Below are 113,967 nucleotides of genomic sequence, written 5' to 3'. Positions count from 1 at the left end.
AAGCTACAAATGGATAAGTGTGAATTCCTGAAGAAAGAAACGGAATTCCTAGGCCATGTAGTAACAACTAACGGCATAGTTCCTAATCCAAAGAAAATATCTGCCATAATAAACTTCCCAATACCCAATACAACCACAAAAATAAAATCATTCATAGGTTTATGTGGATTCTATAGGAAATTCATTCCCAACTTCGCTAATATAGCAAAACCTATGACACTCAAATTAAAGAAACGAGCAGTCATAGACCCAACAGAGGAAAAATACGTCGAGGCCTTCGAAAAATTGAAAGTACTTATCACCTCAGACCCCATCCTCGCATTCCCAGATTTCAACAAAATGTTCACGGTAACAACCGATGCAAGTAACATTGCATTAGGAGCAGTGTTGTCGCAAGACCACAAACCAATCTGCTATGCAAGTAGAACCTTAAACGAACACGAAATCAATTATTCAGCAATAGAAAAGGAATTACTAGCTATAGTTTGGGCAACTAAGTATTTCAGATCATACCTGTTTGGTAGAACGTTTGAGATATTAAGTGATCACAAACCCTTGATTTGGTTGAATAACCTCAAGGAACCAAATATGAAGCTACAACGATGGAAGATCAAATTAAATGAATTTGACTTCAAAATAAAATATTTACCCGGAAAGGAGAACCATGTAGCCGATGCGCTATCAAGAGTAAAGATTAACGAAAACCTACTCGGGGAAACCATTAATAGTGATTGTGCAACGGTCCATAGCGCGCAAGAAGATAATACAAATTATATTCCACTTACAGAGAGACCAATCAATTACTATAATAGGCAAATAGAACTGATTAAAGGTAATGAGGATAAGGTAGAAACATCCCACTATTTCCACAAGATACTGATAAAAATCGCATATACCGAAATGACAGAATCATTAGCAAAAGATATAATAAAGGAATATGTGTGTACCAAAAAGAGTGCACTATATTTCCATAGCGAAGTAGACTTCCCACTGTTCCAAAGGGCATTCCTGGAGATAATCAGTCCAAATCACTTCACTAAACTGATTAAATCCAGTACCAAACTCATAAATATTCCCAACTACTCCGAATTCAAAGAACAAATATTGAAGAATCATAAAGAGCTACTTCACCCAGGTATCGAAAAGACCACTAATTGGTTTAAAGGAAAATTCTACTACCCCGATTATCAAATGTTAATCCAAAATATTATCAATGAATGTCCTACGTGCAACGTTGCTAAAACTGAGCATCGTAACACCAATCTAACCTTCGAAATCACCCCTGAAATACAAAATATCAGAGAAAAGTATGTCATGGATTTCTATTTGGTAGGCAATCAACAATTCCTATCTTGCATTGATGTATATTCTAAATTCGCTACCCTTGTAGAAGTTAATAGTCGCGACTGGTTAGAAACCAAGAGAGCCATCATAAAAGTCTTTAACGAAATGGGCAAGCCACAGGGAATTAAAGCCGACAAAGATTCAGCCTTTATGTGCGCAGCATTGCAAGCATGGTTGAATGCGGAAAATGTGAAAATCGAAATCACCACCAGTAAAAACCAGTAAAAAAATCAATGAAAAATTAAGAATCATTTCAAGTGAGGATAACATAGAAAACAAGCTCACAAAATTCGAGTTAATTCTATACACTTATAACCATAAAACGGTTCATAATACTACAAAAAGATCCCCAGCTGATATCTTCCTGTACCCCGGACTACCAGATTATAACACTCAACTGAATAAAGTTAGGAAGATCAATCATTTGAATAACGATAGAATCGACTTTGAAGTAGACACACGCTTCAAGAATGCACCCCTAGTTAAAACAAAAACAACCAACCCGTTCAAAAGAACAGGGGAAATTAGGCAGGTAGACGAAAAGCACTTTGAAGAGAAAAATAGAGGGAGGAAAATCCCCCACTATAAAACGAAATTCAAAAGAAAGAAAAAATCTAATAAAAGTAAATACGATAATTGCAGAGTACCCGAAGAGAGTACTGGGAATCCGGAGCTACAACATGATTAAGATTATAATCTTACTAATGTTCACCGTCCTACAGTCTTCCGGACAGAATATAGAGATAGATCCCATCAACTCAAGGAATGGATATCTCATATTCAAAACAAATACCATTAACATACCCATTAATTATGAATACCATTATCTAACAATTAATATAACAAGAACAGATGAAACATATCAGAGTTTACTAGAACAGGCAACCCAATTTAATAACGAAATCCAAGTTCAATATTTAGTCGAGAAATTGCAACGTGAATTCAACGGCATCAAAATAGCCAAAAGAAACAAAAGAGGCCTTATAAATGCAGTAGGCACAGTATATAAATATCTATTTGGAACATTAGATCAAGATGATAAAGTCGAATTAGAAGGGAAAATAAACAATCTGGCTAGCCACAGTGTTCAAGCTAACGAATTAAACTTAGTAATCCAAGCAGTAAATTCTGGCATAGAAGTTTTCAATAAATTAAGCAAGGATAATTATAGAAATAAGCAACTAGAGATATTAATATTTAACCTTCAACATTTTACAGAGTACATAGAGGATATTGAATTAGGCATGCAGCTAACAAGATTAGGGATCTTTAATCCAAAATTATTGAGCCAGGATTACCTGAAACACATCGATTCAGAGAAATTATTAAATATCAAAACATCTACCTGGTTGAAAACAGACACTAACGAAATACTAATAATTTCCAACATCCCACGAGAGATCAGAAATATTCCTATACTTAAAATTGTCCCATATCCAGATGAAGATAATAACATTCTCACTGACCTAACGCAAAACAATTATTACGTTCTAGAAAACGAGGTATATGAAAAAGAATCAAAACGAAAAATAAATGACGAATGTATTTCAGGAAAATGTCAAAATTTCCATACACCAAAGCACACCAAAACTTTCAAATAAGTTTCATAGAACCCAACATATTGTTAACTTGGAAATTACCAAAAACCATATTAAACCAAGATTGCCTAAACCAAGAAATAAAAGTAGAAGGTAACGCATTAATAAAAATACATAATTGCAGTGTACAGTTAAACGAATTCTTAATATCCAACTCCATACCAGAATTTGCACAAAGCATCTACATCAACAATAACGTAACAAAAATTAAACCATTGTCTTATTTGCAAACCAAAGAAATCGTAATAGAAAATACGTGATTAAATAATGTATTACATGTAAGCTTAATACTACTATTTGTCATAATCATAATAGGATTAAGCTACAAATTGTTTAATCTAAGTAAAAGCAATAAGCCTAAAACCGACCCGCACATAGAAACACCTTCAGACGAAGACGAGGAATCCCCAGCAGGCACAGTTTTAGACGCACCCGAACTATATCCAAGGATAATCGCCTGAGGACAGGCTTAAATCTAACAATGGGGGAGTGACATATCTATAGTCCATGCTCCGCATACCCTTGTCTATGTCTATTACCCTGCACCCACAATACTATAAACAATACGACACCCTCAGCTTCGAACCCTCATAAACAATCCCACGCTCGAAATGGACCACGCGCAGCCGATTGCAGGCAATGTAAACAAACACCCTAAACTGGAAGTTGAACATAAAACAAAAGCTGCCGCCCTAGAATCCAGCCGCACAAGAATCACGCCACTCTTCAGAGATCAATTACGAATCGATTCTCAAGAATCACACCATCCTAGCTGACCAATCAGAGGCCCTATTCTCAGCCACCCCCAAGTAATGCAACACCGATCATACGCAGCGGAAGCCTTTCATCAAAAGCCGCCTTTCCCACATATCGATCGAGTCACGTACTCCATCTCCGAAGCCGAAGTCGAAGCCAACGCCTCCGAATCCAAATCCGAATCCCAAACCGAGCATCATAATATAAATAGTCTGCATCTAAGAAGCCAACTCAGTTCTGTTCAAGACAAACGTCAATCGCGACACCGTCGGAGAATTCAACCAAAGTTAATTCCGTTCAAGACTTCAGACCTCAGTCATCGTCGGGGAAATAACTAATCAATGTACGCTAAAGTTTAAGTGAAGAATAAAACCTTTTTTAAAACGTAAACTGAAGTGTCGCATATTTAATTATATATATACTTAAATAAATATGCATAAATATAAATGGAGTTGGTTTTACATATATTTCAAATCAATTGTCAATCGCGCGCTTTCCGACGGGAATCTGAAAGCAAAATTTAGATGCCGGTCGCACCTTGAATACTCTCATGGACAATACCCATAAATTTTCTAATTCAATTATAAAATATCTTATGTACATACATATGTACATAAATATTAAAGTTTATTACATTCGTATATTTTATTTTGATATATTTAATCGGCATTTCGAGACAAAGTCTCACAAATTCAATTTAAAAAGAAGCATAGTCCAAAAATGTATAATTTTAACGTCAAAAATAGATAAATATGCAGACTGGTTTAAATTTTCCGATCCGTGCTTTGTACACCGAAATCATCTGCTCAATCAGTTTGTATTGATTTTGATTAGAAAAAATTGTAAATGGTTAACAGATAGGATGATAGGGAATCAAAATGCAAAATCATACGAGAAGAAGCTCAAAATTTTGCGGCAGTAGGATTTTTTATTTCATTTTATAAAATATATGTAAGTTAACGACAAAGTTGCCAAAACACCAGCAACCGACACGAGCCGCTCCAGATCGCCAAAACTGCTGGATCAGCGTCTGGATGATATCCGCCAACGGCGGGGGATTCTGAGAAATACCTCGCCACGGCTGAACTGCTGTCGTTGCATCGCTGCAACATTCCGTGGTCGCGAACCCACAATAAGAATAGGGCCTCAAAATATATTGAAAAGTAGTCTTTAATTATTCGTCAAATAAAGAACACGGACTTCGTCCGCCATAAAACTCAATATAAAACGTATATCTCCGAATTTCGCCCCACCCCCTTCCGCCCCCACAAAGGACGAAAATCTGTTGCATCCACAATATTGCACATTCGAGAAAATGACCATATCTATCAGATTGCTGAATCTGGGTCAGATCGGATCATTTTTGTAGCCAAAAGCAAGAAATCAATTTGCAGTGGCCACGCAGCGCCCGACGGCACGCTCAGACTGATTTTCTGTCTCACTCGCACGCACTCTTTGTCGTGTCGTTTAATATTAGCGGCGTCTGCCGGAGGAGAGCCATACTGACTAAGTATCGGGTATAAATGTAGAGTTGCGGTCTCCGCAGCAACTCACAACGTTCCCCCTCGTTTAGTCTGTGTTTGAATTCGGAATCTGTTTTAGTCACGAGTACGAACACAATATGTTTTCGCTGTAAATAATGCAAACATCGATTGCAAATTGTTTTTCATTAAGTATATACATATGTATATATATTTTTCTTATATTATATATGTATGTAGATACATCATTGTTTTAGTTATAATAAACAAAAAAGTCGAGAACCGACGGCGTTTGCATAATTTTTATAATTTATAATAAACCTGTTTAAAATAAGGAAATAAATGTGTAATTATATTATTGTAATATTTTATATTTTGTGGTATAAATCAAACAAATAACAGCTTTTATTTCATTTCCCGCGCCCTAGTGTACCATACCCCCACCCCCTGCCCATTCTTCATTTATTTTGTGGCGGTAGGTCAGTCCATCAAAAGACCCAAAACAAGAACAAAACTCAAATTTCAGTTCTAGCGGCCAATAATACTAAACACACGGGAGAATGCATGTGCACCCATACACTAAAACATGCTGGTGGCAAAACAGAACCAGACCTGAGAGAGTTCAAAAAATCTGAAAAAGCATACAATCACATATTTTTGTCGAAACATATTGCGTGTGTACTAACAAATGCAAACATGTTCTCTCTGCGCTCTCTCTCTCATGATGACGTCACTCTGGGGTACTGAACGCGCTAGCCAGTGTGTGACGCTTTCGTTGTGTGAACTGGCACATCTATATACTGTATGGTTAGTGGTACTATCGACTGCCGATAGTGCGATATCATTAACTATCGATATGTTTTCATTACATTTATATTTAATTTATAGGTGATAATTTAATTAAAACAGAAAAGACGAGTAGGATAGTACAAACTAGTCATAGAGTCCTAGTATTGCACTGCACCAGACGTTTTTCTGAGATAAAACCATATAAAAAAAACTATCGATGTTGCAGCCCTATAATAATTATAAAAATTCCATCACCGAGCACAATCGAAGCCTCTCTTTTTTCATAATTTTCCAAAAACAGTCGGAAACATTCCAGTAAGTTCACAGTTTGTTTTACTTCATTCTAGTTGTTCTTTCTAGTTGCTTACATCGTTCTTTTACACAGCCATCACACAAATAGTTTGCTACAACATTGATATTAATTTTGGTAAAAATTATCCCCATCAGAAGTCGTACGTTAATTCATTACAATGGCACCCACACCACCAAAATCGAATCCGTCGTTTCCGGCGGTGGTGAGCAAAAGTCCGCGGGCGGAGCTATCATTCACAATTCAGTTGCTGTCGGGAAGGGCCGTGGTGATGGTGGAGTGCCCGGGGTTTGACACGGAGCTGTTCATACCGCAGATTGTCAAAGACCGGATCACCCTCCAAAACATTATGCTGAATAGACGGTGCTGCAGTGAGTCCAGCTTGACCACATACCCGACCGTTCAACCTGTGAGCAGTCCGCCGGTGCGAGCACCGAAGAGGATGATTTCGTCTACACTACCACCACCTCTGGCAAGGAGCACTTCAACTTCACTTTCTGCCAACAAAACCGTTGAGCTGACACCAGAACCAGCGCGTTGCCAAGCAATTCCAACTTCACTTTCTATTCGTCGAATCCGCGCTGCCGACAAAACCGTTGAGCTGACACCAGAGCCAGCGCGTTGCCAAGCAATTCCATTCGAATCCGAGATACAGGACGTATCTCTTCATGTGAACCAGTCCTATTCGAACTCCAGCTTAGAATCCCTTCCTCCGCTTCTGCCGCCTGAAGTTTTGAGCATCACAGACGCGAGGATGAGTGTGTCGAGCACACCCAACTCTAATTTGAACGCAAGCCCACCTCTGAGAAGCTCAATACGGGTGAAGCCGCCGGAGCGCACTTACGCGCGTCGTAAGACCGACAATATCGGCAAAGCCAAGCCGCCGACGAAATGGTCGCCGGTGCAAAACAAGAAACGGCAACCACTATCTGCAACGAAGGGTCCAAATCCGAGCATGCATATAGAAGTGCGCAGGCGGAACTTCCTTGAGGACACACACAAGACTATTGAGCCCTACGACATGCAAAATGCTATCAGCTCGCCTGTTGTCCAAAAGGAAATCATCCAAAGGCAGGTCACTGCCAAGACAAAAAACAGTTTGATGCGCTGAAAGGCACGGCCTTCGATCTGCTGACAACGTCCGCCCAAGGGAACATAGCCGAAGAGTTGGTCCAACAGTTTCAGGAGGCCTGCATAGATAGGCGTTCCTCCACAGTGCCCAACTACATAGAGCTGTCCGCCAGCCCTCAGCTGCAACTAGACCACGAGGTGAAGGCTTTGCTGGCAAGACAAAAGCGTTTAGATCGGTGAAATAAAAAGCCAATGAAATGGATGAAGCGCACGTGATTTATTGCCGCTGATTTGTCTACGTTTTCAAAATTTACTGTTCGCCCTTCAAGTCAATTGCAATGTCTTAGGGTGTAGCAGCGTATTAAATGTCCCTTTCATGAAGAAACATATTCTTTTTAGTCCTACTTAGTCGTAGTTAGCCCTACTATATGTACAAATCTACCTAAAGATAAAAAATTTAATTAATTATAATTTTGTACGATAAAACGTACGTCTTGGGAACCCAAGACCCGGACCAGAGGCCTCTAAGAGCTGCGACAACGGAAGAAGGCTTTGAATCCCCGCTTAATAGCTCGTATGTTGTGTACGACCTCCTCCTATCATAAAGAATAATAATTAGATCCATTAAACGACAGAATACGATCACTTACCTGCATCAGATTGAAGCACATGGCAATCACGGCCATTCCCAGCAATAGATATACGGCACAGAATAAAGCTGACCTCAACTTTGTCCCTATCGGCGGTTATCTATCAAGAGAAAGCTCATAGAAGGTTCTTATTTGTATTCGTGATGATCTTACCACCCGGTCGCCTGGCACCAAATCCAATACTGCTTAGCGAGATTAAGCAAAAGTAACTGCCATCCAAGTAGTTCCAGTCCTCCCAGCGACCGAAGAGCAAGGTACCCCACAGAATGTACCTGAAAGAGAAGGAGTGCAGCGTGTTTAAGGGATCTGTGTGTGGCCGACCATGACAAAAATGCAGACTGTCAGAGGGACAGTTATCTCATCCGTGCTGCCGCGTATCTCTCGCTCAATATCCGAATCGGATCCGCTGTACGCCACATCCACGATGCTGGAGCTGTGATAAGAGCTCTTCGTGTAGTCGGTGCTACTGCTGCTGTTGCTGTTGGTGGTAGAGCTGCTGCTGGAGTAGCTACTGCTTCCGCCGCCACTCTCCATGTGGTGCATTTGGAGCTGAAATTATATGTGTGATGATATCCCACTTGATGAGAGACGCTCTCACTCACCGCCCGCGCAGAATGTCGCATCTTTCGTCTCTCCCGTATTATCCGGCGCTTGGCCACTCCAGGACATATGCGGCACAGGCAGACCTTGGAGTAAATCCACTTGAAGGACTTGGCCAGCACATCGCCAATGTTTGAGAGGTAGAGCAGGAACAAAGGCATCCCGATTATCGCATACAGAATGGTCGCCAGCTTACCCCACTCGGAGTGGGGTGTTATGTTACCATATTCGATCGTTGTGATGACGGTCAGCGAATAGAGAAAGGCCCCCGAGAAGCTCCATTGCTCCACATCGGGTCCCTTCAGTTGCTTCTTAACAATCGCCCGCTGGTACTCCAGAAGTACGTCATTGACACTAAAAGCGTAGAATAGTCTAGTTTAGTTTATGATTTGCTCAGTTGTTAGCTATATGTCACCGTTTCCTGTAGGCCTTGTGGTCGAAGAAACTAATGTTTTCGGCCGTCAACTCCCAGATGCGCGTGAGGCACTCCCCGCTGACATTGCGCTCGATGAACCGATTCGGCTTCTCCGACCTGAGTCGCTCGTATTCGAAGATTTCGATGGCCTGGAATATAAAGGCGCCGCCAATCGTGTAGAAGGTGACTAGCAGTATGATGCCCACATTGCTGAACATGAAGGCCGTGAAGTGGCGGCAGTGATCCTTGAATCGTTGAAATGCTGGCTTTTCCTTCCGGCGTTCCACTGGCGTTTGCTTGGACATGCTTCGAGCCGAGTGTCCTGCGCCTGGCCCCCATTGGCATTGGGCGTTTGGGGAGACGATGGGACCGCAGTAGAGCTGTAAATATACGATATGAGGGCTTGAGTGACGCCCCAAAGGATTTCCTGCACACCTATCGCTAAATATATCCGTGATTACTCGCAGTTTAGCCCAAACACACAAAGTGGTAAATAAACAAAACGCTGGCTATATTATCAAAGTGCTTAGCCTTAGCGGCCATAAATCTTTGCGAGCAATGGACGGATTCGGAACGTACGAATGAGTGTGCCCGTACGAGTATGCTGCCTTGCCTGTACGAGTAGGTGTTTTATTTTTATAGTCTAGTCTGGGATTATCGTGCAATATACGATCTGCAACGCATACTCGTAAAGATCTTGATACATTGTTTTAGTGCTGTCCGGACAGAGTTTGGATACCATTTTGCACCTACTCGTAGTTTACGAGTACATATGTATGTACATATGTATGTACATGCTATGCTACACAGAATTTCCAGGCGATCAGAGATTCCATTCCATTCCGCATTGCGTAGTGAATTCATGCGTGTGAATATGCGTGCGGATTAATCAAGAGAAAATATTCATATAAATAGTAATAATTAAGCTGGCAACTACTGAATGAATGAAAGAAGGGTAGCTGTGCTTCAAATGAAACGGAGATTCTTGTAATTTCTTAGTGAACGGACTTATCTATTAGAATGTGAAATTTTGGTTCCATGCACTCGCTGTTTCCACTGTTTTCCTCAGTAAGTAGCGCCCCGGCGGAGTGAGCGAGTCGAAACAGCTCTAATATTTGTCGTAAGATAGAAAAAGAATGAAGGAATAAATTGTACAAGTCACATAGATCTCTTCACAACATTGTACATATGCTGGGTACCATGTGTGTGTTGCGGGAAGTGCTTTTGCTTGTAATGGATTGTTGCTGATGTTGTAATCGGAAACAGCTCCTGCATGTAGTTCCGCACAACTGTCTTGTTGCGATCGCTGGACGAGATGTTCGATATCATGATAGTCCTCGTTGCGGCCTTTTTGAACGCATTGCGCCCCGACGCACGCCGCATGATGAGAACCACCAGCGGAATGTACAGGATGGTAATGATTGTGTGCACCCAGAGCCAAGGAGACTCCGGCGACAGGTTGGCCATAGTTGTCCGGCCAAAGGCATTCACATCGTACGGCGTATCCTTGGGTCCGTTCAGAAAATTGACGGGCAAAATTATGGCCAGAGAGATGAGGGTCACGATAGCCATGACGGCCATCAAATGCTGCTGGAAAGACAAGTAGTGCACTGCATCGGGACCCGTATGCAGCAAGATTGTCTCCTTCCTCAGCTTAAACGTGATCCAAATCCAGCCAAAGAGGCCCTGCTCGGGTTGCACTGGCGACAGGGGAGTGGAGTCGCCGCTGTTTTGGGAGTTGACACTTGGTCGCGGGGTCGCCTGCGTGGATGTGCCTGGCTGGGGCTCAACCATGCTGGTCGCTCGCGAATAGAATATCTCGGTCCAGCGTTTCTTGCTGCCATTGCTGTTCACCAGCGCCAAGCGGCCAAAGTCGCTCGCCTGATGCCGCAGCGTTGTGAACAGCAGAATGAGCAGAATCCAGAAAATTGTATTCAGTATCAGGGTCTCTGGTATCCCATTGTAGGCGCTCGTGAAGAAAGACGTGCGGTTACCCACTTGAGAGCAGTAGGATTGGTTACCGGAATCCGACATTGTGATTCGTGCAATGACTGAGCTTACTGAAACACAAAGAAAGTCACAATTAATAGAGTTTCCAGAAGCGATAAAGCCGTGTCGTGCAAGAATCTAAGCTCCAGAGCGGCGATAAGAATACACTTGTGGCAGATGCGCGGCAATTCCCCTCATAATTGGCACTTTCCTGGGGATTTATCCTTTCAGGTCAGTGTGTCAAAGTAGCCAAAGTCCATAAAATGATGATGTTTTACAGCTGCTGTACTCAAAATTGTACCTTCCAAACAGACAGCCAATCAAGGTAAAGTATCTTTTTAGGAATATAAACGGATAAACTCAAAAACAAACACACACTCTTATAAGTCAAACAACGAAGTTCTCATGCATTTTGGAGTTTTCAAAATGAGATAATCATTTAAAAATGTTTTTTTGGCACAGGGCAGGGGCGGGCGGGAATTGAGAGATAGCTAGACAAGAGGAAGGGGTGATGGGCTGGTTCGGGCAGGCAGGCAACGTATAGTTCGGTTTGTCTGTCTGGTACGTCTACCACCTTCTCTTTTTTGCGTTTTGTTTTGTTACTCGGCGGCATGAATCATCGACATTTCATTTTCGCCTTGGCCAGACGGCACATGAACGAATACAATTTGGAAACACTGCACAAGTTGAACTTTTTTGCTTTATTACATATATAATTATTTGTAATAGTTAACAGCAGGGCAACTAGTGTTGCGTGTGTGTGTGTTTTTTTTTGTTATCCACTTTCTTTGGCTTATTTTATGGCTTTCCCCCCGATTACGAATATAGGTTATATGGGTTTCTGCCACGCTGGCATTCTTGCATACCTTGTCCTCTGAAAATAATTCTTCGTTGTTGTTGGTCACTTTATAGAATTATACATCAACAAAATAAACAGATTGCAGTAGCAGGGTCGTAAAAATTGTCTGGCACTCCAGTATTGTTGCTCTCTCGCTCTTTCACCATTTGAAGATGTGCATTTTGTTAATTTCGTACTATCACTAACCATACAGTATATATGTAGATGTGCCAGTTCATACAACGAAAGCGTCACACACTGGCTAGCGCGTTCAGTACCCCAGAGTGACGTCATCATGAGAGAGAGAGCGCAGAGAGAACATGTTTGCATTTGTTAGTACACACGCAATATGTTTCGACAAAAATATGTGATTGTATGCTTTTTCAGATTTTTTGAACTCTCTCAGGTCTGGTTCTGTTTTGCCACCAGCATGTTTTAGTGTATGGGTGCACATGCATTCTCACGTACTTTGCGTGTGTGTGTTTAGTATTGCTGGCCGCTAGAACTGAAATTTGAGTTTGGTTCTTGTTTTGGGTTTTTTGATGGACTGACCTACCGCCACAAAATAAATGAAGAATGGGCAGGGGGTTGGGGTATGGTACACTAGGGCGCGGGAAATGAAATAAAAGCTGTTATTTGTTTGATTTATACCACAAAATATAAAATATTACAATAATATAATTACACATTTATTTCCTTATTTTAAACAGGTTTATTATAAATTATAAAAATTATGCAAACGCCGTCGGTTCTCGACTTTTTTGTTTATTATAACTAAAACAATGATGTATCTACATATATAATATAAGAAAAAATATATATATACTTAAATAAATATGCATAAATATAAATGGAATTGGTTTTACATATATTTCAAATCAATTGTCAATCGCGCGCTTTCCGACGGGAATCTGCAAAGCAAAATTTAGATGCCGGTCGCACCTTGAATACTCTCATGGAAAATACCCATAAATGTTCTAATTCAATTATAAAATATCTTATGTACATACATATGTACATAAATATTAAAGTTTATTACATTCGTATATTTTATTTTGATATATTTAATCGGCATTTCGAGACAAAGTCTCACAAATTCAATTTAAAAAGAAGCATAGTCCAAAAATGTATAATTTTAACGTCAAAAATAGATAAATATGCAGACTGGTTTAAATTTTCCGATCCGTGCTTTGTACACCGAAATCATCTGCTCAATCAGTTTGTATTGATTTTGATTAGAAAAAATTGTAAATGGTTAACAGATAGGATGATAGGGAATCAAAATGCAAAATTATACGAGAAGAAGCTCAAAATTTTGCGGCAGTAGGATTTTTTATTTAATTTTATAAAATGTATGTAAGTTAACGACAAAGTTGCCAAAACACCAGCAACCGACACGAGCCGCTCCAGATCGCCAAAACTGCTGGATCAGCGTCTGGATGATATCCGCCAACGGCGAGGGATTCCGAGAAATACCTCGCCACGGCTGAGCTGCTGTCGTTGCATCGCTGCAACATTCCGTGGTCGCGAACCCACAGTAAGAATTGGGCCTCAAAATATATTGAAAAGTAGTCTTTAATTATTCGTCAAATAAAGAACAAGCAAGAAAACTCAATATAAAATGTATATCTCCGAATTTCGCCCCACCCCCTTCCGCCCCCACAAAGGACGAAAATCTGTTGCATCCACAATATTGCACATTCGAGAAAATGACCATATCTATCAGATTGCTGAATCTGGGTCAGATCGGATCATTTTTGTAGCCAAAAGCAAGAAATCAATTTGCAGTGGCCACGCAGCGCCCGACGGCACGCTCAGACTGATTTTCTGTCTCACTCGCACGCACTCTTTGTCGTGTCGTTTAATATTAGCGGCGTCTGCCGGAGGAGAGCCATACTGACTAAGTATCGGGTATAAATGTAGAGTTGCGGTCTCCGCAGCAACTCACAACGTTCCCCCTCGTTTAGTCTGTGTTTGAATTCGGAATCTGTTTTAGTCACGAGTACGAACACAATATGTTTTCGCTGTAAATAATGCAAACATCGATTGCAAATTGTTTTTCATTAAGTATATACATATGTATATATATTTTTCTTATATTATATATGTATGTAGATACATCATTGTTTTAGTTATAATAAACAAAAAAGTCGAGAACCGACGGCGTTTGCATAATTTTTATAATTTATAATAAACCTGTTTAAAATAAGGAAATAAATGTGTAATTATATTATTGTAATATTTTATATTTTGTGGTATAAATCAAACAAATAACAGCTTTTATTTCATTTCCCGCGCCCTAGTGTACCATACCCCATTCCCCTGCCCATTCTTCATTTATTTTGTGGCGGTAGGTCAGTCCATCAAAAGACCCAAAACAAGAACCAAACTCAAATTTCAGTTCTAGCGGCCAGCAATACTAAACACACACACGCAAAGTACGTGAGAATGCATGTGCACCCATACACTAAAACATGCTGGTGGCAAAACAGAACCAGACCTGAGAGAGTTCAAAAAATCTGAAAAAGCATACAATCACATATTTTTGTCGAAACATATTTCGTGTGTACTAACAAATGCAAACATGTTCTCTCTGCGCTCTCTCTCTCATGATGACGTCACTCTGGGGTACTGAACGCGCTAGCCAGTGTGTGACGCTTTCGTTGTATGAACTGTCACATCTATATACTGTATGGTTAGTGGTACTATCGACTGCCGATAGTGCGATATCATTAACTATCGATATGTTTTCATTACATTTATATTTAATTTATAGGTGATTAAATTAAAACAGAAAATACGAGTAGGATAGTACAAACTAGTCATAGAGTCCTAGTATTGCACTGCACCAGACGTTTTTCTGAGATAAAACCATTAAAAAAAAACTATCGATGTTGCAGCCCTATAATAATTATACAAATTCTATCACCGAGCACAATCGAAGCCTCTCTTTTTTGATCAACAAATTCAAATTTTATCATAATTTTCCAAAAACAGTCGGAAACATTCCAGTAAGTTCACAGTTTGTTTTACTTCATTCTAGTTGTTCTTTCTAGTTGCTTACATCGTTCTTTTACACAGCCATCACACAAATAGTTTGCTACAACATTGATATTAATTTTGGTAAAAATTATCCTCATCGGAAGGCGTACGTTAATTCATTACAATGGCACCCGCACCACCAAAATCGAATCCGTCGTTGCCGGCGGTGGTGAGCAAAAGTCCGCGGGCGGAGCTATCATTCACAATTCAGTTGCTGTCGGGAAGGGCCGTGGTGATGGTGGAGTGCCCGGGTTATGACACGGAGCTGTTCATACCGCAGATTGTCAAAGACCGGATCACCCTCCAAAACATGCTGAATAGACGGTGCTGCAGTGAGTCCAGCTTGACCACATACCCGACCGTTCAACCTGTGAGCAGTCCGCCGGTGCGAGCACCGAAGAGGATGATTTCGTCTACACTACCACCACCTCTGGCAAGGAGCACTCCAACTTCACTTTCTGCCAAAAAAACCGTTGAGCTGACACCAGAACCAGCGCGTTGCCAAGCAATTCCAACTTCACTTTCTATTCGTCGAATCCGCGCTGCCGACAAAACCGTTGAGCTGACACCAGAGCCAGCGCGTTCCCAAGCAATTCCATTCGAATCCGAGATACAGGACGTATCTCTTCATGTGAACCAGTCCTATTCGAACTCCAGCTTAGAATCCCATCCTCCGCTTCTGCCGCCTGAAGTTTTGAGCATCACAGACGCGAGGATGAGTGTGTCGAGCACACCCAACTCTAATTTGAACGCAAGCCCACCTCTGAGAAGCTCAATACGGGTGAAGCCGCCGGAGCGCACTTACCGACAATATCGGCAAAGCCAAGCCGCCGACGAAATGGTCGCCGGTGCAAAACAAGAAACGGCAACCACTATCTGCAACGAAGGGTCCAAATCCGAGCATGCATATAGAAGGGCGCAGGCGGAACTTCCTTGAGGACACACACAAGACTATTGAGCCCTACGACCTGCAAAATGCTATCAGCTCGCCTGTTGTCCAAAAGGAAATCATCCAAAGGCAGGTCAATTTGCCAAGACAAAAAAACAGTTTGATGCGCTGAAAGGCACGGCCTTCGATCTGCTGACAACGTCCGCCCAAGGGAACATAGCCGAAGAGTTGGTCCAACAGTTTCAGGAGGCCTGCATGGATAGGCGTTCCTCCACAGTGCCCAACTACATAGAGCTGTCCGCCAGCCCTCAGCTGCAACTAGACCACGAGGTGAAGGCTTTGCTGGCAAGACAAAAGCGTTTAGATCGGTGAAATAAAAAGCCAATGAAATGGATGAAGCGCACGTGATTTATTGCCGCTGATTTGTCTACGTTTTCAAAATTTACTGTTCGCCCTTCAAGTCAATTGCAATATGTCTTAGGGTGTAGCAGCGTATTAAATGTCCCTTTCATGAAGAAAGTTATTCTTTTTAGTCCTACTTAGTCGTAGTTAGCCATACTATATGTACAAATCTACCTAAAGATAATACATTTAAATAATTATAATTTTGTACGATAAAACGTAATTGTAATTGGGAACCCAAGACCCGGACCAGAGGCCTCTAAGAGCTGCGACAACGGAAGCAGGCTTTGAAACCCCGCTTAATAGCTCGTATGTTGTGTACGACCTCCTCCTATCATAAAGAATAATCATTAGATCCATTAAACGACAGAATACGATCACTTACCTGCATCAGATTGAAGCACATGGCAATCACGGCCATTCCCAGCAATAGATATACGGCACAGAATAAAGCTGACCTCAACTTTGTCCCTATCGGCGGTTATATCAAGAGAAAGCTCATAGACGGTTCTTATTTGTATTCGTGATGATCTTACCACCCGGTCGCCTTGCACCAAATCACCAAATCCAATACTGCTTAGCGAGATTAAGCAAAAGTAACTGGCATCCAAGTAGTTCCAGTCCTCCCAGCGACCGAAGAGCAAGGTACCCCACAGAATGTACCTGAAAGAGAAGGAGTGCAGCGTGTTTAAGGGATCTGTGTGTGGCCGACCATGACAAAAATGCAGACTGTCAGAGGGACAGTTATCTCATCCGTGCTGCCGCGTATCTCTCGCTCAATATCCGAATCGGATCCGCTGTACGCCACATCCACGATGCTGGAGCTGTGATAAGAGCTCTTCGTGTAGTCGGTGCTACTGCTGCTGTTGCTGTTGCTGTTGGTGGTAGAGCTGCTGCTGGAGTAGCTACTGCTTCCGCCGCCACTCTCCATGTGGTGCATTTGGAGCTGAAATTATATGTGTGATGATATCCCACTTGATGAGAGACGCTCTCACTCACCGCCCGCGCAAGATGTCGCATCTTTCGTCTCTCCCGTATTATCCGGCGCTTGGCCACTCCAGGACATATGCGGCACAGGCAGACCTTGTAGTAAATCCACTTGAAGGACTTGGCCAGCACATCGCCAATGTTTGAGAGGTAGAGCAGGAACAAAGGCATCCCGATTATCGCATACAGAATGGTCGCCAGCTTACCCCACTCGGAGTGGGGTGTTATGTTACCATATCCGATCGTTGTGATGACGGTCAGCGAATAGAGAAAGGCCCCCGAGAAGCTCCATTGCTCCACATCGGGTCCCTTCAGTTGCTTCTTAATAATCGCCCGCTGGTACTCCAGAAGTACGTCATTGACACTAAAAGCGTAGAATAGTCTAGTTTAGTTTATGATTTGCTCAGTTGTTAGCTATATGTCACCGTTTCCTGTAGGCCTTGTGGTCGAAGAAACTAATGTTTTCGGCCGTCAACTCCCAGATGCGCGTGAGGCACTCCCCGCTGACATTGCGCTCGATGAACCGATTCGGCTTCTCCGACCTGAGTCGCTCGTATTCGAAGATTTCGATGGCCTGGAATATGAAGGCGCCGCCAATCGTGTAGAAGGTGACTAGCAGTATGATGCCCACATTGCTGAACATGAAGGCCGTGAAGTGGCGGCAGTGATCCTTGAATCGTTTAAATGCTGGCTTCTCCTTCCGGCGTTCCACTGGCGTTTGCTTGGACATGCTTCGAGCCGAGTGTCCTGCGCCTGGCCCCATTGGCATTGGGCGTTTGGGGAGACGATGGGACCGCAGTAGAGCTGTAAATATACGATATGAGGGCTTGAGTGACGCCCCAAAGGATTTCCTGCACACCTATCGCTAAATACATATATCCGTGATTACTCGCAGTTTAGCCCAAACACACAAAGTGGTAAATAAACAAAACGCTGGCTATATTATCGAAGTGCTTAGCCTTAGCGGCCATAAATCTTTGCGAGCAATGGACGGATTCGGAACGTACGAATGAGTGTTCATGTGTGTGCCCGTACGAGTATGCTGCCTTGCCTGTACGAGTAGGTGTTTTATTTTTATAGTCTAGTCTGGGATTATCGTGCAATATACGATCTGCAACGCATACTCGTAAAGATCTTGATACATTGTTTTAGTGCTGTCCGGACAGAGTTTGGATACCATTTTGCACCTACTCGTAGTTTACGAGTACATATGTACATATGTATGTACATGCTATGCTACACAGAATTTCCAGGCGATCAGAGATTCCATTCCATTCCGCATTGCGTAGTGAATTCATGCGTGTGAATATGCGTGCGGATTAATCAAGAGAAAATATTCATATAAATAGTAATAATTAAGCTGGCAACTACTGAATGAATGAAAGAAGGGTAGCTGTGCTTCAAATGAAACGGAGATTCTTGTAATTTCTTAGTGAACGGACTTATCTATTAGAATGTGAAATTTTGGTTCCATGCACTCGCTGTTTCCACTGTTTTCCTCAGTAAGTAGCGCCCCGGCGGAGTGAGCGAGTCGAAACAGCTCTAATATTTGTCGTAAGATAGAAAAAGAATGAAGGAATAAATTGTACAAGTCACATAGATCTCTTCACAACATTGTACATATGCTGGGTACCATGTGTGTGTTGCGGGAAGTGCTTTTGCTTGTAATGGATTGTTGCTGATGTTGTAATCGGAAACAGCTCCTGCATGTAGTTCCGCACAACTGTCTTGTTGCGATCGCTGGACGAGATGTTCGATATCAAGATTGTCCTCGTTGCGGCCTTTTTGAACGCATTGCGCCCCGACGCACGCCGCATGATGAGAACCACCAGCGGAATGTACAGGATGGTAATGATTGTGTGCACCCAGAGCCAAGGAGACTCCGGCGACAGGTTGGCCATAGTTGTCCGGCCAAAGGCATTCACATCGTACGGCGTATCCTTGGGTCCGTTCAGAAAATTGACGGGCAATTTTATGGCCAGAGAGATGAGGGTCACGATAGCCATGACGGCCATCAAATGCTGCTGGAAAGACAAGTAGTGCACTGCATCGGGACCCGTATGCAGCAAGATTGTCTCCTTCCTCAGCTTAAACGTGATCCAAATCCAGCCAAAGAGGCCCTGCTCGGGTTGCACTGGCGACAGGGGAGTGGAGTCGCCGCTGTTTTGGGAGTTGACACTTGGTCGCGGGGTCGCCTGCGTGGATGTGCCTGGCTGGGGCTCAACCATGCTGGTCGCTCGCGAATAGAATATCTCGGTCCAGCGTTTCTTGCTGCCATTGCTGTTCACCAGCGCCAAGCGGCCAAAGTCGCTCGCCTGATGCCGCAGCGTTGTGAACAGCAGAATGAGCAGAATCCAGAAAATTGTATTCAGTATCAGGGTCTCTGGTATCCCATTGTAGGCGCTCGTGAAGAAAGACGTGCGGTTACCCACTTGAGAGCAGTAGGATTGGTTACCGGAATCCGACATTGTGATTCGTGCAATGACTGAGCTTACTGAAACACAAAGAAAGTCACAATTAATAGAGTTTCCAGAAGCGATAAAGCCGTGTCGTGCAAGAATCTAAGCTCCAGAGCGGCGATAAGAATACACTTGTGGCAGATGCGCGGCAATTCCCCTCATAATTGGCACTTTCCTGGGGATTTATCCTTTCAGGTCAGTGTGTCAAAGTAGCCAAAGTCCATAAAATGATGATGTTTTACAGCTGCTTTACTCAAAATTGTACCTTCCAAACAATACCTACAAATCAATTTGCAGTGGCCACGCAGCGCCCGACGGCACGCTCAGACTGATTTTCTGTCTCTCTCGCACGCACTCTTTGTCGTGTCGTTTAATATTAGCGGCGTCTGCCGGAGGAGAGCCATACTGACAAAGCCATCGGGTATAAATGTAGAGTTGCGGTCTCCGCAGCAACTCACAACGTTCCCCCTCGTTTAGTCTGTGTTTGAATTCGGAATTTCCCTTTATTCACGAGTACGAACACAATATGTTTTCGCTGTAAATAATGCAAACATCGATTGAACAAATGTTTTCATTAAGTATATATGTATATATTTTTTCTTATATTATATATGTAGATACATCATTGTTTTAGTTATAATAAACAAAAAAGTCGAGAACCGACGGCGTTTGCATAATTTTTATAATTTATAATAAACCTGTTTAAAATAAGGAAATAAATGTGTAATTATATTATTGTAATATTTTATATTTTGTGGTATAAATCAAACAAATAACAGCTTTTATTTCATTTCCCGCGCCCTAGTGTACCATACCCCATCCCCCTGCCCATTCTTCATTTATTTTGTGGCGGTAGGTCAGTCCATCAAAAGACCCAAAACAAGAACCAAACTCAAATTTCAGTTCTAGCGGCCAGCAATACTAAACACACACACGCAAAGTACGTGAGAATGCATGTGCACCCATACACTAAAACATGCTGGTGGCAAAACAGAACCAGACCTGAGAGAGTTCAAAAAATCTGAAAAAGCATACAATCACATATTTTTGTCGAAACATATTGCGTGTGTACATGCAAATGCAAACATGTTCTCTCTGCGCTCTCTCTCTCATGATGACGTCACTCTGGGGTACTGAACGCGCTAGCCAGTGTGTGACGCTTTCGTTGTATGAACTGGCACATCTATATACTGCATGGTTAGTGGTACTATCGACTGCCGATAGTGCGATATCATTAACTATCGATATGTTTTCATTACATTTATATTTAAATTGCTATGATCCGCCTCTTTGCCACCCTGGCCTATCGTTCCCAGCTAGCTCACGGCGAAGTCAGGGGTGTTTCCGACCCGATAAGCCAGGGGACGGATTGAACAAAACAAAAAACAAAAAAAAACATACAAAAAAAACAAATCTAATTTATAGGACAGACTTGTCCTCGTTGGCACTTTCGTCAGCGGGGATAGTTGGTTTCGTTATCCCTAGCAGGGTCCCACTCTTCCTTGAGCGCCACCTTTTGAATCCGCTCCCTTTTCATATTCAGGGTCCCGCTCTTCTTCTCGCTCTCGTCCCACCCAACTACCGTTTTCTATTCACTCATGACTCTTTTCAAATTTTCATTTTTATATCCATTATATTTTCATATTTAACTTGAACATTATTAATTAATAATCTAGGTTTATATAAAGGAAACAAATACTAACACAAAAACACTGGTGTGTGGGGACAGAAACGTGTCTCCAGTCGGTGCTCCGCTGACGGTTCCTTGGTGCCGGTGCTCCGCTGACGGTTCTCGCATCAGTTTTCCGGCCTGGCCAGTACCGGGATGCTGCTGCCGATGTCCGCCGCTTCTGCTGATGTTGATGCCTGCCGCAGATGTCTTGGTGGGATCGTCGTCTCAACGATCACCGATTTTGTTTCCTTTTTTTCTTTCAGGGCACGTGCGGCCTCCACTATTCTCCACCGGAAACTCTTCCCTTTTCTTCCTCCTCGCCCCGTTTCCTTTTCTCCTACGCAACTCTGCCACTGCATCCCAGGATCCACTATAGATGCCGCTGTCTCTTTCTTCTCCAGCCCTGATACCTATCGGCTCTGTCCAAAACCGCCCATAACAAATTTATAGGTGATAATTTAATTAAAACAGAAAATACGAGTAGGATAGTACAAACTAGTTATAGAGTCCTAGTATTGCACTGCACCAGACGTTTTTCTGAGATAAAACCATATAAAAAAAACTATCGATGTTGCAACCCTATAATAATTATAAAAATTCCATCCCCGAGCACAATCGAAGCCTCTCTTTTTTCATAATTTTTCAAAAACAGACGTAAACTTCATTCTGATTGTTCTTTCTAGTTGCTTACATCGTTCTTTTACACAGCCATCACACAAATAGTTTGCTACAACATTGATATTAATTTTGGTAAAAATTATCCTCATCGGAAGGCGTACGTTAATTCATTACAATGGCACCCGCACCACCAAAATCGAATCCGTCGTTGCCGGCGGTGGTGAGCAAAAGTCCGCGGGCGGAGCTATCATTCACAATTCAGTTGCTGTCGGGAAGGGCCGTGGTGATGGTGGAGTGCCCGGGTTATGACACGGAGCTGTTCATACCGCAGATTGTCAAAGACCGGATCACCCTCCAAAACATTATGCTGAATAGACGGTGCTGCAGTGAGTCCAGCTTGACCACATACCCGACCGTTCAACCTGTGAGCAGTCCGCCGGTGCGAGCACCGAAGAGGATGATTTCGTCTACACTACCACCACCTCTGGCAAGGAGCACTCCAACTTCACTTTCTGCCAACAAAACCGTTGAGCTGACACCAGAACCAGCGCGTTGCCAAGCAATTCCAACTTCACTTTCTATTCGTCGAATCCGCGCTGCCGACAAAACCGTTGAGCTGACACCAGAGCCAGCGCGTTGCCAAGCAATTCCATTCGAATCCGAGATACAGGACGTATCTCTTCATGTGAACCAGTCCTATTCGAATTCCAGCTTAGAATCCCATCCTCCGCTTCTGCCGCCTGACGTTTTGAGCATCACAGACGCGAGGATGAGTGTGTCGAGCACACCCAACTCTAATTTGAACGCAAGCCCACCTCTGAGAAGCTCAATACGGGTGAAGCCGCCGGAGCGCACTTACCGACAATATCGGCAAAGCCAAGCCGCCGACGAAATGGTCGCCGGTGCAAAACAAGAAACGGCAACCACTATCTGCAACGAAGGGTCCAAATCCGAGCATGCATATAGAAGTGCGCAGGCGGAACTTCCTTGAGGACACACACAAGACTATTGAGCCCTACGACCTGCAAAATGCTATCAGCTCGCCTGTTGTCCAAAAGGAAATCATCCAAAGGCAGGTCAATTTGCCAAGACAAAAAAACAGTTTGATGCGCTGAAAGGCACGGCCTTCGATCTGCTGACAACGTCCGCCCAAGGGAACATAGCCGAAGAGTTGGTCCAACAGTTTCAGGAGGCCTGCATGGATAGGCGTTCCTCCACAGTGCCCAACTACATAGAGCTGTCCGCCAGCCCTCAGCTGCAACTAGACCACGAGGTGAAGGCTTTGCTGGCAAGACAAAAGCGTTTAGATCGGTGAAATAAAAAGCCAATGAAATGGATGAAGCGCACGTGATTTATTGCCGCTGATTTGTCTACGTTTTCAAAATTTACTGTTCGCCCTTCAAGTCAATTGCAATATGTCTTAGGGTATAGCAGCGTATTAAATGTCCCTTTCATGAAGAAAGTTATTCTTTTTAGTCCTACTTAGTCGTAGTTAGCCATACTATATGTACAAATCTACCTAAAGATAATACATTTAAATAATTATAATTTTGTACGATAAAACGTAATTGTAATTGGGAACCCAAGACCCGGACCAGAGGCCTCTAAGAGCTGCGACAACGGAAGCAGGCTTTGAATCCCCGCTTAATAGCTCGTATGTTGTGTACGACCTCCTCCTATCATAAAGAATAATCATTAGATCCATTAAACGACAGAATACGATCACTTACCTGCATCAGATTGAAGCACATGGCAATCACGGTCATTCCCAGCAATAGATATACGGCACAGAATAAAGCTGACCTCAACTTTGTCCCTATCGGCGGTTATATCAAGAGAAAGCTCATAGACGGTTCTTATTTGTATTCGTGATGATCTTACCACCCGGTCGCCTTGCACCAAATCACCAAATCCAATACTGCTTAGCGAGATTAAGCAAAAGTAACTGCCATCCAAGTAGTTCCAGTCCTCCCAGCGACCGAAGAGCAAGGTACCCCACAGAATGTACCTGAAAGAGAAGGAGTGCAGCGTGTTTAAGGGACCTGTGTGTGGCCGACCATGACAAAAATGCAGACTGTCAGAGGGACAGTTATCTCATCCGTGCTGCCGCGTATCTCTCGCTCAATATCCGAATCGGATCCGCTTTACGCCACATCCACGATGCTGGAGCTGTGATAAGAGCTCTTCGTGTAGTCGGTGCTACTGCTGCTGTTGCTGTTGCTGTTGGTGGTAGAGCTGCTGCTGGAGTAGCTACTGCTTCCGCCGCCACTCTCCATGTGGTGCATTTGGAGCTGAAATTATATGTGTGATGATATCCCACTTGATGAGAGACGCTCTCACTCACCGCCCGCGCAAGATGTCGCATCTTTCGTCTCTCCCGTATTATCCGGCGCTTGGCCACTCCAGGACATATGCGGCACAGGCAGACCTTGTAGTAAATCCACTTGAAGGACTTGGCCAGCACATCGCCAATGTTTGAGAGGTAGAGCAGGAACAAAGGCATCCCGATTATCGCATACAGAATGGTCGCCAGCTTACCCCACTCGGAGTGGGGTGTTATGTTACCATATCCGATCGTTGTGATGACGGTCAGCGAATAGAGAAAGGCCCCGAGAAGCTCCATTGCTCCACATCGGGTCCCTTCAGTTGCTTCTTAACAATCGCCCGCTGGTACTCCAGAAGTACGTCATTGACACTAAAAGCGAAGAATAGTCTAGTTAAGTTTATGATTTGCTCAGTTGTTAGCTATATGTCACCGTTTCCTGTAGGCCTTGTGGTCGAAGAAACACTCCCCGCTGACATTGCGCTCGATGAACCGATTCGGCTTCTCCGACCTGAGTCGCTCGTATTCGAAGATTTCGATGGCCTGGAATATAAAGGCGCCGCCAATCGTGTAGAAGGTGACTAGCAGTATGATGCCCACATTGCTGAACATGAAGGCCGTGAAGTGGCGGCAGTGATCCTTGAATCGTTGAAATTCTGGCTTCTCCTTCCGGCGTTCCACTGGCGTTTGCTTGGCCAGGCTTCGAGCCGAGTGTCCTGCGCCTGGCCCCCATTGGCATTGGGCGTTTGGGGAGACGATGGGACCGCAGTAGAGCTGTAAATATACGATATGAGGGCTTGAGTGACGCCCCAAAGGATTTCCTGCACACCTATCGCTAAATACATATATCCGTGATTACTCGCAGTTTAGCCCAAACACACAAAGTGGTAAATAAACAAAACGCTGGCTATATTATCGAAGTGCTTAGCCTTAGCGGCCATAAATCTTTGCGAGCAATGGACGGATTCGGAACGTACGAATGAGTGTTCATGTGTGTGCCCGTACGAGTATGCTGCCTTGCCTGTACGAGTAGGTGTTTTATTTTTATAGTCTAGTCTGGGATTATCGTGCAATATACGATCTGCAACGCATACTCGTAAAGATCTTGATACATTGTTTTAGTGCTGTCCGGACAGAGTTTGGATACCATTTTGCACCTACTCGTAGTTTACGAGTACATATGTACATATGTATGTACATGCTATGCTACACAGAATTTCCAGGCGATCAGAGATTCCATTCCATTCCGCATTGCGTAGTGAATTCATGCGTGTGAATATGCGTGCGGATTAATCAAGAGAAAATATTCATATAAATAGTAATAATTAAGCTGGCAACTACTGAATGAATGAAAGAAGGGTAGCTGTGCTTCAAATGAAACGGAGATTCTTGTAATTTCTTAGTGAACGGACTTATCTATTAGAATGTGAAATTTTGGTTCCATGCACTCGCTGTTTCCACTGTTTTCCTCAGTAAGTAGCGCCCCGGCGGAGTGAGCGAGTTGAAACAGCTCTAATATTTTTCGTTAGATAGAAAAAGAATGAAGGAATAAATTGTACAAGTCACATAGAGTCTTCACAACATTGTACATATGCTGGGTACCATGTGTGTGTTGCGGGAAGTGCTTTTGCTCGTAATGGATTGTTGCTGATGTTGTAATCGGAAACAGCTCCTGCATGTAGTTCCGCACAACTGTCTTGTTGCGATCGCTGGACGAGATGTTCGATATCAAGATTGTCCTCGTTGCGGCCTTTTTGAACGCATTGCGCCCCGACGCACGCCGCATGATGAGAACCACCAGCGGAATGTACAGGATGGTAATGATTGTGTGCACCCAGAGCCAAGGAGACTCCGGCGACAGGTTGGCCATAGTTGTCCGGCCAAAGGCATTCATATCGTACGGCGTATCCTTGGGTCCGTTCAGAAAATTGACGGGCAATTTTATGGCCAGAGAGATGAGGGTCACGATAGCCATGACGGCCATCAACTGCTGCTGGAAAGACAAGTAGTGCACTGCATCGGGACCCGTATGCAGCAAGATTGTCTCCTTCCTCAGCTTAAACGTGATCCAAATCCAGCCAAAGAGGCCCTGCTCGGGTTGCACTGGCGACAGGGGAGTGGAGTCGCCGCTGTTTTGGGAGTTGACACTTGGTCGCGGGGTCGCCTGCGTGGATGTGCCTGGCTGGGGCTCAACCATGCTGGTCGCTCGCGAATAGAATATCTCGGTCCAGCGTTTCTTGCTGCCATTGCTGTTCACCAGCGCCAAGCGGCCAAAGTCGCTCGCCTGATGCCGCAGCGTTGTGAACAGCAGAATGAGCAGAATCCAGAAAATTGTATTCAGTATCAGGGTCTCTGGTATCCCATTGTAGGCGCTCGTGAAGAAAGACGTGCGGTTACCCACTTGAGAGCAGTAGGATTGGTTACCGGAATCCGACATTGTGATTCGTGCAATGACTGAGCTTACTGAAACACAAAGAAAGTCACAATTAATAGAGTTTCCAGAAGCGATAAAGCCGTGTCGTGCAAGAATCTAAGCTCCAGAGCGGCGATAAGAATACACTTGTGGCAGATGCGCGGCAATTCCCCTCATAATTGGCACTTTCCTGGGGATTTATCCTTTCAGGTCAGTGTGTCAAAGTAGCCAAAGTCCATAAAATGATGATGTTTTACAGCTGCTGTACTCAAAATTGTACCTTCCAAACAATACCTACAAATCAATTTGCAGTGGCCACGCAGCGCCCGACGGCACGCTCAGACTGATTTTCTGTCTCTCTCGCACGCACTCTTTGTCGTGTCGTTTAATATTAGCGGCGTCTGCCGGAGGAGAGCCATACTGACTAAGCCATCGGGTATAAATGTAGAGTTGCGGTCTCCGCAGCAACTCACAACGTTCCCCCTCGTTTAGTCTGTGTTTGAATTCGGAATCTCTTTTAGTCACGAGTACGAACACAATATGTTTTCGCTGTAAATAATGCAAACATCGATTGCAAATTGGTTTTCATTAAGTATATATGTATATATTTTTTCTTATATTATATATGTAGATACATCATTGTTTTAGTTATAATAAACAAAAAAGTCGAGAACCGACGGCGTTTGCATAATTTTTATAATTTATAATAAACCTGTTTAAAATAAGGAAATAAATGTGTAATTATATTATTGTAATATTTTATATTTTGTGGTATAAATCAAACAAATAACAGCTTTTATTTCATTTCCCGCGCCCTAGTGTACCATACCCCATCCCCCTGCCCATTCTTCATTTATTTTGTGGCGGTAGGTCAGTCCATCAAAAGACCCAAAACAAGAACCAAACTCAAATTTCAGTTCTAGCGGCCAGCAATACTAAACACACACACGCAAAGTACGTGAGAATGCATGTGCACCCATACACTAAAACATGCTGGTGGCAAAACAGAACCAGACCTGAGAGAGTTCAAAAAATCTGAAAAAGCATACAATCACATATTTTTGTCGAAACATATTGCGTGTGTACTAACAAATGCAAACATGTTCTCTCTGCGCTCTCTCTCTCATGATGACGTCACTCTGGGGTACTGAACGCGCTAGCCAGTGTGTGACGCTTTCGTTGTATGAACTGGCACATCTATATACTGTATGGTTAGTGGTACTATCGACTGCCGATAGTGCGATATCATTAACTATCGATATGTTTTCATTACATTTATATTTAAATTGCTATGATCCGCCTCTTTGCCACCCTGGCCTATCGTTCCCAGCTAGCTCACGGCGAAGTCAGGGGTGTTTCCGGCCCGATAAGCCAGGGGACGGATTGAACAAAACAAAAAACAAAAAACAAAAAAAAACATACAAAAAAAACAAATCTAATTTATAGGACAGACTTGTCCTCGTTGGCACTTTCGTCAGCGGGGATAGTTGGTTTCGTTATCCCTAGCAGGGTCCCACTCTTCCTTGAGCGCCACCTTTTGAATCCGCTCCCTTTTCATATTCAGGGTCCCTCTCTTCTTCTCGCTCTCGTCCCACCCAACTACCGTTTTCTATTCACTCATGACTCTTTTCAAATTTTCATTTTTATATCCATTATATTTTCATATTTAACTTGAACATTATTAATTAATAATCTAGGTTTATATAAAGGAAACAAATACTAACACAAAAACACTGGTGTGTGGGGACAGAAACGTGTCTCCAGTCGGTGCTCCGCTGACGGTTCCTTGGTGCCGGTGCTCCGCTGACGGTTCTCGCATCAGTTTTCCGGCCTGGCCCGTCCCGGGATGCTGCTGCCGATGTCCGCCGCTTCTGCTGATGTTGATGCCTGCCGCAGATGTCTTGGTGGGATCGTCGTCTCAACGATCACCGAGTTTGTTTCCTTTTTTTCTTTCAGGGCACGTGCGGCCTCCACTATTCTCCACCGGGAACTCTTCCCTTTTCTTCCTCCTCGCCCCGTTTCCTTTTCTCCTACGCAACTCTGCCACTGCATCCCAGGATCCACTATAGATGCCGCTGTCTCTTTCTTCTCCAGCCCTGATACCTATCGGCTCTGTCCAAAACCGCCCATAACAAATTTATAGGTGATAATTTAATTAAAACAGAAAATACGAGTAGGATAGTACAAACTAGTCATAGAGTCCTAGTATTGCACTGCACCAGACGTTTTTCTGAGATAAAACCATATAAAAAAAACTATCGATGTTGCAACCCTATAATAATTATAAAAATTCCATCCCCGAGCACAATCGAAGCCTCTCTTTTTTCATAATTTTTCAAAAACAGTCGGAAACTTCATTCTAGTTGTTCTTTCTAGTTGCTTACATCGTTCTTTTACACAGCCATCACACAAATAGTTTGCTTCAACATTGATATTAATTTTGGTAAAAATTATCCTCATCGGAAGGCGTACGTTAATTCATTACAATGGCACCCGCACCACCAAAATCGAATCCGTCGTTGCCGGCGGTGGTGAGCAAAAGTCCGCGGGCGGAGCTATCATTCACAATTCAGTTGCTGTCGGGAAGGGCCGTGGTGATGGTGGAGTGCCCGGGGTATGACACGGAGCTGTTCATACCGCAGATTGTCAAAGCCCGGATCACCCTCCAAAACATTATGCTGAATAGACGGTGCTGCAGTGAGTCCAGCTTGACCACATACCCGACCGTTCAACCTGTGAGCAGTCCGCCGGTGCGAGCACCGAAGAGGATGATTTCGTCTACACTACCACCACCTCTGGCAAGGAGCACTCCAACTTCACTTTCTGCCAAAAAAACCGTTGAGCTGACACCAGAACCAGCGCGTTGCCAAGCAATTCCAACTTCACTTTCTATTCGTCGAATCCGCGCTGCCGACAAAACCGTTGAGCTGACACCAGAGCCAGCGCGTTGCCAAGCAATTCCATTCGAATCCGAGATACAGGACGTATCTCTTCATGTGAACCAGTCCTATTCGAACTCCAGCTTAGAATCCCATCCTCCGCTTCTGCCGCCTGAAGTTTTGAGCATCACAGACGCGAGGATGAGTGTGTCGAGCACACCCAACTCTAATTTGAACGCAAGCCCACCTCTGAGAAGCTCAATACGGGTGAAGCCGCCGGAGCGCACTTACCGACAATATCGGCAAAGCCAAGCCGCCGACGAAATGGTCGCCGGTGCAAAACAAGAAACGGCAACCACTATCTGCAACGAAGGGTCCAAATCCGAGCATGCATATAGAAGTGCGCAGGCGGAACTTCCTTGAGGACACACACAAGACTATTGAGCCCTACGACCTGCAAAATGCTATCAGCTCGCCTGTTGTCCAAAAGGAAATCATCCAAAGGCAGGTCACTGCCAAGACAAAAAAACAGTTTGATCCGCTGAAAGGCACGGCCTTCGATCTGCTGACAACGTCCGCCCAAGGGAACATAGCCGAAGAGTTGGTCCAACAGTTTCAGGAGGCCTGCATGGATAGGCGTTCCTCCACAGTGCCCAACTACATAGAGCTGTCCGCCAGCCCTCAGCTGCAACTAGACCACGAGGTGAAGGCTTTGCTGGCAAGACAAAAGCGTTTAGATCGGTGAAATAAAAAGCCAATGAAATGGATGAAGCGCACGTGATTTATTGCCGCTGATTTGTCTACGTTTTCAAAATTTACTGTTCGCCCTTCAAGTCAATTGCAATATGTCTTAGGGTGTAGCAGCGTATTAAATGTCCCTTTCATGTAGAAAGTTATTCTTTTTAGTCCTACTTAGTCGTAGTTAGCCCTACTATATGTACAAATCTACCTAAAGATAATACATTTAAATAATTATAATTTTGTATGATAAAACGTAATTGTAATTGGGAACCCAAGACCCGGACCAGAGGCCTCTAAGAGCTGCGACAACGGAAGCAGGCTTTGAATCCCCGCTTAATAGCTCGTATGTTGTGTACGACCTCCTCCTATCATAAAGAATAATCATTAGATCCATTAAACGACAGAATACGATCACTTACCTGCATCAGATTGAAGCACATGGCAATCACGGCCATTCCCAGCAATAGATATACGGCACAGAATAAAGCTGACCTCAACTTTGTCCCTATCGGCGGTTATATCAAGAGAAAGCTCATAGACGGTTCTTATTTGTATTCGTGATGATCTTACCACCCGGTCGCCTTGCACCAAATCACCAAATCCAATACTGCTTAGCGAGATTAAGCAAAAGTAACTGGCATCCAAGTAGTTCCAGTCCTCCCAGCGACCGAAGAGCAAGGTACCCCACAGAATGTACCTGAAAGAGAAGGAGTGCAGCGTGTTTAAGGGATCTGTGTGTGGCCGACCATGACAAAAATGCAGACTGTCAGAGGGACAGTTATCTCATCCGTGCTGCCGCGTATCTCTCGCTCAATATCCGAATCGGATCCGCTGTACGCCACATCCACGATGCTGGAGCTGTGATAAGAGCTCTTCGTGTAGTCGGTGCTACTGCTGCTGTTGCTGTTGCTGTTGGTGGTAGAGCTGCTGCTGGAGTAGCTACTGCTTCCGCCGCCACTCTCCATGTGGTGCATTTGGAGCTGAAATTATATGTGTGATGATATCCCACTTGATGAGAGACGCTCTCACTCACCGCCCGCGCAAGATGTCGCATCTTTCGTCTCTCCCGTATTATCCGGCGCTTGGCCACTCCAGGACATATGCGGCACAGGCAGACCTTGTAGTAAATCCACTTGAAGGACTTGGCCAGCACATCGCCAATGTTTGAGAGGTAGAGCAGGAACAAAGGCATCCCGATTATCGCATACAGAATGGTCGCCAGCTTACCCCACTCGGAGTGGGGTGTTATGTTACCATATCCGATCGTTGTGATGACGGTCAGCGAATAGAGAAAGGCCCCCGAGAAGCTCCATTGCTCCACATCGGGTCCCTTCAGTTGCTTCTTAATAATCGCCCGCTGGTACTCCAGAAGTACGTCATTGACACTAAAAGCGTAGAATAGTCTAGTTTAGTTTATGATTTGCTCAGTTGTTAGCTATATGTCACCGTTTCCTGTAGGCCTTGTGGTCGAAGAAACTAATGTTTTCGGCCGTCAACTCCCAGATGCGCGTGAGGCACTCCCCGCTGACATTGCGCTCGATGAACCGATTCGGCTTCTCCGACCTGAGTCGCTCGTATTCGAAGATTTCGATGGCCTGGAATATGAAGGCGCCGCCAATCGTGTAGAAGGTGACTAGCAGTATGATGCCCACATTGCTGAACATGAAGGCCGTGAAGTGGCGGCAGTGATCCTTGAATCGTTTAAATGCTGGCTTCTCCTTCCGGCGTTCCACTGGCGTTTGCTTGGACATGCTTCGAGCCGAGTGTCCTGCGCCTGGCCCCCATTGGCATTGGGCGTTTGGGGAGACGATGGGACCGCAGTAGAGCTGTAAATATACGATATGAGGGCTTGAGTGACGCCCCAAAGGATTTCCTGCACACCTATCGCTAAATACATATATCCGTGATTACTCGCAGTTTAGCCCAAACACACAAAGTGGTAAATAAACAAAACGCTGGCTATATTATCGAAGTGCTTAGCCTTAGCGGCCATAAATCTTTGCGAGCAATGGACGGATTCGGAACGTACGAATGAGTGTTCATGTGTGTGCCCGTACGAGTATGCTGCCTTGCCTGTACGAGTAGGTGTTTTATTTTTATAGTCTAGTCTGGGATTATCGTGCAATATACGATCTGCAACGCATACTCGTAAAGATCTTGATACATTGTTTTAGTGCTGTCCGGACAGAGTTTGGATACCATTTTGCACCTACTCGTAGTTTACGAGTACATATGTACATATGTATGTACACGCTATGCTACACAGAATTTCCAGGCGATCAGAGATTCCATTCCATTTCGCATTGCGTAGTGAATTCATGCGTGTGAATATGCGTGCGGATTAATCAAGAGAAAATATTCATATAAATAGTAATAATTAAGCTGGCAACTACTGAATGAATGAAAGAAGGGTAGCTGTGCTTCAAATGAAACGGAGATTCTTGTAATTTCTTAGTGAACGGACTTATCTATTAGAATGTGAAATTTTGGTTCCATGCACTCGCTGTTTCCACTGTTTTCCTCAGTAAGTAGCGCCCCGGCGGAGTGAGCGAGTCGAAACAGCTCTAATATTTGTCGTAAGATAGAAAAAGAATGAAGGAATCAATTGTACAAGTCACATAGATCTCTTCACAACATTGTACATATGCTGGGTACCATGTGTGTGTTGCGGGAAGTGCTTTTGCTTGTAATGGATTGTTGCTGATGTTGTAATCGGAAACAGCTCCTGCATGTAGTTCCGCACAACTGTCTTGTTGCGATCGCTGGACGAGATGTTCGATATCAAGATTGTCCTCGTTGCGGCCTTTTTGAACGCATTGCGCCCCGACGCACGCCGCATGATGAGAACCACCAGCGGAATGTACAGGATGGTAATGATTGTGTGCACCCAGAGCCAAGGAGACTCCGGCGACAGGTTGGCCATAGTTGTCCGGCCAAAGGCATTCACATCGTACGGCGTATCCTTGGGTCCGTTCAGAAAATTGACGGGCAATTTTATGGCCAGAGAGATGAGGGTCACGATAGCCATGACGGCCATCAAATGCTGCTGGAAAGACAAGTAGTGCACTGCATCGGGACCCGTATGCAGCAAGATTGTCTCCTTCCTCAGCTTAAACGTGATCCAAATCCAGCCAAAGAGGCCCTGCTCGGGTTGCACTGGCGACAGGGGAGTGGAGTCGCCGCTGTTTTGGGAGTTGACACTTGGTCGCGGGGTCGCCTGCGTGGATGTGCCTGGCTGGGGCTCAACCATGCTGGTCGCTCGCGAATAGAATATCTCGGTCCAGCGTTTCTTGCTGCCATTGCTGTTCACCAGCGCCAAGCTGCCAAAGTCGCTCGCCTGATGCCGCAGCGTTGTGAACAGCAGAATGAGCAGAATCCAGAAAATTGTATTCAGTATCAGGGTCTCTGGTATCCCATTGTAGGCGCTCGTGAAGAAAGACGTGCGGTTACCCACTTGAGAGCAGTAGGATTGGTTACCGGAATCCGACATTGTGATTCGTGCAATGACTGAGCTTACTGAAACACAAAGAAAGTCACAATTAATAGAGTTTCCAGAAGCGATAAAGCCGTGTCGTGCAAGAATCTAAGCTCCAGAGCGGCGATAAGAATACACTTGTGGCAGATGCGCGGCAATTCCCCTCATAATTGGCACTTTCCTGGGGATTTATCCTTTCAGGTCAGTGTGTCAAAGTAGCCAAAGTCCATAAAATGATGATGTTTTACAGCTGCTGTACTCAAAATTGTACCTTCCAAACAGACAGCCAATCAAGGTAAAGTATCTTTTTAGGAATATAAACGGATAAACTCAAAAACAAACACACACTCTTATAAGTCAAACAACGAAGTTCTCATGCATTTTGGAGTTTTCAAAATGAGAATCATTTAAAAATGTTTTTTTGGCACAGGGCAGGGGCGGGCGGGAATTGAGAGATAGCTAGACAAGAGGAAGGGGTGGTTCGGGCAGGCAGGCAACGTATAGTTCGGTTTGTCTGTCTGGTACGTCTACCACCTTCTCTTTTTTGCGTTTTGTTTTGTTACTCGGCGGCATGAATCATCGACATTTCATTTTCGCCTTGGCCAGACGTCACATGAACGAATACAATTTGGAAACACTGCACAAGTTGAACTTTTTTGCTTTATTACATATATAATTATTTGTAATAGTTAACATCAGGGCAACTAGTGTTGCGTGTGTGTGTGTTTTTTTTGTTATCCACTTTCTTTGGCTTATTTTATGGCTTTCCCCCCGATTACGAATATAGGTTATATGGGTTTCTGCCACGCTGGCATTCTTGCATACCTTGTCCTCTGAAAACAATTCTTCGTTGTTGTTGGTCACTTTATTGAATTATACATCAACAAAATAAACAGATTGCAGTAGCAGGGTCGTAAAAATTGTCTGGCACTCCAGTATTGTTGCTCTCTCGCTCTTTCACCATTTGAAGATGTGCATTTTGTTAATTTCGTACTATCACTAACCATACAGTATATATGTAGATGTGCCAGTTCATACAACGAAAGCGTCACACACTGGCTAGCGCGTTCAGTACCCCAGAGTGACGTCATCATGAGAGAGAGAGCGCAGAGAGAACATGTTTGCATTTGTTAGTACACACGCAATATGTTTCGACAAAAATATGTGATTGTATGCTTTTTCAGATTTTTTGAACTCTCTCAGGTCTGGTTCTGTTTTGCCACCAGCATGTTTTAGTGTATGGGTGCACATGCATTCTCACGTACTTTGCGTGTGTGTGTTTAGTATTGCTGGCCGCTAGAACTGAAATTTGAGTTTGGTTCTTGTTTTGGGTCTTTTGATGGACTGACCTACCGCCACAAAATAAATGAAGAATGGGCAGGGGGTTGGGGTATGGTACACTAGGGCGCGGGAAATGAAATAAAAGCTGTTATTTGTTTGATTTATACCACAAAATATAAAATATTACAATAATATAATTACACATTTATTTCCTTATTTTAAACAGGTTTATTATAAATTATAAAAATTATGCAAACGCCGTCGGTTCTCGACTTTTTTGTTTATTATAACTAAAACAATGATGTATCTACATATATAATATAAGAAAAAATATATACATATATACTTAATGAAAACCAATTTGCAATCGATGTTTGCATTATTTACAGCGAAAACATATTGTGTTCGTACTCGTGACTAAAAGAGATTCCGAATTCAAACACAGACTAAACGAGGGGGAACGTTGTGAGTTGCTGCGGAGACCGCAACTCTACACTTATACCCGATACTTAGTCAGTATGGCTCTCCTCCGGCAGACGCCGCTAATATTAAACGACACGACAAAGAGTGCGTGCGAGAGAGACAGAAAATCAGTCTGAGCGTGCCGTCGGGCGCTGCGTGGCCTCTGCAAATTGATTTCTTGCTTTTGGCTACAAAAATGATCCGATCTGACCCAGATTCAGCAATCTGATAGATATGGTCATTTTCTCGAATGTGCAATATTGTGGATGCAACAGATTTTCGTCCTTTGTGGGGGCGGAAGGGGGTGGGGCGAAATTCGGAGATATACATTTTATATTGAGTTTTCTTGCGGACGAAGTCCGTGTTCTTTATTTGACGAATAATTAAAGACTACTTTTCAATATATTTTGAGGCCCAATTCTTACTGTGGGTTCGCGACCACGGAATGTTGCAGCGATGCAACGACAGCAGCTCATCCCTCGCCGTTGGCGGATATCATCCAGACGCTGATCCAGCAGTTTTGGCGATCTGGAGCGGCTCGTGTCGGTTGCTGGTGTTTTGGCAACTTTGTCGTTAACTTACATACATTTTATAAAATTAAATAAAAAATCCTACTGCCGCAAAATTTTGAGCTTCTTCTCGTATGATTTTGCATTTTGATTCCCTATCATCCTATCTGTTAACCATTTACAATTTTTTCTAATCAAAATCAATACAAACTGATTGAGCAGATGATTTCGGTGTACAAAGCACGGATCGGAAAATTTAAACCAGTCTGCATATTTATCTATTTTTGACGTTAAAATTATACATTTTTGGACTATGCTTCTTTTTAAATTGAATTTGTGAGACTTTGTCTCGAAATGCCGATTAAATATATCAAAATAAACTATACGAATGTAATAAACTTTAATATTTATGTACATACATATGTATGTACATAAGATATTTTATAATTGAATTAGAAAATTTATGGGTATTGTCCATGAGAGTATTCAAGGTGCGACCGGCATCTAAATTTTGCTTTGCATATTCCCGTCGGAAAGCGCGCGATTGACAATTGATTTGAAATATATGTAAAACCAATTCCATTTATATTTATGCATATTTATTTAAGTATATATATATATTTTTTCTTATATTATATATGTAGATACATCATTGTTTTAGTTATAATAAACAAAAAGTCGAGAACCGACGGCGTTTGCATAATTTTTATAATTTATAATAAACCTGTTTAAAATAAGGAAATAAATGTGTAATTCTATTATTGTAATATTTTATATTTTGTGGTATAAATCAAACAAATAAGAGCTTTTATTTCATTTCCCGCGCCCTAGTGTACCATACCCCCACCCCCTGCCCATTCTTCATCTATTTTGTGGCGGTAGGTCAGTCCATCAAAAGACCCAAAACAAGAACCAAACTCAAATTTCAGTTCTAGCGGCCAGCAATACTAAACACACACACGCAAAGTACGTGAGAATGCATGTGCACCCATACACTAAAACATGCTGGTGGCAAAACAGAACCAGACCTGAGAGAGTTCAAAAAATCTGAAAAAGCATACAATCACATATTTTTGTCGAAACATATTGCGTGTGTACTACCCGGCTACCGCCTTAACCTAACCTAACATATTGCGTGTGTACTAACAAATGCAAACATGTTCTCTCTGCGCTCTCTCTCTCATGATGACGTCACTCTGGGGTACTGAACGCGCTAGCCAGTGTGTGACGCTTTCGTTGTATGAACTGGCACATCTATATACTGTATGGTTAGTGGTACTATCGACTGCCGATAGTGCGATATCATTAACTATCGATATGTTTTCATTACATTTATATTTAATTTGTTATGATCCGCCTCTTTGCCACCCTGGCCTATCGTTCCCAGCTGGCTCACGGTGAAGTCAGGGGTGTTTCCGACCCGATAAGCCAGGGGACGGATTGAACAAAACAAAAAACAAAAAACAAAAAAAAACATACAAAAAAAACAAATCTAATTTATAGGACAGACTTGTCCTCGTTGGCACTTTCGTCAGCGGGGATAGTTGGTTTCGTTATCCCTAGCAGGGTCCCACTCTTCCTTGAGCGCCACCTTTTGAATCCGCTCCCTTTTCATATTCAGGGTCCCGCTCTTCTTCTCGCTCTCGTCCCACCCAACTACCGTTTTCTATTCACTCATGACTCTTTTCAAATTTTCATTTTTATATCCATTATATTTTCATATTTAACTTGAACATTATTAATTAATAATCTAGGTTTATATAAAGGAAACAAATACTAACACAAAAATACTAACAACAAACTAAACCCTATTTCGGCCGAATTGGCAGCCCCCTTTGATAGAAGTTGTTGCTTCCTGATGCTTGCTGATGTTTACGTTTAATCGTGGTGTTTTTTGTATGATCGTGATATTTTGTTTAATTGTGGTTCGGACGGGTGTAGATGTGTGAAATGTGGTGATGTTATGTGATGTGTTATGAATGAGGGTATACATGCGTGGGTTGTGTGTGATGTGGGTGGATGAAGGTGGGTGTGTGTGAATCGTGTGTGTGTATTTCTGCTTTGAAGTCTGGATTCTTTCCCCGGGGGGGTGGGGGGGGGGGGGGGGCTGGTGTGTGGGGACAGAAACGTGTCTCCAGTCGGTGCTCCGCTGACGGTTCCTTGGTGCCGGTGCTCCGCTGACGGTTCTCGCATCAGTTTTCCGGCCTGGCCAGTACCGGGATGCTGCTGCCGATGTCCGCCGCTTCTGCTGATGTTGATGCCTGCCGCAGATGTCTTGGTGGGATCGTCGTCTCAACGATCACCGATTTTGTTTCCTTTTTTTCTTTCAGGGCACGTGCGGCCTCCACTATTCTCCACCGGAAACTCTTCCCTTTTCTTCCTCCTCGCCCCGTTTCCTTTTCTCCTACGCAACTCTGCCACTGCTTCCCAGGATCCACTATAGATGCCGCTGTCTCTTTCTTCTCCAGCCCTGATACCTATCGGCTCTGTCCAAAACCGCCCATAACAAATTTATAGGTGATAATTTAATTAAAACAGAAAATACGAGTAGGATAGTACAAACTAGTCATAGAGTCCTAGTATTGCACTGCACCAGACGTTTTTCTGAGATAAAACCATATAAAAAAAACTATCGATGTTGCAATCCTATAATAATTATAAAAATTCCATCCCCGAGCACAATCGAAGCCTCTATTTTTTCATAATTTTCCAAAAACAGTCGGAAACATTCCAGTAAGTTCACAGTTTGTTTTACTTCATTCTAGTTGTTCTTTCTAGTTGCTTACATCGTTCTTTTACACAGCCATCACACAAATAGTTTGCTACAACATTGATATTAATTTTGGTAAAAATTATCCCCATCGGAAGGCGTACGTTAATTCATTACAATGGCACCCGCACCACCAAAATCGAATCCGTCGTTGCCGGCGGTGGTGAGCAAAAGTCCGCGGGCGGAGCTATCATTCACAATTCAGTTGCTGTCGGGAAGGGCCGTGGTGATGGTGGAGTGCCCGGGTTATGACACGGAGCTGTTCATACCGCAGATTGTCAAAGACCGGATCACCCTCCAAAACATTATGCTGAATAGACGGTGCTGCAGTGAGTCCAGCTTGACCACATACCCGACCGTTCAACCTGTGAGCAGTCCGCCGGTGCGAGCACCGAAGAGGATGATTTCGTCTACACTACCACCACCTCTGGCAAGGAGCACTCCAACTTCACTTTCTGCCAACAAAACCGTTGAGCTGACACCAGAACCAGCGCGTTGCCAAGCAATTCCAACCACTTTCTATTCGTCGAATCCGCGCTGCCTACAAAACCGTTGAGCTGACACCAGAGCCAGCGCGTTGCCAAGCAATTCCATTCGAATCCGAGATACAGGACGTATCTCTTCATGTGAACCAGTCCTATTCGAACTCTAGCTTAGAATCCCATCCTCCGCTTCTGCCGCCTGAAGTTTTGAGCATCACAGACGCGAGGATGAGTGTCGAGCACACCCAACTCTAATTTGAACGCAAGCCCACCTCTGAGAAGCTCAATACGGGTGAAGCCGCCGGAGCGCACTTACGCGCGTCGTAAGACCGACAATATCGGCAAAGCCAAGCCGCCGACGAAATGGTCGCCGGTGCAAAACAAGAAACGGCAACGAAGGGTCCAAATCCGAGCATGCATATAGAAGTGCGCAGGCGGAACTTCCTTGAGGACACACACAAGACTATTGAGCCCTACGACCTGCAAAATGCTATCAGCTCGCCTGTTGTCCAAAAGGAAATCATCCAAAGGCACCTGCCTTTGGTCACTGCCAAGACAAAAAAAACAGTTTGATGCGCTGAAAAGCACGGCCTTCGATCTGCTGACAACGTCCGCCCAAGGGAACATAGCCGAAGAGTTGGTCCAACAGTTTCAGGAGGCCTGCATGGATAGGCGTTCCTCCACAGTGCCCAACTACATAGAGCTGTCCGCCAGTCCTCAGCTGCAACTAGACCACGAGGTGAAGGCTTTGCTGGCAAGACAAAAGCGTTTAGATCGGTGAAATAAAAAGCCAATGAAATGGATGAAGCGCACGTGATTTATTGCCGCTGATTTGTCTACGTTTTCAAAATTTACTGTTCGCCCTTCAAGTCAATTGCAATATGTCTTAGGGTGTAGCAGCGTATTAAATGTCCCTTTCATGAAGAAAAATATTCTTTTTAGTCCTACTTAGTCGTAGTTAGCCCTACTATATGTACAAATCTACCTAAAGATAATAAATTTAAATAATTATAATTTTGTACGATAAAACGTAATTGTAATTGGGAACCCAAGACCCGGACCAGAGGCCTCTAAGAGCTGCGACAACGGAAGCAGGCTTTGAATCCCCGCTTAATAGCTCGTATGTTCTGTACGACCTCCTCCTATCATAAAGAATAATCATAAGATCCATTAAACGACAGAATACGATCACTTACCTGCATCAGATTGAAGCACATGGCAATCACGGCCATTCCCAGCAATAGATATACGGCACAGAATAAAGCTGACCTCAACTTTGTCCCTATCGGCGGTTATCTATCAAGAGAAAGCTCATAGACGGTTCTTATTTGTATTCGTGATGGTCTTACCACCCGGTCGCCTGGAACCAAATCACCAAATCCAATACTGCTGAGCGAGATTAAGCAAAAGTAACTGCCATCCAAGTAGTTCCAGTCCTCCCAGCGACCGAAGAGCAAGGCACCCCACAGAATGTACCTGAAAGAGAAGGAGTGCAGCGTGTTTAAGGGATCTGTGTGTGGCAGCATTTTAAGAAGTCTGCAGCTCTTACCCGACCATGACAAAAATGCAGACTGTCAGAGGGACAGTTATCTCATCCGTGCTGCCGCGTATCTCTCGCTCAATATTCAATATTCTCTCTCTATTCGTTCGTTAATTCTAAGCGCAAGTCAAACGTTTTTCCTCCGTCCCTTCATTACCAGAACAAAACAGAAGCTTCTGCTGTTGGTATTGCAAATTTATTCGCTAACTTTTTCCAAACAACGTACTCGTCTCATATTTACAACGCATCCACTCCGTATCCGTACCAGCTACCTCAAGCTAACAGTATTTTTCTGCCCTTTTTCGAGGAAAGCGTTGTTCTTGAAGGTTTGTCATCTATGGACATATCGTTTTCTGCGGGTCCAGATAAGGTACCAAGTTGCATCTTAAAACACTGTGCCCAGTCCCTTTGCAAGCCCTTGACCTTTCTCTTCAACCTCTCCTTGGAACAGTCTTGTCTCCCAGTAATTTGGAATGAGTCCTACATCATTCCGCTTCACAAAAAAGGTTCAAGATCAAACAGTGAAAACTATCGTGGTATCGCAAAGCTTTCCGCCATCCCGAAGCTTCTTGAGTTCCTGGTCACCCGGCAACTGCAACATCTTTGTTGCAGCTTGATATTTCCGTCGCAACACGGTTTTTTCAGACATCGTTCAACATCGACTAACCTTCTTGAGTTTTCTAACCTAATCCACCGTGGTTTTCAAATTGGTTTGCAGACGGATGTAGTTTTTACGGACTTCAGCAAGGCATTCGATTCTGTGAACCATGCTCTGCTTATTCAAAAGCTCTCCTTATTAGGGTTCCCAACGAATCTTCTAGATTGGATTTTGTCCTATCTCTCTAACCGTACTCAACGTGTTTTGTTTTCTAACGTGTTGTCAAATACTGTTAATGTTACTTCAGGTGTGCCACAGGGAAGTCATCTGGGCCCGCTTCTGTTTATTTTATTTGTGAACGACCTTCCTCAAGTTATAACATACTCTACTACACTAATGTATGCTGATGATGTCAAAATCTGTCTTTCTTACTCTGATTGGTATATGCACACACGCCTTCAACTTGATCTAAGTGAACTACTATTGTGGTGTTCAACTAATCTTCTTTTTCTGAACCTTTCCAAATGCAAACTTATGACATTTTACCGTCGCGCTCCTCATTTTGTCTCATATGTTCTAGGAAATCATGTCCTTGAGCGAATTTCGAGTTCAAATGACCTCGGAGTCCTTTTTGATCATAAGATGTGTTTCAACACCCATATAGCTGCAACTGTAAATAAAGCTAAGGGTGTTTTAGCGTTCATCAAGCGTTGGTCCAAGGAGTTTGACGACCCGTACGTTACGAAACAACTGTACATCTCGTTAGTACGTCCTATATTGGAGTATTGTTCTTGTGTGTGGAGCCCGCAGTATAAAGAGCAGCAGGCTGTTATTGAATCCGTGCAAAAGCAATTTTTAATTTTTGCCCTTCGGAACTTTAACTGGGACTCGGGTAGAATCTTGCCACCCTACCGGTCTAGGCTAAATCTTATTGACCTGCCGTCGTTGCACCATCGCAGAATATGCAATGGCGTAATGTTCGTGCACAAGCTCCTTCTTGGGACTGTTGACTCCCAAACTCTCTTGGGTCAGATTGACTTGGCCGTTCCATCCAGACCTACCCGTACTTTTAGGCCTATCCGTCTACCCATATGTAGGTCTAATTATGCTGATCATGAACCTTTTAGGGTTTTATGCCATAATTATAACTCCCTCTGTCTAACCCTATCCCCTGAACTGTCTCTTAAACTAATTGCATGCAATATTTATAATCATTTAAATTTAGCTAACTTTTAACTTATCTTTTTCTGCCTTTAGTAACTAAGTACCATTATTAACAGATAATTTGTTAATTTAATAAATAAATAAATAAATAAATAAAAATATCCGAATCGGATCCGCTGTACGCCACATCCACGATGCTGGAGCTGTGATAAGAGCTCTTCGTGTAGTCGGTGCTACTGCTGCTGTTGCTGTTGCTGTTGGTGGTAGAGCTGCTGCTGGAGTAGCTACTGCTTCCGCCGCCACTCTCCATGTGGTGCATTTGGAGCTGAAATTATGTGTGATGATATCCCACTTGATGAGAGACGCTCTCACTCACCGCCCGCGCAAGATGTCGCATCTTTCGTCTCTCCCGTATTATCCGGCGCTTGGCCACTCCAGGACATATGCGGCACAGGCAGACCTTGGAGTAAATCCACTTGAACAAAGGCATCCCGATTATCGCATACAGAATGGTCGCCAGCTTACCCCACTCGGAGTGGGGTGTTATGTTACCATATCCGATCGTTGTGATGACGGTCAGCGAATAGAGAAAGGCCCCCGAGAAGCTCCATTGCTCCACATCGGGCCCCTTCAGTTGCTTCTTAACAATCGCCCGCTGGTACTCCAGAAGTACGTCATTGACACTAAAAGCGTAGAATAGTCTAGTTTAGTTTATGATTTGCTCAGTTGTTAGCTATATGTCACCGTTTCCTGTAGGCCTTGTGGTCGAAGAAACTAATGTTTTCGGCCGTCAACTTTCAGATGCGCGTGAGGCACTCCCCGCTGACATTGCGCTCGATGAACCGATTCGGCTTCTCCGACCTGAGTCGCTCGTATTCGAAGATTTCGATGGCCTGGAATATGAAGGCGCCGCCAATCGTGTAGAAGGTGACTAGCAGTATGATGCCCACATTGCTGAACATGAAGGCCGTGAAGTGGCGGCAGTGATCCTTGAATCGTTGAAATGCTGGCTTCTCCCTCCGGCGTTCCACTGGCGTTTGCTTGGACATGCTTCGAGCCGAGTGTCCTGCGCCTGGCCCCCATTGGCATTGGGCGTTTGGGGAGACGATGGGACCGCAGTAGAGCTGTAAATATACGATATGAGGGCTTGAGTGACGCCCCAAAGGATTTCCTGCACACCTATCGCTAAATATATCCGTGATTACTCGCAGTTTAGCCCAAACACACAAAGTGGTAAATAAACAAAACGCTGGCTATATTATCAAAGTGCTTAGCCTTAGCGGCCATAAATCTTTGCGAGCAATGGACGGATTCGGAACGTACGAATGAGTGTTCATGTGTGTGCCCGTACGAGTATGCTGCCTTGCCTGTACGAGTAGGTGTTTTATTTTTATAGTCTAGTCTGGGATTATCGTGCAATATACGATCTGCAACGCATACTCGTAAAGATCTTGATACATTGTTTTAGTGCTGTCCGGACAGAGTTTGGATACCATTTTGCACCTACTCGTAGTTTACGAGTACATATGTACATATGTATGTACATGCTATGCTACACAGAATTTCCAGGCGATCAGAGATTCCATTTGTTGCGTGACCTTCCATCCATGGCCACAATTATTAGTTATTGATCTGAATTATGAAGTCTAGTGTAAGTTAGGCTAGGGCAAAGCGGGAGCGCAATAAAAGCTCGCTCTCTCGCTCTTGGCGAATTCGCCCCGCTTTGCCACCGTAGGTTAGCTAGAGTAAGAGATTTGAATTGTGAAGAAAATATAGTTGTTCGCCAACCTTGAATTAGATCGAGCGTATCAAGTTTTTCGCCCCGCCAAATAAATAATTTAAATTACAGCCACCCAAAGTTTTCGGTAATTGATTAGAAAAACTCTTCTAATTTTTCATGGCGCCCCCGGGTGGACTGTAAAGTGAATTATAGGCAACAACAATAAGTGACAGTGACACAAGAAATTGCAGTATACATATGCAAACATATTCGTTGCCCGCGTCGTGGGTGTGTGCAATCGGCAATCAATTTGTAAAATATCATCGCGTCGGTCGCGCCAACAATAATTTTTGTGCAAATTCTGCTACCGCCGAGGGATGCCCTGCGATAAAGACAGGAAAGTAGCAGTTGGATTCAAAGATCCAAAAGAGGAATCAGAGGTATTTGTGCAGAAAATTGAAGGCTGAGCAAAAGACATTCAGATCTCTCTTTGAGGTGTCTTGTGCTGAAAACATTGCACATCGCCTTCAATTCTAGGCACAGTAATTGCATAAATATAACTAAAAACACATAAATACATACATATCGACACATACAGACATATGTGAACCGCTATTTGGACGCAACAGTTATATGTACATACATACATCTTTCGTTTACTGCAATCACTGTCGCCCCTCCCCCCCCTATTTCGTTCTACCTTTCTTGTCGTTAGAACCTCACAAAGTTTGTTCGTTCGTTCACCCAAGCCACGGCGTATAGAAAATACCCACACATACATACAAGCAGCAGCACCGGTGCATTATTTCGTTTTCGCTTTCGCTTCTCCACTGCTGCTTGCGTTGTATTTGTTGGGAGAATTTTCGTTGCCGCTCTTGAGCTTAACGGTGCGCCAAGTGACGCGCTACCCTGTATCTAACGGGTATATTGTTTTCGGCCGTCACTTGCAACGACCTCGAACCCTTGATACCTCGTGCCTCGACATTCAATTCAAATTCGTTTTCGATTATCGTTCTCGCTCAAACATATAAACAAAAAAAAAAAAAATAATAATAATAATAAATAAATAAATAGAAATAATTGTGGTTTGTTGTGTAAAATCTTCATACACAAACATTATGGCAGAAAAAAGTAAATCCACTCTTGAAGACTTAAAGATTAAGCTCAAAAGTCGAGTAAAAAGCATTCGCCGCTTAGAGGATCGATTAGATCAAGGGTCGATTCCTTTGCAATTACCGGAATTACAATGTAGATTAGATTGTTTGAATGCTTCAATTGAAAAGGCTAACCATTTGCAGGAGCAAATCGAGGACATAACAGGTGATGATGCATATGCAGCCGAGTTGGAAGAGCTGATAATTGTCACCAAAGGAAAGATAATGTCGCTTATCGCCGCCTTTGATGCAGCAAGCGAGAAGAAGCCAGTGTCTTCTTCAGCCCCAACTCATGCTAGACTTCCGAAATTGGCATTACCCAAATTTAATGGTAAACACTCGGAATTCAAAAATATCATTAGCCTTTTTGAGAGACTCGTCCATAGCGACAACAGCATACCGGTGATCGAAAAATTTAATCATTTGATTTCGTGCCTCTCTGATGAAGCATTAGGAACAATAAAGGCGTTCCAAGTCACCGAGGCAAATTATGAAAAGGCCATGGCTGGCCTAAAACGAGTATATGACAACGATTATTTGATTTTCACGAATAATATTTCCACATTGTTCAATCTGCCGAGAATGTCGCATCATTCTGCATCATCTCTAAGAACTCTAATCGATACTGTTTCGTCGATTTACGGATCGTTACTGTCGATCGGAGATGATACAAAAATTTCGAATGCAATGCTCATTCATCTCGTTTTAAACAGAGTCGACCCAGTGACGAAACAAAAGTGGGATGAACAGCTTACTTATGAGAAGTTGCCGCTTTGGTCCGACTTTGAGAAAGTCTTGAATCGTCGATACCAGCATCTGTCTGCTGAAGAATCGACCAAGCCAAGGCAAGACAAAGTCATGCCAAGCAAGCAACATAATCGCAGTTCATTTGCTTGTTCTTCCACTTCCACCAACAGTAGAACTCAGCAAACTTGTAGCTACTGCAATTCAGGAGACCATGTAGTGTCAAATTGCCCTTCATTTTCGCGTCTCTCGGTGATGCAAAGGTTTGAGTTTGCTAAGTCGGCATCCCTATGCATTAATTATCTGCGAAAAGGCCACGCTGTTGTAAAATGCAAAGCCAATAAATGTCGAGTGTGCAGCCGCTCACATCATACATTATTGCATCGATACACAGTGTCGGCTAATAGTCTCGCGTTGCCACCACCCCAAGAGAGTCCTTCTCCTCCATCAAATCAGAATCAATCTTCCACGTCACATGTTTTGCATGCGACAGCGTTGGACAGGGTAATTCTGGCTACGTCGATCGTAAGCGTCCGAACTAAGAGCGGTGAACACATTCTGGCCAGAGCTCTGCTCGACTCTGGATCACAAACAAATTTTATTACCGAGGACCTCGCTAATCGCTTACAGATCCGTAGAGAGGAGTCCTGTATTAACTTGCTTGGAATTGGTGAATCTAATTCTCAAGTAAAGGATAAAATACACACAGTGGTGAAGTCGCGAATAAATGGTAGTGAGTTCTCCTTTGATTTTTGGATCCTGAAATCAATTTCAGGTTATCACCCTGACCAGTCAGTGAATGTGACTGACTGGCGAATCCCAGAGAACCTACCACTGGCAGACCCTTATTTCTACAAGCCACAAAGAATAGATATGTTAATTGGAGCAGAATCGTTCTTTGAATTATTAGCTGTTGGTCAAATTAAACAAGGTCCTGACTTTCCAACTCTTCAGAAAACCCTTCTTGGTTGGGTTGTGTCGGGAAAATATGTTTCCAGGAGTTCTGCTCCTCAAATTACAAACAGTTTGAGTTGCAGTGAAGAGTTGCTAGTATCCATCGATAGGACCTTGAAAAAGTTTTGGTCACTGGAAGAAATGCCATCTACCAAGAAAATTGCCACACCTGAGCACAAGCTATGTGAAGAACACTATCGTAAGACGACTCAGGTACTATCATCAGGTCGGTTCGAAGTAAGGCTCCCGTTTAAATCAGATCCAAATTGTTTAGGCAACTCCTTTGAGGTTGCGAAACGGCGGTTTTTGTCGCTTGAAAGACGATTGCATCGTGACCCTGAGTTGAAGAAAATGTACTTGGAATTCATGGAAGAGTACCTCTCCTTAGGTCATATGTCTCCTACTGACAATACGATTCCTTCTACTCCACACTAGGTAATCCCTCATCAGTGTGTTCTGAGGCCCAAAAGTACGTCTACCAAGCTCCGAGTCGTGTTCGATGCTTCGTCCAAGACGTCCTCACAGGTGGCCTTAAATGACATTCTGATGGTGGGACCTACCATTCAAGAGGAATTATACTCGACACTGCTCCGTTTCCGTCTGCACAGGTTTGCCCTGACTGCTGATGTTAAAAAGATGTATCGCCAAGTGATGGTGAACGAAGCGGATCGGCAGTTTCAGCTCATAGTGTGGAGAAGAGACCCTTCTGAATCCTTGAGATTATACAAGCTCAACACTGTAACCTATGGGACTGGACCAGCCCCATTCTTAGCTATCCGGTGTTTGAAAAGGTTGAGTGAGTCTGCGAAGCTCTCATTCCCTAGAGCTGCTAACGTTATTGGGTCCGACTTTTACGTCGATGACTTGTTGACTGGTGCTGCATGCGTAGAGGAGCTAAGGGCAATTAAGTCCGAAGTGTCTCAGGTTCTTCAGACCGCAGGGTTTGAGTTGACTAAGTGGTTTTCAAACTCACCCGAGATCACCGCATCTGAGAGCACAGCCAAACCCATAACAATCTCGGATTCAGAGTCGACAAAGGCGTTAGGAATCTCATGGTTACCTACTGACGATGCCTTTAAGTTCATAATTGACAATTCAGTTATGGGTCTCCGAGCGACAAAACGGAACATACTATCGGTGACATCAAAGTTGTTTGACCCCCTTGGTTTATTAAGTCCTATCGTTATAAAAGGCAAGTTCCTATTGCAGGAGCTTTGGCTTAACAAACTATATTGGGATGAGTCGATCCCGCTGCATTTGGAAACAGCGTGGAATAAGTTGAAAAATACACTATCTCAATTGGAAGACATATCCATATCTCGGTTTGTGTATTCCGATCCGATGTCACCGGTTCAAATACATGCCTTTGCTGACGCCTCCATGAGAGCGTATGGAGCGTGCGTCTATATACGTAGCAGAACTGCAGAAGGTTTAAAAATATCATTGTTGACTTCGAAATCCAAAGTAGCGCCGCTCAAGACCAAAACGCTCCCAAGGCTTGAGTTATGTGCCGCTCACCTTCTCGCAGATCTCTGTCACAGAATCAAGCCCCTATTAAACGTGCCCATTGAACGAGTCGTTTATTGGTCGGATTCAGAGGTAACTCTCCATTGGATCCGGTCTCATCCATCGTCGTTGTCGACTTTCGTTTCAAATAGAGTGGCTGAGATTCAAGAGTGGTCTACGTGGCGGCATGTACCCACGAAACAGAACCCAGCAGATATTGTCTCAAGAGGTTGTGTCGTCGACGAAATCGTTCAGTCAATTTGGTTCGAAGGACCATCATTTCTGAAAGAGGAAGAAGAAAACTGGCCCAAGAACGCTCATTTCGAACACTCCGATGATCTTCAGCTGGAAAAGAGGAAGACTGCGGTCGGGTTGACCGCGGCTGTGCGAAGTTCGGAGCTGTTAGATGTCATCTAACATCTAACATTCTCGTCACACCTCAAACTGCTTAGAGTGTTCGTGTATGTGTTCCGCTTTATAAGAAAATGTAAAGACCCAAGCCTAAATTTCGAAAAAACTATCTCACCGACCGAATACAATGAAGCTTTTTATAAAATTGTCGAAATCATCCAGCATCACGAGTATCAAGGAGAAATTGAAAAGGTTAGGAAAGGATCTACAATTGGTCCTAGTCTTCAGCGGTTGAACCCATTCATCCATAAAGACACAGGGACTTGGTGCAACTTTTCGTTGTTGCGAGTGGGGGGGCGACTAGCCAAAGCTCCTATATCATACGATGCCAAGTTTCCTCTGCTTTTGACTAAGCGCTCGCAATTCGTGCGAAGCTATATTCGTCATCTGCACCATTCGAATTTTCATGTCGGCCCACGAGCACTTGTGAGCATCCTTCGACAGAGCGTGTGGATAGTGAACGCTCAGGAGGTCTGCCGTCAGACAGTTCGATCGTGTATGCGCTGTTTTAAATGCAAGCCTCGATTGCTGACGCAACTCATGGGGAATTTACCCGCAGATCGACTCCGTGCTCTCCGCCCATTTTCAATTTGCGGCGTTGATTTTTGAGGACCAGTGCACACGACATTGAAGGCCCCCATACAAGTCATACATTGCGCTTTTTGTTTGTTTTGCGTCCAAGGCGGTTCACCTAGAAATAGTTTCCGATCTAACCACTGATTGTTTTTTGTTGGCTTTTCAAAGGTTCGTCGGGCGCCGAGGATATCCCCAAGTCGTTCATTGCGACAACGGGACGAACTTCGTCGGAGCGCGCCGCCATCTCAGCGCTCTGCGGATCAGGCTCAAGGAGCAAGGATACGCAATTCGCGACTTCGCGTCAAAGAACGGATGCGAATTTGCGTTCATACCGCCGCGAGCTCCTCACATGGGAGGGCTATGGGAGGCAGGTATAAAAACTGCCAAGAGCCTACTCCTACGGGCGGTAGGCAGCGCGCTCCTAATCGCAGAAGAGCTCGCCACAGTCCTCGTCGGCATCGAGGCCATAATGAACTCGAGTCCGCTGGGAGCCATCAGCCAAGATCCAAGCGACGGCGAGGCCCTAACACCCGGGCACCTGCTGACAGGCGGGTCGCTCATCGCCCCCCCAGCACTGCGGACTCCGGACCAGGAGAGTCTCAGTTGCTTGCGGCGATGGCGACTTGTCTCGTCAGTCAGGCAAGCGTTTTGGCAGCGATGGTCCCGCGAATATGTCTTGGGGCTGCAAATTCGGGGCAAATGGCACCAGCAGCAACCGAACCTCGAGGAAGGAGACCTCATCGTGGCCGAGGACAATCTGCCGCCTCAGGAGTGGCTCGTGGGGAGGGGCATCGCCACGCACGCAGGAGAGGACGGCATGGTCAGGGTCGTCGAAATAAGGACTAGCACTGGAGCGCTTTTTCGGCGGCCCATACACAAATTAGCGCCGCTCCCAATGTGTTGAAGCCGATGCAGGCGTTCAACGGGGCCGGTGTTGCGTGACCTTCCATCCATGGCCACAATTATTAGTTATTGATCTGAATTATGAAGTCTAGTGTAAGTTAGGCTAGGGCAAAGCGGGAGCGCAATAAAAGCTCGCTCTCTCGCTCTTGGCGAATTCGCCCCGCTTTGCCACCGTAGGTTAGCTAGAGTAAGAGATTTGAATTGTGAAGAAAATATAGTTGTTCGCCAACCTTGAATTAGATCGAGCGTATCAAGTTTTTCGCCCCGCCAAATAAATAATTTAAATTACAGCCACCCAAAGTTTTCGGTAATTGATTAGAAAAACTCTTCTAATTTTTCACCATTCCATTCCGCATTGCGTAGTGAATTCATGCGTGTGAATATGCGTGCGGATTAATCAAGAGAAAATATTCATATAAATAGTAATAATTAAGCTGGCAACTACTGAATGAATGAAAGAAGGGTAGCTGTGCTTCAAATGAAACGGAGATTCTTGTAATTTCTTAGTGAACGGACTTATCTATTAGAATGTGAAATTTTGGTTCCATGCACTCGCTGTTTCCACTGTTTTCCTCAGTAAGTAGCGCCCCAGCTCTAATATTTGTCGTTAGATAGAAAAAGAATGAAGGAATAAATTGTACAAGTCACATAGATCTCTTCACAACATTGTACATATGCTGGGTACCAGGTGTGTGTTGCGGGAAGTGCTTTTGCTTGTAATGGATTGTTGCTGATGTTGTAATCGGAAACAGCTCCTGCATGTAGTTCCGCACAACTGTCTTGTTGCGATCGCTGGACGAGATGTTCGATATCATGATTGTCCTCGTTGCGGCCTTTTTGAACGCATTGCGCCCCGACGCACGCCGCATGATGCGAACCACCAGCGGAATGTACAGGATGGTAATGATTGTGTGCACCCAGAGCCAAGGAGACTCCGGCGACAGGTTGGCCATAGTTGTCCGGCCAAAGGCATTCATATCGTACGGCGTATCCTTGGGTCCGTTCAGAAAATTGACGGGCAAAATTATGGCCAGAGAGATGAGGGTCACGATAGCCATGACGGCCATCAAATGCTGCTGGAAAGACAAGTAGTGCACTGCATCGGGACCCGTATGCAGCAAGATTGTCTCCTTCCTCAGCTTAAACGTGATCCAAATCCAGCCAAAGAGGCCCTGCTCGGGTTGCACTGGCGACAGGGGAGTGGAGTCGCCGCTGTTTTGGGAGTTGACACTTGGTCGCGGGGTCGCCTGCGTGGATGTGCCTGGCTGGGGCTCAACCATGCTGGTCGCTCGCGAATAGAATATCTCGGTCCAGCGTTTCTTGCTGCCATTGCTGTTCACCAGCGCCAAGCGGCCAAAGTCGCTCGCCTGATGCCGCAGCGTTGTGAACAGCAGAATGAGCAGAATCCAGAAAATTGTATTCAGTTTCAGGGTATATGGTATCCCATTGTAGGCGCTCGTGAAGAAAGACGTGCGGTTACCCACTTGAGAGCAGTAGGATTGGTTACCGGAATCCGACATTGTGATTCGTGCAATGACTGAGCTTACTGAAACACAAAGAAAGTCACAATTAATAGAGTTTCCAGAAGCGATAAAGCCGTGTCGTGCAAGAATCTAAGCTCCAGAGCGGCGATAAGAATACACTTGTGGCAGATGCGCGGCAATTCCCCTCATAATTGGCACTTTCCGTTGCCGATGCATCGTACGTCTTGAGAGGTCTTTTCTGGGGCTGCTGCTGCTGCACAGATTTATCCTTTCAGGTCAGTGTGTCAAAGTAGTCCATAAAATGATGATGTTTTACAGCTGCTGTACTCAAAATTGTACCTTCCAAACAGACAGCCAATCAAGGTAAAGTATCTTTTTAGGAATATAAACGGATAAACTCAAAAACAAACACACACTCTTATAAGTCAAACAACGAAGTTCTCATGCATTTTAGAGTTTTCAAAATGAGATAATCATTTAAAAATGTTTTTTTGGCACAGGGCAGGGGCGGGCGGGAATTGAGAGATAGCTAGACAAGAGGAAGGGGTGATGGGGTGGTTCGGGCAGGCAGGCAACGTATAGTTCGGTTTGTCTGTCTGGTACGTCCACCACCTTCTCTTTTTTGCGTTTTGTTTTGTTACTCGGCGGCATGAATCATCGACATTTCATTTTCGCCTTGGCCAGACGGCACATGAACGAATACAATTTGGAAACACTGCACAAGTTGAACTTTTTTGCTTTATTACATATATAATTATTTGTAATAATTAACAGCAGGGCAACTAGTGTTGCGTGTGTGTGTGTTTTTTTTGTTATCCACTTTCTTTGGCTTATTTTATGGCTTTCCCCCCGATTACGAATATAGGTTATATGGGTTTCTGCCACGCTGGCATTCTTTTATACCTTGTCCTCTGAAAACAATTCTTCGTTGTTGTTGGTCACTTTATTGAATTATACATCAACAAAATAAACAGATTGCAGTAGCAGGGTCGTAAAAATTGTCTGGCACTCCAGAATTGTTGCTTTCTCGCTCTTTCACCATTTGAAGATGTGCATTTTGTTAATTTCGTACTATCACTAACCATACAGTATATAGATGTGCCAGTTCATACAACGAAAGCGTCACACACTGGCTAGCGCGTTCAGTACCCCAGAGTGACGTCATCATGAGAGAGAGAGCGCAGAGAGAACATGTTTGCATTTGTTAGTACACACGCAATATGTTTCGACAAAAATATGTGATTGTATGCTTTTTCAGATTTTTTGAACTCTCTCAGGTCTGGTTCTGTTTTGCCACCAGCATGTTTTAGTGTATGGGTGCACATGCATTCTCACGTACTTTGCGTGTGTGTGTTTAGTATTGCTGGCCGCTAGAACTGAAATTTGAGTTTGGTTCTTGTTTTGGGTCTTTTGATGGACTGACCTACCGCCACAAAATAAATGAAGAATGGGCAGGGGGTGGGGGTATGGTGCACTAGGGCGCGGGAAATGAAATAAAAGCTGTTATTTGTTTGATTTATACCACAAAATATAAAATATTACGATAATATAATTACACATTTATTTCCTTATTTTAAACAGGTTTATTATAATTTATAAAAATTATGCAAACGCCGTCGGTTCTCGACTTTTTTGTTTATTATAACTAAAACAATGATGTATCTGCATATATAATATAAGAAAATATGAAAAAAATCTGAAAAAGCATACAATCACATATTTTTGTCGAAACATATTGCGTGTGTACTAACAAATGCAAACATGTTCTCTCTGCGCTCTCTCTCTCATGATGACGTCACTCTGGGGTACTGAACGCGCTAGCCAGTGTGTGACGCTTTCGTTGTATGAACTGGCACATCTATATACTGTATGGTTAGTGGTACTATCGACTGCCGATAGTGCGATATCATTAACTATCGATATGTTTTCATTACATTTATATTTAATTTATAGGTGATAATTTAATTAAAACAGGGGGGGGGGGGGGTATGAACCGTTGCGGCAGTGTTTAGTGGGTTTTGAAGTCCTCGAGGATCGAGGTATTTTTCGCATAGGCCAGTAGTTGCTGTGGCGTCCTCTTGGAGGCATCTTCCAGTGATGCCAGCACTGGCGCCCAGGTATCTCCTCCTTGCCCTTAAGAGAGCAGGACAGTTGCAGATGAGATGTTCTAGGGTTTCGGTTGCCCCAGGTTCGTCACATTTCCTACAACTGTCTCTGTTTGTGATTCCTAGCTTTGTCGCATGCGCCGCAGCCAGGCAGTGTCCCGTTAATATTCCCACTAATAATCTGCAGTCCTTCCGTGGTAGGTGCAGCAGGTAGTGGCTGAGTTTGTCATTGCGTTCCTTGCACATGATTTTCGAGGTTCTGCAGGCGGTGGTACTCCTCCACCTACATTCGGTTTGTGATCCGGCCTGCTTTTCTAGATCGCTTTGCAGCGTTCTGAGGGAGACAGGCACGTTCTCGGTTCTCGTATTCGCCAGCCCGACGCCTTCCTTAGCTAGTACGTCCGCCGTCTCGTTCCCTTCGATGCCCTGGTGGCTGGGAATCCAGTAGATCCGCACTGACTTTGTCGTGCTTAGGGTATCTAGTGCCTCCCTGCTCGCCAAGACATTTCTGGAACTGACTGCGGACGACTGCATGGATCTTATCGCCGCTTGGCTGTCGACGAATAGGTTGACCGCATCGTGTGCTCTTTCAGTGAGAAGAGCGACCTCTGCTGCTTTCCTGATGGCAAAAACCTCTGCCTGGAATATGCTACAATGGTCCGGTAGCTTATATGACAGCCTTATCTCAGGGTCTGTGCAGTATAGGCCCGCTCCTACTCCTCCGTCCATCTTAGAGCCGTCCGTATATATATTGAGGTGCTCCGTTTGGTCTCTTCCGATTTTCCAGTCTTCAGGTCCCAAGGATGTAGTTGTTTTTACGTCGAGGCATGTTTGGGGGGTCATGTAATCAGTTGATCTGTTCATTTCCCTTCCAATTGAACTATGCCCGTATTCTTGTGGCGACATATTTCCTGAAGCGATGAGGCGTTGTGCTGCCTTTCCTGCAGTCAGACGGGCGTGGATGTCTAGGGGTTCGATTCCAAGTAGGGTTTCGAGTGCTTTTGTTGGGGTTGACCTCAGCGCCCCTGTAATACAGAGCAAAGCCTGTCGCTGAGTCCTTTCCATAAGCTTATGATACGTTTTCTTTCCAGTAGCTTGCCACCACACTAAGACTCCATACAGCAGAGTTGGTCGCACCACCGAGATGTAAATCCAATGCATCAGAGCCGGAGATAGGCCCCATGTGCTGCTGAGCATCTTCTTGGATGCATAAAGCGCAATGGTGGCCTTCTTCACCCTTTCCAATACATTGGGTTTCCATGCCACTTTACTATCCAGTACTGTGGCCAGGTATTTGACTTGTGTTTTTGGGGTTAGCCTAGTTTGATTGATCTTCGGGGGGGTCCATCCCTTTAGTATAGGCATGCTGGTTGGTTGACATCAGTCCCCCTACCTCATTCCTGATGTGTAAGTCAGCAGCTTTTCTAGCGTTTTTAATATAAAGGAGGTAAGGCTTATCGGTCTATAGTCCTTGGGACTCGCATGGCTGCACTTTCCTGCCTTTGGGAGGAAGACAACTCTCAAGGTTCTCCATTGGATAGGGATATAGCCAGTACTTATACAAGCTGTGAATATTGCGGAGAGCCATGGGGTAATCGCCTCTTTGGTCACCTGCATCATGGCTGGGAATATCCCGTCAAGTCCTGGTGCTTTTGTGCCCGCAAAGGAGTCTATTGCCAGTGGATTCGCTTGGTGGTTAACAAATCTGTTGGGGGGTGTTGTTCCTCGGTTGCTAGGTCCTGGTGCTCTTTGGCATCAGCGACCTCGGTGCAACCAGGGAAATGTTCCTCCATTAGTGCTGTTAGGGCTTCGTCACTGCCCTCTGTCCACTGTCCGTCATCTAGCTTTAATTGGCTTTGTATGGTAGGCTGCTTAGAGAGCAGCTTCCGTAGCCGTGCGGTTTCTGGTACTTTCTCGATGTTGGAGCAGAAGGTCCTCCACGAGTTCCGTTGTGCTTTACGTATTTCCTTCTTGTAGCTCCTGAGTAGGAGTCTGTATTCCTCATAGACGATCCCTTCGTTCGCTTGTTTGGCGATCTTAAAGAATTCCTTGAGGTTGTCCCTTTGAAGAGAGAGATCCGGGCTCCACCAGAGTGGCTTGGACCTCTTCTTCGTCCTCGAGGGTTTGCACGATGTGTGGTAGGCGTCCAGCAACGCGTTGGATAGGGTCTCTAGAGACTTCTCTATGTCCTCCGCGGATTTCACTGTGCCCGGACTCGCGAGCTTCGAAGTAACTGTCTTTTTAAACTTTTCCCAGTTTGTATTCCGGGGGTTTCTATAGACTATTACCTTCGAAGAATGTTTGAAGTCGCACTTAAACTGAATGTACTTGTGATCTGAGAAGGAGGGTCTTTCAAGGACCCTCCAGCTAGATACCGTAGTACTGTTTCCCGTTGCTAGTGTTAGGTCTAGCACGTTGGATGAAGTCGGACCCACGAAGGTGTGCTCCTCCCCGACGTTTGCTATATATAGATTAGTATAAAGTATAAAGTCTAAGAGTGACTCACCTCTATCATTGATGTCGGTGCTTCCCCACACATTGTGGTGGGCATTGGCATCCGTCCCGATGACGAGTTGATAGTTTTTGGTGCCGGCTTCTGTCACCAGGCTCCTGAGTTCGTCGGGTGGTGCGGGTCTGTCGTGAGCCATGTAGCAGGAAGCCACCAGAAGGCACTTTTCCTCGCTTTCCAGCATCACAACCGTCAGGTCATCCGTGCTGTAATGAGACATAAGGTAGGCATGGATTCCCTTTCGTACGAGTACGACGGTTGTGTTCCTGCTTACCGATGTTGCGTAGAACAGGTTGTGATTTGAGGACTTTAGTCCGGCCACTGAATTGCCTGTCGCAATCCAGGGCTCCTGGACTAGAGCTATGTCGGCGAGCCCTTGCTCCATGGCGATGAGGAGCTCCGCCGACGCTACCTTGCTTTTATGCAAGTTTAGCTGCAGCACACTCAGCATGGGTGGCTGGCTCACTTGCATCCGACGGGTTGACTACTAACGTCAGGTCACCGTCTTCCTCGTCTTCGTCCTCAAGCGCAAGACCCTGGGCGGCCTCCACGATGGACTCGAGACCTAAGTCCTTTTCCACCTCGCCCACCTGCAGGGTATGCGCGTCCTTGTCCTCAGGGTGGCGCAGGTAGACGCTACCCATTCCCCACGCCATCTTCCCGAACTTGGGATACAGCAGATCCTCTGCCTCCTTGTTTATTTGGAGGATCACACATTGGCCCCCTCGTTGGGTAGTGGGCTACCAATGTGTAGGATCCTCCAATCGGTCGTTGGCACGTCCGCGTTTTGCCGCTGAAGGAGCTTCAGCGATCGGTCTTCCTGGATTGTGATGGGGAAGAGTACCTTCGCCTTAGGCTTGGACGGGATAAGCTCCCGGTCCACACCCTCCAGCTTGGCCCCTTCCCACATCGCCTCCAGTTGGCAGACCGTACGCGTCAGCCACCTTAGGGTTGGATCGTCGTTGCACTTTAGGATCTTAACCCCATTTAGCCACCCAGCACCATCGAACGTGGGCATAGGGGCCGCGGTGTCTTCTTCCATGTGTGCAAACAGTGCGTCGACGAGACGCGCGTGCACAAGCTTCCACTGTGCCGCTGACATCTTGCCGTTTTCCTCGCTCCGGTCGATGAGTGCCACGATCAAATGTCGTTTGGTCACATCGCTGACCTTCGCGTTCGATTTCGATGGCTTCTTGGCCACTTTCGGTGGAGGGGCTGCACTCTTGGGCCCGCGTTGCCGCCTGCTCGCCGGAGTGTCTTTAATGGCACTCTCAGTCGAGCGTTGCCTCTTGGTGGCCATCATCTCCTCCACCTTATTGGCATATTCGCCATTCGACGCCCTCATCTGTGGCATCTGGGCGTAATGTAGTCGGCCCTCCTCTACTCGCTGCTCGGCCCAGGCTAGCTTGACCTTCTCCTCCTGGGAGATGTCTACTTTACCTTGCAGCCGGCTTTTGATATTGAGGGCCGCTCTGTATTGTGCTTTGGCCTTCATCCCCTCCTTGGAACGCTTCGGCCCTTCCCTACGCAGGGAGCTGGTGCCTGGTTCCGGTGAGCGGAGAAGGCTCTCTTCCTCCGTCCTGCTCATAGAGAGCACGCTCTCCAGATCCGTGTCTGTGTCGACTACGGCATCTGTGCGGCTCAACTTGCAGGCTGCGGAGTGAGCTGTTTTTGTTGTTGTTGTTGTGGCAGTAGCTTTACAACTGACTTGGCCTGCTCCCGCCAAGTCTGAGGTGTGACCGCTGGCGACACGCAGAGAGGATTGCTCCTCCCGTGCCCGCCGGTGGTAGCAGTCACGCTTCCCACCGACGTTTGGCTTGACATCCCAACCCGTGCTTTATCCTTCTTCGCCTCCATATTTGGCCCGAGGGTCCATACTGGTTAATATTTTTCGGGGGGACCACCCCCTAGCGTTTTAGGCCTGACCGCCAGGCACCTCTAGCCATGGCCCTGGTTCGGTTCCACGACTTTGAATCGGGAAGACGCCGGACCATAGCCTTAGCTAGACACTGCATTACCCCGGACAGAGCAAGCGACAGTGTATTACCCTTGTCCCGGGTAATGCAGTGTCCATTGCCCAGCCGGCACCCTCGTGGAGGGTTCAGCTAGAGGATTTTCGCCAGCCCTTGCAACCCTATAATAATTATAAAAATTCCATCACCGAGCACAATCGAAGCCTCTCTTTTTTCATAATTTTCCAAAAACAGTCGGAAACATTCCAGTAAGTTCACAGTTTGTTTTACTTCATTCTAGTTGTTCTTTCTAGTTGCTTACATCGTTCTTTTACACAGCTATCACACAAATAGTTTGCTACAACATTGATATTAGTTTTGGTAAAAATTATCCCCATCGGAAGGCGTACGTTAATTCATTACAATGGCACCCACACCACCAAAATCGAATCCGTCGTTGCCGGCGGTGGTGAGCAAAAGTCCGCGGGCGGAGCTATCATTCACAATTCAGTTGCTGTCGGGAAGGGCCGTGGTGATGGTGGAGTGCCCGGGGTATGAAACGGAGCTGTTCATACCGCAGATTGTCAAAGACCGGATCACCCTCCAAAACATTATGCTGAATAGACCGTGCTGCAGTGAGTCCAGCTTGACCACATACCCGACCGTTCAACCTGTGAGCAGTCCGCCGGTGCGAGCACCGAAGAGGATGATTTCGTCTACACTACCACCACCTCTGGCAAGGAGCACTCCAACTTCACTTTCTGCCAACAAAACCGTTGAGCTGACACCAGAACCAGCGCGTTGCCAAGCAATTCCAACTTCACTTTCTATTCGTCGAATCCGCGCTGCCGACAAAACCGTTGAGCTGACACCAGAGCCAGCGCGTTGCCAAGCAATTCCATTCGAATCCGAGATACAGGACGTATCTCTTCATGTGAACCAGTCCTATTCGAACTCCAGCTTAGAATCCCATCCTCCGCTTCTGCCGCCTGAAGTTTTGAGCATCACAGACGCGAGGATGAGTGTGTCGAGCACACCCAACTCTAATTTGAACGCAAGCCCACCTCTGAGAAGCTCAATACGGGTGAAGCCGCCGGAGCGCACTTACGCGCGTCGTAAGACCGACAATATCGGCAAAGCCAAGCCGCCGACGAAATGGTCGCCGGTGCAAAACAAGAAACGGCATCCACTATCTGCAACGAAGGGTCCAAATCCGAGCATGCATATAGAAGTGCGCAGGCGGAACTTCCTTGAGGACACACACAAGACTATTGAGCCCTACGACCTGCAAAATGCTATCAGCTCGTCTGTTGTCCAAAAGGAAATCATCCAAAGGCAGGTCACTGCCAAGACAAAAAAAACAGTTTGATGCGCTGAAAGGCACGGCCTTCGATCTGCTGACAACGTCCGCCCAAGGGAACATAGCCGAAGAGTTGGTCGTTGTTTTACGTCCAACAGTCCAACAGTTTCAGGAGGCCTGCATGGATAGGCGTTCCTCCACAGTGCCCAACTACATAGAGCTGTCCGCCAGCCCTCAGCTGCAACTAGACCACGAGGTGAAGGCTTTGCTGGCAAGACAAAAGCGTTTAGATCGGTGAAATAAAAAGCCAATGAAATGGATGAAGCGCACGTGATTTATTGCCGCTGATTTGTCTACGTTTTCAAAATTTACTGTTCGCCCTTCAAGTCAATTGCAATATGTCTTAGGGTGTAGCAGCGTATTAAATGTCCCTTTCATGAAGAAACATATTCTTTTTAGTCCTACTTAGTCGTAGTTAGCCCTACTATATGTACAAATCTACCTAAAGATAATAAATTTAAATAATTATAATTTTGTACGATAAAACGTAATTGTAATTGGGAACCCAAGACCCGGACCAGAGGCCTCTAAGAGCTGCGACAACGGAAGCAGGCTTTGAATCCCCGCTTAATAGCTCGTATGTTGTGTACGACCTCCTCCTATCATAAAGAATAATCATTAGATCCATTAAACGACAGAATACGATCACTTACCTGCATCAGATTGAAGCACATGGCAATCACGGCCATTCCCAGCAATAGATATACGGCACAGAATAAAGCTGACCTCAACTTTGTCCCTATCGGCGGTTATCTATCAAGACGGTTCTTATTTGTATTCGTGATGATCTTACCACCCGGTCGCCTGGCACCAAATCACCAAATCCAATACTGCTGAGCGAGATTAAGCAAAAGTAACTGCCATCCAAGTAGTTCCAGTCCTCCCAGCGACCGAAGAGCAAGAATGTACCTGAAAGAGAAGGAGTGCAGCGTGTTTAAGGGATCTGTGTGTGGCAGCATTTTAAGAAGTCTGCAGCTCTTACCCGACCATGACAAAAATGCAGACTGTCAGAGGGACAGTTATCTCATCCGTGCTGCCGCGTATCTCTCGCTCAATATCGGATCCGCTGTACGCCACATCCACGATGCTGGAGCTGTGATAAGAGCTCTTCGTGTAGTCGGTGCTACTGCTGCTGTTGCTGTTGGTGGTAGAGCTGCTGCTGGAGTAGCTACTGCTTCCGCCGCCACTCTCCATGTGGTGCATTTTTTCTTTTTTATTTATTTATTAAATTAACAAATTATCTGTTAATAATGGTACTTAGATTAAAGGCGGAAAAAGATAAGTTAAAAGTTAGCTAAATTTAAATGATTATAAATATTGCATGCAATTAGTTTAAGAGACAGTTCAGGGGATAGGGTTTGACAGAGGGAGTTATAATTATGGCATAAAACCCTAAAAGGTTCATGATCAGCATAATTAGACCTACATATGGGTAGACGGATAGGCCTAAAAGTACGGGTAGGTCTGGATGGAACGGCCAAGTCAATCTGACCCAAGAGAGTTTGGGAGTCAACAGTCCCAAGAAGGAGCTTGTGCACGAACATTACGCCATTGCATATTCTGCGATGGTGCAACGACGGCAGGTCGATAAGATTTAGCCTAGACCGGTAAGGTGGCAAGATTCTACCCGAGTCCCAGTTAAAGTTCCTAAGGGCAAAAATTAAAAATTGCTTTTGCACGGATTCAATAACAGCCTGCTGCTCTTTATACTGCGGGCTCCACACACAAGAACAATACTCCAATATAGGACGTACTAACGAGATGTACAGTTGTTTCGTAACGTACGGGTCGTCAAACTCCTTGGACCAACGCTTGATGAACGCTAAAACACCCTTAGCTTTATTTACAGTTGCAGCTATATGGGTCATCAATCACATCTTATGATCAAAAAGGCCTCCGAGGTCATTTGAACTCGAAATTCGCTCAAGAACATGATTTCCTAGAACATATGAGACAAAATGAGGAGCGCGACGGTAAAATGTCATAAGTTTGCATTTGGAAAGGTTCAGAAAAAGAAGATTAGTTGAACACCACAATAGTAGTTCACTTAGATCAAGTTGAAGGCGTGTGTGCAAATACCAATCAGAGTAAGAAAGACAGATTTTGACATCATCAGCATACATTAGTGTAGTAGAGTATGTTATAACTTGAGGAAGGTCGTTCACAAATAAAATAAACAGAAGCGGGCCCAGATGACTTCCCTGTGGCACACCTGAAGTAACATTAACAGTATTTGACAACACGTTAGAAAACAAAACACGTTGAGTACGGTTAGAGAGATAGGACAAAATCCAATCTAGAAGATTCGTTGGGAACCCTAATAAAGAGAGCTTTTGAATAAGCAGAGCATGGTTCACAGAATCGAATGCCTTGCTGAAGTCCGTAAAAACTACATCCGTCTGCAAACCAATTTGAAAACCCCGGTGGATTAGGTTAGAAAACTCAAGAAGGTTAGTCGATGTTGAACGATGTCTGAAAAAACCGTGTTGCGACGGAGATATCAAGCTGCAACAAAGATGTTGCAGTTGCCGGGTGACCAGGAACTCAAGAAGCTTCGGGATGGCGGAAAGCTTTGCGATACCACGATAGGTTTCAATGTTTGATCTTGAACCTTTTTTGTGAAGCGGAATGATGTAGGACTCATTCCAAATTACTGGGAGACAAGACTGTTCCAAGGAGAGGTTGAAGAGAAAGGTCAAGGGCTTGCAAAGGGACTGGGCACAGTGTTTTAAGATGCAACTTGGTACCTTATCTGGACCCGCAGAAAACGATATGTCCATAGATGACAAACCTTCCAGAACAACGCTTTCCTCGAAAAAGGGCAGAAAAATGCTGTTAGCTTGAGGTAGCTGGTACGGATACGGAGTGGATGCGTTGTAAATATGAGACGAGTACGTTGTTTGGAAAAAGTTAGCGAATAAATTTGCAATACCAACAGCAGAAGCTTCTGTTTTGTTCTGGTAATGAAGGGACGGAGGAAAAACGTTTGACTTGCGCTTAGAATTAACGAACGAATAGAATTTTTTAGGATCACTACGAAAGTTACTACTACATTGTGAAAGGTAATGATTATAACACTGACTATTGACGGCAAGGAACAGAGAGCGAGCGGAGGAGTATAGAGCTAAGGCCAACGTGGAGCCCGACTTCTGGTACTTTTTATAGAGCCGGGATTTATTATTTTTTAAGTATGACAAATACTTGGAGAACCAGGGAGGCTTGGACGATACAGGTACAGTGATATCTGGAACAAACGTATTAAGGGCGGAGTAAATAGAACTATAAAACGAGTTAACAGTTGCATCTATGTTCGGTAATGAATAAAGAAACGACCAATCAACACGCGAGAGATGTAGATCTAAATCAATAAAGTTTGTTTTGCGAAAACACTTTATGTGACAAGGAGCCATGGAACTGTCAGCACCTCCAGATTGTGTACACTCCAGTGATATCAACAAAGTTGGATGGTAAGGATCTTCAGGGAGAGATATTGGGCTTGCTCTAGATACAGTAGCAAGAGAACCATCGTTAACAAAAACGAGGTCAAGAAGTCTGTCCCTAATGTTTTTAACGGCATTAATTTGGACAAGGGAAATATCCGTTAGCGCATTGATAAAGTCATTATGGCAATTGGGAAACAACAGGTTAGCGTTATCACAAGGCAGCCAAGAAAGAAATGGGAGGTTAAAGTCCCCCATGACAATACTCGATCATTGCACCCTAATGTAGAAACAACATTATTAATTGCTGAAAGGTGGTGTAAGTAAAGCTCATCATCAGACCTGGGAGGAATGTAAGAGCAGGTTAAATAGAAAAATGCGGAGCCAACACGAACTTTGACTGCAACAAATTCAATTCCATGAATGTTATTGAATGGGAATAACTCAGATGAGAAAACAGATTTAACTGCAATCAGAACCCCACCTGCAAAAGATGGGCGGTCCATTCTATAAATAGTGTAACTATCAATGAAAATTTCGTGATCATTGACAGAGGAGTTAAGCCAGGTTTCGGTAAACGCGATGGCATCGAAATCAAAGGACGCGCTATTAGTATGAATTTGACGCAATTTTCCCAGCAAACTGCGAACGTTCTGATAGTGCATGGAAAAATAGTACATCAGTTTTTTGGAGCATGTTCGGTAATTCTTGGATTCGAGTTCGAATCTTTGAGAAGGAACTCATGCACAATTGTATGCTCAGGCCATATTGACGGTTCTAGAGAACAGGATAGTAAAGAATCAGGGAGAAGAATTTTAAAGGATGATATGTTGCGCTTATGTTTAAATGTAAATTTAGTCACAACTATATCAACAGGCGAAGTGTTAAGTTTAGCGGCAAGATGTTGTTTAACATCCTCCGTTGTAGCCTCAGGAATAAGACGAGAAACAAATATTGCTTTCCGAGGGACCACTGCTTTAAGTTTAAGACCCGAGCGAGATCGAGATGGTGGAGCCACTCCTAAAAGAGATCTCGGTACAAGGGCAGAGGAATTGGCAGCAAAGGCTGTAGCAGGAATTCGAGTAGGAATTGGAGCAGGAATTGGAGCAGGAATTGGCAAGACGTCGTCAGCAACCAGCACACCCGCACTAGGAGCACTCACCGCGTCAGAAGTGACGGCCACAGAAACTGCAGGGATGGGATTGATGCTGTTGGGGAGTTGGGTGCTCGAAGGAAGCACATTGCTCGGTGTAAAGAACTCCGGAGCCACCGTTGGCGGATTTACAGACAACGGCGTGGCATGACTACACGGAAATGCTTCCGATGGATGAAGGTGGGAGGCAGGCGTACCAATCGGATTAGGTTGCAAGAGATTGGTATCATTATGCGGAATTTTCCGTCTAGGCGATTCGCTCAAGAGTTTGAGCCCAAGAAACTGTGATTCAAGGGCAAGAAATTTCTCGTTGAGAGCCACAAATTGTTTCCGGACATCCAGAAACCCAGTTCGAGTCTGTCTCATAAATGTGCGCATTTCGGCCTCAATCTCCCCACAAGCCAGACATGTCCAAGACAGGCCCATGCGTTTCGAGATCAGATCATTCAGCCGGCCAAAATTTCCACCACCAGCACATTTTATGTGGGCAAAATTGTCGCACAGCCAGCAGCTAAGAAATGAATCACCAATGATAACACCACCGAATTCACATTTCTTTGCACTGCAAACAATTGCCATTATGGACAGTAGAAGAATCACTGTGCACGAATAAAAGAAGAACGGAGTGAGATAGCAGGTAAAGTAGGAGAGCAGACAGCAGAGCGAGCCAGACAATCAGCTGCAGCGGCAATAATTCAAAGCAGATGATCTAACGAAGTGCAGAAAACGAGCAGTAAACTCACCAAAGCAGAGACACAAAAGAAAAGTCCACAGAGAGGGAGAGTATAGGCAATCCAGAGAGAGTGAGAGCAACAATGCGAGCAGCCCGCTTATGCTCACGAGAGAGTGTGGGCGATACAAACGCTGATGCGCGAGAACAGTGCACACCGAAGAAGCGATAACGAAAAGCAGACTGGGCAAAAAAACAATAACAAATTGCCTGCACGAGTCCGATGTGTTACGTTGCAATATTGAATTTATATTAAACACTTGTTTACAAACAAAACACTGGTGGTAAACACAAGGTAGAATCAAATTAAAGAGATGCGATAATAAATCAAAACAAAGACACAACAATGTTGTATGATATTTAGGCAAAGGGCGGAGAATGCGGGAGCAAGAAAAAAAAAACACAACCGGCTTAAGCAAGAGCTAGAAGCGAATTTGGAGCTGAAATTATATGTGTGATGATATCCCACTTGATGAGAGACGCTCTCACTCACCGCCCGCGCAAGATGTCGCATCTTTCGTCTCTCCCGTATTATCCGGCGCTTGGCCACTCCAGGACATATGCGGCACAGGCAGACCTTGGAGTAAATACACTTGAAGGACTTGGCCAGCACATCGCCAATGTTTGAGAGGTAGAGCAGGAACAAAGGCATCCCGATTATCGCATACAGAATGGTCGCCAGCTTACCCACTCGGAGTGGGGTGTTATGTTACCATATCCGATCGTTGTGATGACGGTCAGCGAATAGAGAAAGGCCCTCGAGAAGCTCCATTGCTCCACATCGGGTCCCTTCAGTTGCTTCTTAACAATCGCCCGCTGGTACTCCAGAAGTTCGTCATTGACACTAAAAGCGTAGAATAGTCTAGTTTAGTTTATGATTTGCTCAGTTGTTAGCTATATGTCACCGTTTCCTGTAGGCCTTGTGGTCGAAGAAACTAATGTTTTCGGCCGTCAACTCCCAGATGCGCGTGAGGCACTCCCCGCTGACATTGCGCTCGATGAACCGATTCGGCTTCTCTGACCTGAGTCGCTCGTATTCGAAGATTTCGATGGCCTGGAATATAAAGGCGCCGCCAATCGTGTAGAAGGTGACTAGCAGTATGATGCCCACATTTCTGAACATGAAGGCCGTGAAGTGGCGGCAGTGATCTTTGAATCGTTGAAATGCTGGCTTCTCCTTCCGGCGTTCCACTGGCGTTTGCTTGGACATGCTTCGAGCCGAGTGTCCTGCGCCTGGCCCCCATTGGCATTGGGCGTTTGGGGAGACGATGGGACCGCAGTAGAGCTGTAAATATACGATATGAGGGCTTGAGTGACGCCCCAAAGGATTTCCTGCACACCTATCGCTAAATATATCCGTGATTACTCGCAGTTTAGCCCAAACACACAAAGTGGTAAATAAACAAAACGCTGGCTATATTATCAAAGTGCTTAGACTTAGCGGCCATAAATCCTTGCGAGCAATGGACGGATTCGGAACGTACGAATGAGTGTTCATGTGTGTGCCCGTACGAGTATGCTGCCTTGCCTGTACGAGTAGGTGTTTTATTTTTATAGTCTAGTCTGGGATTATCGTGCAATATACGATCTGCAACGCATACTCGTAAAGATCTTGATACATTGTTTTAGTGCTGTCCGGACAGAGTTTGGATACCATTTTGCACCTACTCGTAGTTTACGAGGACATATGTACATATGTATGTACATGCTATGCTACACAGAATTTCCAGGCGATCAGAGATTCCATTCCATTCCGCATTGCGTAGTGAATTCATGCGTGTGAATATGCGTGCGGATTAATCAAGAGAAAATATTCATATAAATAGTAATAATTAAGCTGGCAACTACTGAATGAATGAAAGAAGGGTAGCTGTGCTTCAAATGAAACGGAGATTCTTGTAATTTCTTAGTGAACGGACTTATCTATTAGAATGTAAAATTTTGGTTCCATGCACTCGCTGTTTCCACTGTTTTCCTCAGTAAGTAGCGCCCCGGCGGAGTGAGCGAGTCGAAACAGCTCTAATATTTGTCGTTAGATACAAAAGAATGAAGGAATAAATTGTACAAGTCACATAGATCTCTTCACAACATTGTACATATGCTGGGTACCAGGTGTGTTGCTCTTCTTGCTTGTAATGGATTGTTGCTGATGTTGTAATCGGAAACAGCTCCTGCATGTAGTTCCGCACAACTGTCTTGTTGCGATCGCTGGACGAGATGTTCGATATCATGATTGTCCTCGTTGCGGCCTTTTTGAACGCATTGCGCCCCGACGCACGCCGCATGATGCGAACCACCAGCGGAATGTACAGGATGGTAATGATTGTGTGCACCCAGAGCCAAGGAGACTCCGGCGACAGGTTGGCCATAGTTGTCCGGCCAAAGGCATTCACATCGTACGGCGTATCCTTGGGTCCGTTCAGAAAATTGACGGGCAAAATTATGGCCAGAGAGATGAGGGTCACGATAGCCATGACGGCCATCAAATGCTGCTGGAAAGACAAGTAGTGCACTGCATCGGGACCCGTATGCAGCAAGATTGTCTCCTTCCTCAGCTTAAACGTGATCCAAATCCAGCCAAAGAGGCCCTGCTCGGGTTGCACTGGCGACAGGGGAGTGGAGTCGCCGCTGTTTTGGGAGTTGACACTTGGTCGCGGGGTCGCCTGCGTGGATGTGCCTGGCTGGGGCTCAACCATGCTGGTCGCTCGCGAATAGAATATCTCGGTCCAGCGTTTCTTGCTGCCATTGCTGTTCACCAGCGCCAAGCGGCCAAAGTCGCTCGCCTGATGCCGCAGCGTTGTGAACAGCAGAATGAGCAGAATCCAGAAAATTGTATTCAGTATCAGGGTCTCTGGTATCCCATTGTAGGCGCTCGTGAAGAAAGACGTGCGGTTACCCACTTGAGAGCAGTAGGATTGGTTACCGGAATCCGACATTGTGATTCGTGCAATGACTGAGCTTACTAAAACACAAAGAAAGTCACAATTAATAGAGTTTCCAGAAGCGATAAAGCCGTGTCGTGCAAGAATCTAAGCTCCAGAGCGGCGATAAGAATACACTTGTGGCAGATTCGCGGCAATTCCCCTCATAATTGGCACTTTCCGTTGCCGATGCATCGTACGTCTTGAGAGGTCTTTTCTGGGGCTGCTGCTGCTGCACAGATTTATCCTTTCAGGTCAGTGTGTCAAAGTAGCCAAAGTCCATAAAATGATGATGTTTTACAGCTGCTGTACTCAAAATTGTACCTTCCAAACAGACAGCCAATCAAGGTAAAGTATCTTTTTAGGAATATAAACGGATAAACTCAAAAACAAACACACACTCTTATAAGTCAAACAACGAAGTTCTCATGCATTTTGGAGTTTTCAAAATGAGAATCATTTAAAAATGTTTTTTTGGCACAGGGCAGGGCGGGCGGGAATTGAGAGATAGCTAGACAAGAGGAAGGGGTGATGGGGTGGTTCGGGCAGGCAGGCAACGTATAGTTCGGTTTGTCTGTCTAGTACGTCTACCACCTTCTCTTTTTTGCATTTTGTTTTGTTACTCGGCGGCATGAATCATCGACATTTCATTTTCGCCTTGGCCAGACGGCACATGAATGAATACAATTTGGAAACACTGCACAAGTTGAACTTTTTTGCTTTATTACATATATAATTATTTGTAATAGTTAACAGCAGGGCAACTAGTGTTGCGTGTGTGTGTGTTTTTTTTGTTATCCACTTTCTTTGGCTTATTTTATGGCTTTCCCCCCGATTACGAATATAGGTTATATGGGTTTCTGCCACGCTGGCATTCTTGCATCCCTTGTCCTCTGAAAACAATTCTTCGTTGTTGTTGGTCACTTTATTGAATTATACATCAACAAAATAAACAGATTGCAGTAGCAGGGTCGTAAAAATTGTCTGGCACTCCAGTATTGTTGCTCTCTCGCTCTTTCACCATTTGAAGATGTGCATTTTGTTAATTTCGTACTATCACTAACTACAGTATATAGATGTGCCAGTTCATACAACGAAAGCGTCACACACTGGCTAGCGCGTTCAGTACCCAGAGTGACGTCATCATGAGAGAGAGAGCGCAGAGAGAACATGTTTGCATTTGTTAGTACACACGCAATATGTTTCGACAAAAATATGTGATTGTATGCTTTTTCAGATTTTTTGAACTCTCTCAGGTCTGGTTCTGTTTTGCCACCAGCATGTTTTAGTGTATGGGTGCACATGCATTCTCACGTACTTTGCGTGTGTGTGTTTAGTATTGCTGGCCGCTAGAACTGAAATTTGAGTTTGGTTCTTGTTTTGGGTCTTTTGATGGACTGACCTACCGCCACAAAATAAATAAAGAATGGGCAGGGGGTGGGGGTATGGTACACTAGGGCGCGGGAAATGAAATAAAAGCTGTTATTTGTTTGATTTATACCACAAAATATAAAATATTACAATAATATAATTACACATTTATTTCCTTATTTTAAACAGGTTTATTATAAATTATAAAAATTATGCAAACGCCGTCGGTTCTCGACTTTTTTGTTTATTATAACTAAAACAATGATGTATCTGCATATATAATATAAGAAAATATATATATATGTAGGAAACGAAGGAAAGAGAGAGACACGAAGCGGTCGTGTTTTCGTCGCGTCGTCGGGATAGAGCAGTAATCGGCTCTGAGAGAGCCGATAGCAAGAGAGAGAGATCAGTCAGTTGTCAGTTCAGCCACGCGTCAGACGTGCACGCATATAATTACAAACATACTTGTAAAACTTGGAGCTGTTATAATTTTAAGTCCAACATACTTATCAAATAAATGTTACTCGTTGCCATCAAGCAACTTAAACTACTACATATATACTTAAATAAATATGCATAAATATAAATGGAATTGGTTTGACATATATTTCAAATCAATTGTCAATCACGCGCTTTCCGACGGGAATCTGCAAAGCAAAATTTAGATGCCGGTCGCACCTTGAATACTCTCATGGACAATACCCATAAATTTTCTAATTCAATTATAAAATATCTTATGTACATACATATGTACATAAATATTAAAGTTTATTACATTCGTATATTTTATTTTGATATATTTAATCGGCATTTCGAGGCAAAGTCTCACAAATTCAATTTAAAAAGAAGCATAGTCCAAAAATGTATAATTTTAACGTCAAAAATAGATAAATATGCACACTGGTTTAAATTTTCCGATCCGTGCTTTGTACACCGAAATCATCTGCTCAATCAGTTTGTATTGATTTTGATTAGAAAAAATTGTAAATGGTTAACAGATAGGATGATAGGGAATCAAAATGCAAAATCATACGAGAAGAAGCTCAAAATTTTGCGGCAGTAGGATTTTTTATTTAATTTTATAAAATGTATGTAAGTTAACGACAAAGTTGCCAAAACACCAGCAACCGACACGAGCCGCTCCAGATCGCCAAAACTGCTGGATCAGCGTCTGGATGATATCCGCCAACGGCGAGGGATTCCGAGAAATACCTCGCCACGGCTGAACTGCTGTCGTTGCATCGCTGCAACATTCCGTGGTCGCGAACCCACAGTAAGAATAGGGCCTCAAAATATATTGAAAAGTAGTCTTTAATTATTCGTCAAATAAAGAACACGGACTTCGTCCGCAAGAAAACTCAATACAAAACGTATATCTGCGAATTTCGCCCCACCCCCTTCCGACCCAACAAAGGACGAAAATCTGTTGCATCCACAATATTGCACATTCGAGAAAATCACCATATCTATCAGATTGCTGAATCTGGGTCAGATCTGATCATAATTGTTGCCAAAAGCAAGAAATCAATTTGCAGAGGCCACGCAGCGCCCGACGGCACGCTCAGACTGATTTTCTGTCTCTCTCGCACGCACTCTTTGTCGTGTCGTTTAATATTAGCGGCGTCTGACGGAGGAGAGCCATACTGACTAAGTATCGGGTATAAATGTAGAGTTGCGGTCTCCGCAGCAACTCACAACGTTCCCCTCGTTTAGTCTGTGTTTGAATTCGGAATCTCTTTTAGTCACGAGTACGAACACAATATGTTTTCGCTGTAAATAATGCAAACATCGATTGCAAATTGGTTTTCATTAAGTATATATGTATATATTTTTTCTTATATTATATATGTAGATACATCATTGTTTTAGTTATAATAAACAAAAAAGTCGGGAACCGACGGCGTTTGCATAATTTTTATAATTTATAATAAACCTGTTTAAAATAAGGAAATAAATGTGTAATTATATTATTGTAATATTTTATATTTTGTGGTATAAATCAAACAAATAACAGCTTTTATTTCATTTCCCGCGCCCTAGTGTACCATACCCCAACCCCCTGCCCATTCTTCATTTATTTTGTGGCGGTAGGTCAGTCCATCAAAAGACCCAAAACAAGAACCAAACTCAAATTTCAGTTCTAGCGGCCAGCAATACTAAACACACACACGCAAAGTACGTGAGAGTGCATGTGCACCCATACACTAAAACATGCTGGTGGCAAAACAGAACCAGACCTGAGAGAGTTCAAAAAATCTGAAAAAGCATACAATCACATATTTTTGTCGAAACATATTGCGTGTGTACTAACAAATGCAAACATGTTCTCTCTGCGCTCTCTCTCTCATGATGACGTCACTCTGGGGTACTGAACGCGCTAGCCAGTGTGTGACGCTTTCGTTGTATGAACTGGCACATCTATATACTGTATGGTTAGTGGTACTATCGACTGCCGATAGTGCGATATCATTAACTATCGATATGTTTTCATTACATTTATATTTAATTTATAGGTGATAATTTAATTAAAACAGAAAATACGAGTAGGATAGTACAAACTAGTCATGGAGTCCTAGTATTGCACTGCACCAGACGTTTTTCTGAGATAAAACCATATAAAAAAAACTATCGATGTTGCAACCCTATAATAATTATAAAAATTCCATCACCGAGCACAATCGAAGCCTCTCTTTTTCGACCAACAAATTCAAATTTTATCATAATTTTCCAAAAACAGTCGGAAACATTCCAGTAAGTTCACAGTTTGTTTTACTTCATTCTAGTTGTTCTTTCTAGTTGCTTACATCGTTCTTTTACACAGCCATCACACAAATAGTTTGCTACAACATTGATATTAATTTTGGTAAAAATTATCCCCATCGGAAGGCGTACGTTAATTAATTACAATGGCACCCACACCACCAAAATCGAATCCGTCGTTGCCGGCGGTGGTGAGCAAAAGTCCGCGGGCGGAGCTATTATTCACAATTCAGTTGCTGTCGGGAAGGGCCGTGGTGATGGTGGAGTGCCCGGGGTATGACACGGAGCTGTTCATACCGCAGATTGTCAAAGACCGGATCACCCTCCAAAACATGCTGAATAGACGGTGCTGCAGTGAGTCCAGCTTGACCACATACCCGACCGTTCAACCTGTGAGCAGTCCGCCGGTGCGAGCACCGAAGAGGATGATTTCGTCTACACTACCACCACCTCTGGCAAGGAGCACTCCAACTTCACTTTCTGCCAACAAAACCGTTGAGCTGACACCAGAACCAGCGCGTTGCCAAGCAATTCCAACTTCACTTTCTATTCGTCGAATCCGCGCTGCCGACAAAACCGTTGAGCTGACACCAGAGCCAGCGCGTTGCCAAGCAATTCCATTCGAATCCGAGATACAGGACGTATCTCTTCATGTGAACCAGTCCTATTCGAACTCCAGCTTAGAATCCCATCCTCCGCTTCTGCCGCCTGAAGTTTTGAGCATCACAGACGCGAGGATGAGTGTGTCGAGCACACCCAACTCTAATTTGAACGCAAGCCCACATCTGAGAAGCTCAATACGGGTGAAGCCGCCGGAGCGCACTTACGCACGTCGTAAGACCGACAATATCGGCAAAACCAAGCCGCCGACGAAATGGTCGCCGGTGCAAAACAAGAAACGGCAACCACTATCTGCAACGAAGGGTCCAAATCCGAGCATGCATATAGAAGTGCGCAGGCGGAACTTCCTTGAGGACACACACAAGACTATTGAGCCCTACGACCTGCAAAATGCTATCAGCTCGCCTGTTGTCCAAAAGGAAATCATCCAAAGGCAGGTCACTGCCAAGACAAAAAAAACAGTTTGATGCGCTGAAAGGCACGGCCTTCGATCTGCTGACAACGTCCGCCCAAGGGAACATAGCCGAAGAGTTGGTCCAACAGTTTCAGGAGGCCTGCATGGATAGGCGTTCCTCCACAGTGCCCAACTACATAGAGCTGTCCGCCAGCCCTCAGCTGCAACTAGACCACGAGGTGAAGGCTTTGCTGGCAAGACAAAAGCGTTTAGATTGGTGAAATAAAAAGCCAATGAAATGGATGAAGCGCACGTGATTTATTGCCGCTGATTTGTCTACGTTTTCAAAATTTACTGTTCGCCCTTCAAGTCAATTGCAATATGTCTTAGGGTGTAGCAGCGTATTAAATGTCCCTGTTTGAGATGCCAACCTTTTTTGTCACCTATGTGTTTCAAAAATGAAAAGAGATTTCGGGTTAAACTTTATAATTCGTATTTAATCTTGGTGGCTTAGCGGAAGCCGATTGCTTGCTATTGCCAGATAAACTTTATGCGAGATCGATATGCAACCAATGCGCAGAGGGGTTAGCATAGAACTGAACTATAGACGACGGCGTTAGATCAAAGTGATTGCCGAAGTGGCGGCAGCAGATCAAAGTAGTTGCCGAAGTGGCGGCGGCAGAGAGCTCCTTTAGCGGGAGAGCGCAGCAGCTCTGCAGAACGTCAACGTTTTACAACATAGGCGGCTCTCTCTGCTCATACAATAATAATGTTAAAGTTACGGTTATTCTTCAGCGGCAGGCCCGAACATACTCCCCCGTTGGGAGCTAATCTCTCAACAGATTCCTTAAGGGGCAGCAAACATAGCCGAGTGACGGCCCTCCTGATGTTTCCTGAGGATGTCTTCAGGTCAGCGACGCGACACACTCCGTCCTTGCCCAAAACGACATCGACCACTCTAGCCAGTGGCCAACCCTTGGAGGAAGATTTTCGTCCTTCACCAGAACGAGGTCGTTCTTGCAGATGTTTTGCGCGGGGGTACGCCACTTCGCGCGCTCTTGCAAAAGAGTGAGATACTCTTCGCGCCAACGGCTCCAAAATATTTGCTGTAGTTGGGTGACCCGCTGCCAGCCATCCAGACGATTGTAGTTCAGCTTCGTTAGGTCAGGCTCGAGGATTTGCTCATGGGCGCCGCCTAAAAGCAGATGAGCAGGAGTCAAAACGTCTAAATCATCAGGATTTTCTGAAAGCGAGAGCAAAGGGCGAGAGTTAACAATTGCAGTGATCTGACAGATCAGAGTGCGCAGCTCGTCGAAGCTAAGCACAGATGGTCCAACTGAGCGGTACAGGTGATATTTTGCGGTCTTCACGGCCGCTTCCCACAACCCGCCAAAATGCGGAGAGCGAGGTGGGATGAAACGCCAGTCGATCGAGTCAGCCAAGCAGGATTCGTTTACCTCCTTCATATGCGGTTCGCTCAGACAAAGCTTCTTTAGCTCCAGATGCTCGTTCTTGGCCTAACGAAGTTTGTCGCATTGTCCGACCAAATTTGACTTGGCCTTCCTCGAGTGGAAGTAAAACGCTTTAGTGCGCCTAGAAACGATGCGGTGGTCAAATCCTTTAAGAGCTCCATGTGTATAGCCTTAGAAGTGAAACAGATGAATACGCTAATGTAGCACTTGATCGGAGGCCTCGTGCGGATTTCTGATCGGTAGAAAAAAGGTCCACAGTAATCTACTCCAGTGACTTCAAAAGCTCGAGATCCTTCCAAACGTTCCTTAGGTAGGTCTCCCATGATGTGTTCTACCATGCGCGGCCTAGTCCTGAAGCATCTCACACATCTGCTGACGACCCTTGACACTGCCTTAACACCTCCAATGGTGTTATCCAAAATTCCAGCCGAATTTTGGATAGCAAGGCGCGAGGTCCGGCATGGAGGTTTCTTTCATGATAATATCTTATCAGCGCAAAGGTAATGGAATGTCCCTTTGGCAGAATGAGCGGGTGCTGAGCGTCAAATCCTAGCGATGAGTTGCCAAGACGACCTCCAACTCTAAGTAGTCCAGAATGATCGATGAACGGGTTGAGCGAACTAATAGAACTGGATTTCATGACTTGACCATTGCGCCGAATCTCCTTTATGTCCATCCACAAATTTGCCAGCTGAATGTGTCGAATTAGAAGATGCGTTCCTTGCCGAATATCAGAAACGGTGAGTCCTGGATGCCTAAGACGATGTATAAATTTATGCATGTAGGCGAATGTGCGCTGCATGCGAAAGAATGAATTCGCAAATTTGCATCCGGACGTGAGATCGGCATGTGGAGACGTGATTAGCAATCCTCTCTTGCGAAGCTCCAAAGTTGCTATGTTGTTAGATGGAGATACAGGCCACTTATCCTTGGAGCCTAGCAAAAAGGATGGGCCGTGAAACCATAGCTCTGACTGGATAAGATGGTTGGGAAGCGAGCCTCTCGAGAGAATATCAGCAGGATTTAAAGAGGTGGGAACATAGCGCCATTCCATGGCTGCCGTCAACTCCTGAATTGATGCCACTCGATTTGCCACGAAAACTTGAAATTTAGCTGGCTCGTCCCTAATCCAAGATAATGCTGTTGACGAATCCGACCAGCAATAGAACCGACCTGTAAAGATTCCCATGTCCTTTACATTCTGCATGATTTTCGCAAGCAAATGGGCTCCACTTAATTCCAGCTTAGGAATCGATATAGCCACTCGCGACTTTGAGCACAAAACGTGGCTCAAAGACTGGGCTTCCCTGGACACGACATGCACGCAAGCGCCATATGCTTCCAAGCTGGCATCACAGAATCCGTGAACTTCTGTAGCCACACTAGAACGAAGAACCAAGCGAGGAATTGAGATCCGAGAAATGCTTGCCAAACTATTTCTCCAGTCCATCCAAGTTGAATGCAACGCTGAGGGTAGGCTTTCATCCCAATCCAAATTTTCTCTCCAAAGCTGCTGAAGGAAGATTTTGCACCTGACAATGACTGGATTTATCAATCCAAGAGGGTCGTAGAACCGCGCAATCGTAGATAAAACCGACCGCTTTGATGGCTTTGAGTTTGTGTCCAGTGCGGACAAGGCAAAAAGCAGCTGATCCGAAGCAGGGTCCCACGCTAAGCCGAGAGTTTTGGCAATGTCGCTTCCATCATTAAACTTTAGTAACTTCTCTATGTCATCTTCAGGGGTTCCCTCAAGTACGTCCTGGTGACTGGAGCACCATTTCCTAAGTCTAAAATTACCACGGGACAGTAAAGCTGATGTTTGGTGCATCTTGTCCATGACCTGTGCGACCGAATTACCGCCCGAAATAAGGTCATCCACTTAAAACTCCTGCCGCAGAGCAGCTGAGCCAAGAGGGTAGGACTGGTGCATATGATGCAAATCAATGTACTCCCTCATAAAGGCGGAATACCGCTCCTTGAGTGTAGGATTACGCTCCAGTTTTCGCTCCAGACTGATGAACCGTCGATAAGCCTGAGCATAAGATTCTCCTAAACGATCAGTATTGTTATTTAGCGGCAGACGAACTGCATACTCCCCGGATGGCAACCGTGAAAGGTGGCTTACGAAATGTGCTTCACAATCGTCTTCTTCTTTGGTATTCAACCCAGCCTCCACACAATTCTCGACTTCCCAAAACATACGAAGAGTTTTATCCAACCTTGCTTCCATCTCAGCTATCGAATCTGGACAATTGTGCGTAGCCAAAAGCGCCGAGCTTGATACCTTCTGTCCACCGCCAGATACGATCCACCCAAGCCGGGTCTTTTGCAGAAGAGGCAGTCCATCGGTGAGTTTGATTTGCCCTACGCAGAGGAGATCATAAAAAACGCTCGCAAACGAATGAGAAGATCAACCCGTTGAGGATTAAAAAATGCAGGATCAGCGAGCTGAATGTTAGATGGAATACGCCAATCGGATACATTTACTGTCATACTTGGTTGAGAATCGGTAATAGTGGGGGCGATGAGAGCAGTAAGTGTAGTTGTGTAAGCAGAGGTGCGAGAATGCATACAAATGCTTATGGTTGATCCCTCAGTAGAAACGCTGGTATCGCCCACCCCAGACACAAGTGCAGACGATTGAGTTCTCCTAAGCTGAAGCTGCTGGGCGAACCTGGATGTGACGAGATGCAGCTGCGATCCTGAATCTAAGATGGCACGACAAGGAACTAAAACGCCAGACCGATTCTTTACGAGAACCACGGCTGTAGCCAGAAGCACGACATCAGAGTGAAGACCTTGGGCAGCAAGAGAGGTAGACGAAGGTAGAGACGAGCTGCTAGCAGAATTTTGAGCAACGGAAAGAGTGTCCGGTTGAACGGCCAGATCGGGAGGAGTAATACCTGGGCAGCCTTGTGTTGTGGGCTGTATACTATCGAAGTGCAACAAACTATGATGCCTACCGCCGCATACTCGACATTTTCCACTATTGCATGCGCGGGTCCGGTGCCCGGCTTTAGGCAATTGAAGCATAGGGAAAGCTTCTTCACTTCTTTGTGGCGCAGCAACGGTGAGAGATTTCCGAATATCTTGCACGAGTATATTCCATGGCCCGCTGAGTGGCAAAAGACGCATACAGACGGGTCGGCGGAAGAGTTCGAAGCTACAAACGTTTTCTTAACCTGCGTATAGGAATGGCTTTTTCCCACCTGATCGCTACTAGCGTGTGTCGCTGTAGCATATTCCAACCGCTCCATTTTCTGGCAGCGTTGCTGCAAGAATTCGAAGAATTCCTCTGCGGTAGGTATAGCATCCGACGATGTGTGCTCCTCCCATTTGGTTTGCGTCTTCAAATCCAACTTCTGCAGCAGCATGTTGATGACCATGAATCCTGAAATCTCCTCAGCAGTTCCCAATGTCTGCAACGCTCGCATGTGTAAATTGACTGCATCCGAAAACTCCTGAAGCCTTTTAGCAGAAGGCGAGTCTACCCTCTTTAGCCCAAGAATCTTCTTGATGTGTGCCTGGAAAACAAGTCTTTTGTTATTAAAGCGTTTATCCAGAGCCGCACGATAATTGGCACTGGAGAGCTCTAACGATCGAACCGAATCCAAAGCCGCATCAGCGAGGCAAGAGCGAAGGTGCTGGAACTTCTCGATGTCACTGAGATCCTCATCCGCTTCAATCACCGATTTGAACATTGCCATAAAATCCGAGAACTCGACGTATCCACCAGAAAATTTAGGCACCTTCAGCTAGGAAGTCGCTGCTTGTGAGCCATGATGATGGTACTATGTCCGGAATGGCTTGGCAGAGTCGTAGAATGGGCAGCGGCGTGTGACTGGCTTACTTCAACAGCAGCCAGCAACTCAGCTTTCAACGATATGAAAAGAGTATCGAAGATTTCGCGCAGCTCACTCCCAATCTCGTTTTGATCGAGAGCCTCCAACTCATTATGGGCCTTATTAAATTCCTCTCGAATTTCTGCCAACATATCAAGGCGCACCTCGACTTCCGCGGCGGTCAGCTTATCGATTTTATTCCCCGCGAAGGATTCGCCAAGCCTGTGCAATCGATCATATAATGACTGACTTTTACGCTTATACAGATTCAGTCTGGAATCAGCCACCACAATATTTCCGCCCGCGCCTGTATTCGGATCGTTGTCCATGTTAACCGTTGTGCAATTCGACACAACAACGGAAAATGAAATACCGCTTAAGCGACGATGTATAGACGCGAGAGCGAGAATGCAAGACACGAAAAGTCAAGAACCGCGGCTGCAGCTGCGCAGAGAATGAGAGATTCGACGCTTAAAGTACCGGAATTTGTCTATAAATATTCCAGCCGCACTCTCACTGAATTTGCACTTTAAACTGTTTTTCAACGTGCACCCAAATGTATTTGTTGGTAGTTAAACTACCCAACAACAAAATATTGTATAAATAATAAGTGTTTTAACGGAACGCGATTAAGCAATGGTTTTATATCACGTCGGGGTCACCAATGTTTGAGATGCCAAGCTTTTTTGGCACCTATGTGTTTCAAAAATGAAATGAGATTTCGGGTTAAACTTTATAATTCGTATTTAATCTTGGTGGCTTAGCGGAAGCCGATTGCTTGCTATTGCCAGATAAACTTTATGCGAGATCGATATGCAACCAATGCGCAGAGGGGTTAGCATAGAACTGAACTATAGACGACGGCGTTAGATCAAAGTGATTGCCGAAGTGGCGGCAGCAGATCAAAGTAGTTGCCGAAGTGGCGGCGGCAGAGAGCCCCTTTAGCGGGAGAGCGCAGCAGCTCTGCAGAACGTCAACGTTTTACAACATAGGCGGCTCTCTCTGCTCATACAATAATAATGTTAAAGTTACGGTTATTCTTCAGCGGCTGGCCCGAACAGTCCCTTTCATGAAGAAACATATTCTTTTTAGTCCTACTTAGTCGTAGTTAGCCCTACTATATGTACAAATCTACCTAAAGATAATAAATTTAAATAATTATAATTTTGTACGATAAAATGTAATTGTAATTGGGAACCCAAGACCCGGACCAGAGGCCTCTAAGAGCTGCGACAACGGAAGCAGGCTTTGAATCCCCGCTTAATAGCTCGTATGTTCTGTACGACCTCCTCCTATCATAAAGAATAATCATTAGATCCATTAAACGACAGAATACGATCACTTACCTGCATCAGATTGAAGCACATGGCAATCACGGCCATTCCCAGCAATAGATATACGGCACAGAATAAAGCTGACCTCAACTTTGTCCCTATCGGCGGTTATCTATCAAGAGAAAGCTTATAGACGGTTCTTATTTGTATTCGTGATGATCTTACCACCCGGTCGCCTGGCACCAAATCACCAAATCCAATACTGCTGAGCGAGATTAAGCAAAAGTAACTGCCATCCAAGTAGTTCCAGTCCTCCCAGCAACCGAAGAGCAAGGCACCCCACAGAATGTACCTGAAAGAGAAGGAGTGCAGCGTGCTTAAGGGATCTGTGTGTGGCAGCATTTTAAGAAGTCTGCAGCTCTTACCCGACCATGACAAAAATGCAGACTGTCAGAGGGACAGTTATCTCATCCGTGCTGCCGCGTATCTCTCGCTCAATATCCGAATCGGATCCGCTGTACGCCACATCCACGATGCTGGAGCTGTGATAAGAGCTCTTCGTGCAGTCGGTGCTACTGCTGCTGTTGCTGTTGGTGGTAGAGCTGCTGCTGGAGTAGCTACTGCTTCCGCCGCCACACTCCATGTGGTGCATTTGGAGCTGAAATTATGTGTGATGATATCCCACTTGATGAGAGACGCTCTCACTCACCGCCCGCGCAAGATGTCGCATCTTTCGTCTCTCCCGTATTATCCGGCGCTTGGCCACTCCAGGACATATGCGGCACAGGCAGACCTTGGAGTAAATCCGCTTGAAGGACTTGGCCAGCACATCGCCAATGTTTGAGAGGTAGAGCAGGAACAAAGGCATCCCGATTATCGCATACAGAATGGTCGCCAGCTTACCCCACTCGGAGTGGGGTGTTATGTTACCATATCCGATCGTTGTGATGACGGTCAGCGAATAGAGAAAGGCCCTCGAGAAGCTCCATTGCTCCACATCGGGTCCCTTCAGTTGCTTCTTAACAATCGCCCGCTGGTACTCCAGAAGTACGTCATTGACACTAAAAGCGTAGAATAGTCTAGTTTAGTTTATGATTTGCTCAGTTGTTAGCTATATGTCACCGGTTCCTGTAGGCCTTGTGGTCGAAGAAACTAATGTTTTCGGCCGTCAACTCCCAGATGCGCGTGAGGCACTCCCCGCTGACATTGCGCTCGATGAACCGATTCGGCTTCTCCGACCTGAGTCGCTCGTATTCGAAGATTTCGATGGCCTGGAATATTAAGGCGCCGCCAATCGTGTAGAAGGTGACTAGCAGTATGATGCCCACATTGCTGAACATGAAGGCCGTGAAGTGGCGGCAGTGATCCTTGAATCGTTGAAATACTGGCTTCTTCTTCCGGCGTTCCACTGGCGTTTGCTTGGACATGCTTCGAGCCGAGTGTCCTGCGCCTGGCCCCCATTGGCATTGGGCGTTTGCGGAGACGATGGGACCGCAGTAGAGCTGTAAATATACGATATGAGGGCTTGAGTGACGCCAAAAAGGATTTCCTGCACACCTATCGCTAAATATATCCGTGATTACTCGCAGTTTAGCCCAAACACACAAAGTGGTAAATAAACAAAACGCTGGCTATATTATCAAAGTGCTTAGCCTTAGCGGCCATAAGTCTTTGCGAGCAATGGACGGATTCGGAACGTACGAATGAGTGTTCATGTGTGCCCGTACGAGTATGCTGCCTTGCCTGTACGAGTAGGTGTTTTATTTTTATAGTCTAGTCTGGGATTATCGTGCAATATACGATCTGCAACGCATACTCGTAAAGATCTTGATACATTGTTTTAGTGCTGTCCGGACAGAGTTTGGATACCATTTTGCACCTACTCGTAGTTTACGAGTACATATGTACATATGTATGTACATGCTATGCTACACAGAGTTTCCAGGCGATCAGAGATTCCATTCCATTCCGCATTGCGTAGTGAATTCATGCGTGTGAATATGCGTGCGGATTAATCAAGAGAAAATATTCATATAAATAGTAATAATTAAGCTGGCAACTACTGAATGAATGAAAGAAGGGTAGCTGTGCTTCAAATGAAACGGAGATTCTTGTAATTTCTTAGTGAACGGACTTATCTATTAGAATGTGAAATTTTGGTTCCATGCACTCGCTGTTTCCAGTTTTCCTCAGTAAGTAGCGCCCCGGCGGAGTGAGCGAGTCGAAATAGCTCTAATATTTGTCGTTAGATAGAAAAAGAATGAAGGAATAAATTGTACAAGTCACATAGATCTCTTCACAACATTGTACATATGCTGGGTACCAGGTGTGTGTTGCGGGAAGTGCTTTTGCTTGTAATGGATTGTTGCTGATGTTGTAATCGCCCTTAAAATCAGCAGGCGAACAAAAAAATGTAGATAGCAGAATGAACGAGGGGGAACGTTGTGAGTTGCTGCGGACACCGCAACTCTACAGTTATACCCGATACTAAGTCAGTATGGCTCTCCTCCGGCAGACGCCGCTAATAATAAACGACACGACAAAGAGTGCGTGCGAGAGAGACAGAAAATCAGTCTGAGCGTGTCGTCGGGCGCTGCGTAGCCAGTGCAAATTGATTTGTTCCTTTTGGCTATAAAAATGATCTGATCTGATCCAGATTCAGCAATCTCATAGATATGGTCATTATCTATGATTCTGCGTTTTTAGTTTTCTCGAATCTGCAATATTGTGGATGCAACAGATTTTCGTCCTTTGTGTGGGCGGAAGGGGGTGGGGCGAAATTCTGAGATATACGTTTTATAGTGAGATCTAACAGAAGTGCGGATACCAAATTTGGTTACTCTAGCCTTAATAGTCTCTGAGATTTGTGGATGCCCCAGATTTTCGTCCTTTGCGGGGGCGGAAGGGGGGGTGGCGAAATTTGGACACGAAACGGTCAAGGTCCGATATCACAGGAGTGTGGATACCAAATTTGGTTGCTCTGGCTCTTATAGGTTCTGAGATCCTTGAACTCATATTTTGCAATTGGCAAAACCGACCATGAAACCTGTGTGTTAGAGAGAGACAGAGCGAGAGAAGAATGAAATTGTTTTCTTGATTCTAGCTCTTGCCTAAGCCGGTTGTGTTTTTTTCTTGCTCCCGCATTCTCCGCCCTTTGCCTAAATATCATACAACATTGTTGTGTCTTTGTTTTGATTTATTATCGCATCTCTTTAATTTGATTCTACCTTGTGTTAACCACCAGTGTTTTGTTTGTAAACAAGTGTTTAATATAAATTCAATATTGCAACGTAACACATCGGACTCGTGCAGGCAATTTGTTATTGTTTTTTTGCCCAGTCTGCTTTTCGTTATCGCTTCTTCGGTGTGCACTGTTCTCGCGCATCAGCGTTTGTATCGCCCACACTCTCTCGTGAGCATAAGCGGGCTGCTCGCATTGTTGCTCTCACTCTCTCTGGATTGCCTATACTCTCCCTCTCTGTGGACTTTTCTTTTGTGTCTCTGCTTTGGTGAGTTTACTGCTCGTTTTCTGCACTTCGTTAGATCATCTGCTTTGAATTATTGCCGCTGCAGCTGATTGTCTGGCTCGCTCTGCTGTCTGCTCTCCTACTTTACCTGCTATCTCACTCCGTTCTTCTTTTATTCGTGCATTCTTCTACTGTCCATAATGGCAATTGTTTGCAGTGCAAAGAAATGTGAATTCGGTGGTGTTATCATTGGTGATTCATTTCTTAGCTGCTGGCTGTGCGACAATTTTGCCCACATAAAATGTGCTGGTGGTGGAAATTTTGGCCGGCTGAATGATCTGATCTCGAAACGCATGGGCCTGTCTTGGTCATGTCTGGCTTGTCGGGAGATTGAGGCCGAAATGCGCACATTTATGAGACAGACTCGAACTGGGTTTGTGGATGTCCGGAAACAATTTGTGGCTCTCAACGAGAAATTTCTTGCCCTTGAATCACAGTTTCTTGGGCTCAAACTCTTGAGCGAATCGCCTAGACGGAAAATTCCGCATAATGATACCAATCTCTTGCAACCTAATCCGATTGGTACGCCTGCCTCCCACCTTCATCCATCGGAAGCATTTCCGTGTAGTCATGCCACGCCGTTGTCTGTAAATCCGCCAACGGTGGCTCCGGAGTTCTTTACACCGAGCAATGTGCTTCCTTCGAGCACCCAACTCCCCAACAGCATCAATCCCATCCCTGCAGTTTCTGTGGCCGTCACTTCTGACGCGGTGAGTGCTCCTAGTGCGGGTGTGCTGGTTGCTGACGACGTCTTGCCAATTCCTGCTCCAATTCCTACTCCAATTCCTGCTACAGCCTTTGCTGCCAATTCCTCTGCCCTTGTACCGAGATCTCTTTTAGGAGTGGCTCCACCATCTCGATCTCGCTCGGGACTTAAACTTAAAGCAGTGGTCCCTCGGAAAGCAATATTTGTTTCTCGTCTTATTCCTGAGGCTACAACGGAGGATGTTAAACAACACCTTGCCGCTAAACTTAACACTTCGCCTGTTGATATAGTTGTGACTAAATTTACATTTAAACATAAGCGCAACATATCATCCTTTAAAATTCTTCTCCCTGATTCTTTACTATCCTGTTCTCTAGAACCGTCAATATGGCCTGAGCATACAATTGTGCATGAGTTCCTTCTCAAAGATTCGAACTCGAATCCAAGAATTACCGAACATGCTCCAAAAAACTGATGTACTATTTTTTCATGCACTATCAGAACGTTCGCAGTTTGCTGGGAAAATTGCGTCAAATTCATACTAATAGCGCGTCCTTTGATTTCGATGCCATCGCGTTTACCGAAACCTGGCTTAACTCCTCTGTCAATGATCACGAAATTTTCATTGATAGTTACACTATTTATAGAATGGACCGCCCATCTTTTGCAGGTGGGGTTCTGATTGCAGTTAAATCTGTTTTCTCATCTGAGTTATTCCCATTCAATAACATTCATGGAATTGAATTTGTTGCAGTCAAAGTTCGTGTTGGCTCCGCATTTTTCTATTTAACCTGCTCTTACATTCCTCCCAGGTCTGATGATGAGCTTTACTTACACCACCTTTCAGCAATTAATAATGTTGTTTCTACATTAGGGTGCAATGATCGAGTATTGTCATGGGGGACTTTAACCTCCCATTTCTTTCTTGGCTGCCTTGTGATAACGCTAACCTGTTGTTTCCCAATTGCCATAATGACTTTATCAATGGGCTAACGGATATTTCCCTTGTCCAAATTAATGCCGTTAAAAACATTAGGGACAGACTTCTTGACCTCGTTTTTGTTAACGATGGTTCTCTTGCTACTGTATCTAGAGCAAGCCCAATATCTCTCCCTGAAGATCCTTACCATCCAACTTTGTTGATATCACTGGAGTGTACACAATCTGGAGGTGCTGACAGTTCCATGGCTCCTTGTCACATAAAGTGTTTTCGCAAAACAAACTTTATTGATTTAGATCTACATCTCTCGCGTGTTGATTGGTCGTTTCTTTATTCATTACCGAACATAGATGCAACTGTTAACTCGTTTTATAGTTCTATTTACTCCGCCCTTAATACGTTTGTTCCAGATATCACTGTACCTGTATCGTCCAAGCCTCCCTGGTTCTCCAAGTATTTGTCATACTTAAAAAATAATAAATCCCGGCTCTATAAAAAGTACCAGAAGTCGGGCTCCACGTTGGCCTTAGCTCTATACTCCTCCGCTCGCTCTCTGTTCCTTGCCGTCAATAGTCAGTGTTATAATCATTACCTTTCACAATGTAGTAGTAACTTTCGTAGTGATCCTAAAAAATTCTACTCGTTCGTTAATTCTAAGCGCAAGTCAAACGTTTTTCCTCCGTCCCTTCATTACCAGAACAAAACAGAAGCTTCTGCTGTTGGTATTGCAAATTTATTCGCTAACTTTTTCCAAACAACGTACTCGTCTCATATTTACAACGCATCCACTCCGTATCCGTACCAGCTACCTCAAGCTAACAGCATTTTTCTGCCCTTTTTCGAGGAAAGCGTTGTTCTGGAAGGTTTGTCATCTATGGACATATCGTTTTCTGCGGGTCCAGATAAGGTACCAAGTTGCATCTTAAAACACTGTGCCCAGTCCTTTTGCAAGCCCTTGACCTTTCTCTTCAACCTCTCCTTGGAACAGTCTTGTCTCCCAGTAATTTGGAATGAGTCCTACATCATTCCGCTTCAGAAAAAAGGTTCAAGATCAAACATTGAAAACTATCGTGGTATCGCAAAGCTTTCCGCCATCCCGAAGCTTCTTGAGTTCCTGGTCACCCGGCAACTGCAACATCTTTGTTGCAGCTTGATATCTCCGTCGCAACACGGTTTTTTCAGACATCGTTCAACATCGACTAACCTTCTTAAGTTTTCTAACCTAATCCACCGGGGTTTTCAAATTGGTTTGCAGACGGATGTAGTTTTTACGGACTTCAGCAAGGCATTCGATTCTGTGACCCATGCTCTGCTTATTCAAAAGCTCTCTTTATTAGGGTTCCCAACGAATCTTCTAGATTGGATTTTGTCCTATCTCTCTAACCGTACTCAACGTGTTTTGTTTTCTAACGTGTTGTCAAATACTGTTAATGTTACTTCAGGTGTGCCACAGGGAAGTCATCTGGGCCCGCTTCTGTTTATTTTATTTGTGAACGACCTTCCTCAAGTTATAACATACTCTACTACACTAATGTATGCTGATGATGTCAAAATCTGTCTTTCTTACTCTGATTGGTATTTGCACACACGCCTTCAACTTTATCTAAGTGAACTACTATTGTGGTGTTCAACTAATCTTCTTTTTCTGAACCTTTCCAAATGCAAACTTATGACATTTTACCGTCGCGCTCCTCATTTTGTCTCATATGTTCTAGGAAATCATGTCCTTGAGCGAATTTCGAGTTCAAATGACCTCGGAGTCCTTTTTGATCATAAGATGTGTTTCAACACCCATATAGCTGCAACTGTAAATAAAGCTAAGGGTGTTTTAGCGTTCATCAAGCGTTGGTCCAAGGAGTTTGACGACCCGTACGTTACGAAACAACTGTACATCTCGTTAGTACGTCCTATATTGGAGTATTGTTCTTGTGTGTGGAGCCCGCAGTATAAAGAGCAGCAGGCTGTTATTGAATCCGTGCAAAAGCAATTTTTAATTTTTGCCCTCCGGAACTTTAACTGGGACTCGGGTAGAATCTTGCCACCCTACCGGTCTAGGCTAAATCTTATCGACCTGCCGTCGTTGCACCATCGCAGAATATGCAATGGCGTAATGTTCGTGCACAAGCTCCTTCTTGGGACTGTTGACTCCCAAACTCTCTTGGGTCAGATTGACTTGGCCGTTCCATCCAGACCTACCCGTACTTTTAGGCCTATCCGTCTACCCATATGTAGGTCTAATTATGCTGATCATGAACCTTTTAGGGTTTTATGCCATAATTATAACTCCCTCTGTCAAACCCTATCCCCTGAACTGTCTCTTTAACTAATTGCATGCAATATTTATAATCATTTAAATTTAGCTAACTTTTAACTTATCTTTTTCCGCCTTTAATCTAAGTACCATTATTAACAGATAATTTGTTAATTTAATAAATAAATAAATAAAAAAATAAAAAATAATTATACGATCTGGTTCAGATTTTGCACTCTAGAAGATATAGTCATCTTCTACGATTCTGTGTTTTTAGTTTTCTCGTATCGTCGAAATTGTGGATGCCACAGATTTTCGCCCTTTGTGGGGCCGGAAGTGGGCGGGGCAAAGGTTTGAAATATTCTTGTAGCAGTGACATATCACAGAAGTCTGGATCCAAAACATCGTTGCTCTCGCTCTTATAGTCTTTGAGCACTAGGCGCTGAAGGGGACGGACAGACGGACAGACGGTCTACATTCAAGAATTAATGGCGTTCGATGGCGTCAAATTGGAGAGTTCCTAATGATGCGATGCGGTGCGATGCGGTGCGATGCGCTGTCTGTCGGTGCGGTCCGTTGTCTGTGGTAGCGGTTGCCAAACGCCAAAACACCTTTTGTTGCTGTTGTTTAGATTTTCATTTCGTTTTCTAAGGTTTTATTTAGTGGGTGTGAAATACGAGTTCATTTTAGATTATTTTTATAAACTTCTGCTCTGGACAGCCGCCCCCAGGCCCAGCCCAAGCCCCAGCCCCTAACCACAGTCATTAGACTAATTTGTGGCCAGAGAAACACTTTTATTGCCGCCCATAGTTTTTGGGGCAAACGATAGTTTGGAGCTGGCCTTGGATATTCAGGGAAATATATTTATTTTATTGACTCGCCCAGAAGCTATTGATTCTACTACGCAATATGAGTTTCCCCTCCCCCCGACAAAGATGAGGCGGCGGGCATAAATTAAAACCAATTTGCAATCGATGTTTGCATTATGTACAGCGAAAACATATTGTGTTCGTACTCGTGACTAAAAGAGATTCCGAATTCAAACACAGACTAAACGAGGGGGAACGTTGTGAGTTGCTGCGGAGACCGCAACTCTACATTTATACCCGATACTTAGTCAGTATGGCTCTCCTCCGGCAGACGCCGCTAATATTAAACGACACGACAAAGAGTGCGTGCGAGAGAGACAGAAAATCAGTCTGAGCGTGCCGTCGGGCGCTGCGTGGCCACTGCAAATTGATTTCTTGCTTTTGGCTACAAAAATGATCCGATCTGACCCAGATTCAGCAATCTGATAGATATGGTTGTTATCTATGATTCTGCGTTGTTAGTTTTCTCGAATCTGCAATATTGTGGATGCAACAGATTTTCGTCCTTTGTGGGGGCGGAAGGGGGTGTGGCGAAATTCGGAGATATAAGTTTTATAGTGAGATCTAACAGAAGTGCGGATACCAAATTTGGTTACTCTAGCCTTAATAGTCTCTGAGATTTGTGGATGCCCCAGATTTTCGTTCTTTGCGGGGGCGGAAGGGGGTGTGGCGAAATTTTGACACAAAATGGTCAAGTTCCGATATCACAGGAGTGTGGATACCAAATTTGGTTGCTCTGGCTCTTATAGGTTCTGAGATCCTTGAACTCATATTTTGAAATTGGCAAAACCGCCCATGAAACCCGTATGTTAGAGAGAGACAGAGCGAGAAAGAACGAGGGGGAACGTTGTGAGTTGCTGCGGACACCGCAACTCTACAGTTATACCCGATACTAAGTCAGTATGGCTCCCCTCCGGCAGACGCCGCTAATATTAAACGACACGACAAAGAGTGCGTGCGAGAGAGACAGAAAATCAGTCTGAGCGTGACGTCGGCGCTGCGCGGCCACTGCAAATTGATTTCTTGCTTTTGGCTACAAAAATGATCCGATCTGATCCAGATTCAGCAATCTGATAGATATGGTTGTTATCTATTCTGCGTTTTTAGTTTTCGCGAATGTGCAATATTGTGGATGCAACAGATTTTCGTCCTTTGTGGGGGCGGAAGGGGGTGGATCGAAAAAACTCTCTTTTAGTCACGAGTACGAACACAATATGTTTTCGCTGTAAATAATGCAAACATCGATTGCAAATTGGTTTTCATTAAGTATATATGTATAAATTTTTTCATATATTATATATGTAGATACATCATTGTTTTAGTTATAATAAACAAAAAAGTCGAGAACCGACGGCGTTTGCATAATTTTTATAATTTATAATAAACCTGTTTAAAATAAGGAAATAAATGTGTAATTATATTATTGTAATATTTTATATTTTGTGGTATAAATCAAACAAATAACAGCTTTTATTTCATTTTCCGCGCCCTAGTGTACCATAACCCCACCCCCTGCCCATTCTTCATTTATTTTGTGGCGGTAGGTCAGTCCATCAAAAGACCCAAAACAAGAACCAAACTCAAATTTCAGTTCTAGCGGCCAGCAATACTAAACACACACACGCAAAGTACGTGAGAATGTATTTGCACCCATACACTAAAACATGCTGGTGGCAAAACAGAACCAGACCTAAGAGAGAGTTCAAAAAATCTGAAAAAGCATGCAATCACATATTTTTGTCGAAACATATTGCGTGTGTACTAAACATGCAAAGATGTTCTCTCTGCGCTCTCTCTCTCATGATGACGTCACTCTGGGGTACTGAACGCGCTAGCCAGTGTGTGACGCTTTCGTTGAATGAACTGGCACATCTATATACTGTATGGTTAGTGGTACTATCGACTGCCGATAGTGCGATATCATTAACTATCGATATGTTTTCATTACATTTATATTTAATTTATAGGTGATAATTTAATTAAAACAGAAAATACGAGTAGGATAGTACAAATTAGTCATAGAGTCCTAGTATTGCACTGCACCAGACGTTTTTCTGAGATAAAACCATATAAAAAAAACTATCGATGTTGCAGCCCTATAATAATTATAAAAATTCCATCACCGAGCACAATCGAAGCCTCTCTTTTTTGACCAACAAATTCAAATTTTATCATAATTTTCCAAAAAAAGTCGGAAACATTCCAGTAAGTTCACAGTTTGTTTTACTTCATTCTAGTTGTTCTTTCTAGTTGCTTACATCGTTCTTTTACACAGCCATCACACAAATAGTTTGCTACAACATTGATATTAATTTTGGTAAAAATTATCCCCATCGGAAGGCGTACGTTAATTCATCACAATGGCACCCACACCACCAAAATCGAATCCGTCGTTGCCGGCGGTGGTGAGCAAAAGTCCGCGGGCGGAGCTATCATTCACAATTCAGTTTCTGTCGGGAAGGGCCGTGGTGATGGTGGAGTGCCCGGGGTATGACACGGAGCTGTTCATACCGCAGATTGTCAAAGACCGGATCACCCTCCAAAACATTATGCTGAATAGATGGTGCTGCAGTGAGTCCAGCTTGACCACATACCCGACCGTTCAACCTGTGAGCAGTCCGCCGGTGCGAGCACCGAAGAGGATGATTTCGTCTACACTACCACCACCACGAGGTGAAGGCTTTGCTGGCAAGACAAAAGCGTTTAGATCGGGTAAACAAAAAGCCAATGAAATGGATGAAGCGCACGTGATTTATTGCCGCTGATTTGTCTACGTTTTCAAAATGTACTGTTCGCCCTTCAAGTCAATTGCAATATGTCTTAGGGTGTAGCAGCGTATTAAATGTCCCTTTCATGAAGAAACATTCTTTTTAGTCCTACTTAGTCGTAGTTAGCCCTACTATATGTACAAATCTACCTAAAGATAATAAATTTAAATAATTATAATTTTGTACGATAAAACGTAATTGTAATTGGGAACCCAAGACCCGGACCAGAGGCCTCTAAGAGCTGCGACAACGGAAGCAGGCTTTGAATCCCCGCTTAATAGCTCGTATGTTGTGTACGACCTCCTCGTATCATAAAGAATAATCATTAGATCCATTAAACGACAGAATACGATCACTTACCTGCATCAGATTGAAGCACATGGCAATCACGGCCATTCCCAGCAATAGATATACGGCACAGAGAATAAAGCTGACCTCAACTTTGTCCCTATCGGCGGTTATCTATCAAGAGAAAGCTCATAGACGGTTCTTATTTGTATTCGTGATGATCTTACCACCCGGTCGCCTGGCACCAAATCACCAAATCCAATACTGCTGAGCGAGATTAAGCAAAAGTAACTGCCATCCAAGTAGTTCCAGTCCTCCCAGCGACCGAAGAGCAAGGCACCCCACAGAATGTACCTGAAAGAGAAGGAGTGCAGCGTGCTTAAGGGATCTGTGTGTGGCAGCATTTTAAGAAGTCTGCAGCTCTTACCCGACCATGACAAAAATGCAGACTGTCAGAGGAACAGTTATCTCATCCGTGCTGCCGCGTATCTCTCGCTCAATATCCGAATCGGATCCGCTGTACGCCACATCCACGATGCTGGAGCTGTGATAAGAGCTCTTCGTGTAGTCGGTGCTACTGCTGCTGTTGCTGTTGCTGTTGGTGGTAGAGCTGCTGCTGGAGTAGCTACTGCTTCCGCCGCCACTCTCCATGTGGTGCATTTGGAGCTGAAATTATATGTGTGATGATATCCCACTTGATGAGAGACGCTCTCACTCACCGCCCGCGCAAGATGTCGCATCTTTCGTCTCTCCCGTATTATCCGGCGCTTGGCCACTCCAGAACATATGCGGCACAGGCAGACCTTGGAGTAAATACACTTGAAGGACTTGGCCAGCACATCGCCAATGTTTGAGAGGTAGAGCAGGAACAAAGGCATCCCGATTATCGCATACAGAATGGTCGCCAGCTTACCCCACTCGGAGTGGGGTGTTATGTTACCATATCCGATCGTTGTGATGACGGTCAGCGAATAGAGAAAGGCCCTCGAGAAGCTCCATTGCTCCACATCGGGTCCCTTCAGTTGCTTCTTAACAATCGCCCGCTGGTACTCCAGAAGTACGTCATTGACACTAAAAGCGTAGAATAGTCTAGTTTAGTTTATGATTTGCTCAGTTGTTAGCTATATGTCACCGTTTCCTGTAGGCCTTGTGGTCGAAGAAACTAATGTTTTCGGCCGTCAACTCCCAGATGCGCGTGAGGCACTCCCCGCTGACAAGGCGCTCGATGAACCGATTCGGCTTCTCCGACCTGAGTCGCTCGACTTCGAAGATTTCGATGGCCTGGAATATAAATGCGCCGCCAATCGTGTAGAAGGTGACTAGCAGTATGATGCCCACATTGCTGAACATGAAGGCCGTGAAGTGGCGGCAGTGATCCTTGAATCGTTGAAATGCTGGCTTCTCCTTCCGGCGTTCCACTGGCGTTTGCTTGGACATGCTTCGAGCCGAGTGTCATGCGCCTGGCCCCCATTGGCATTGGGCGTTTGGGGAGACGATGGGACCGCAGCAGAGCTGTAAATATACGATATGAGGGCTTGAGTGACGCCCCAAAGGATTTCCTGCACACCTATCGCTAAATATATCCTGTAACGGTTGCGGTTGGACAATACCGATTCAAAATAGGTTATCGCTATGGTGCTCGGATATCGCATGCAATAACCTTGGGCCAATTATCGCTGCAGGGCATAGTATAGTTGGGGTGGGTGCAAGCAAGCTCGAGGTAGGGAACAGCTGAGCTGAGCTGCCGTAAGTGCTGTGCTGCGCATCGCAACGGAGCTTTCGAAGCCGAGCTTTAAGATCGGTAAGCTCTTATTTAAGCAGTGCAAAAGCACAAAGACAAACCGAAAAGAAATAAAACGGAACGGGGAAAATCCCACACGGTGGGCGCGCCGCAAAAATCGGGCGAAAATTAATAACCGTGCGCCGAGAAAACTGGCAAGAAACTACCCTGGCGAAAAGTGCATATTTGCCTCGCCTCGCCAGCAAGTGTTGTTCTTGTTGCAAACACGTGCGTCCCGCAGCTCTGCCAGGAGAACCCAACGCTCGTGTCTCCGTGGAAAAGTCCGAAAAACCGGTATGTTAAAGTGCCCTGTAGGGAAAATTTAGATTTTTTTCTTAGCCCTCGTGGTTTTGGTTCTGTTTCGCCCATAGGGCCCTGGCCCCGAGCGGTAGCCACCCGGCACTCCCAAAGTTCTGCCCCACCCACACCAAACTCCCACCCTTGACGGGAGTACTCTTCGGAGTCGACCTTGGTGTGAGGCCGAGATTTTTTGTCCCTTTTGGAGTCGTTGAAGCATCCACCTGCCCGGCGACATAACCTCCACCGGCCATAACCCTTGCGCCATATCTAACGTACGCGCATAGAGGGCATAGAGATCAGCCCCCCCCCCCCCCCACCCCTATGCGCCGCTAACTCGCTGTCTGCGACGGCCTAGAAGACGCCGCCACGGATCCGGACCCAGATTTCGTAGCATAGTGTAGTTTTAATTGTAATTTTTTTTTGGTTCCTTCTGAGCACTTATATGACTATGTAACTTTCCTTAACTCTGCGTCACAGTCCTACCTCGATAGGCGGGAATGTGAAAGTTCCCAAAACGGAATTTATTTTTGCGGGTTGAAGACCGAAAAACTTAATCATAAAGTAACAGACTACAAAAAAAAAAAAAAAAAAAAAAAAAAAAAAAAAACGAGGTGGAACGTTGTGAGTTGCTGCGGACACCGCAACTCTACAGGTATACCCGATACTAAGTCAGTATGGCTCTCCTCCGGCAGACGCCGCTAATAATAAACGACACGACAAAGAGTGCGTGCGAGAGAGACAGAAAATCAGTCTGAGCGTGACGTTGGGCGCTGCGTAGCCACTGCAAATTGATTTGTTCCTTTTGGCTATCTGATCTGGTCCAGATTCAGCAATCTGATAGATATGGTCGTTATCTATGATTCTGCCTTTTTAGTTTTCTCGAATCTGCAATATTGTGGATGCAACAGATTTTCGTCCTTTGTGGGGGCGGAAGGGGGTGGGGCGAAATTCTGAGATATACGTTTTAATATGAGATCTAACAGAAGTGCGGACACCAAATTTGGTTACTCTAGCCTTAATAGTCTCTGAGATTTGTGGATGCCTCAGATTTTCGTCCTTTGCGGGGGCGGAAGGGGGTGTGGCGAAATTTGGACACGAAACGGTCAAGGTCCGATGTCACAGGAGTGTGGATACCAAATTTGGTTGCTCTGGCTCTTATAGGTTCTGAGATCCTTGAACTCATATTTTGCAATTGGCAAAACCGACCATGAAACCTGTGTGTTAGAGAGAGACAGAGCGAGAAAGAATGAAATTGTTTTCTTGATTCTGGCTATAATAATTATACGATCTGGTTGAGATCTTACATTCTAAAACATATAGTCATCCTCTACGATTCTGCGTTTTTGGTTTTATCGTATCTTTAAAAATTTGGATGCCACAGATTTTCGTCCTTTATGGGAGCGGAGGTGGGCGGGGCGAAGTTTTGAAATATTTTTGTAGCAGTGACATATCACAGAAGTCTGGATCCAAAACATCGTTACTCTAGCTCTTATAGTCTTTGAGCACTAGGCGCTGAAGGGGACGGACAGACGGACGGACGGACGGACAGACGGACAAACAGACATGGCTCAATCGACTCGGCTATTGATGCTGATCAAGAATATATATACTTTATGGGGTCGGAAACGATTCCTTCTGGACGTTACACACATCCACTTTTACCAGAAATCTAATATACCCCAATACTCATTTTGAGTATCGGGTATAAAAAAACCTTTTTCATACCCCCCCTATTTACCAATCCCCCTCCGACCTAGGCACACATTAACATGGTTTCCACAGCTCCACAACGAAAGGCGCCTTTCAGCGAGGGACCACTGTATTAAAGCCGTAAGTGACCCGCTCGAAGCTTTTCGGTCTCTTCGGTGCCAATTCTGCTAAGCTTGCCTTGCTCGCATTCCCTGCATTCTTTTAATTCATGGAAACGTAGCCAAGCCATACACTAACCGACATAGAAAAAAAAATCTCCTCAACCCAGAAAAAAAAAAAAAAAAAAAATGTATAATGTTTAATTAAATTTCGTTTTGGCTCACCATTGCTGATCGCTGGTATGACCCCCGCTGCTTTTGAAAATTTTTTTGATTTTTATTTTTTTTCCTTTATACATACCTAATTTACTTATTTCAAATATCCTATATTATATTCCTATCTTTTCTATTTATACTCCACCGTTTATATATACCTAAATCTATAAATTTTTTTTTCCTCCTTAGGGATTAAGCCCCCTATTTTTGTTTTATTCCACTAATTTTTTTTCTTGAGTTGCCTGCTGATTGTAGTTCAATACTTGTGTTATTTTTGGAAGTGAAACTTGGTTTGCTAGTTTTTGATTGAAGCAACATGTCTATGATGAAGTACAACGAAATATATTGAATGTTATTAGCAATGAACATGGAGTAGACTTATAATTTCCTAGGGACAGGGTGACGTAATGGGGTAGGGTAGGAATTTTAGGGATTTCCAGAACCTTCGCACCACTGGAAATCATGTATAGAATCGTGTGGGTCGACTTCCATCGCAAGACCTCACGCCCGCGAGAGTTTAGAACACGCCGACGAAAGCCCCTAGTACTTTCGGGTACGCCCTATGATTGTGCCATTTAATGTCCGTTATGCTCGGAATAGGCATAGTGTTGTTTTCGGAGTTCGCTCCCGGTAGAGTCACGGGATTCTACAAAATTTAAAGTTTATGTAGTAGGAGTCGAGACGCGGTCAAACGAACCCCCCCAAGTTACCGAATGAGCACGGAACCAAAGAATCCCCCCGGCCGTGACCTCGACATCCCCTCCAATCCATCCCCTACTCACGTATAGAAATATATCGTGGAAATGTTACATAAATTTTTGGCGCCCAACGTGGGGCAGGTTTTTTTTCAATGCTAGCTACTGTCTATACCCAGTTGGACGCGAGGGTGTAACGTTGTTACATAAATTTTTGGCGCCCAACGTGGGTCACTAGCCAAAGTTATAGTGACGGTAAAAAGTATTGGTAACTTTAGCAACAAAATCAGCTATTGGCTCGTCCCACCTATTGCTCGTTTGTATTCATATGCTTAATGCTGACTTTAGTTTTCTCTAAACGATCTGGTCATTGCTCCGATACAATTTCAGAATATTGCGGATTCTGCTTGGATCCTAATACTGGTTGTTCCTCTGAGTTTTATGGGGAAGTCGTCGAGTCTACGACGAAGGGAAGCTTAAGTGATCATCCGGAATTGAGAAAGTAGTTCCCATGTTGACGCATCCTGTCGGGCTAGTCAAACTTGTTGTCTGGAATGTGTATATATGCTGCTTGCGTATTCATACCGAACAAGCGAGATTGGTTTAGGTCGCGTCCTCCAAGCTACAGTTAATTCAGCGGATATTAGTTTCAATAGATTGAATTGTGAGGTTGATTCGGATTTGGTATTGTTACTCTTTGCGCATAGTATACGGTTGCATACAATTGCAGAATATTGCATATTTGGTTTCGTCCGGATATCAGTACTGATTGTCCCTGTACGGGTGATGGAAGCACAGAGATGGCGGTCCCAGATTTGGTCTTCACTCATACCCATACCATTGGCGGGTATTATTCCAGCAGCAGCGTTGGCTGCATATGGTTGTCTGGAACTAGCGCGTATGCTGCTTGCGTATCCTTGCCGAATCATATGTGGACACTTAAACCAGTGCACTGATACTAAGACAATGCAAATTAGAAACCATAGCCCAAACAAAATCAATTCTTTTGTCGCTGTTCCAAAGATTCGCAACTCCTATCCCTATCTTATTATGTCACCCATTAAATGTCACCCTAAAAAAAATTTGGTAGAATATAGCAAAAAAAAAAAAATAATAAAAAACGACATAGTCCTCAGCAAAACAATCCGCTGAGTTCGGAAAACTTTTGCGGCATTTGTTTCTCCGAAATGTTCAATACTCAGCCGTGTTTTTGTACTCCGTGCAATCACGTTTTCCATAAAGCATGTCTGGAAGAATGGTTCCCTCATCACGATGATTGTCCGAACTGTAGCCGAGTATGTACGTTATCTCAAGCAAAACTAGTTGTTGGCAATTGTTCTCCAAACAAGCCGCAGCCGGAACGAACAGAATTACCCGGTCCCTCGGGAATTACTACTTGAAGTCTTGCCAAAGCTTTGGAGGTCGTACAGACCCCGGCAAATGGACATTTTCAGCCAGAGACGGGAAAGATATCCGAGGGAAATGGCAAGAATACCCAATTGAGCCAAATTCCAACTGTAGGGTCAGTCCCGGTAGAACGAACCACTAGGCCAACTCGTTCCAAAAGAACTCGAGCACCAGCCAAAAAGCAGGTCCCGAAGTTCCCGCCAGGTCGATCTTCCGGTCCGGAAGTAGTGTGTTTGTCGGGATTGGATGCTAGCCGTAGCTCCAACCAGACTGAAGCTCCGTCAGATAATGTCGCCACTCACTCTAGCCCTTGGGAAGCACCCAACGCACGGACAGCCCCTCTAAGCCAGGGGTTGGACTTGGATGTCCTCCAACAGATAATTGAGCGCACTGTGGCCAGAGCCATATCCACTTTGCAGATTCAGCCGCCAGCGAGTCCGCAGGAAGGGTATGCGAGGCCAAATATCCCAACACCAGTTTCATGTATAAACAGCATGACTAGCCTGCGAACGGCCAAGACGGCCAACATTATGCAAAAGTGGAATGTTCCTTTTGATGGTTCTACCGAAGGTTTAGGGGTAGAAGAATTCATTTACCGAGTCAAAACATTAACCGATGAAACCTTGGATAGCGATTTTCTCGGCCTTTGCAAACATTTGCACATCTTGCTGGTTGGCAAAGCGCGCGATTGGTATTGGAGATACCACAAGCAGGTAGATCGCATCGTTTGGACAGAATTTTGTGCAGCTCTTAGACAACAATATAAAGACTATCGTTCTGAGTTTATGAGCAAGGAATTGATTCGAGCTCGAAAGCAGCACGTCGGAGAACCCTTCGTCGCTTTTCACGACGCCGTGGCTGGTCTTATAGATAAATTCGGCATTAAAATGGCGGAAGAGGAATTAATAGAAATATTAAAAGCAAATTTGCTTCCCGAAACCCGTCACAAAATCTTATATCAGTCCATTAGCTCAGTTGGTCAATTGAGAAGATTAGTACAGATGCATGAAAATTTAGTGCAGGAGTTACAGAAATCTGACACGTCTCGGCCACCTGTCGGCCGCCGTTCGATACATAGTCTGGAGGAATCGCGCCCTGAAAGCGATCAAGAAGAGTATGAGGATATCAGCGTAGAGGCCATTCAAAGTTCGACGGCTAAGCGTTCTTGTTGGAATTGTGAGGAGCTTGGACATGTGTGGGAAAATTGTATGGCAGATAGGCGGATATTTTGTTACGGCTGTGGAGCTCCGCAGTGCCAAACATGCATTCGTAGAGCTTCGGAAAACCGTCCGAAGGGTGCATCCAACAACAGCCGGATGCCCCCAAAAAACCACCATTAATCTTGCCCGTTGACTTAGAGCGAGACAAGAAGAGTTTGGCTTCTTGTTGTGAGAAAAGAAAGGAAACGAATACGATCGTAAAGAGAAGTTGTCGGTTTTTCCCTATCCCGAACGGATTCATAAATATTTAGAGGTTCGAAACAGAATTTTTAATGAAAAACCACATGAAGCCCCAAAACGAATCCAGCGTTTATGAAAATATTATGATAATGTCAGAAATAACCGTAGACTGTTAGTTTCCGCTATTATTAATAGTCCCAAGGATATGCGCAGTTATGCCGAAGTATCCTTTCTGGGTCGAACAGAACAGGGGCTTTTAGACACCGGCGCAAGTATCAGCTGTATAGGTGCTGAAATAGCTCAGACTGATTTTTCATCCTTTGCTGAATATAAACTAATAAAAGCCACTGCAAAAACTGCAGATGGCCAAAGTCAACAGATACTGGGGGTATTAGATGTCATCATGCGTTATCGAAATATCGAGAAACCCATGAAGTTATATATAATTCCATCCCTGACACAAAATCTAATCCTAGGTCACGATTTTTGGAGATCCTTTTCGCTGGCCCCAGACATCATTGCAGCTGTCGAGATAAGCTCGAAAGACGATGAGGCAGCCGAACCAGATCCCTTACGGTATCCTTTAACTAGGCAGCAAAACCAACAACTCGAGGTAGTTAAACAGTTATTTCCCAACGCGACGGAGGGACTAGGGCGTACGGCCTTGCTTAAGCATCATATCGATGTAGGTCAGGCCGCCCCCGTAAAACAACGCTTTTACCCGGTTAGCCCCCCCTATGCGCCGCTAACTCGCTGTCTGCGACGGCCTAGAAGACGCCGCCACGGATCCGGACCCAGATTTCGTAGCATAGTGTAGTTTTTATTGTAATTTTTTTTTGGTTCCTTCTGAGCACTTATATGACTATGTAACTTTCCTTAACTCTGCGTCACAGTCCTACCTCGACAGGCGGGAATGTGAAAGTTCCCAAAACGGAATTTATTTTTGCGGGTTGAAGACCGAAAAACTGTGCGTTGTGAGTTGCTGGCTCTCCTCCGGCAGACGCCGCTAATAATAAACGACACGACAAAGAGTGCGTGCGAGAGAGACAGAAAATCAGTCTGAGCGTGACGTCGGGCGCTGCGTAGCCAGTGCAAATTGATTTGTTCCTTTTGGCTATAAAAATGATCTGATCTGATCCAGATTCAGCAATCTGATAGATATGGTCATTATCTATGATTCTGCGTTTTTAGTTTTCTCGAATCTGCAATATTGTGGATGCAACAGATTTTCGTCCTTTGTGGGGGCGGAAGGGGGTGTGGCGAAATTTTGAGATAAACGTTTTATAGTGACATCTTAAAGGAGTGTGTGTACCAAATTTGGTTACTCTAGCCTTAATAGTCTCTGAGATTTGTGGATGCCTCAGATTTTCGTCCTTTGTGGGGGCGGAAGGGGGTGTGGCGAAATTTTGACACAAAATAGTCAAGTTCCGATATCACAGGAGTGTGGATACCAAATTTGGTTGCTCTGGCTCTTATAGGTTCTGAGATGCTTGAACTCATATTTTGCAATTGGCAAAACCGACCATGAAACCTGTGTGTTAGAGAGAGACAGAGCGAGAAAGAATGAAATTGTTTTCTTGATTCTGGCTATAATAATTATACGATCTGGTTGAGATCTTACATTCTAAAACATATAGTCATCCTCTACGATTCTGCGTTTTTGGTTTTATCGTATCTTTAAAAATGTGGATGTCACAGATTTTCGTCCTTTGTGGGAGCGGAAGTGGGCGGGGCGAAGTTTTGAAATATTTTTGTAGCAGTGACATATCACAGAAGTCTGGATCCAAAACATCGTTACTCTAGCTCTTATAGTCTTTGAGCACTAGGCGCTGAAGGGGACGGACAGACGGACGGACGGACGGACAGACGGACAGACGGACAGACAGACATGGCTCAATCGACTCGGCTATTGATGCTGATCAAGAATATATATACTTTATGGGGTCGGAAACGATTCCTTCTGGACGTTACACACATCCACTTTTACCACAAATCTAATATACCCCAATACTCATTTTGAGTATCGGGTATAAAAAAACCTTTTTCATACCCCCCTATTTACCAATCCCCCTCCGACCTAGGCACACATTAACATGGTTTCCACAGCTCCACAACGAATGGCGCCTTTCAGCGAGGGTCACTGTATTAAAGCCGTAAGTGACCCGCTCGAAGCTTTTCGGTCTCTTCGGTGCCAATTCTGCTAAGCTTGCCTTGCTCGCATTCCCTGCATTCTTTTAATGCATGGAAACGTAGACAAGCCATACACTAACCGACATAGAAAAAAAAATCTCCTCAACCCAGAAAAAAAATAAAAAAATAAATGTATAATGTTTAATTAAATTTCGTTTTGGCTCACCATTGCTGATCGCTGGTATGACCCCCGCTGCTTTTGAAAATTTTTTTGATTTTTATTTTTTTTCCTTTATACATACCTATTTTACTTATTTCGAATATCCTATATTATATTCCTATCTTTTCTATTTATACTCCACCGTTTATATATACCTAAATCTATAAATTTTTTTTTCCTCCTTAGGGATTAAGCCCCCTATTTTTGTTTCATTCCACTAATTTTTTTTCTTGAGTTGCCTGCTGATTGTAGTTCAATACTTGTGTTATTTTTGGAAGTGAAACTTGGTTTGCTAGTTTTTGATTGAAGCAACATGTCTATGATGAAGTACAACGAAATATATTGAATGTTATTAGCAATGAACATGGAGTAGACTTATAATTTCCTAGGGACAGGGTGACGTAATGGGGTAGGGTAGGAATTTTAGGGATTTCCAGAACCTTCGCACCACTGGAAATCATGTATAGAATCGTGTGGGTCGACTTCCATCGCAAGCCCTCACGCCCGCGAGAGTTTAGAACACGCCGACGAAAGCCCCTAGTACTTTCGGGTACGCCCTATGATTGTGCCATTTAATGTCCGTTATGCTCGGAATAGGCATAGTGTTGTTTTCGGAGTTCGCTCCCGGTAGAGTCACGGGATTCTACAAAATTTAAAGTTTATGTAGTAGGAGTCGAGACGCGGTCAAACGAACCCCCCCCAAGTTACCGAATGAGCACGGAACCAAAGAATCCCCCCCGGCCGTGACCTCGACATCCCCTCCAATCCATCCCCTACTCACGTATAGAAATATATCGTGGAAATGTTACATAAATTTTTGGCGCCCAACGTGGGGCAGGTTTTTTTTCAATGCTAGCTACTGTCTATACCCAGTTGGACGCGAGGGTGTAACGTTGTTACATAAATTTTTGGCGCCCAACGTGGGTCACTAGCCAAAGTTATAGTGACGGTAAAAAGTATTGGTAACTTTAGCAACAAAATCAGCTATTGGCTCGTCCCACCTATTGCTCGTTTGTATTCATATGCTTAATGCTGACTTTAGTTTTCTCTAAACGATCTGGTCATTGCTCCGATACAATTTCAGAATATTGCGGATTCTGCTTGGATCCTAATACTGGTTGTTCCTCTGAGTTTTATGGGGAAGTCGTCGAGTCTACGACGAAGGGAAGCTTAAGTGATCATCCGGAATTGAGAAAGTAGTTCCCATGTTGACGCATCCTGTCGGGCTAGTCAAACTTGTTGTCTGGAATGTGTATATATGCTGCTTGCGTATTCATACCGAACAAGCGAGATTGGTTTAGGTCGCGTCCTCCAAGCTACAGTTAATTCAGCGGATATTAGTTTCAATAGATTGAATTGTGAGGTTGATTCGGATTTGGTATTGTTACTCTTTGCGCATAGCATACGGTTGCATACAATTGCAGAATATTGCATATTTGGTTTCGGCCGGATATCAGTACTGATTGTCACTGTACGGGTGATGGAAGCACAGAGATGGCGGTCCCAGATTTGGTCTTCACTCATACCCATACCATTGGCGGGTATTATTCCAGCGGCAGCGTTGGCTGCATATGGTTGTCTGGAACTAGCGCGTATGCTGCTTGCGTATCCTTGCCGAATCATATGTGGACACTTAAACCAGTGCACTGATACTAAGACAATGCAAATTAGAAACCATAGCCCAAACAAAATCAATTCTTTTGTCGCTGTTCCAAAGATTCGCAACTCCTATCCCTATCTTATTATGTCACCCATTAAATGTCACCCTAGGAAAAATTTGGTAGAATATAGCAAAAAAAAAAATAATAATAAAAAACGACATAGTCCTCAGCAAAACAATCCGCTGAGTTCGGAAAACTTTTGCGGCATTTGTTGCTCCGAAATGTCCAATACTCAGCCGTGTTTTTGTACTCCGTGCAATCACGTTTTCCATAAAGCATGTCTGGAAGAATGGTTCCCTCATCACGATGATTGTCCGAACTGTAGCCGAGTATGTACGTTATCTCAAGCAAAACTAGTTGTTGGCAATTGTTCTCCAAACAAGCCGCAGCCGGAACGAACAGAATTACCCGGTCCCTCGGGAATTACTACTTGAAGTCTTGCCAAAGCTTTGGAGGTCGTACAGACCCCGGCAAATGGACATTTTCAGCCAGAGACGGGAAAGATATCCGAGGGAAATGGCAAGAATACCCAATTGAGCCAAAATCCAACTGTAGGGTCAGTCCCGGTAGAACGAACCACTAGGCCAACTCGTTCCAAAAGAACTCGAGCACCAGCCAAAAAGCAGGTCCCGAAGTTCCCGCCAGGTCGATCTTCCGGTCCGGAAGTAGTGTGTTTGTCGGGATTGGATGCTAGCCGTAGCTCCAACCAGACTGAAGCTCCGTCAGATAATGTCGCCACTCACTCTAGCCCTTGGGAAGCACCCAACGCACGGACAGCCCCTCTAAGCCAGGGGTTGGACTTGGATGTCCTCCAACAGATAATTGAGCGCACTGTGGCCAGAGCCATATCCACTTTGCAGATTCAGCCGCCAGCGAGTCCGCAGGAAGGGTATGCGAGGCCAAATATCCCAACACCAGTTTCATGTATAAACAGCATGACTAGCCTGCGAACGGCCAAGACGGCCAACATTATGCAAAAGTGGAATGTTCCTTTTGATGGTTCTACCGAAGGTTTAGGGGTAGAAGAATTCATTTACCGAGTCAAAACATTAACCGATGAAACCTTGGATAGCGATTTTCTCGGCCTTTGCAAACATTTGCACATCTTGCTGGTTGGCAAAGCGCGCGATTTGTATTGGAGATACCACAAGCAGGTAGATCGCATCGTTTGGACAGAATTTTGTGCAGCTCTTAGACAACAATATAAAGACTATCGTTCTGAGTTTATGAGCAAGGAATTGATTCGAGCTCGAAAGCAGCACGTCGGAGAACCCTTCGTCGCTTTTCACGACGCCGTGGCTGGTCTTATAGATAAATTCGGCATTAAAATGGCGGAAGAGGAATTAATAGAAATATTAAAAGCAAATTTGCTTCCCGAAACCCGTCACAAAATCTTATATCAGTCCATTAGCTCAGTTGGTCAATTGAGAAGATTAGTACAGATGCATGAAAATTTAGTGCAGGAGTTACAGAAATCTGACACGTCTCGGCCACCTGTCGGCCGCCGTTCGATACATAGTCTGGAGGAATCGCGCCCTGAAAGCGATCAAGAAGAGTATGAGGATATCAGCGTAGAGGCCATTCAAAGTTCGACGGCTAAGCGTTCTTGTTGGAATTGTGAGGAGCTTGGACATGTGTGGGAAAATTGTATGGCAGATAGGCGGATATTTTGTTACGGCTGTGGAGCTCCGCAGTGCCAAACATGCATTCGTAGAGCTTCGGAAAACCGTCCGAAGGGTGCATCCAACAACAGCCGGATGCCCCCAAAAAACCACCATTAATCTTGCCCGTTGACTTAGAGCGAGACAAGAAGAGTTTGGCTTCTTGTTGTGAGAAAAGAAAGGAAACGAATACGATCGTAAAGAGAAGTTGTCGGTTTTTCCCTATCCCGAACGGATTCATAAATATTTAGAGGTTCGAAACAGAATTTTTAATGAAAAACCACATGAAGCCCCAAAACGAATCCAGCGTTTATGAAAATATTATGATAATGTCAAAAATAACCGTAGACTGTTAGTTTCCGCTATTATTAATAGTCCCAAGGATATGCGCAGTTATGCCGAAGTATTCTTTCTGGGTCGAACAGAACAGGGGCTGTTAGACACCGGCGCAAGTATCAGCTGTATAGGTGCTGAAGTAGCTCAGACTGATTTTTCATCCTTTGCTGAATATAAACTAATAAAAGCCACTGCAAAAACTGCAGATGGCCAAAGTCAACAGATACTGGGGGTATTAGATGTCATCATGCGTTATCGAAATATCGAGAAACCCATGAAGTTATATATAATTCCATCCCTGACACAAAATCTAATCCTAGGTCACGATTTTTGGAGATCCTTTTCGCTGGCCCCAGACATCATTGCAGCTGTCGAGATAAGCTCGAAAGACGATGAGGCAGCCGAACCAGATCCCTTACGGTATCCTTTAACTAGGCAGCAAAACCAACAACTCGAGGTAGTTAAACAGTTATTTCCCAACGCGACGGAGGGACTAGGGCGTACGGCCTTGCTTAAGCATCATATCGATGTAGGTCAGGCCGCCCCCGTAAAACAACGCTTTTACCCGGTTAGCCCCCCCTATGCGCCGCTAACTCGCTGTCTGCGACGGCCTAGAAGACGCCGCCACGGATCCGGACCCAGATTTCGTAGCATAGTGTAGTTTTTATTGTAATTTTTTTTTGGTTCCTTCTGAGCACTTATATGACTATGTAACTTTCCTTAACTCTGCGTCACAGTCCTACCTCGATAGGCGGGAATGTGAAAGTTCCCAAAACGGAATTTATTTTTGCGGGTTGAAGACCGAAAAACTGTGAGTTGTGAGTTGCTGCGGACACCGCAACTCTACAGTTATACCCGATACTAAGTCAGTATGGCTCTCCTCCGGCAGACGCCGCTAATAATAAACGACACGACAAAGAGTGCGTGCGAGAGAGACAGAAAATCAGTCTGAGCGTGACGTCGGGCGCTGCGTAGCCAGTGCAAATTGATTTGTTCCTTTTGGCTATAAAAATGATCTGATCTGATCCAGATTCAGCAATCTGATAGATATGGTCATTATCTATGATTCTGCGTTTTTAGTTTTCTCGAATCTGCAATATTGTGGATGCAACAGATTTTCGTCTTTTGTGGGGGCGGAAGGGGGTGTGGCGAAATTTTGAGATATACGTTTTATAGTGACATCTTAAAGGAGTGTGTGTACCAAATTTGGTTACTCTAGCCTTAATAGTCTCTGAGATTTGTGGATGCCTCAGATTTTCGTCCTTTGTGGGGGCGGAAGGGGGTGTGGCGAAATTTTGACACAAAATAGTCAAGTTCCGATATCACAGGAGTGTGGATACCAAATTTGGTTGCTCTGGCTCTTATAGGTTCTGAGATCCTTGAACTCATATTTTGCAATTGGCAAAACCGACCATGAAACCTGTGTGTTAGAGAGAGACAGAGCGAGAAAGAATGAAATTGTTTTCTTGATTCTGGCTATAATAATTATACGATCTGGTTGAGATCTTACATTCTAAAACATATAGTCATCCTCTACGATTCTGCGTTTTTGGTTTTATCGTATCTTTAAAAATGTGGATGTCACAGATTTTCGTCCTTTGTGGGAGCGGAAGTGGGCGGGGCGAAGTTTTGAAATATTTTTGTAGCAGTGACATATCACAGAAGTCTGGATCCAAAACATCGTTACTCTAGCTCTTATAGTCTTTGAGCACTAGGCGCTGAAGGGGACGGACAGACGGACGGACGGACGGACAGACGGACAGACGGACAGACAGACATGGCTCAATCGACTCGGCTTTTGATGCTGATCAAGAATATATATACTTTATGGGGTCGGAAACGATTCCTTCTGGACGTTACACACATCCACTTTTACCACAAATCTAATATACCCCAATACTCATTTTGAGTATCGGGTATAAAAAAACCTTTTTCATACCCCCCTATTTACCAATCCCCCTCCGACCTAGGCACACATTAACATGGTTTCCACAGCTCCACAACGAATGGCGCCTTTCAGCAAGGGTCACTGTATTAAAGCCGTAAGTGACCCGCTCGAAGCTTTTCGGTCTCTTCGGTGCCAATTCTGCTAAGCTTGCCTTGCTCGCATTCCCTGCATTCTTTTAATGCATGGAAACGTAGCCAAGCCATACACTAACCGACATAGAAAAAAAAATCTCCTCAACCCAGAAAAAAAAAAAAAATAAATGTATAATGTTTAATTAAATTTCGTTTTGGCTCACCATTGCTGATCGCTGGTATGACCCCCGCTGCTTTTGAAAACTTTTTTGATTTTTATTTTTTTTCCTTTATACATACCTAATTTACTTATTTCGAATATCCTATATTATATTCCCATCTTTTCTATTTATACTCCACCGTTTATATATACCTAAATCTATAAATTTTTTTTTCCTCCTTAGGGATTAAGCCCCCTATTTTTGTTTCATTCCACTAATTTTTGTTCTTGAGTTGCCTGCTGATTGTAGTTCAATACTTGTGTTATTTTTGGAAGTGAAACTTGGTTTGCTAGTTTTTGATTGAAGCAACATGTCTATGATGAAGTACAACGAAATATATTGAATGTTATTAGCAATGAACATGGAGTAGACTTATAATTTCCTAGGGACAGGGTGACGTAATGGGGTAGGGTAGGAATTTTAGGGATTTCCAGAACCTTCGCACCACTGGAAATCATGTATAGAATCGTGTGGGTCGACTTCCATCGCAAGACCTCACGCCCGCGAGAGTTTAGAACACGCCGACGAAAGCCCCTAGTACTTTCGGGTACGCCCTATGATTGTGCCATTTAATGTCCGTTATGCTCGGAATAGGCATAGTGTTGTTTTCGGAGTTCGCTCCCGGTAGAGTCACGGGATTCTACAAAATTTAAAGTTTATGTAGTAGGAGTCGAGACGCGGTCAAACGAACCCCCCCCAAGTTACCGAATGAGCACGGAACCAAAGAATCCCCCCCGGCCGTGACCTCGACATCCCCTCCAATCCATCCCCTACTCACGTATAGAAATATATCGTGGAAATGTTACATAAATTTTTGGCGCCCAACGTGGGGCAGGTTTTTTTTCAATGCTAGCTAGGGTGTAACGTTGTTACATAAATTTTTGGCGCCCAACGTGGGTCACTAGCCAAAGTTATAGTGACGGTAAAAAGTATTGGTAACTTTAGCAACAAAATCAGCTATTGGCTCGTCCCACCTATTGCTCGTTTGTATTCATATGCTTAATGCTGACTTTAGTTTTTTCTAAACGATCTGGTCATTGCTTCGATACAATTTCAGAATATTGCGGATTCTGCTTGGATCCTAATACTGGTTGTTCCTCTGAGTTTTATGGGGAAGTCGTCGAGTCTACGACGAAGGGAAGCTTAAGTGATCATCCGGAATTGAGAAAGTAGTTCCCATGTTGACGCATCCTGTCGGGCTAGTCAAACTTGTTGTCTGGAATGTGTATATATGCTGCTTGCGTATTCATACCGAACAAGCGAGATTGGTTTAGGTCGCGTCCACCAAGCTACAGTTAATTCAGCGGATATTAGTTTCAATAGATTGAATTGTGAGGTTGATTCGGATTTGGTATTGTTACTCTTTGCGCATAGCATACGGTTGCATACAATTGCAGAATATTGCATATTTGGTTTCGGCCGGATATCAGTACTGATTGTCACTGTACGGGTGATGGAAGCACAGAGATGGCGGTCCCAGATTTGGTCTTCACTCATACCCATACCATTGGCGGGTATTATTCCAGCGGCAGCGTTGGCTGCATATGGTTGTCTGGAACTAGCGCGTATGCTGCTTGCGTATCCTTGCCGAATCATATGTGGACACTTAAACCAGTGCACTGATACTAAGACAATGCAAATTAGAAACCATAGCCCAAACAAAATCAATTCTTTTGTCGCTGTTCCAAAGATTCGCAACTCCTATCCCTATCTTATTATGTCACCCATTAAATGTCACCCTAGGAAAAATTTGGTAGAAAATAGCAAAAAAAAAAAAAATAATAAAAAACGACATAGTCCTCAGCAAAACAATCTGCTGAGTTCGGAAAACTTTTGCGGCATTTGTTGCTCCGAAATGTCCAATACTCAGCCGTGTTTTTGTACTCCGTGCAATCACGTTTTCCATAAAGCATGTCTGGAAGAATGGTTCCCTCATCACGATGATTGTCCGAACTGTAGCCGAGTATGTACGTTATCTCAAGCAAAACTAGTTGTTGGCAATTGTTCTCCAAACAAGCCGCAGCCGGAACGAACAGAATTACCCGGTCCCTCGGGAATTACTACTTGAAGTCTTGCCAAAGCTTTGGAGGTCGTACAGACCCCGGCAAATGGACATTTTCAGCCAGAGACGGGAAAGATATCCGAGGGAAATGGCAAGAATACCCAATTGAGCCAAAATCCAACTGTAGGGTCAGTCCCGGTAGAACGAACCACTAGGCCAACTCGTTCCAAAAGAACTCGAGCACCAGCCAAAAAGCAGGTCCCGAAGTTCCCGCCAGGTCGATCTTCCGGTCCGGAAGTAGTGTGTTTGTCGGGATTGGATGCTAGCCGTAGCTCCAACCAGACTGAAGCTCCGTCAGATAATGTCGCCACTCACTCTAGCCCTTGGGAAGCACCCAACGCACGGACAGCCCCTCTAAGCCAGGGGTTGGACTTGGATGTCCTCCACCAGATAATTGAGCGCACCAAGAAAAGAGCCATATCCACTTTGCAGATTCAGCCGCCAGCGAGTCCGCAGGAAGGGTATGCGAGGCCAAATATCCCAACACCAGTTTCATGTATAAACAGCATGACTAGCCTGCGAACGGCCAAGACGGCCAACATTATGCAAAAGTGGAATGTTCCTTTTGATGGTTCTACCGAAGGTTTAGGGGTAGAAGAATTCATTTACCGAGTCAAAACATTAACCGATGAAACCTTGGATAGCGATTTTCTCGGCCTTTGCAAACATTTGCACATCTTGCTGGTTGGCAAAGCGCGCGATTGGTATTGGAGATACCACAAGCAGGTAGATCGCATCGTTTGGACAGAATTTTGTGCAGCTCTTAGACAACAATATAAAGGCTATCGTTCTGAGTTTATGAGCAAGGAATTGATTCGATCTCGAAAGCAGCACGTCGGAGAACCCTTCGTCGCTTTTCACGACGCCGTGGCTGGTCTTATAGATAAATTCGGCATTAAAATGGCGGAAGAGGAATTAATAGAAATATTAAAAGCAAATTTGCTTCCCGAAACCCGTCACAAAATCTTATATCAGTCCATTAGATCAGTTGGTCAATTGAGAAGATTAGTACAGATGCATGAAAATTTAGTGCAGGAGTTACAGAAATCTGACACGTCTCGGCCACCTGTCGGCCGCCGTTCGATACATAGTCTGGAGGAATCGCGCCCTGAAAGCGATCAAGAAGAGTATGAGGATATCAGCGTAGAGGCCATTCAAAGTTCGACGGCTAAGCGTTCTTGTTGGAATTGTGAGGAGCTTGGACATGTGTGGGAAAATTGTATGGCAGATAGGCGGATATTTTGTTACGGCTGTGGAGCTCCGCAGTGCCAAACATGCATTCGTAGAGCTTCGGAAAACCGTCCGAAGGGTGCATCCAACAACAGCCGGATGCCCCCAAAAAACCACCATTAATCTTGCCCGTTGACTTAGAGCGAGACAAGAAGAGTTTGGCTTCTTGTTGTGAGAAAAGAAAGGAAACGAATACGATCGTAAAGAGAAGTTGTCGGTTTTTCCCTATCCCGAACGGATTCATAAATATTTAGAGGTTCGAAACAGAATTTTTAATGAAAAACCACATGAAGCCCCAAAACGAATCCAGCGTTTATGAAAATATTATGATAATGTCAAAAATAACCGTAGACTGTTAGTTTCCGCTATTATTAATAGTCCCAAGGATATGCGCAGTTATGCCGAAGTATCCTTTCTGGGTCGAACAGAACAGGGGCTTTTAGACACCGGCGCAAGTATCAGCTGTATAGGTGCTGAAGTAGCTCAGACTGATTTTTCATCCTTTGCTGAATATAAACTAATAAAAGCCACTGCAAAAACTGCAGATGGCCAAAGTCAACAGATACTGGGGGTATTAAATGTCATCATGCGTTATCGAAATATCGAGAAACCCATGAAGTTATATATAATTCCATCCCTGACACAAAATCTAATCCTAGGTCACGATTTTTGGAGATCCTTTTCGCTGGCCCCAGACATCATTGCAGCTGTCGAGATAAGCTCGAAAGACGATGAGGCAGCCGAACCAGATCCCTTACGGTATCCTTTAACTAGGCAGCAAAACCAACAACTCGAGGTAGTTAAACAGTTATTTCCCAACGCGACGGAGGGACTAGGGCGTACGGCCTTGCTTAAGCATCATATCGATGTAGGTCAGGCCGCCCCCGTAAAACAACGCTTTTACCCGGTTAGCCCAGCGGTGGAAAAGTTGCTTTATGCTGAGGTAGATCGCATGCTCCAACTAGGCGTTATCGAACCGTCATCCAGTGCTTGGAGTTCGCCAATGCGACTGGTTCTCAAGCCCAACAAAGTCCGTCTGTGTCTCGATGCTCGAAGACTGAATGAAGTCACCCGTAAGGATGCCTACCCATTACCAAGTATCGATGGTATTTTTGCCCGGTTGCCCAAGGCAAATATCATAACCAAGCTGGACCTAAAAGATGCATATTGGCAGATCGAACTCTCTGAGGATTCCAAGTCACTAACTGCTTTTACGGTCCCGGGAAGGCCTTTATATCAGTTTAAGGTTATGCCTTTTGGCCTGTGTAACGCTCCATCCACTATGTGTCGTTTGACGGATGAGATCATTCCCCCGGATTTGCGTTACTGCGTCTTTGGATACTTGGACGATCTCTGCATCGTATCAGCAGATTTCTCTTCCCATCTAGCCGTGCTGGTACGACTCGCTGAACAGTTCAGAAAATCCAACCTGACTCTGAATATTAAGAAGAGTCAGTTCTGTGTCACCAGCGTAAATTATCTTGGATACGTCATCAGTAATGGAGGTATTTGCACTGATCCCTCCAAAGTAGCTTGTATAGTGAACTGGCCACCGCCAAGGAATCTTAAACAGGTTCGCGGCTTTCTTGGGGTCTGTGGCTGGTACCGGAGATTCATCCAGAATTTCTCTGAGCTATCCTGTCCTATCACCGAGCTTCTTTCCAACAAAAAGAAATTTATTTGGACCCCGAAAGCACAAGTCGCAATGGACTCTTTAAAAACCGTGTTGACTTCTGCTCCAGTGCTCGAAAACCCAGACTTCGAACAGAAATTTTTCCTCCACTGTGATGCTAGTGATTTTGGTATAGGAGCCGTGCTCGTGCAATTGGTGGATCTGCAGGAAAAGCCAATAGCGTTTATGTCGAAAAAACTAAGTCGTGCGCAACGTAACTATAGCGTTACGGAGCGCGAGTGCTTGGCCGTAATTCTGGCCATCGAAAAGTTCCGTTGCTATCTGGAACTGCAAGAATTCGAAGTGGTTACTGACCATTCCAGTTTGTTGTGGCTAATGCGCCAGCAAAACGTGTCGGGGAGGTTAGCTCGATGGATTTTTAGATTGCAGCAATTTCAATTCTCGATATCGCACCGAAAAGGAAAAGATCACATTGTCCCCGATGCTCTTTCCCGACTACATGAACCTGAAGTATCCGCAGTAGTGATGAGTCCTGTGATAGATCTCGAATCCGATGCCTTTCAGGATGAGAGCTACCAACAGTTAAAAGAACAGTATCAGAAAAATTCCTCTCAACTGCCCGATCTGAAGATTATCGACCAATTTCTGTACATTCGAACCGAACACGCAGATGGAAAGGCGGAGCAAGACAGTCGAACTTGGAAGTTATGGGTTCCCGAGCGATTGAAGACCGACGTTCTTAAACAAGCTCATGACAATCCTACTTCAGCGCATGACGGCATGCAAAAGACCATAGAAAAAGTTCGAAGAAGTCTGTTTTGGACCGGCTTAGCTAAAGATGTTCGAGAGTATATTCGTAGTTGTGAGGTGTGCAAAGCATGCAAAGCTCCTAATTATACTCTGCGGCCACCCATGGGAAACCACATACCAACTTGTCGACCATTTCAACGATTATACATAGATCTCCTTGGACCTTATCCACGCAGCAAAAATGGACATGTTGGTTTGCTAATTGTTTTAGATCACTTCAGTAAATACCATTGGCTACACCCCCTGAAGAAATTTACTTCCGTAGTAATCCAAGAATTTCTGCTAAAGCATATCTTTCATGCATATGGGGTGCCTGAAACTATTGTTAGCGACAATGGAAAACAATTCAAAGCTACAGAATTCAACGCATTCTTGACACAGCTGGGAATTAAACATATGTACACGGCACTATACTCTCCCCAAAGTAATGCGGCGGAACGAGTAAATCGTTCATTGTTAGCTGCCGTGCGAGCATATCTTCAGCAGGATCAGACATACTGGGATCAGCATCTCTCAAGTATATCTTGTTCGCTGCGATCGTCACTACATCAGTCCTTAGGTTGTTCACCATATCGAGCGCTGTTTGGCTTAGATATGCTCACTCATGGGACGGATTATAAGCTTCTGAAGGATTTAGACTTGCTGGAAGAACCCGTTGTCCCGGTAGCTAGGTCAGACAATTTAGCTCTAATTCGAAAAGATATACAGGGCAATATTAAGAAAGCGTATGAGCGCAACGTTGCTCAATACATTTTACGAGCCAAGCCTGTGTCGTTCCGAGAAGGTCAGGAAGTATTTCACCGAAATTTTTCCTTGAGCAAATTCACGCAAAATTGTAATGCCAAATTGGCTCCTAAATATCTGAAATGTCGCGTGCGGAAAAAACTGGGTAATTGTTTCTACCTACTGGAAAATCTGCAGGGCCGAGAAATAGGAACCTTTCATGCGAAAGACATTCGATCCTGATTCCCGCTAATATTCCGTCTAACGGTGGCATATTATCGGGTGGTGTAACGGTTGCGGTTGGACAATACCGATTCAAAATAGGTTATCGCTATGGTGCTCGGATATCGCATGCAATAACCTTGGGCTAATTATCGCTGCAGGGCATAGTATAGTTGGG

At 44.5% G+C, this 113,967-nt stretch overlaps 10 protein-coding genes and 5 pseudogenes across 17 annotated transcripts; 5 read left to right on the top strand and 10 right to left on the bottom strand.

Moving 5' to 3' along the window:
- Window positions 1-6,202: 6,202 nt before the first annotated feature.
- Window positions 6,203-60,396, top strand: LOC117190495. Of its 5 annotated transcripts, XM_033395562.1 has the most exons (5): window positions 6,203-6,283; window positions 6,354-7,172; window positions 15,725-15,771; window positions 39,646-39,829; window positions 59,946-60,396. In XM_033395562.1, the coding sequence occupies exons 2-4, from the start codon at window positions 6,439-6,441 to the stop codon at window positions 39,816-39,818; spliced, it is 954 nt and encodes a 317-aa protein (XP_033251453.1). In that variant the 5' UTR covers window positions 6,203-6,283; window positions 6,354-6,438; the 3' UTR covers window positions 39,819-39,829; window positions 59,946-60,396. The 5 variants fall into 5 exon arrangements, with proteins under 5 accessions (XP_033251453.1, XP_033251452.1, XP_033251455.1 ...); XM_033395561.1 differs by lacking the exon at window positions 59,946-60,396 and having other exon boundaries at window positions 39,646-40,259; XM_033395563.1 differs by lacking the exon at window positions 59,946-60,396 and having other exon boundaries at window positions 6,268-6,283; window positions 6,416-7,172; window positions 39,646-40,259.
- On the bottom strand, window positions 7,608-9,869 carry LOC117190492. 2 transcript variants are annotated; one of them, XM_033395558.1, is made up of 6 exons: window positions 9,015-9,869; window positions 8,602-8,953; window positions 8,339-8,548; window positions 8,153-8,271; window positions 8,000-8,085; window positions 7,608-7,945 (listed from the first exon to the last, which is right to left on the bottom strand). In XM_033395558.1, exons 1-6 carry the CDS (start codon window positions 9,317-9,319, stop codon window positions 7,914-7,916), a joined length of 1,104 nt encoding a protein of 367 aa, XP_033251449.1. In that variant the 5' UTR covers window positions 9,320-9,869; the 3' UTR covers window positions 7,608-7,913. The 2 variants fall into 2 exon arrangements, 1 of the variants encoding a protein (XP_033251449.1); XR_004473708.1 differs by having other exon boundaries at window positions 7,932-7,945; window positions 8,000-8,099.
- On the bottom strand, window positions 9,975-12,061 carry LOC117190496 (CSC1-like protein 1). Its single transcript, XM_033395566.1, has 3 exons — window positions 11,870-12,061; window positions 10,214-11,074; window positions 9,975-10,122 (listed from the first exon to the last, which is right to left on the bottom strand). Exons 2-3 carry the CDS (start codon window positions 11,046-11,048, stop codon window positions 10,010-10,012), a joined length of 948 nt encoding a protein of 315 aa, XP_033251457.1. The 5' UTR covers window positions 11,049-11,074; window positions 11,870-12,061; the 3' UTR covers window positions 9,975-10,009.
- Window positions 16,163-19,926, bottom strand: LOC117190505 (annotated as a pseudogene).
- On the bottom strand, window positions 23,244-26,859 carry LOC117190491 (CSC1-like protein 1). Of its 2 annotated transcripts, XR_004473707.1 has the most exons (5): window positions 24,667-24,759; window positions 24,255-24,605; window positions 23,792-24,201; window positions 23,641-23,726; window positions 23,244-23,586 (listed from the first exon to the last, which is right to left on the bottom strand). XR_004473707.1 is itself a non-coding variant. In XM_033395557.1 (4 exons), the coding sequence occupies exons 2-4, from the start codon at window positions 26,668-26,670 to the stop codon at window positions 24,597-24,599; spliced, it is 1,185 nt and encodes a 394-aa protein (XP_033251448.1). In that variant the 5' UTR covers window positions 26,671-26,696; window positions 26,837-26,859; the 3' UTR covers window positions 24,514-24,596. The 2 variants fall into 2 exon arrangements, 1 of the variants encoding a protein (XP_033251448.1); XM_033395557.1 differs by lacking the exons at window positions 23,244-23,586; window positions 23,641-23,726; window positions 23,792-24,201 and adding exons at window positions 25,836-26,696; window positions 26,837-26,859 and having other exon boundaries at window positions 24,514-24,605; window positions 24,667-25,007.
- LOC117190504 lies at window positions 30,289-32,577 on the bottom strand (annotated as a pseudogene).
- On the bottom strand, window positions 32,683-34,761 carry LOC117190497 (CSC1-like protein 1). The gene is made up of 3 exons (XM_033395567.1): window positions 34,567-34,761; window positions 32,922-33,782; window positions 32,683-32,830 (listed from the first exon to the last, which is right to left on the bottom strand). Exons 2-3 carry the CDS (start codon window positions 33,754-33,756, stop codon window positions 32,718-32,720), a joined length of 948 nt encoding a protein of 315 aa, XP_033251458.1. The 5' UTR covers window positions 33,757-33,782; window positions 34,567-34,761; the 3' UTR covers window positions 32,683-32,717.
- LOC117190499 lies at window positions 38,520-39,639 on the top strand. Its single transcript, XM_033395569.1, has 2 exons — window positions 38,520-38,726; window positions 38,797-39,639. The coding sequence occupies exon 2, from the start codon at window positions 38,882-38,884 to the stop codon at window positions 39,317-39,319; it is 438 nt and encodes a 145-aa protein (XP_033251460.1). The 5' UTR covers window positions 38,520-38,726; window positions 38,797-38,881; the 3' UTR covers window positions 39,320-39,639.
- Window positions 40,045-44,251, bottom strand: LOC117190502 (annotated as a pseudogene).
- Window positions 50,984-69,242, bottom strand: LOC117190494 (CSC1-like protein 1). Of its 2 annotated transcripts, XM_033395560.1 has the most exons (3): window positions 69,055-69,241; window positions 67,224-68,210; window positions 50,984-51,087 (listed from the first exon to the last, which is right to left on the bottom strand). In XM_033395560.1, exon 2 carries the CDS (start codon window positions 68,182-68,184, stop codon window positions 67,225-67,227), a length of 960 nt encoding a protein of 319 aa, XP_033251451.1. In that variant the 5' UTR covers window positions 68,185-68,210; window positions 69,055-69,241; the 3' UTR covers window positions 50,984-51,087; window position 67,224. The 2 variants fall into 2 exon arrangements, with proteins under 2 accessions (XP_033251451.1, XP_033251450.1); XM_033395559.1 differs by lacking the exon at window positions 50,984-51,087 and having other exon boundaries at window positions 67,120-68,210; window positions 69,055-69,242.
- LOC117190318 lies at window positions 58,990-60,163 on the top strand. The gene is made up of 2 exons (XM_033395392.1): window positions 58,990-59,874; window positions 59,930-60,163. Exons 1-2 carry the CDS (start codon window positions 58,990-58,992, stop codon window positions 60,161-60,163), a joined length of 1,119 nt encoding a protein of 372 aa, XP_033251283.1.
- On the bottom strand, window positions 60,182-67,024 carry LOC117190503 (annotated as a pseudogene).
- A 2,954-nt stretch (window positions 69,243-72,196) lies between the features above and the next one.
- Window positions 72,197-73,621, top strand: LOC117190498. Its single transcript, XM_033395568.1, has 2 exons — window positions 72,197-72,294; window positions 72,365-73,621. The coding sequence occupies exon 2, from the start codon at window positions 72,450-72,452 to the stop codon at window positions 73,389-73,391; it is 942 nt and encodes a 313-aa protein (XP_033251459.1). The 5' UTR covers window positions 72,197-72,294; window positions 72,365-72,449; the 3' UTR covers window positions 73,392-73,621.
- A 6,075-nt stretch (window positions 73,622-79,696) lies between these two features.
- LOC117190490 lies at window positions 79,697-92,740 on the bottom strand (annotated as a pseudogene).
- LOC117190500 lies at window positions 90,216-91,146 on the top strand. Its single transcript, XM_033395570.1, has 2 exons — window positions 90,216-90,404; window positions 90,475-91,146. The coding sequence occupies exon 2, from the start codon at window positions 90,560-90,562 to the stop codon at window positions 90,962-90,964; it is 405 nt and encodes a 134-aa protein (XP_033251461.1). The 5' UTR covers window positions 90,216-90,404; window positions 90,475-90,559; the 3' UTR covers window positions 90,965-91,146.
- Window positions 92,741-113,967: the final 21,227 nt, after the last annotated feature.

The sequence above is a fragment of the Drosophila miranda genome, assembly GCF_003369915.1.
Source record: "Drosophila miranda strain MSH22 chromosome Y unlocalized genomic scaffold, D.miranda_PacBio2.1 Contig_Y1_pilon, whole genome shotgun sequence".
Classification (NCBI taxonomy): Eukaryota; Metazoa; Arthropoda; class Insecta; order Diptera; family Drosophilidae; genus Drosophila; species Drosophila miranda.
Note: the sequence above shows the minus strand (reverse complement) of the source record. Positions and strands in the feature narration are given on the sequence as shown.

Excerpts from the sequence above, each read along its gene's own strand:
- LOC117190495 (XM_033395562.1), top strand. The coding sequence starts at position 6,439 with ATGGCACCCACACCACCAAAATCGAATCCGTCGTTTCCGGCGGTGGTG. Across the intron at positions 7,173-15,724 it reads GCCAAGCCGCCGACGAAATG|GTCGCCGGTGCAAAACAAGA; the intron begins GTCGCCGGTGCA and ends GCCGACGAAATG. Across the intron at positions 15,772-39,645 it reads ACCACTATCTGCAACGAAGG|GTCCAAATCCGAGCATGCAT; the intron begins GTCCAAATCCGA and ends CGGCAACGAAGG.
- LOC117190492 (XM_033395558.1), bottom strand. The coding sequence starts at position 9,319 with ATGTCCAAGCAAACGCCAGTGGAACGCCGGAAGGAAAAGCCAGCATTT. Across the intron at positions 8,086-8,152 it reads TGGTGCCAGGCGACCGGGTG|GGACAAAGTTGAGGTCAGCT; the intron begins GTAAGATCATCA and ends AACCGCCGATAG. Across the intron at positions 7,946-7,999 it reads TGTGCTTCAATCTGATGCAG|GAGGAGGTCGTACACAACAT; the intron begins GTAAGTGATCGT and ends TCTTTATGATAG.
- LOC117190496 (XM_033395566.1), bottom strand. The coding sequence starts at position 11,048 with ATGTCGGATTCCGGTAACCAATCCTACTGCTCTCAAGTGGGTAACCGC. Across the intron at positions 10,123-10,213 it reads CTTCCCGCAACACACACATG|AGCTGTTTCGACTCGCTCAC; the intron begins GTACCCAGCATA and ends GACAAATATTAG.
- LOC117190491 (XM_033395557.1), bottom strand. The coding sequence starts at position 26,670 with ATGTCGGATTCCGGTAACCAATCCTACTGCTCTCAAGTGGGTAACCGC. Across the intron at positions 25,008-25,835 it reads CTTCCCGCAACACACACATG|CTCTACTGCGGTCCCATCGT; the intron begins GTACCCAGCATA and ends GTATATTTACAG.
- LOC117190497 (XM_033395567.1), bottom strand. The coding sequence starts at position 33,756 with ATGTCGGATTCCGGTAACCAATCCTACTGCTCTCAAGTGGGTAACCGC. Across the intron at positions 32,831-32,921 it reads CTTCCCGCAACACACACATG|AGCTGTTTCGACTCGCTCAC; the intron begins GTACCCAGCATA and ends GACAAATATTAG.
- LOC117190499 (XM_033395569.1), top strand. The coding sequence starts at position 38,882 with ATGGCACCCGCACCACCAAAATCGAATCCGTCGTTGCCGGCGGTGGTG.
- LOC117190318 (XM_033395392.1), top strand. The coding sequence starts at position 58,990 with ATGGCACCCACACCACCAAAATCGAATCCGTCGTTGCCGGCGGTGGTG. Across the intron at positions 59,875-59,929 it reads AAAATGCTATCAGCTCGTCT|TTTGATGCGCTGAAAGGCAC; the intron begins GTTGTCCAAAAG and ends CAAAAAAAACAG.
- LOC117190494 (XM_033395559.1), bottom strand. The coding sequence starts at position 68,184 with ATGTCGGATTCCGGTAACCAATCCTACTGCTCTCAAGTGGGTAACCGC.
- LOC117190498 (XM_033395568.1), top strand. The coding sequence starts at position 72,450 with ATGGCACCCACACCACCAAAATCGAATCCGTCGTTGCCGGCGGTGGTG.
- LOC117190500 (XM_033395570.1), top strand. The coding sequence starts at position 90,560 with ATGGCACCCACACCACCAAAATCGAATCCGTCGTTGCCGGCGGTGGTG.